General features: G+C 41.4%; 1 protein-coding gene and 1 non-coding gene across 2 annotated transcripts; both read right to left on the bottom strand.

The window, feature by feature from the left end:
• Positions 1-66705: 66705 nt before the first annotated feature.
• BASP1 (brain abundant membrane attached signal protein 1) lies at positions 66706-124869 on the bottom strand. Its single transcript, XM_075270985.1, has 2 exons — positions 124732-124869; positions 66706-68287 (listed from the first exon to the last, which is right to left on the bottom strand). Exon 2 carries the CDS (start codon positions 68275-68277, stop codon positions 67564-67566), a length of 714 nt encoding a protein of 237 aa, XP_075127086.1. The 5' UTR covers positions 68278-68287; positions 124732-124869; the 3' UTR covers positions 66706-67563.
• LOC142201699 (U6 spliceosomal RNA) lies at positions 86843-86951 on the bottom strand. Its single transcript, XR_012715607.1, has one exon. It is a non-coding gene; the product is annotated as a U6 spliceosomal RNA (small nuclear RNA).
• Positions 124870-144179: the final 19310 nt, after the last annotated feature.

Raw genomic sequence — 144179 nt, 5'->3', positions numbered from 1 at the left:
TGAGAGGAGTGTGCTCTGAATGTTTTCTGCCTAGCAGAGGCTAGTTCTCACTTACGAAAATGGCCCCACTTTGACCTGTATATCAGGCACAATGGTGTAGGTTTCAAAGAAACATGGCACCAACAAGTTGGAAAACGTGGGCCATGCGTGGACCGTGTTTGAGTCTGGCAAGCTCCAGATCTGCTACCAGGTTCCAGCCATTATCACAGGCGCAAAAATGCCAGGCCCCAGGTGTAGCAGGGAAAAAAAAATGCCATCTCAGCCAGGATGGCATCCCTGACCTCGGAGGCACTGTGCTGTCTGTCCCCCAAGCTGATCAGTTTCAGCACGGCCTACTGACATCTCCCCATGCCAGTGTTACAGTGTTTTCCGCTAGTAGCTGGGGTGGAGGTTGCAGCTTAGTAGGGTTTCAGTCTACTCCTGCCATGAATTTTGGCCTGGGAGAGGAGATAGGCCACCCCAGTTTGCACCCGGGGAACAGACTCCACCACATTCACCCTGCCTGTCATTAAAGATAAGCACTGCAGCATCCCTGACCACAGGCGCTTGTCCATGTGTCGGTGGTCAAGTGGACCTTGCAGCAAAGCGCAGAGCTCTGGGCCCGACTGATGTTATGGGACACATGCAGGCGCAAGGCAGAGACAGCACACCAAGAGAAGTAGTAACGGCTAGGCCCAGCATAGGGAGGTGCCCCAGCTGCCATCTGCTGACGGAAGGCCTGGGTCTCCAGAAGCATAAACAAACACCAACATCTCCAGGGCCAGCAGTTTATCGATGAGGCTGTTACAGGCTTGGGCATGGGGGTGGGTTGTATTGTACTTCTGCCTGCAATGAAAAGCTTGGGAAATGTGGAGTGGCTGGGAAGAGGCGCATGATGGTGCAGGCCAAAAGGGCGCATGAGGGTGAACTCCCCAATGTGTCAGAGATAGGTGTGTAGGTGTCCTTGCATCATATACTTGCACCATATTTGGCTTTGGAAGTTAATTTTGTGCCAAAAAGTGGTTAAGACAGCGATCCCTCAGCTACTCCCGTTACACTGTCTATTGAAGTTACCATCTGTGGAAGTGGACCACCATTTCTAAGATCCCAAAGGAAGCAGGCAAGAGATGTGCAGTTCAGAAAAAAAGATGAGAAAATAAGTTTAGGCTGTAGAGCACAGAGGGATCGGAGAGGACAGAGCTGGTGTCGGCCAGGTATTCCCACAACATGCGCCTATACTTGTCCCTCCTGGTGACACTAGGCCCCTGAGTGGCAGTAATTTGTCCAGGGGGGCCATTAACGTGTTCCAGACCTAGGAATAAGTCTTCCAACAGGGTAGAGTTTTGCATGCCTTTGCTTCTACCCACTGTTTTTGCTGCTTAGCTTCCCTCCACATCTACTCTGCTTTCACCCCTAAACATCACCCCAGTTTATGCCTTTGCTTCTACCCAGGTTTTTTGTTGATTTAGCTTCCCTCTACATCTACACTGCTTTAGCCCCTAGACATCACCCCTGTCCATGTGGGGTCGGTGGCCTCGTCATCCACCAACTCCTCTTCCAATTGCGCACTGCCCCCTTACTGCAAACCGCACATGACCACAGCTTGCCTTGATGGCAACTGTGTCTCATGATCCCCACTTAGGTCCAGACAAGTCGGTGGCGGGTCCAAAACCCCAAAATTGGAAGGAAATGGCAGATGCTGCAGTATTTCTAACACCTGTTCCTGGTGCTCGGGCCTGGTCTGTGTTGTACCCTGCACCCTGCTTAACGCATCTGCCATATCCGAAGTTGTGCTGAGCGCATGCTAATGTTTCGTGTCCAGTGCAATGGATGGGATGGGATTTCACATAAGTCTGCCACCCATGGCCACTCATGGTTGAGCAACTGAGGGAGTTGACTTTGACGAACCCGAGGGTTTTGGAGTTGGAACTACATCAAAGGTCTGTGCTGCTCACACACTCTGCTCAACACATGATATGTTTAGTGCCAGCAGTGTGGAGACGACGCACAACAGCCGTTGTTCCAGCAGGTACAGGCGTTGTAGGAGTGCATAGAGGCTAGCAGCGGCAACTATACACTTTAAAAACTATCCGCACAAGCGCCACACTTTCACCAGTAGCTCAGGAACATTGGGGTACCTTTTTCAAAAGATTAGCAGCAATGAGTTAAAAACGTGGCCCAGGCATGGAATATGTTGCAGGCTGCCAAGCTACAGAGCCAATCCCAGGTTACGGCCATTATCACACATGACAACATGCCTGGGCCCAGGTGCAGTGGCAAAAACCACATTGCCGTCTCATCGAGGATGGCATGACTCACTTTGTAGGCAGTGTGCTGTCTGGCCCCCAAGCTGATGAGCTTCAGCACGGCCCGCTGACGTCTCCCCACACCAGTGTTGCAGCGTTTCCAGCTCGTAGCTGGGGTCAATTTAACAGCGGAGGAGGGTGGTGTTTCAGCCCTCCTCCCAGGAATGTTGTGTGGGGAGACAAGTCAGGCCACCACATTTTGCGACCCGGTCCACGCCTCAACTACATTCAACCACTGTGCCCAAATTGAAAGGTAGCGTCCCTGTCCGCATGCACTTGTCCATTCGTAACTGGTCACATGGAACTTTAGGGCTAAGCGCTGAATTTAGGGACCGCCTCATGTTTGGGGGAAAGTGCTGGTGTGGACGGCACAGTGCGGTGGCGCAGTAGACACTCTGCCCAAAAAGGGCAGAGTGTCCCCCAGCCGGGATTCCAACATCTCCTGGGCCAGATTTCTTGAGATGAGGCCGTTGAAGCCTTGGGCATGTGGGTGGGTTGCGCTGTACTTTAGCATGAAATGAAAGGCTTGGGAGATGGGGAGTTGCTGGGAAGAGGCGCATGATGGCGCGGGCAAAAGGAGAAATGGCAGGAAAAGGTGAGGATAAGGGTGAACTCCCCAAAGTGTCAGAGGCAGATGTGGAGGTGTCCTGGCTCCTGGTCTGGACTGCAGCGCCAGCCCTGTCAACAGTGGAAGAGGCAGTGGCAGCCAGGCCAAACGACGATTATCCTGCGCTTGCTCTCACCCACTGAGCCCAGGGCTTGCCTTCCAAATGATGGCACCCGCAAGAGGTGGTGAGATTCCTCTCCGCAGATCTCCAAACCATCTTGGACTTGCAAATTGCACTAAATTTGTCATGTAACTGACATGTATATGATGAGTCTATCCATTGTCTGTTCATTTTGGTGAAAGTCAGCCTGTCAGCTGACAGACAGCTGTGCTTGTCAGTGATGATGTCACCGGCTGCTTGTACCCCCAGTTTTTGCTGCTTAGCTTGCCTCCACATCCACACTGCTTTTGCCCCTACACATCACCCCTATCCATGCCTGTGCCTCTAGCCATAAGTCTGCCACCCATGGAAACTCATGGTGCAGAAAGTGAGGGAGCTGACTCTGAGGAACCCTTGGGTTTTGTAGCTGGTACTCCATCAAAGGTCTCTGCTGCTCACACACTCTGCTGAACATACGGTATCTAGGGTTAGAGCGTGTGGTGACCTCGCACAACAGTAGGTGCTTCAGGCAGATGTAGGCCTTGCTGGAGTGTATTGCGGCTAGCTCCAGGTACTGTAGACTTGGGAAAGTGGGTGTCCAAGTGCCGCACTTTCACCCTTAGCTCAGCTAATTTGGGGTATGTTTTTAAAAATCATTGCACCACTACATTGAACATGTGGGCCAGGCATGGAACGTGTTGGAGGCTGGCAAGCTCCAGAGCCCTCCAACAAGCTAAAAAACCTGGCCCCAGGGGCAGCGGGGATAAACAAATTGCCATCTCATCCAGGATGGCATCCCTGACCTCAGAGGCAGTGTGCTGTCCGTCTCCCAAGCTGATGAGCTTCAGCCCAGCCTGCTGACGTCTTCCCACACCAGTGTTGCAGCGTTTTCAGCTCGTAGCTGGGGTAAATCTAACAGCGGAGGAGGAGGAGGGTGGTGTTTCAGCCCTCCTCCCAGGAATGTTTTGTGGGGAAACAAGTCAGGAAAATTCTTGAAACGGGAGAGTTTTGCATCTTTGCCCTTGCTGCCTATGGACATCCCTTTGCCTCTAGCCACCATTTTCCCTGCTTTGCTTGCCTCCACATCCACACTGCTTTTGCCCCTAGACATCACCCCAGTCCATGCCTTAGCTTGTACCCCCAGTTTTTCCTGCTTAGCTTGCCTCCACATCCACACTGCTTTTGCCCCTAGACATCACCCCAGTCCATGCCTTAGCTTGTACCCCCAGTTTTTCCTGCTTAGCTTGCCTCCACATCCACACTGCTTTTGCCCCTAGACATCACCCCAGTCCATGCCTTAGCTTGTACCCCCAGTTTTTCCTGCTTAGCTTGCCTCCACATCCACACTGCTTTTGCCCCTAGACATCACCCCAGTCCATGCCTTAGCTTGTACCCCCAGTTTTTCCTGCTTAGCTTGCCTCCACATCCACACTGCTTTTGCCCCTAGACATCATCCCTATCCATGCCTCTTCCCCTAGCCATAACTCTGCCACCCCTGGAAACTCATGGTGCAGAAACTTTGGTTGCTGACTTTGAGGAACCCTTGGGTTTTGTAGATGGAACTCCATCAAAGGTCTGTGCAGCTCACACACCCTGCTCAAGATATGGTATTGTAGGGTTTCAGCGTGTGTGAATGACGGACAACAGCCTGTGTTTGGACAGATGTAGGCCTTGCTAGAGTGTTTTTAGGCTAGCAGCGACTCCTGTGCACTTGCAAAAGTGGGCGCACAAGCGCCGCATTTTCAACAGTAGCTTCGGTACATTTGGGTATGTTTTTAAAAAACTTTGCACCACTAGGTTAGACGTGGGCCAAACATGGAACGTGTTGGAGGCTGGCAAGCTCCAGAGCCGCTACCAGGTTCCAGCCATTATCACAGGCGTAAAAATGCCAGGCCCCAGGTGTAGCAGGGAAAAAAAAATGCCATCTCAGCCAGGATGGCATCCCTGACCTCGGAGGCACTGTGCTGTCTGTCCCCCAAGCTGATGAGCTTCAGCACCGCCTGCTGACGTCTCCCCACACCAGTGTTTTAGCGTTTGCCGCTAGTAGCTGTGGTGGAGGTTGCAGCGTCGTAGGGTTTCAGTCTACTCCTGCCATGAATTTTGGCCTGGGAGAGGAGATAGGCCACCCCAGTTTGCACCCGGGGAACAGACTCCACCACATTCACCCTGCCTGTCATTAAAGATAAGCACTGCAGCATCCCTGACCACAGGCGCTTGTCCAAGTGTCGGTGGTCAAGTGGACCTTGCAGCAAAGCGCGGAACTAAGGGCCCACCTGATGTTGAGTGACACGTGCTGGTGCAAGGCGGGGACGCCACACCGGGAGAAGTTGAGACGGCTAGGGACGGCATAGTGAGGTGCCACAGTTGCCATCAGGTCCGGGAAGGCGGGAGTTTCAACAAGCCGGAACGCCAACCTCTCCTGGGCCAGCAGTTTAGCGATGTTGGCGTTCTAGGCTTGCGTGGGTGGGTGGTTAGCGGTGTATTTCTGCCGGCGCTCCAATGTCTGAGAGACGGTGGGTTGTTGTAAAGAAGCGCCTGATGGTGCCTTTGATGGTGCAGGAGAAGGAGATAAGACAGAAACAGGGGAGGATGAGGGAGAAGTCAACAAAGTGGCGGAGGCAGATGAAGTGATGTCCTGGCTCGTCCTCTGGAGTGCATCGCCAGCACTGTGAGCAGAGGCAGTGGCATGAACGGCGGGCGACGTTTGTCCTGCCGTTGCTGCCTGCCACTGATTCCATTGCTTGGATTCCAAATGACGGTGCATTGAAGTGGTGGACAGGTTGCTCTTCTCAGGGCCCCTACTCGATTTCGAGAGGCAAATTGTGTAGACGACACTATATCTGTCCTCGGCGCATTCCTTGAAAAAACTCTACACCTTCAAGAAACATGCCCTCGATGGGGGAGTTTTTCTGGGCTGGGTACAAAAGGGAACATCTTCGGACATTCCGGGTCTGGCCTGGCTTCGGCAAAGCAGCTGACCTCTGCCTCTGGACATGTCTCTGCCTCTAGCTACCCTTTTTGGTGCTGCACCTGCCTCAACATCCACACTACTTTCCCAGCTTGACATCTGCCTTGTCCAGGTGGGGTCGGTGTCCTCGTCGTCCACCACCTCCTCTTCCAACTCCTGTCTCGCCTCCTCCTCCTGCACAATGCGCATGTCAACTGGCTGCCCTGACAGCAACTGCGTCTCATCGTCGTCGATGAGGGTGGGTTGCTGGTCATCCGCCACCAAATCGACCGGAGATGGAATGGAGGAGACTCTAGTGTTTGAGCATCTGGACACAGATACTCGTCTGTTAGGTCCGTGGAATCGCGAAATGGAGGGGCAGGTTGCGGTACAGTCAAAGGAAGGGAGAACAGCTCTGGGGAGCAGGGACAGTTGGGGTTATTGTTCTGAGAAGATTGGGAATTTTGGGTGGAAGGAGGACAAGACTGTTGGGTAAGAGGAGGTAGAGGCTGACTGGCTGGTGGACAATGTGCTTTAAGCGTTATCCGACAGCCATTGCAAGACCTGTTCCTGGTTCTCGGGCCTACTAATCTTTGTACCATTCAGCCTAGTTAATGTGGAACTTTTGTGCAAAGCGCAGAACTTAGGGCCCGCCTGATGTTAAGGGACACACGCTGGTACAAGGCTCAACTCACCCTAAGTGCCAAAAACACTGCTGGTGCAAGGCTCTACTCATGCCAAGGGCCTCAATCTCTGCTGGTAGCTCAGCTTAAGGTCATGTAACTTTGTTTGGAAGGGCTCATGTTAAGGGCTAGAAAAGTGAATTTTGGAAGGTCTTACCACATCACACACACACACTCAAAATGACAGTTAAGGGTGAGGGCTTTTGGAATTCCCATTGCCTATTCCATTTGTGGTTGTCATGGGGAACGTGATTTAAAGGGGTGGTTGTTACTGTTTGTTGAGCTTAAATTGGGGTTTGTGTCCATCCATTTGGGGAGTAAAGAAGGTTTCCAGGTATTTTCCCACTTTGATAGAGGTTTTTTTGAATGTGGAAAGTGTGTAGTTGTTAGGCAGTGATGTTGGGGTAATAGAGGGTCTTTGGTGTGTTAGATGCCCCCAGGCATGCTTCCCCTGCTGTCCCAGTGTCATTCCAGAGGTGTTGGCATCATTTCCTGGGGTGTCATAGTGGACTTGGTGACCCTCCAGACACGGATTTGGGTTTCCCCCTTAACGAGTATCTGTTCCCCATAGACTATAATGGGGTTCGAAACCCGTTCGAACACACGAACATTGAGCGGCTGTTCGAATCGAATTTCGAACCTCGAACATTTTAGTGTTCGCTCATCTCTACTCATAGTATGACACTGATGAAATTTTTCTGACTGTCTCTGCAGTGAAATTATGGGGAATTCATCTCCTCCATAGTTTTCTTCCATTGCAACAATCTTTCAGTCATTCACGTGATTAATAATCTGTCAGCATTGTCTCTTCCTGTTCAGTTTACACAGCACTTAGTTCTCACTTGTCGTTCTATGAATATTTGGCTGATGGCTTGTCATGTCCCTGGTGTTCAGAATTCAAGTGTTGACACAATTTTTCACTTTCACTATTCACTTTTAGTGGGATATTCAGCATGTTGACACCGGAAGCAGAACAACATGGTTTCTCTTGCCTCCAGGGACTAGTCAACCAGGGAACTGGTGAATCCCCCTGTGGAATCTGTGACTTTAGTGGACCTTATGGACCCCATTGCTTTTTTCTAATAGGTAGGGGAGGCATACCTCCTAACCATTCCGGGACAGTCCCGGATTCAAAGTCGTGTCCCGCAGCCCCGGTCGGCGGGAGGTATGTTCCGGATTCAACTCATTTGCATCTGGAAAGGACGCAGATGAGTTGAATACAGTGGTGAAGCAGGAGCAGACAGCCCCCACCTCACCACTGTGTACCTGCCTGTTCGGCCATGTCTGGATGGAGTTTCTCCGTGTAGGTATGATGTCACGGGAAGGGGTGTGACCTCTCCGTGGAGGGTGGGGTCTCTGCTATCACAGCTCTGTGCTGTATAGAGGAAGAAGAGAAAGCAGTGAGGACTGTCTTGTGGGACTGCAGGATGGAAGGGGAGAGATAAGATTGTGTAGCATGAGACTGCATGTTGGAAGAGGCTGAGGGGAGGGGGTGATGTTTTACATGGGGCTGTATCCTGGAGGGTCTGGGGGAGTGGATTGATGTTTACGGTGGTATAGGAGTCCCTGGGGTACCATTGGCATTGAATGAGACAGGATCTTTTGAGTTCTGCTGGAATCTGAAGGACGGCAGGGGTCTTTAAACTGTGGGCAACTGGAGGGGGACATTAAACCCAAGGGGTAGCTGGAGGAGTACATTAAAATGGGTTTTACTGGAGGACAGTAAACTGGGGCAGCTGTCCCCCCTCCAGCTGCCCCCACAGTTTAATTACCCCCTGCAGCTACCCCCACAGTTTAATGTCCCCCTCCAGTTGCCCCCACAGGTTAATATCCCCCTTCAGTTGCCCCAAATGAATGTCTCACACCAGCTATCTCCACAGTTTAATTTCCCCCTATAGTTGCACCCCAGTTTAAACTGGGGCAGCTGGAGGGGAACATTAAACTCTGCCTGCCCAAGGATAGAGATTTTATACTGTGTGGTCAATTTGAGAAGAACATTATAATGTATTACATCTTTTCCCTTGCAATGTATGCAAATTAGTCAAGTTTATGATGTTCACTATATTTTATTACATCTGTTTCCTTGCAATTTATGCAAATTACTACATATGAGCATATGTTTATTTTATTTTTTTTATTTAATTTTTTTTAACATTGTTTTATAGATCTGAATAAAAGCCTGTTGATTCACTTCAAGGCGTGTTATATCCAGTTTTTTGAAAGGAGCGCAATATGTGTAACAGAGGGGCTGTACGACCCATTGTTGTCTATTGTCTGGCACGGTCAGTCTACGCGATGACCAGTTGCCCCTATCGTTTGCAGCCCTAGCCAAAAAGGCATTCTCCCTATATACAATCTGCTCAAACATCCTATTTGGATAAAGCAAGTTCTCCCCTGGTCCTCAGAGAAAGGTTCCAGGATGAACATGCGAACTCAAAGTTTTGGCAGTTGGAGCGCAACTCTTCTTTTTCCTCAATCACTTCCATTATAATGTGGAGGTACATAATATTAGAGTTGTATGGGGATCTTAAAGAGAAATGGATAGAAATAGGCGGAGTCACAGCAAACTTATGCACAACTCTCCTGGGTCTCCGACAGCTCCCACTATTTTCTTTAAGGCTCTTTCAGCTTGTGACCGAGATCACATGCCCCCAATGTCTCTGCTGGGGCCTGTGATTGGGCCCGCTGACATTATTACATTGTCTCATCCCACGTGATCACTGAGGCTCAATCACAGGCCCCACAGTGACGTTTAGAGTGCATTAAACTCCTAAGTCATAGGCAGAAGAGGAACAAAGCAGATGTGATTATTATACTCTGGGGCCTGAGGTGACCCCAATGTATAATAATATAATAAAAATAATCGGAGTGCCAAAGATCATGAATATTCATCAAATTGTGTGGGGTTCGCATGAAGCACACAGACCCCATAGCATATAATGGGCTCGGTGTGCTTGCAGCGCACTGCCCACACAAATGGGGTCCGTGTGCTTAACTGTCCAGCGCTTGCAGTTGTGCTGATATTCTGTTCAGGGGCGTTTTCTTGCGGACTCCTTCTAGACGGGAAGCAAGCGCTAATGTAAACCGGCCCATAGTCTATGGGGTCCGTGTGCTTTAACTGCACAGCGCTCCTCCTCAACACTCCTCAACTGCACTTTGCTCCTCCTAAACACTCTCCTCCAACTACTCGTGGACTTGGTGACTCTACTTTAGTCGAATAGTGGTTTCCTATAATAGGATTCGATATTCGATCGAGTAGTCGAATATTGAGGCTCTACTCAAAACAAATCTCGAATATTTCACTATTCGCTCATCTCTCATTGTTACCTCAATTCCTGTATTGGTGTCATGTCTATTCAGTGGATCATATCAATAAGGCCACACACAAAGTTAATAGATCGGTTTCACGTTTTATTGTTATGAGAGAGGGAATTGTAGTTACTAGAGATGAGCGAACAGTAAAATGTTCAAGGTTCAATATTCGTTTCGAGTAGCCCCTCAATATTCGACTACTCGAATCGAATATCGAACCCTATTATAGTCTATGGGGGAAAATGCTCGTTTCAGGGGTAGGCAACGTTCGATCAAATTATACTTACCAAGTCCACGAGTGAGGGTCGGGCTGGATCCTCCGTGCAGTCTTCTTCTTGCAAGCGTCCCCGCAGCGTCTTCCGGCTCTTCATTCACTCTACCAGGCATGTGACTGCGCATGCCCGCACTACAAGCGGACATGCGCAGTTGGCTCTGCCAGGCCCGATGCCTGGTAAAGTGAATGAAGAGCCCGAAGACGCCGCGGGATAGCTGCACGGAGAAGACTGCACGGAGGATCCAGCCCGACCCTCCCCGGAGAAGACTTCTAAAGGTAGGAGAAGAACCAGCATTGATTGGCCGACTGTATAGCATTCGGCCAATCAATGCTGGTTCTGCATCGAACTTTTACATTCGAACAGCGAGTGGTACTCGATCGAATATGAGTATTTCGAATACCGTAGTATTTGTACGTTTATAATGTTAATAAAAAAAAGAATGTGGCTATTTATAGGTACCGTACCTATAAACAACTGGCTATTTTTAGGTCGTACCTATGAACTACTGGCTATTTTTAGGTGCCGTCCGTACCTTTAAACTACTGGTTATCTATAGGTAGTACCGTGCCTATAAACTTAAATGAACTGCAGATGTATCATATTTATCCCAGTAAATTTTCACTTTATTAAGACATTTATGTTACAATGAATATGGCTAGTCTTCCTCGCATTGCGGACATCCATCCATTCTATAACAATCTTCATGTAGTGTGGAACAACAAGAAAACCAAGTTATCAATTTTTTAGACTTTTTCCCCACTTCCTCGCATTGCGGACATCCATCCACTCTATAACAATCTTAGCAACTATAACAACTGGCTATTTTTAGGTACCGTCCATACCTTTAAACTACTGGCTATCTATAGGTAGTACCATGCCTATAAACTTAAGACATTTATGTTACAATGAATATGGCTAGTCTTCCTCGCATTGCGGACATCCATCCACTCTATAACAATCTTCATGTAGTGTGGAACAACAAGAAAACCAAGTTGTCAATTTTTTAGACTTTTTCCCCAAATCAAATTGGCAAATCAGACATTTCTCCATTTCCTTGCAATTTTTTTGTGTTTTCGTTGTTTCTCTTTTTCTCCTCTTTGTGGATAACTTCTGGATAGTTGTGTATATGGGGGATGGTGCATGGAAGGGACAAACCATCATCATCTCTAGTAACTATAAATAGCCAGTTGTTTATAGGTATGGTACCTATAAATAGCCACATCCTAAAAAAAAAAGGCTGCTGTGGCCATTTAATTCCATAATGCAACAGTGTTTGGCCCCATCTTTATCCTTCAGAATGGTGAATGGGGTTGAGATGGTGCCAGGCTCGTCTCAGGAATTCTCCGGTCATGTATTCACTATCACTGGGGAAACATCCAACTATATCTGTGTATTGTATGTAATGTTCCATGCATAAAACATTTTTTTAAAACTTTTTATAGAAAATTTTGAATGGTCTTGAACTCATATTTATCATATATAATAAATCTTGAACTCATATATGTGCATACATCGACACGTCACAGAAATAAACATTAAATACAGTAAGTTTCTCAGCTTGTAATGCCCCTTGAATGTTTATCCTTGATAAATGTGCATACAAAATGATCACCAACAAAACATTTTAAAACACTATTGCATGTGAATTCTACGGGAGCATTCTATTTTAGCATTGTATACTGCATATTTACAAAAACACTGTTTATTAGATATTTCTTCATTTTGGCTCGGTTTGTTATGGATTATTCAAGCTACATTTTTTCCAAACAAATAACATTGTTTATTGTATCAGCAGAAATTCAGTGGAAAAACCATCCAAGAACAGATGTTTTACGTTCAGATTTCATCAGTATTATGGGCTGTTTTATACAAATGGCATATGGAACTGCCTGGACAACATGTGTTTTCAATTGTTCACATTTACAGACAAATCCAAAAAGAATTCCCAAACCTGACAACCATACTGTAGGCCCAAATGAATCAGAACCTAATTATTGTTCTTTTTACCAGTGAACCATCCTACACTGTTAATCTCTTAGGCCCGGTTAACTGACATATATGTCCATTTCTCTCCATGTTTGCGTGGGTTTTCTGAGTGCTCTGGTTTCTTCCCCTACTGAAATTTAGATTATGAGCCCTATATGGGACAACTACAATAAATCTGTGTAAAAGTGCTAAGCTATATAAATAAGCAAAATCAATACCCCAGAGTATAATAATCGGAGATCGAGGGAGGATGGGGTGGATACAAACATAAAAAACACTGTTACTTACCCATTCCCGGCTCCGCTGCAGTCCTCGGTGGTGTCGGCCATCTTCAATGACGTCGGGACGTCACATTACCCAGGACGCAGGTCCCGGGTATGTGACGTCAGATACGCCACACAACTAGGCCAAAGCCTGTCTGTAGCGTGGAGAGGTAAGAAAAAGTTTTGTAATGTTCCCTTACCTCTCCCAGGTCTCCGATCATTATACTCCGGGCTCCGAAAAGACCCCCGAGTATAACAAGAGTGTTTGTGGGGCCCGTGGCGTCACTTACCGATCCCGGCCCCCTGCCAGGCTCGGTATGTAAATAGGGCCGGTAGTTACGCCACTGGTGTGCACACTACCCTGCTGCTCAGTATATTGGAGGAATAAATATAATTTGACTTAGCTAAAAGTACAGGTAATTTGATAATCTGCATTACCTAAATCTATTGCTCACCATTAGTAAACAGTGAATGTATGAATAGGTTTATGCAACAGTATCAATCCCCATATATTCCACATTCTAAACTCACTGTTTCCACCAAATAACATAGACACTTAGTTAAAGCTGTAATATCCCCAAGTATACTATTGAATGGTGATTTCATATGTTTGATTTAAATCACTATGTGAACCCTCAGGCTGGGGAATTCCTATAGATTCTTATAGGCAGAAAATTGCCTACCTACAGCTGAGATACATCCTTGAAGATGCCTCCTGTGGAATGTAGTCCACAGTGAGTTTCAAGGCTGGAGGGCTGGGCTTCTATTCCTATTGACTTCACTTTGGGAGGAGACTGGGGATAGTTATATATATTTTTTTTTAATGTAGATTGTGAGCCCCACATAGAGCTCACAATGTACATTTTTTCCCTATCAGTATGTCTTTTTTGGAATATGGGATGGAAATCCATGCAAACACGGGGAGAACATACAAACTCCTTGCAGATGGTTTTTTGCCCTTGGCGGGATTTGAACACCAGGACTCCAGCGCTGCAAGGCTGCAGTGCTAACCACTGAGCCACCATGTGGCCCCTTGGGGATAGTTATATTGTCTCACATGAAGAGACAGGGGAGTTCTACTTCTGGAGGTCATGTGAAGAGACTGAGAAACTCTTACTGGTTAAAAGCATGTTCCCTGAAGCCTAGGAGGCAGGCTCTAGAGAATTGTTTTGGTACTCTTCCGTTTTTATCTTTTGTTCCTATTTTATGTATTGTATTATGCTTTTTAACTGTATTTGCTTTTCATCACCTTATACATATTTCTATAAGTGTTAGGTGGCTAGTACCAACCCAGTCAGGTTAATAAACATATAAAATTTATAAACTTGTTTCGTATTTTACTATAAGACCCGGGCACACTCGTGGGGCACGAGTGGAAAGTAGGGAAGAAGGGTGATCACCAGGTGTGCCAAAATGGCTTTGGTGAGGCGGTATCCTTCACACCCAGCAATAAAGTATTCCCCTAATTACAATATTTAGTTTTAGAGATTACATTGCCTGCACTGGATCTGAAGTTTCTATTGAGATCTACACTAATTTTTCTCTGTATGCTATATAGCAGTGGTAGGGAACCTTGGCTCTCCAGCTGTTGCAAAACTACAACTCCCAGCATGCATACTTGCTTTGCTGTTCTTGGAACTCCCATGGAAGTGAATGGAGCATGCTGGGAGTTGTAGTTTCACAGCAGCTGGAGAGCCGAAGGTTCCCTACCCCTGCTATATAGTGTCACAACTGTGTTTTTGCAGCTCAGCTTCAATTCGGCTTTCTTTGTGGCCAAATCTATAAAAAAAAAATGAAATGTTGCTTGTAATCAAAAATAAGCTTAATTTAAAGTGACCCATCATTTTTTTTAGTATGTAAGTACACGCTTTATGGGTATTAACTCTCTAAATATATTACATAAAATAGCACAGTGAAGTCAGAACAATGTGATTTCACTCAGATGTGAATTAAGCATTCTCCAGGGAGATACACTGTGGATGCAAAACTGCTCTTTTTTTTATCAAACTAAATATTTCCCGGTGTGTAGATTTGGCTTTATAAAGCATTGAGAAGAATGGAGTCACTTTTCTTTCTGCTCATAGTATTTCCTAGACAGCTTAGCTGTCCAGCTGAGGTCTTTCTGTGAGTTGCATTGACATAAGAATTAGGTTACTATGGAAACAGTAAGAATGATAATGAAAGAACTGCGCAGTGTACTTGCAATAAGCTGTAATCAGGCAGAAGATAAACCACAGATTTAAGGCAGCACTTTCATTTACTGTAGTTACTCTGACAATTAAGTAGGTTCATAAGGAACTCAGGAATTGCTTGACCCAGAGCAACTCCCAGGAAGACAGCTTGATAGTCATCTCATATATGTCTCTGACCCAATGATCCAGACTCTATGTCTATCATTTCTATTAGTATGTATGTTACTGTTAGTGAGTTCTATAGAATCTAGGCGTTTTAATGTCCATTATCTCTACCATATTTTTTGCTTTCCACCTACCATACTGTAATACTGTTTGTAGTACAAAAGGTGACAATATGGCTTTTACTGATGCTTTCCAGCTGCAGCCACTTTTTGCATTCTCCTATTTAACTCCCTGCTTTCCAAAAATCGTTTTGTTTTTACATTCACAAAACCCTATGAGGACCTACTTCCACAATATTCACTTTGCAGTGACACCATTTAGTATTTCATTCAATGTGCTATGAAGCTAGAATGGAACACCACACTTAAAGGGATTGTGCCATTTATACAAATTGCAATAACACTCACAATACATTTTGGACTAAGGCCCCACGTACCAAAACACAGCTAAAAAATGTAGTGAAAATGCATTGCATTATTTTCCACATCGTTTATCATTGCGTTTTTGATGCATGTTTCTCTGCTGTTATTGTTCCCTCATAAAATCTATAGGAGAAAAGCTTACTTGGGCTTCATTTTTACAGCATTCCACTTTTGACATGCTGTAACAATAAATGACATGCTAACTTTACTGATGTTTATGGTAATACATAACTTTATGTACAGTACTGTAGGTTTTTTTTTGTTTTATGTTTGATAAAAAAATATATATATACTATTTGAGAGACATAACATGTATTTCAAAAGAGCTTTGTAACCCCTCGTTCACATCTGCATTTGGTAATCCGTTCGGGGAGTCCGCATGGGGACCACCCCGGACGGAATACCAAACGCACTGGCAAGCGGTGTGCAGTGAAAGCACACCGGCCCCATAGACTATAATAGGGTCTATGTGCTCTCCGCGCGGTGTCCGTTTGGAACATGCGGACAGAAAAGTAGATCGTGATCTACTTTCATGTCCGCATGAATCGTGCAGGCAGCACGCAGAAAGCATACGGACACTATTATAGTCTATGTGGTCCATGTGCTTTCACTGCACACCGCTTGTCAGTGCATTCAGAAGTTCGTTCGGGGGGTCCCCATGCGGACTCCCTGAACGGATTAACAAACACAGATGTGAACGAGGGGTAAGGCTTACTTTTTCCGTTGGATCAGTTAAATGAGTTATCCAGGAACTTGAATTTAACTTACCTGGTCCAGGCTTTTTGATCACATGTGTGAAGGATCTCGCCGTACCAAGCCACTTGGCACCCCTGCAGTCACCTTTCTTACCTTTCACTCATGCCACTTGAGTGCCTGGGTTCATAGGATAATATGAAACAAGTTTTATAAATTTTATTAACCTGAGTTGGTCAGTACTAGACACTAATAAACAAAGAGTATACATTAGAAGATCATCAAGAAAACATAGGTAAAAGCAAAGTACAATACAGAAAATAAAATAATAGAAAAGGATAATACCAAACAAAGTTGTAGGCTGGTTCGCTGAGACATCATCCCTAAGCTTCAGGGCACTTGCTTAAAGGGGTATTCCCATCTTACTTGTTCACCAACCTGCAGGCTGTGTACTCTCTTCACTTCCTGGTTTTCTCGGCACATTGGTGAGTGGGGCTTCACTTGCTCTGCTATGTTTGCAGTCAGTAATGAGATTGGTTGTAAATTAATTACCACAGCATGAAGCTGATGTAAATGCTGATGTAGCAGAGTTGACTTTGAGTCAGTTTGTAATACATACAGAGGTATCGGACTCCCTATCTCAGCCAAATTCAATTAAACGACTGATAAGTGGAAGAGCCAAAGATAAAGAGTTCAGAAATCTCGGAGCGCTCACCTCCCCCCTCCCCTATCTGAGGAGCTGGGGGGGGGGGGCTTGAAACGAACCCTCTCAGACTATGCGGTGCCAGTCCCCATTTCAAAGAATTATGGTTTATGATGATATTGCCCCAGGAGAATAGATTACCGTTACCCCAATAAATTCCTCAGGTGCACCGTGCGAAGGCGGCATTCCAAGCCCAAACACTGCCTGGCAAGGGAGAGGCCCAGGCACTGAATTCATTACCCAAAAGGGATTGGGGTGTCATCCTTGGTGTCTACTTGATGGGGACCTTGCTATGAACCCCATCATGCCCCTGGATTGACAGTATGTTTACCTGATGAAGAATTATGGCCGTTAATAGTTATTTTGTTACAGGATGGGGGTGCTTCTCTCCCCGGTGACCTCATTGTGGGAGGGGGCTGAGGAGAGTTAAATGGTCTCCTCTAAAGGGACCATGTGTTCTCTCCCTGTGTTCTGTGATGTTGCTGGGTGGGCTGTTACCCTGGATACTATAGAGGGCCCTGTGATCCTTTACTGGATGTGGATATACCATGCACTAAGACTGGAAAAGACATTCTTTTTGGGACTGTTCTACTGATGGGGCATTCAACCCCAAAAGTCTGAGGATTACTTAAGAACTCTAAGCAATAAGCCCTGGATTTTATGAGAAGAAACTCCAGTGACCCAACTGGGTATTGTATTTCTTTTTTCTAACTTTTTATTCTCTTTTTCTTTTATTGCACTGTACAATGCTTTTGCAACCGTATTTGCTTGTATTCTGCTAATATATGTCTCTATGTATGTGACTAGTAAAGACCCACTTGGGATTAATAAATATATAACATTTATAAAGCTCATTTCGTATTATCCTATCAGACCCGGATTTTCTCAGCGCGAGGTGAGTCCGTAAAGGTAAGAAGGGTGACTACAGGTGTGCTCGCAGTGAGGCGGGGAGGATCCTTCACACCATTCTTATTTGATAAGAGGGTATTGGTAAGTGCCCATGGCTGAAGAAGACTAAGAGGGAAGACAATATTTATCACTCCCAAGGGTCTGTTTGAATTTAACAGCATGCCCAGGGGTCTGTGTAATGCACATGGAACCTTCCAGAAGCTGATGCAATGTTGTTTGTACCACAAGAACTTTGAAACTAGCCAGCTGTATTTGGATGATATCTTTATTTATTTCAAGTCCTATATAGTCCACCTGCAACATCTGTCTGAAGTCTCCCAGGCCCTGATCAGGCATAAGCTTAAAGTCAAGCCATCCGAGTGCCATATTCTGATACCTAAAGTTAACTTTTTGGGACATGCTGTTAGTTCTGAAGTGTGATGCCAGACACAGGGAAGATCGCTCTGGTCTTGGCGAGAAAATTTCTCAGATTATGCAAATACTATAGGCGATTAATATCATACCTCATTCAGTTTTCTGAGCCTTTGGAAGAACGGCTGAGGGACTAACCCGAAGTCCAGATAAAGAGGAAGATCCCCATTGACTGGACTGAGAAATACCAGCTAGTCCCTCAGCAAATATAGATGCAAGAAAGAAAGTTTGTGGAGTCAACCTGTTCCAGATGCAAGAGGAAAGAAAGGATGATAGTTTGCATCAATTGAGCTTTCAAGGGAGCTGAAAAAAACAACTAAATCTATAGTTTTTTCAAACAGAGTTTTCTTGAATTGGTTTGGGTTGCAACTGTAAAATATCTGTCTAAAGAATAGAGTTATACAGGTTCATTATGTCTGTCCACTGTTTGGCAATCAATGGGTTCGGTCATGACATATGTAACAGAGCCCTCAGCCCCGCCACTATCTGAAGACACCTCTACTGGATTGGTATGTGAGGTGACATACAAAAATGGTGCTATGAATGTTTTGTCTGACATATTATACCTCCCAATAAAATATAACATTATACACCTTGCATTATTAATTATTGCTCAGCACATCTGGGAAATGGTCACAAAATTAACACAACATCAAATAAACATCATTTCTAAAGGGATGCCAACCAGTCCTGGGCAAGGACTCTATACAACCTAGGGTTGCTTAACTAAGAAGGTTATCCCATCATCTCCTTACACTCTTATAGATCAAAACAACAGATAATAAAACCACACTATGAAGGTAGCCTTAGATTTATAAACTTGCTGCATGGTAAGAATATAATCCTTATCCTAAGGGTGTAACTAGGAAAGAAGAGGTCCCATAACATAGCGTAATGCCACCTTTACTGGTCCTCACATCGTATATTGCCTCTTTATTGACTTCCATACAATATATTACCTCCTTTATCGACCCCCAAACAGTATACTGTCCTCTTTACAGGTCCCCATACAATATACTATCTCCATTACAGTAAGTGATCTTGTTACAGGTTCGCTTACAGTAAGTGCCCATGTTACAGATCTCCATACAGTGAGTGTTCCTACACAATATAGTGCCACCCGATACAGGCTCATAGAGAAGTACTTTAGGCCTCTAACTACTGGAGTACTTTAGCAGGTAACAACTGATTTTCACTTTCCTCTCCCCACTCCTATCCAAGGCCTCCAGGGTTTATACACATGTTATGTCCATGAAGAACATTAATTTGCGATGTCTGGGACTTAATATACAGCGCCACTTGGAGGCCGTGGAAAGGTCTGAGAGTAAGTGAGTGAAATTCATCCATTACTTTCTGGAACTTTTGTGTTATAAAAATAAATAAATAAAGCGGGGACCGACCAGGCCTTCTAAGGAGCCCCATAGCAGTCGCTATTGCTGCTATGGCGGTAGTAACACTTCTGCCTTATCCTCTAAGAACACAATATCTTAATCAACCAACCTATCAAGTATAGGTTCTCCCCTTTTCACTTTACCAACAACCTGCATCTACTATATACCGTATAATAAGCTGCTACACTACATAATGAGCTTTTCAGTCAATATGATATCAAACAAGCTGATGTTTTAAAACAGGCTACGGCTCTATACACATGAAAGTGTGCTTTCATGGATCGCATATTGACCCATTATTTTCTATGGCCCTATACACATGCCCATGTACTGTATTATCACAGGCCTGTGTATGGGGCCAGGAGACGAAGGCAAAACTTAGGACAAATCCTATACCTTGCAGTTTTTCCGTTCAGGCTCACTGAATAGGACCATGGAGGAATGTGTGGCACACAGATATTATTCATGTGCCAACTGTGCCGTTTTACCACCGATCCAGCATGTGTACATATTTGTAGCCTAGGTATCTTGCCGTAGAAAAAAGTGGGATACAAGTAACAGAAATATACTATAGAATAAGCACAAATGTATTTTACTATAATAAATGAACATCTGACTGTAAGTATAAAGATGAGATTTACCCATTTAGAATAGACTGATGGCATTCACCGATATCTGTTGCTTAGTGTGGTTTTTCGGATCCGTGTAAATATGGATTTCATCCAAAATACTGATTTTTCTTATTTGAGTTTACTGTAAGAAGTGTTTACTGATGAGAATAGAACAGATGTCAAAGGCTACACACACCTACATACAGGCAGCTGGTTAAAGCTACCAGTATTAGAAATTCACCACTGTCATGGCAACCAACTTTCCTCTCATGGCTGATCATCCACAACAACCAGGGGACCACCTACACTTTTACATATATTAGAATGTCAGTAGACTTCTCATTAAATTACGTGATGCAGGTTTTACAAAATCCATAATGACATAATAGCATTAAATACCGTAATACATATTCTGTCTATAATATAGCCTGCTATAGGTTTAAACACAAGCATATCTCCCAACCGTCACACATTTAGCAGGACCGTCAGATGCGGTGGTGATGTCCCAGGTGACTTGCGGTATGTCTCAACTTCAACTTGGTTTAGCAGACTCATCATCTCACTGCTCCACCTTTGTTGCTTCTATGAAGTCATTACATCTTACCTATTGCACGATGCTGCTGAGCTCCGAGACTGAAACACAGATTTTGTTCTAGATCCATAGACAACTTCAGGGGAATGGGGAGAGGTGAGTATTACTAACTTTTTTGCATTACAGTGTGGTTACCACAGTGGGAGATTATACTGAGGGGGCGCTACACTGTGTGGGGGCACTAAGGGAGCATTCTAATGTGCAATGGCACTTAGCAGACATTATTTTGTGTGGGAACACTATGCACATGTTATACTGTGTGAGGACACTGAGGGGCACTGTACTGTAAATGTGGAAGGTCAAGACTTGTCCCAGAGAAAAACTGTCTTTGTTGCCCATAGCAACCAATTACAGCACAGTTTTTATTTTACCTAAGCCATATGAGACATAATGGTTATTATAGGCAATAAGGATACATTTCAGTGACTTGATTAATGAGGCTCTATGTAATATTTCATGAAATATTCACTTAAGCCTGGTGTACGGATAATCTCTGCTTGTCCAGAATGGGCAAGCAATAAGAGAGGAGATAAGAAAAGATAAGACATCTTCAGTTTCATAATGCTTCTTAAGTTCTCCCTTGAAAAACAGACCAGCCACTTGACTGCTTGTTCATAGACAGTGTGTAAAACTCAGGGGAATTTAATTAATGCCCATATTAAAAGATCGATAAGATAATTTTAAGGTTATTTTTAATGTAATTTTTATAATTTCACAGTAAATGAGAAGGGCGAACCTCAAGAGATTCAATTTACTCTTACCTGCCCTATTCAGGACCTGAGAGACAGCTTTTACTCCCTCCTCACTGAGGCCAAACTGTAACCATTTTGCCATTCTACTGGCTACAGTTTGGCCTCGATTGACTTGGTTAATTTATATACAAGTATTTCCCATGAGGACTGGGTAGATGCTGTCTGTCAGGTCCTGAATAGGGCAGGTAAGAGTAAGAAATATATTGACTTCTTCCAAGATGCCAGAGGCTCATCTATGACGAGGTGGAGTCTAAGATCGGATCACAATGGAGACTGCTGTGGTCCGATCTTAGACTCTGCCTCGTCACAGATGAGTCTCTGGCAGAACCAGCGTTGATTGGCTAAATGCTGTACACTGTATAGCATTCAGCCAATCAACACTGGTCAATGCATTCCTATGAGAAAAAGTCAGCTCCCGCATAACCACAAGCTGCCAGCTCTCCCAACTAGCAAGGATGAGCCTGCTGCGGAACCAGCGTTGATTGGCCGAATTCTATACACTGTATAGCATTCACCCAATCAACGCTGGTTCTGAATCGAATCTTTACTGCGAATAGGAGTAGTATTCAATAGAGTACGAGTATTTTGAATACCGTAGTATTTGTTCGAACACCTACTCGATCAAATACTACTTGCTCATCTCTATAAAAGAGTGTTTGTCAATAATAATTTTGTTAAAATATTAATCACGAATAAGTGAATGAGGGGAATATGCTTTGCCATAGCTTGCTTGGGCTTTGGTCTCAGCTTTAGATTCCCAGACAAGCACTGCTTCTTAATTCTTATTTCTTAAACTGAAAATTATGAAAATAACAACAAAAATAACCACACGACAAAAAAAATACAATGAGCAATAAATCATATTTATTTAATTCAATAACCAGTTAAAAGCAAATTGTAATCACCATACCTTTTTAGTTATATCAATTATTAACTTATGGTAAACACCATGAAAAGAATTCCTATTTCAAGCATTTTGCAGTTATGAAAAAATTCATTAAAAGTAAATATATATATATATATGTAAAAATGATGGCTACAAAAATATGAACTAGCGCTGTAAAACCCAAAGACTCAGATAACCAGTGAAAGTACCGTAAATAATAATTACACTTGCTAAAAAAAAAGTGTTCTAACTGGCAGAATGGGTAAGTATGTAAATACTTTGATGGACCTTAAGTATGTGGAGAGCACGATATTGAAGTATATATTTACACATTCACATTGTGGGCACATTATATTAAACAGTGTTTGTGAATATAAGTCCACTTAGTGTGCCATTGCCTGCCACTATTGAATTGTCATGTGCCCATTACTGTTGTGAATATTGTTTGACAGTCCCAATCCTCAATTTACTTCATAAAATCAAAATTAGGGACACATTAACATTGTTGTCTGGTTACTATAGAAATATTTTAGGTTTACTTAAACCTTTCATGGTTTGGGCACAGGCAGTTCTATATACCACTGGAAACCTCTGGTGCTTTGTCCTTCCAGCATGGTCCAGTCTGTTCAGAGCTTCGCTGATCTTCATCAAAATTTCCATCAAATTTACTATTTTTCTATAAATAAATACAAAAATTTTGATCAATATTGATCAATATGAAAAAACTATCACAAAATCATTTGTGTAAGTTACAGCGTCTCAAAGTTATTGCCATGTAAAGTGACACGTCAGTTTTGAAAAATTAGGCTGTGTCCTTAACACACTTTTGGGCTGCGTCATTAAGGGGTTAAGCAGATGTTGCTAAGAGGTTTGAAATGCTCTAAGCCTTGAATTTGTCAGCTTCAAAGACATCTCTCACCAGTAAGGTATACAGAAGGCTGTTTTGAAGCTCAGTGTTTGGAGAGCGTCAGACTTGGATGTCAAACTATTACCTTCACTTTTTCAACAAATGACTCGACTTTAAGCTAAGGTCGCACATTGCAGAAAAAGCTATTGAAAAGCTGCGATTTCAGCAACACATGCCTTTCTTTAAAACACAGAAAGTCAATTTTACCTGCAGAAACGCTCCTGTTTTCCCTAGAGACTTATAGGACAAGGAAAACTGCTAATTAAAAAACAGTGAAAAAAATACAATAGCGCTGAGGAAAAAAACGTGATCATTTATGCAATGTGGGAATGGAACCAGAAAAAGAAAATGGTCATTTAAAAAAAAAAAAAAAAAAAGAAGAAGAAGAACCTGTCAGCTGCCAATGGTCCCCACAAATAATTGTAGCATTGTGTAGGGAATGTTTGTAAATTCACACAAATAAATTGTGTTAAAATAATCTGACATTCAGTAGAAATTTTTTTTTTTAATCTTTAGGGAGATTTTGCATATTTGCCTATCGAGTCCAGAAAGTATTAAGTCTCTTCAAAGTCATATTGTCTAGTACAGTATTGCACAAGTGTCTGCCTTGAATGTATATGATTTCATACAATGGGTTGGAACACTGCCTCTGGTGATGTGAATCATTGGTTCAAGCAGAATTCAGGGGGCATTCTACCACTCTACCACTGCTGTCCACCCCGGGATTTCCAGCCTAAACCCAGGGGACTCTGGACAGGGGACAGCTTGTGTTCGGAATGGAAACAGGAACAGTACGTTCGTGTAAGCGGCCACAGTGAAATGGCCAAATAGACGTATGCAGTCGGCTCTGCCCAAAACCCGATGGCAAAGCCAACTGACCATGCATGGGATTTCCATCCCAGACGCAGGCTCATCCCGGCGATGACGACACAGAGGACATGGCGAAGAGGAGCAGCTGAAAAAGATGGAGGCATCGCTAGACCGTCTTCAGGCAGTACAGAGGACACACCCTGTGCTGTTTAAGCAGAGGGAGAACTCACCCTGTAATGTCTGGAGACTCGTTTGTATACCGGGCAAAAACGGAATATCAACGGAATGGTGGCGCAAAGCTGAATTATAAAGGTAGGGAATGAATTTCCTAAGGCTATTCCAATGGTGTTACCTCAAAAAGAGATTCTAATGATAGAATCCCTTTAAATAGTGACTTTATAAGTAATGAATATTTTAAATGTAATTCAGAAAAGTGATGGTACATGAAGGTTTATATTAGCATACAGTTCTACCTTAGTACCAGCTGTGTCTTAAAAGAGAAACTCTCATCAGATATTTTAAACACCCTATTTATATTTATTTTATAATATGGTCTTTAAGAGCTGTAGATAACTATTTCATGAAGATCATATGATAGCTCTCAAAGCAGCACATGTAACTACGCAGAATTTTGATATACAGTACTGTTGCACACCTAATGAACTAACACTGGTGTGGTTGGGGGGGTTTATATTCTTTATTCACTTTATCTGTAATCATAAGGGACATGCATCAATATGGAGAGTAGGGCCTCCCTTCTTCTTGCTATCTGAGGTGCACTACACTAAGTGTCCCACCAGAAACACACCTCTGAGATACATGGTCCCACTCCAGTGTCAGATTACAGGACCTGTAAAGTCTGACACTAGGTAATATCCAAATTTTTGTGTGGTGGATCTTTCTCTATATATATCTCACATTCTTCCCCACTAAATTAATGTCGTCCTCGACATTCCGCATTTCCACAATTATGTGGATTGTCTTAAGGTACTTTAGTAATTGAGAACAATCAATTGGTGGTGATATCTCCAATAGAGGTCAATGCCTCATTGTGACATATGTTCCTATAAAAATGTCACAAGTTACTTCTAGGTCCGTTGCTAGCTAAGAGACCTAGAAGAGCCAATGTTAGCACTGGTTCTAAGTAGTATTGGACCACCATGCATAACAATGCTACTACAATATCTGAACCTCATTTTATGAGGTGGAGATTGGTCAGCTCTAATTTTTGCATTAAATATGACCATATGACCAAGTAACCTCACAGTTTCTATCGCTAAACAACTAGAAACATTGCCAAATAAACAAACTAATTGTAAACGTAACAGTGCAATTGCTTTGAAGGTAAATAGTCTTTATATCCGCTCACAGTTCTCCAGAAAATATGCTGGTGGTAGGTACCATTCAGGTTGTTTCTCTTGGCCAATGGTTTTCACTACCTGTTTAGCATGAAAACTTCTTGGTACCCTACTTGGTTCTCCCATGGTATCATAAGTAAGTGTAACCGGCCTTCGCCTTTCTCTCGCAACAGAAGATCTTTTCAAAGTCTGTTGTCCTGAAGTTTCTGTTTCTTCATCTGTTTCTGGGTCTGTTGATTCAGATTTCTCCATCCATACTTCTTCCTCTGGAGTTGTTGCAGATTCCTCTGATGACTTTTCTGACTCTGACAGTAGACCTTCAGGTGATGCCAAGATCTCTGATGAATTTTGTGGTTCAAATTCTGCTGCATCAGGATTAAGTTTACTGCCTTGTGCTGTATCGTTATCTGTTGTAGGTGAACTTAATGAACACATTTCATCTTCTTGATCAACACTATCAGTTTCATATCCTACATGCGATGTTGGTTTTGGTCGCATTGCTTTGGAGGATCTCTCTTGGCTTAACAATTCAGCAGTCTGCTGTACATCTGAAAGATAGTCACAAGATAATAACAGATTACGGTGCAAAATCCTTGATCTGTTGCCACCTGACTCTGGTTTTACCTCATACACTGGACTGTTTTCGTGTTTTCTTCTCACGACAACATAAATCTTATCTTCCCAATAGGAGCAAAGTTTTCCTGGTCCTCCTTTCTCATGTAAGTTCTTCACTAGAACTCGACTTCCTGGAGTAAGTTCAGCACCATGACTTTTTTGATCATAGTATTCCTTGCTTTTACATGCTGACTTCTTTGCGGTTTCTGAAGCTATTTTATAAGCTTCTGCCATTCTCTTTTTCCAGACTGTAGCATAATCTGCGTAAGTTTTGTATTTCTCTGATACTGGAGTGTCAAACATTATGTCAATTGGAAGTCTTGGTGAACGACCATACAATATTTAGAAAGGTGAATACCCTGTTGCTTCACTTTTAGTACAATTGTAAGCGTAGACAACTTTTGACAAAGAGTTCTTCCAGTCTTGCTTTTCTTCCTCTGTAAGAGTTCTCAACATTGACAACAATGTACGATTAAAACGTTCAACCTGTCCATTACCCTCTGGGTGATATGGAGTTGTATGAGAATTCTGAATTCTGCAGTATTTCCCAAGTCTTGCAAATAACTGATTTTCAAATTCTCTTCCCAGATCATGGTGTAATTTTGTTGGAAAGCCAAACTTTAGAGCAAAATCATTAAATATCTTGTCTGCTGCAGTCTTACCAGACTTGTTTGTGGTAGCATATGCCTGTGCAAACCTTGTAAAATGATCCATTACAACAAGGATGTACTCATATCCTCCTTTGCATTTTTCCAGATGCAGAAAATCAATCGATACCATTTCAAAAGGATAGGTGGAGACAATGTTGTTCAATGGTGCTCTGGTTGGTTTATTGGGACGTTTGTCTTTTAGACACTTGCATTCTCTGGTGACATAATGCTCAATATCCTTCTGCATGTATGGCCAGAAGAAGCGTTCTCTGACAAGATTGACAGTTCTTTCTACTCCTAAGTGTCCCATTTGCTCATGGAGTTCTTTGAATACTGTCCTATGGTAGACCTTTGGCAGGACTAATTGTAAGTTATGGCTAGTCTTCCTATAAAGAATACCATCTGAATTGAGGTATAACTTAGACCATTCTCTGAATAAGGCAGTTACAGCTGGTGGTTCTGTTTGTCTCTCCTTCTTAGCCGGAAATCTATTTTGATGTTTGTAGTGTAGCAGTCTCCCAATGATCTTGTCTTCTTCTTGTGCTTTTCTGATAGTTTCTTTTGGGAGCTGGTTAACACTTGCTCTGAGGCTTTGTTCAGCTTCTCCAGCTGTACTTTCTACAGTTACAGGGCACCACCATGGCATATGTTCCTCCTCTTGTATCTGAACTGCTTGGACAGTGCTACCAATAGCTTCCATGCTGATTTCTTTGGAACATTCCTTCATATACTGGTCAGGATCTAGTGGCATTCTTGACAATACATCAGCGTCTGCATTTGCTTTCCCTGGGCGGTATTTAATGCTAAAATTGAAGTCTGCAAGTTCTGACACCCATCTATGGCCAGTCGCATTTAATTTCGCTGTAGTGAGAACATAGGTAAGTGGATTGTTGTCTGTATATACAACAAATGATGGACTATAGTACAAGTAGTCTCTAAAACGGTCACATATTGCCCATTTCATTGCCAAAAACTCAAGTTTCCCCGAGTGCAAATGGTAGTTTTTCTCTGCTGCAGTAAGAGTTCTTGAGCCATAACCAATAACTCTCAACTTGCCATTTTGCCTTTGATATAGGACAGCACCAAGTCCTTCCTGAGACGCATCACAGTGCAGTATGAATGGGATGTTGAAGTCTGGATATCCCATCACTGGTGGCTTAACTAACAAATCAATCAGTCTCTCCAGGATTTCTTGATGATGGGCAGTCCAATTGATGGGCTGATGTGCAGGAAGTTGACTTTTTTCCTTCTGTTTGGATCTATCTCTCTTTGCTTTCTTTTGTGTGGGTGATGGTGAACATGGCCCTGCTGACAGTAGATCATACAGTGGAGCGGCAATCCGGGAGAAATTTTGAATATATGTCCGGTAGTAGGACAGAAAACCTAGTATTTTTCTAAGCTCTCCCACTGTAGATGGAGGTTTGTTTTTCAAAGCCATTACTGGAGCAATTTCTGCTGGATCCATAGTATAGCCATCACCAGAGACAATCTTACCTAGGAACCGGACTTGTCTTTTGAACAGCTCACATTTCTTCGGTGTTAGCTTGATTCCATGCTGTTGGTAGCGCTGAAGCACAGTCCGTACATGTTCCACATGTTCAGTGAAAGACTTACTGTGAACCAGGTTGTCATCAAGATACGGTTGACAGATACTGTCTCTCAGTCCTTCCAAGCATTCTTCCATGCTTCTCTGAAATTCCGCTGGAGCTGAACTGAGCCCAAAAGGAATACGGATCCATTCATATAATCCCCAAGGTGTTATACAGGCTGTCAAAGGCCTACTGGATTCTTCCATAAATCCTTGGTGATAGGCTTTCCCTTGATCAAGCACAGAAAACCATGAACTTCCTGACAAACTATTCAGCATATCTTGGATTCTCGGTATAGGATGACGGTCAGGAACTGACTTCTGGTTTAGTTCTCTATAATCACAGCAGAGTCTCAAGCTACCATCTCGTTTTCTTACACATACTATAGGAGAAGAGTAGGATGATTTTGACTTTCTAATCCATCCTCTATTTATCAGGTCTTGTTGGTACTCCTTCACTTCGTTATGAAGCGGTTTCGGCACAGAAGTATATGTCTTCTTAACGGGGGTGGTGTCTTTTAGATTAATCTTTAATTGGAGTGATGGAATACATCCAACATCAGACTCATCTCTGGAGAAGGCATGACATTCTTCTCTTAACATCTGCCTTACTATGCACTGTTCGTCTGCATCAAGATGATCCATAGGAACCGGAGGATCCCATTCCTCTTTAACTGAAGACACTTCACCCTCTGCTTTGTCAACATTTTCCACGGTTTGTATGTTTGCAGTCAAAGAAGAAACTTGAACAGGTTTTATGCAAGCTGGGTATACCGCTTTGACTGTTTCCAAGTGACCCAACACGGTTTTTGGATCCAGTACAATATCATGTTTCGTGGGGTTCATTACTGGAATGGTTACCCGAGCATAGTTGTCATAAGGTACAATCACGACTGTCTCATCTGTATATATTCCCTCTGGTAACTGTGCAGTGTTACTTGGCACAAAGAGCTTTTCCTGGTTCTTCTTATGAGGTCCCACATGGACACCACACTTGACACCCATTATAGTACCTGCAGGAATAATGGTACGACGTACTCCAGTTCTTACCTCCTTCACAAATGTTTCTGCTTGGCTCACTTGGACAGCTTTCACCACCATCTCTGCTCTTCTTGTCGGCAGTGAAAATGATGCAGCCAGTGTACTCACCAAAGATGATGAAGGGATTTTTCTCAGGATGACTTCCTCAATCACATTATATCCAATGATTGGCTCTTCAGCTACATTATTGTCACTGGATACTAGAAAAGGCACCAGAAGTTCTATGTTGTCATTACCAGAGGACAGCTGAAAGGTTACTTCTATCCAACCAATGAAAGGAATTTCGGTCTTGTTTACCGCCCTCCCGCATAATGGTTCAGAGCCTAGTAATTCTTCCACTGCCCTTACTTCTGTTTGAGGAAGGTACTGCTGCCGCCAACTTTCATTGATGATACTTGCTTGAGCTCCAGTGTCCCATAATGCCTGAAGAGGAACCCCATTTAGTTTACATAGGACCATACACCTTTTTCCTATTAAATTGATGAGTTTTCTTTGGCCTCTCGACACACTTTCACTCATCTGTAAGTTAGTTGTCGTGCACTTCCTAGAAGTGACTTGCTGTATACTGTTCTGTTGAAGCTCCAGTTGTTGGATACGATCACATACATTTTGGAAATAAGTATGTAGCAGATTTTCTTTGGCTTCCATACCTGAAGATGGTACTTTCTTTGGTTGGGACTGGGGCTTGGCACAGGTTACTGATTGTCCCTCATCAGCAACCTCCTGTCTTTTAACTGTGCAGATCTGGGTGCACAACATCCCCTAGCATAATGTCCTTCTTTGCCACATTTGTAGCAGTGGCGACATGTATGACCTTGATTTGATGTCTTGCAGGCCTCACAAATTGGATTCTGCTTATTTCTGGAAGTTACTTGGGATGAAACCAATCTTGGTTCTTGAGAAGTCTTAAGTAACTTTTTCAATTCTGACATCTCATTCCTCAGTTCTTTCACAGCCTCCTCCCAGTTTGTCACTTCGGTATCTCCTGAAAGTGGAACTTTCTTTGATTTTAGCGTAGGTGGGGCGGTTTGAGTTGTAGATGACTCTACTTTTGTAAGTAATCCTTGTTGTGTGGTACCAGCCTGCATTTCGCCAAGTTTGCTGATTTTGCTGGAAGAGTACTTCTTTAATTTCTGTTCCCTCTCTTGTTCCCAACTGGCAGCTTCATTCATTTTCTTTATTAATACGTCATCAGTGACAGTGGGATCATCCAAATAAGGTTTCATTTGGAATTTAATGTGTTCACTGAGCAGTCCTGTTCCTACTGATCTCAGGAATTTCCTTTGAATCAAATCCGTTTCAAATTTTTCCTCTGCTCCCACTTCTCTAGAGGCAAAGAGAAGTCTGTCCTTTAGTTCTATAGCCCTGAAGAGGAAATTTTGAGGAGATTCTTTGCTGTCTTGCGAGATATTTACCAGCCGGTGGTATAAGTCCGAGTTGCTCTCCTCCTTGTAGTATCCTTTTAGGATAGTCTTCAGCTGTGGCAGTGTTAGATCACTTTTCATCTCTAACATATTTCTTATACTCAGGCCGGGGCTTATTGCTTTAACTACTGCCTCAATCACTTCTAATTCACTGTAGCCCTTTTGCAGTCCCATGTCTATCTGGTGCATGAGATTTGTGTAAGACAGTTTGTCTTTTTGACCTCTTTCACCAATTTGACCACTAATTTTAAAGTCTTTCCGTATTGTCATTTCTGGCCACATGTTCTGTGGAGAAGTCCTGCAGTAAGTCTCTCTCTCTGACAACTCTTGCTTTGCTTGACTTGATGTCTCAGAAACAAGGGCTTTTTCTAACAGTTTGCTAGATTCCTGGAATGCTTTCTGCAAAGCAAGGTACTGTGCCTTTAAATCTTCCAATTGAGTCTGGGTCTTAGTCTCTTTTGCCTGTGCCCCGACCTTTGCCTCTGAATACAGATCTGTAATGAACTGTTTGCACTTTTGGAGGAACAGACAGGTAACATCTTCATCCTCTGTTTCTCCCACTTCATCAAGCAGTTTATTGATAGCATTCAGCAGGTGCCTGCGGGTTCTGGCTTTGGAGATTTGCTCCCCTGGCACTTTAAGATATTTGCTAACAGCACCCAGTTCATCAAATGTTAGATGCAGCAAGGACTCACTAATGTCATTAATACAGCTCTCCACATCCATTGTCAGTCTGCTGGGCAGGATCTCACTGAGGGGACACTCACAGGATATCACTGAGATGGCTGCACTTTACAATTGGTTCTTTTCTATCTCTTATTGAGTGAATTCTGCTCTGTATCTTCTATGAATTGTCACTCAATCCCATCCTCGTCGCCATTTTTGTTGCACACCTAATGAACTAACACTGGTGTGGTTGGGGGGGGGGTTTATATTCTTTATTCACTTTATCTGTAATCATAAGGGACATGCATCAATATGGAGAGTAGGGCCTCCCTTCTTCTTGCTATCTGAGGTGCACTACACTAAGTGTCCCACCAGAAACACACCTCTGAGATACATGGTCCCACTCCAGTGTCAGATTACAGGACCTGTAAACTGCTAGTCTGACACTAGGTAATATCCAAATTTTTGTGTGGTGGATCTTTCTCTATATATATCTCACAGTACCCTTTCGAACATCTTGTAAAAGTTGTGCAGTTTCCCAATATACTCGATGTATCAGTTCCTCACAGTTTTCTAGATCTCTGCTTGCTGTCATTCATTCTGATTACTTCCAGTGGATAAAAATCAGTCCACATCAGGGGCGTAACTACCGGCATAGCAGCAGTAGCCACTACCATAGGGCCTGGGACGTTAGGGGAGCCCATGGGCCCCTTATGTGCTTTTTGTTTTTAAATATGGCCCATTACCTGCTGGAACCCAGCAGGTAATAGGCCCTATTTACTTACAGATCCACTGCTTCTGCTCACGGCCTCCTGCGCTTCCCCTTCAAGCAGATGCAGCTATGATCAGGAGTGGGGATAATAAGTGAGGCCACAGGCCTGCAAACCCCAACAAACACTGCTATCATTATACTCTGGGCTCTTTTCAGACCCTTGAGTATAATGATCATTGGGCCAGGGGAAGTGAGGGAACATAAAAAACACTGTTACTTACCTCTCCTGCTCTCCGGAAGACTTCAGGCCTGTTTGGCGATGTCACAACATCACATGACTCAGGTCAGCATCATTATGCGTCACAACGCCAGCCTGGGTCAGGTGAGGTAAGTAACATTGCTTTTTATGTTTAGAATTGAGAATTAGCACATAAAATGTGGGTCCGTAAGATACTCTCTGCAGAGCAGGAGGGTCCAGTCAGTGGCACACAATGAGATCATCTTAGAACTCCTTGACTTTGTTCTAACTAGGAACTTCTTCACATTTGACGGGTGCTTCTTCCACCAGCTGCGCAAAACTGCAATGGGCAGATCTGCCGCGCCTACGTATGCAAATTTATTTCTTGGCTGGTGGGAGGAGCACCTGGTGGTTACCAAACGATTTGAGGAGTGGACTCAGTCCATCTCTCTTTGGTTAAGGTATATAGATGACGTCCTTATTTAATGGACTGGTATGGTTTCAGATTTTTGGTCGTTTGTTGAGGCTATAAACAACAATGATATTAACATGAGATTTACAGCCTCCATCAATCCATCAAGTTTTACTTTCCTGGATGTCACCATCTTTCTTGACCATCAGTACTACCCTTTTCCACAAATCGACAGCCACCAATAGCCTCCTCAGGGGGGACAGAAACTGCTCGGACCTAAGGGAGTTCCACACTGTCTAACGAATTGGAAGGCAGGTTTAGCCAGCGAGGCTATCCAATGTCTTTATTACATGAGGCCAAACATTTTGCAGCAGCGAGTGATAGAACTACATTATTAACACCTAAAGAACAAAGAGTTTCTGATCAGACTATACCCCTAATACTGCGAGTATCACTTTTAAGAGGGGAAAAAACTTAAGAGATCTTCTCACCCACAGCCATTTGAAACCATCTAACACAATGACCACCTGGCTTGGGAAAAATATCCCCTGTGGTACGTTTCGCTGCAGTTCATGTAAAGCGAATTTGTGGAAAGAGGCAACAATGTCACCTGTGACACCACTGGGGTCCAATATGACATCAGGCAGTTCATTAACTGCCGGACCACAGGGGTGGTCTATTGTGTTACTTGCCCATGCCCTCTCAACTATATAGGCAAGACTAAACGAGAGTTGAGAAGAAGAATTTTGGATTACGTGAGTTACATAAATAGTCGGGAAGACAAAACACTGGCGACACATGTATGGCAATATCACGATGGTGACCCAAGAGTACTTAGATTCCAGGGTCTTGAACGCGTCTCCCCCCTCATCATCATCCTACAGCAGGAGGCAAAATGGACATTTCGTTTTGACTGGTGAAACCTAAAGGTCTAAACAACTCCATTTCTTTTACCTCCTTTATTTGAATGTTTGTCAGTATATATTTTTTCTTTTTCTGAATTCTAATATTGTCACAACTTTTCTGTAAAGGTAGAATGTTTCATCTGATTATTTTGATCACCTCTCAGAAACAACTGTAAGTGGGTTTTACATATATTCAGGTCCCGTGGATCTTTAACTGATATTTATTAGTTCATCTTATGGCCTCTAGTGAAGTTTCTCCATACTGACACTTCTTCCATTTAGGACCCTATTCACACTATAAGCAGTTTTTAAATCATTGATGCGTTTTTTACACCATGCTTTGCTTTTCCATCAAAAGAATATTGCTGCAATCATGGTTTGATATATATTGTGTTACTTCAGGTGATATTTGTTGGTCTTCAGTGTGAGGTTCATTAACTTGTCTGAATTTGTGTGTATTTGCATTTACTACTATTGCAACTAGACACTTACCTCGATATATTCAAACTACTGCAACTAGATACTACAGTCCCTGACAAAAGTTCTGTCACTTATCCATGTTGTGGAATCAAAAGCTTATAACTAGAGATGAGCGAACACTAAAATGTTCGAGGTTCGAAATTCCATTCGAACAGCCGCTCACTGTTCAAGTGTTCGAATGGGTTTCGAACCCCATTATAGTCTATGGGGAACATATACTCGTTAAGGGGCAAACCCAAATTCGTGTCTGGAGGGTCACCAAGTCCACTATGACACCCCAGGAAATGATACCAACACCCTGGAATGACACTGGGACAGCAGGGGAAGAATGTCTGGGGGCATAAAAGTCACTTTATTTCATGGAAATCCCTGTCAGTTTGCGATTTTCGCAAGCTAACTTTTCCCCATAGAAATGCATTGACCAGTGCTGATTGGCCAGAGTACGGAACTCGACCAATCAGGCGGAGGATCGCTCCACACCAGTCTCCATTCAGGTCCGACCTTAGACTCCGCCTCCTCCGGCAGAGCCAGCGCTGATTGGCCGAAGGCTGGCCAATGCATTCCTATGCGAATGCAGAGACTTAGCAGTGCTGAGCCATTTCTGATCAACTACACATCTGATGCACACTCGGCACTGCTACATCAGATGTAGCAATCTGATGTAGCAGAGCCGAGGGTGCACTAGAACCCCTGTGCAAACTCAGTTCACGCTAATAGAATGCATTGGCCAGCGCTGATTGGCCAATGCATTCTATTAGCCCGATGAAGTAGAGCTGAATGTGTGTGCTAAGCACACACATTCAGCTCTACTTCATCGGGCTAATAGAATGCATTGGCCAGCGCTGATTGGCCAGAGTATGGAACTCGACCAATCAGCGCTGGCTCTGCTGGAGGAGGCGGAGTCTAAGATCGCTCCACACCAGTCTCCATTCAGGTCCGACCTTAGACTCCGCCTCCTCCAGCAGAGCCAGCGCTGATTGGCCGAATTCTGTACTCTGGCCAATCAGTGCTGGCCAATGCATTCTATTGGCGTGATGAAGCAGTGCTGAATGTGTGTGTTTAGCTCAACTACACCGGTGGAGTAGTTGAGCTAAGCACACAGATTCAGCTCTGCTTCAATCAGTGCTGGCCAATGCATTCTATTAGCTTGATGAAGCAGAGTGTGCACAAGGGTTCAAGCGCACCCTCGGCTCTGATGTAGCAGAGCCGAGGCTGCACAAGGGTTCAAGCGCACCCTCGGCTCTGATGTGGCAGAGCCGAGGGTGCACAAGGGTTCAAGCGCACCCTCGGCTCTGATGTAGAAGAGCCGAGGGTGCACAAGGGTTCAAGCGCACCCTCGGCTCTGAAGTAGCAGAGCCGAGGCTGCACAAGGGTTCAAGCGCACCCTCGGCTCTGACGTAGCAGAGCCGAGGGTGCACAAGGGTTCAAGCGCACCCTCGGCTCTGATGTAGCAGAGCCGAGGCTGCACAAGGGTTCAAGCGCACCCTCGGCTCTGATGTAGAAGAGCCGAGGGTGCACAAGGGTTCAAGCGCACCCTCGGCTCTGATGTAGCAGAGCCGAGGCTGCACAAGGGTTCAAGCGCACCCTCGGCTCTGATGTAGCAGAGCCGAGGGTGCACAAGGGTTCAAGCGCACCCTCGGCTCTGATGTAGCAGAGCCGAGGCTGCACAAGGGTTCAAGTGCACCCTCGGCTCTGATGTAGCAGAGCAGAGGGTGCACTTGAACCCTTGTGCAGCCTCGGCTCTGCTACATCAGAGCCGAGGGTGCGCTTGAACCCTTGTGCACACTCTGCTTCATCAAGCTAATAGAATGCATTGGCCAGCGCTGATTGAAGCAGAGCTGAATCTGTGTGCTTAGCTCAGCTACTCCACCGGTGTAGTTGAGCTAAACACACACATTCAGCACTGCTTCATCACGCCAATAGAATGCATTGGCCAGCACTGATTGGCCAGAGTACGGAATTCGGCCAATCAGCGCTGGCTCTGCTGGAGGAGGCGGAGTCTAAGGTCGGACCTGAATGGAGACTGGTGTGGAGCGATCTTAGAATCCGCCTCCTCCAGCAGAGCCAGCGCTGATTGGTCGAGTTCCGTACTCTGGCCAATCAGCGCTGGCCAATGCATTCTATTAGCCCGATGAAGTAGAGCTGAATGTGTATGCTTAGCACACACATTCAGCTCTACTTCATCGGGCTAATAGAATGCATTGGCCAATCAGCGCTGGCCAATGCATTCTATTAGCGTGAACTGAGTTTGCACAGGGGTTCTAGTGCACCCTCGGCTCTGCTACATCAGATTGCTACATCTGATGTAGCAGTGCCGAGTGTGCATCAGATGTGTAGTTGAGCAGAAATGGCTCAGCACTGCTAAGTCTCTGCATTCGCATAGGAATGCATTGGCCAGCCTTCGGCCAATCAGCGCTGGCTCTGCCGGAGGAGGCGGAGTCTAAGGTCGGACCTGAATGGAGACTGGTGTGGAGCGATCTTAGACTCCGCCTCCTCCAGCAGAGCCAGCGCTGATTGGCCGAATTCCGTACTCTGGCCAATCAGCACTGGCTAATGCATTGTATTGGCGTGATGAAGCAGTGCTGAATGTGTGTGTTTAATTAATCTATCTGATAGAGTATTAACAAAGGCACAGTATGAGGTATTAGAACTAGGTCTTAACTTTATCCCATCACCTAGGTTTGACACATTCCTGGCGGTTAAGGACCTTCACCTGTTTGCTCGCAAGCTTATTTTCAAAAAATTTCTACATCAAAATTCTTTGTCCAATGAGTTCCCTACCATCGAAGAAACCAATGCGATACAAACCTTGCAAGATTTATTGAATGAACAAAATGATCCATGTGTATCATCTGAATTACTCCCTGCATCCATTATCCCTGGTTCTAAAAGATTCCCTCCTCTTACCCTGGTAAGTCAGGTAGATACTTTTGTACAAGTAGTCAGTAGAGAGTTTGAAAAATTGTCATCAAAACCACAATTTAATAACATTTCATTTCAGCAGCGGGAGGCTATTAAGGAATTAAAAGGTATGACTGATGTTATTATTAAACAATCGGACAAGGGTGGGAATGTGGTCTTATGGCCCAAAACAATGTATAGAAAAGAAGCATTAAGACAGCTCAGAAACACCTCTTGCTACAAAAAACTTACCTTTAATCCATTGTCACAATTCAAATCTGATCTTTCCTCCCTCTTACAGACAGGTGTTGATCAAGGTATTATTACTCCTAAACAGATGGGTTATTTACTACCAGAGTTCCCTTCATGTTCAACATTTTATATGTTGCCAAAATTGCATAAAAACAGCAGCTGTCCACCAGGTAGGCCCATTGTTTCTGGAGTTGGTAGCTTGTGTGAACCAATCTGTAGATTAATTGATCATTATCTAAAACCTTTGGTCGAACTTTTACCTTCCTTCATTAAAGATTCCTCTGACATTTTGAGCAAAGTAGATGGCCTTCACTTAGAACAAGATATGTATTTAGTAGTCTGTGACGTGGAGTCTTTATACACATCAATAAGACACAAAGACGGCCTAGAAGCAGTACAAGCATTTTGTGAAATGGCCAATATGGAGGAATCTTTAGGTAAGTTTCTTTTGTCTCTTTTGAATTTTGCACTGACTCATAATTTCTTTTTATTCAACGGGTCCGTCTTCCTGCAGCTCCAGGGAACAGCTACGGGGGCGTCATGTGCCCCCTCCTATGCCAACTTGTTCCTGGGGCTGTGGGAAAGACGGATTTTTTTAACGGATCCGATATTTCTGGCTGACCATGTTCAATTTTGGTGGAGATATATTGATGACGTTCTATTCATTTGGCAGGGCTCACTCACGGACCCAGAACTATTCATGGAGTGCTTAAATGACAACGATAGAAATATCAAATTAACGTGGTCATATAGCAGAACAAAAATTGAATTTCTGGATATTGCCCTGTCAGTTGATATCAACGGTTACATCCAAACTGATCTTTATGGAAAACCAACTTCTTCCAACGCATTGTTGCATTATAAGTCAGCCCACCCGAGATATGTGGTTAATAATATTCCAACTGGCCAGTTTTTAAGAGCAAGAAGGATATGTTCAACGGAAAATAGTTTTGAGCAATCAGCAAGGGACTTAGAACTGAGATTTAAACAACGTGGTTATAATCAGAGGTCCATTCAACAAGGCTATCAACGAGCTCGTTTATCCAACCGTAGTGACCTTATTAGAAAAAGGAAGATGAATGCTCAAAGATCGTCCAATGATACGAATAAGGTACGTTATATTACTACATATAACACACAGTGGTCTCAACAGAGGGCGATACTCAAAAAATTTTGGGGTATCTTGCTATGTGACCCTGTTCTGGCTAAATCTTTAGACCCTGTCCCTTCTATTTGTTATAGAAGAGCAAGGAATTTGAAAGACACCTTGGTTCAGAGTCATTTTGCTGAAAATAGAACACAGAAATTTATAGTGGGTCAAGGTCCAAAACCAGGTTGCAAACCCTGTGGACACTGTGTGGCTTGTACCAATATTGACACTACTTCCATTTTTTGGGATTCTAAAAAATTACGTACGTACGAGATTCGTCAACATTTATCCTGTCAATCAACCGGTGTTATATATTTCGCTACATGCTCATGCAATCTTATCTATGTAGGCCTTACCACTCGAGAATTTCGTAGACGTGTGCAAGAGCATGTCCTTGGGATTAAGAACGCGAAAGATACTACGGACGTTTCAACATTTCAACATTTTTTCCTTTATCACGGTTCCGATCCTTCATCTTTCAGAGTTCGTGCCATTGACCAGGTTAGTACAGGACCTAGAATGGGTGATTGGAAGAGACGTCTCGGCCAAATGGAGAGCAGATGGATATACAGACTGAATACAGTACAACCAAATGGTCTGAATGAGACCATTAGTTTTGCTCCGTTTCTGTAATTGTTTGACTCGTCTTTTGTGCGTTTTTCTATATATTATTATCTACAATGCTTTCTCACGATTGGACCCTGTATTAAATATGGTTAATATAATATAATATACTATGTTTATTTTTAATTGATAGTAAATGGATTTTATTTATTTTTTATATATAATTATTTTATTTTATTTGTCTGTTGTCTCTTGTATGGTGTATTTATGTGTATATAAATTTTTTTTTTGTTGATATATATGGTGTTAATTTTTTCTTTTTCTCTTTCTTTTTCTTCAATTTTAGATGTATCACCCTCGGCTCTGATGTAGTAGAGCCGAGGGTGCGCTTGAACCCTTGTGCACCCTTGGCTCTGCTACATCAGAGCTGAGGGTGCGCTTGAACCCTTGTGCAGCCTCGGCTCTGCTACATCAGAGCTGAGGGTGCGCTTGAACCCTTGTGCACACTCTGCTTCATCAAGCTAATAGAATGCATTGGCCAGCGCTGATTGAAGCAGAGCTGAATCTGTGTGCTTAGCTCAACTACTCCACCGGTGTAGTTGAGCTAAACACACACATTCAGCACTGCTTCATCACGCCAATAGAATGCATTGGCCAGCACTGATTGGCCAGAGTACGGAATTCGGCCAATCAGCGCTGGCCAATGCATCCCTATGGGAAAAAGTTTATCTTACAAAAATCACAATTACACACCCGATAGAGCCCCAAAAAGTTATTTTTAATAACATTCCCCCCTAAATAAAGGTTATCCCTAGCTATCCCTGCCTGTACAGCTATCCCTGTCTCATAGTCACAAAGTTCACATTCTCATATGACCCGGATTTGAAATCCACTATTCGTCTAAAATGGAGGTCACCTGATTTCGGCAGCCAATGACTTTTTCCAATTTTTTTCAATGCCCCCGGTGTCGTAGTTCCTGTCCCACCTCCCCTGCGCTGTTATTGGTGCAAAAAAGGCGCCAGGGAAGGTGGGAGGGGAATCGAATTTTGGCGCACTTTACCACGCGGTGTTCGATTCGATTCGAACATGGCGAACACCCTGATATCCGATCGAACATGTGTTCGATAGAACACTGTTCGCTCATCTCTACTTATAACCTGACTGTAAATTCATCCATTGGTTTTAGAAATGTCTCATATGAAAGCTGAAGCCCTTCCAAATGTTTTTTTTGTTAAGAAAATAAATTGGTTTCACTGGAGAAATATTGATCATTTAATAAACACAGAAAGGTCAGATTTTGACAAGACAAAAGTTTTGTCACATACATAAAGGAATGTGAAAATCAAACCAATAATTCAGTTCAAATACAAAGATATGTTTCCTAACATTGGTGAATGAAGTTGTGGTGCTATGAGAGCTATATTTAATATTATGTGTGACTTCCATGAGCTTGAAGACGGCATCCATGCGTTTCGACAATGATTCATACAATTTATTGATGAAGTCATCAGTAATAGCAGAGAATGCGGTCTAACATGCCTCCCAGAGTTGTCTGCCAAGTTTCCTCTTTCATCCTACCCCAAATATGCTCAATGATGTTCATGTCTGGTGACTGGGCTGGCCAGTCCTGGAGCACCTTCATCTTCTTTGCCTTGAGGAACTTTAATGTAGAGATGGATGTATGACATGGAGCACCATCCTGCGGCAAAATTTGACCCCTTTTATGATTGGGAATTTAAGAGGAAGCTAATACTTTTTAATATTTTAGGCTATTGATATTACTTTCCACCTTGCAAATGTTTTGTATACCCCATACTGAATGTAACTCCAGGCCATGATCTTACACCTAGAAAACAGTTACCGTATTTTTCGGACTATAAGACGCACTTTTTTTCCCCCAAATTTGGGGGGAAAAGAAGGGTGCATCTTATAGTCCGAATGTGGCGCCTGGCATCCGCTGTAATAGAGAGGTGGAAGCCGGCAAGTGATAGACGCCATTACAGGTGCCGGGGCCTGAGACATCGCTACGATCCTCTGCCCTGCATGAAGCCAGCAGCGGGAGGAGTGATGCTGCTATTCCGCTCCTCCGTCCCCCCGCCGCTGGCTTCATGCAGGGCAGGGCAGCGATGTCTCAGGCCCCGGCGTCTATCCCTCCCCGGCATCCGCCTCTCTAGTACAGCGAATGCCGGGTCAGTATCGGTGGCCCTTCTCCCCCGGGGCCGGTCCCCACCGGCCCCGTACCTGTAAAGTTGCAGGCCGGCTCCTGTGCGGCGATATCGCAGGAGCCGACCTGTTCGGGTGACAGCCGGGAGCCTAATGAGGCTCCTAGGCCTGTCACTGCTATATTAGTATTGCGGCTGGTCTCTATGACCAGCCGTAATACTAATAGACAGAATGTCCCATAGACGGCAATACAGTTGTATTGCCGTCTATGGGACTTGCAATCAAGTGACCGCAGGTTCAAGCCCCGGGGGTGGAATAAAATAGTAAAAAAAAAAAAAAGCTTTAAAAATATGAAATAAATAAAAGTTCTAAATCACCTCCTGTCCCTAGAATATATATATAAAAGTAGAAAATCATATATCATAAACCACCGGTTTTTTTTTCAATAAAAGGTGATCTAAGAAATAGATATTCCCCAAAATGGTATAACTAAAAAGTACTTCTGGCCCCGCAAAAAAAAACACTCTATGCATCCCCGTACAGCTGCAGGGTCACCTGTCAATGTGGCCTTGCAGCTGTTGCAAAACTACAACTCCCATATATTAAATATTTTACCAGTTTTTGCTTCAAAATTTTTTTTCCCTATTTTCCTCCTCTAAAACCTGCGTCTTATAGTCCGAAAAGTTTGGTGGTGGAATCTTGGATCCATACGGGCTGCAGTAGGTCTTCTGCAGTATTTGCGATGGCTGTGGTGTAATTTAACTGAAGATTCATCTGAGAAATCCACCTTCTGCCACTTTTCCAGCATCCATCCGTTTAGTAGGCTGTGGGCCTTTAATTGCCTTTTGTTTAGTGATGGCTTCTGGGCACTAATTCGACCATGGAGGCCATTTCAAGACAGAATCCTACAAACTGTTCTAGTTGACACAGGGACTTGAGGTGGCCAGGCTTGTTGGAGCTCTGCTGAAGTGGAGGAGGGTCTGGCTTTTGATTTTCTAACCAACAAACATTCCTCCTGAGCAGTTGTCTTGCAGGGTCTCTCCGGACTTGGGCTTGTCAAAAAACATCTCCAGTCTGTTCAAATCTTTTTTTAATTCTTTGTACTTGACTCTGAGACACATTAAAGGTACCAGCCACCTCTGCAGTGGATCTAGTCTTCAGCCTCTTGATAATCAAGGCTTTGGTCGCAGGGTTGAGTTTTGGCATGCTGTCAGAGGTGAAGTTGCCATTCAAGTGACGGTCTGGGGTGCTGGAGTTCTTCTTATACACACCCACTAATTAACCGATCAATTAGTGAGCACCAGCAAGGCTGTACACTAGGATTGGGGGCATCACATGACAAGGCGAAAAAACAAATATGGGAGGGTTTCATCTTTCATATGAGTCATTTCTTAAACCAATGGATGAATTTAAAGTCAGTTTATAAGCTTTTGATTCCACAACATGGATAAGCGACAGAACTTTTGTCAGGGACTTTATGGCCTCTATTGAAGTTTCTCCACACTGACACTTCTTCCATTTAGGACCCTATTCACACTATAAGCAGTTTTTGCATCATTGATGCGTTTTTATACCATGTTTTGCTCTTCCATCAAAGGAATATTGCTGCAATCGTGGTTTGATATTCATAGTGTCACTTTATGTGATATTTGAGCTATAGCGTGAGGTTCATTAACTTGTCTGAATCTGTGTGCATTTATTACATCAGTAACCATCACAACTAGACACTTACTTTGATGTATTCAGATTATCGCAACTAGATACTTACCCTGATGCATCAGACTATCGCAACTAGACACCTACCCTGATGTAATTTAATATGGATATTGGAGGACCTTCATCTAGAGTAACTAGATATCATTGTCATATTTAATGCGATTACATCCACAATGGACCGGGTTTATAGATCCCACACTAGTATATTCCATCTTTGTGTCGCTTGGCTTTGTCTATACACTTACTGTAATCAGCGCTACATTAGATGGACCTCTGGGTCTCCACCCACTATAGACGAGCCTCTGTGGTGAGGCTACTCCAATATCAATGCCTAACCTGTGAGAGATAAGGCTTTCTGTAGTGAGCCCCAGCAAATTAACTATTGGGGTCTCTGAGCTACTCTAATGTTTGTGCCTAACTAGTAATGCTATTAGCTTTATTCCTGTGAAAGTGAAGGAGCATATTTTGATTAAGGGGATAACATACTGTATACTGCCTTTGTTCACTCACCTATATACATTAATAGGGGACTATTCAGACTTACTGACTAGAGAAGACAGACTCTTGCATTTCAGTTAACCCCTGAGGGTGTGGTCAATACTTATCCTCCAAGTATGTTTGTAAGACCTGTGTTCTCTACAATTAGAGACCTAGTCTAGGGATTTTAGCCCAAGTATCTAGGGGCCTAGAAATCCAAATCCACATTACCACATTCAACTTAATATAGGGTTAATAGATAACCTCTTTATGGTCCTTCCCTATCAGCAGGAATAGTATGTTTTAATCATTTGCACCAATTTTTAAATGGAATAATAAATGTTAATTTGTATGTGCTAATTCCCAATTCATGTAGCATTGATACCCTTTAAATAATTGCTTTTTATGTTTGTATCCTCCTCTGGGTCTCCAATTATTATACTCTGGGGTCTGAAAGGAGTCTGAGTGGTCCACAATTGGCATAATACTGTGTGCAGGAGCCACTATGGGGCATACTACTGTGAGCAGGGGTCACTGTGGGGAATAATATTGTGAGCAGAGTTCACTGTGGGGAATAATACTGTGTGCAGGGGTCACTATGGGGCATAATACTGTGTGAAGGTGTCACTATGGGGCATAATACTGTGTGCAGGGGTCACTATGGGGCATAGTACTGTGTGCAGGGCCCACTATGGGGCATAATACTGTGTGCAAGGGTCACTGTAGGGAATAATACTGCGTGCAGGGGCCACTATGGGGGATAATACTGTGTGCAGGGGCCACTATGGGGTATAATACTGTGAGCAGGGGTCACTGTGGGGAATAATATTGTGAGCAGGGGGTCACTGTGGGGAATAATACTGTGTTCAGGGGTCACTATGGGGCATAATACTGTGTGAAGGTGTCACTATGGGGCATAATACTGTGTGCAGGGGTCACTATGGGGCATAGTACTGTGTGCAGGGCCCACTATGGGGCATAATACTGTGTGCAAGGGTCACTGTAGGGAATAATACTGCGTGCAGGGGCCACTATGGGGGATAATACTGTGTGCAGGGGCCACTATGGGGTATAATACTTTGTGCAGGAGCCACTATGGGGCATAATACTGTGAGCAGGGGTCACTGTGGGGAATAATATTGTGAGCAGGGGGTCACTGTGGGGAATAATACTGTGTGCAGGGGTCACTATGGGGCATAATACTGTGTGCAGGGGCCACTATGGGGTATAATACTGTGTGCAGGGGGCACTATGGGGCATAATACTGTGTGCAGAGGTCACTGTAGATAATAATACTGTGTGCAGGTGCCACTATGGGGGATAATACTGTGTGCAGGGCCCACTATGGGACATAATACTGTGTGCAAGGGTCACTGTAGGGAATAATACTGTGTGCAGGGGCCACTATGGGGTATAATACAGTGTGCAAGGCCCATTATGGGGCATAATACTGTGTGCAAGGGTCACTGTAGGGAATAATACTGTGTGCAGGGGCCACTATGGGGGATAATACTGTGTGCAGGGGCCACTATGGGGTATAATACTGTGTGCAAGGCCCATTATGGGGCATAATACTGTGTGCAAGGGTCACTGTAGGGAATAATACTGTGTGCAGGGGCCACTATGGGGGATAATACTGTGTGCAGGGGCCACTATGGGGTATAATACTGTGTGCAAGGCCCACTATGGGGCATAATACTGTGTGCAAGGGTCACTGTAGGGAATAATACTGTGTGCAGGGGCCACTATGGGGGATAATACTGTGTGCAGGGGCCACTATGGGGTATAATACTGTGTGCAGGGGGCACTATGGGGCATACTACTGTGTGCAGGGCCCACTATAGGGCATAATACTGTGTGCAGAGGTCACTGTAGATAATAATACTGTGTGCAGGTGCCACTATGGGGGATAATACTGTGTGCAGGGCCCACTATGGGACATAATACTGTGTGCAGGGGTCACTGTAGGGAATAATACTTCGTGCGGGTGCCACTGTTGCGCATAATAGTGTGTGCACGGGCACTGTGAGGTATAATAATGACTGCAGGAATGCAATTTGTGTGTGTGTGGGGGGGGGGGGGGGTTCAGGGGGCTCGCCATTCCCAGTTACGCCACTGGTCCACAGTCATGTGATATTACTGTGTTATGACTGTAACAAGCTGTGCACCTTTGTGTTTATCACATGACCATAGACCATAAATCACATGGAGAGATTTTTATCTACCGCAAGTAACCAATGAATGAAAGCAGGCAAGAAGAGATACAAAAAGTATATTTGACAATTGTGCAACTTTTCATTATACAAACAATAACATTTGTCTCTCAATATTTGTCTGAAACTAGACAATCCCTTTAAACAAAGATAAGATGCCATCTAAGGTTGTAATGCTAATGCTAATTACCCACACAGACCTTGTGCTAGACTCATAATGAGTTCTCATTTTCTAGTCATTAGAACAGGGGTCAGCAGACTTCAGGCACTGCAGATGTTGTGAAACTACATCTACCAGCATGCACATACTCAGCTCTTCTCTGAACTCCCCTAAATATGAATGGAGCATAGTGGGCATTGTAGTTTCCAGAGTGCCAAAGGTTGCTGACTCCTGCATAAGAAGGTACTGTATGTCTTAGGGAGCCTTCACACGGAGTAAACGCTCTGCTCATTCTGAACGTAAAACTCGTTCAGAGTGAGCGGCGTGAAAACAGATCCCATTGATTTCTGTGGGTGCCGGCATACGTGCGCTACCCATTGAAATCAATAGGAGGCTTTTTTAGCTATTGTTTTCAATGTAAATATGCGCGTATCACTCTGAACAAGTTTTATGTTTAGAATGAGTGGAGCGTTTACTCCGTGTGAAGGCTCCATAAGGCTGCTTTCACTGCTTTGGTCAGTGATTTTAATCAGTGATTGTGAGACAAATTTTGGAGTGGAGAATACACAGAGATCAGATCTAATAGAAATATTTAAATCAAACCCAAAGCAATCTCAATACTAGATAGAAAACAAAGATACCCACAAAAACTCAATGCACCAACTAAGTATCAATGTATAAATAACACAAAAAATTATTTTGATTTCAATCAAAAGAATTTTTTGTGTTATTTATACATTGATACTTAGTTGGTGCATCAACTAATAGAAATATTTGTACAACAGAATACTGAACGCATTAAAAAGCTGTGAGACTATAATGGGGTCCGTGTGTTTTCCGTGTGGTGTCCGCACAAACCATGGGGAGAGAAAAGTGCTGCTTGAAGCATTTTATCATTTATGCTAGAAATCTGATGTAAATGATGCAGGAAGAGCTGGCGTATATTTTCCCCCAGGCACATAGTGCCATACAGAGTCACACCATGCACCGTCTCAGGGCCAAGGTGTTAGTATAGTCAGTTTTCAAGCTAAAAAAATATTAACAAGTATAAAAAAATAAAGAAATCCCTCCCCCCAATAAAATGTCCCTTTCTCCCTTATGCAGTTTAAAAACACACAATACATTATAAAACATTTCATATTTGGTATTGCCATGTCCATGTTGTATTGTAACAAATTGTACAATAAAAGCAAACCACATGTTAAATGCCGGGGAAAAAAACAGAAATAAAAATGCTACAAGTAACAATTTTTGCCATCTTGTCTCAAATAATACAGAATAAATAGTGATCAAAAAGTCATACATAGTCCAAAATGGTAGTATTAAAAAGTACAACTTTTCCTGCAAAAATAAGCCTCCATCCAGCTCCGTCAACAGAAAAATAATAATATCATGCCTCGCAGAACATGGTGATGCAAAAATAGTAGATTTTTTTCCCAAATGGATTTTTATTCTGCAAAATTATTAACACAAAAAACAATTTCAATTGGGTATCACCGTAATCGTGCTGACCAATTGAATAAAGGTAGAATGGTAGAAGCTGAATGGTCTAACATGCCTACAGTTATCCCTAGAATGAGTGTGAAACTCCCAATAGAAGAAAACAGCATATTCCTGAGCAGCGATACCATCTCCTGCGCAGTATAGCTATTTGTAACAGTCTCGTTCCTATGTAGGTCAGTAAGCAGCATCTGTTAAACCAATGAACTTTGATAAAATATTGCCTCAATGAAATGCTCCTACCACAGTCCCAGTGACCTCAGCACAATCTCACTGTATAAAGCCAGAAATTAAAGACAATAAAACAGTGATTTGCCGAATGCAACCCCCCCCCCCCCCCCCCCCCCCCCGGCCCATCAGAATGAAGGATAAACATTTGATAGCTGGTTGGGATTGTTAAACATGTCTCATGATGACTCAGTGGGTTATGAGGTCTGCCAATGCAAGTATTTGGTTTTTCATTGAGATTTTATATTGACTGTTTCTCCAGCTTCACATTCTGGAAACAAACAATCCCCTGATGGCAGCCACTTCTAGGGGATTACCAGTGAGTCATGCTGTGTGATGTGATAACGCTGCATAAATTCCTTTACACTGCAACCAAACAAAAAAGGTCTATGATAACATGGACCCAATTGTGGATTTAACCCTTGACCAGGAACGCAGCTGTGATACAGACTTTTTTTAAAATTTAATGTATTACTTAAGATGTTGTGCAAAAGTCTTATAATATTTCAAATGTATTTTCAATACTCAAGCCAGTAAACTCTTATAACACTCACATTGATTTTATTTGGTAATGTCACAAAAAAAAATAAAAAAAAAAAAAAAAAAAATTGATCATTATATACCTTAATTTTCTAAATCACTTTGGAAAATGTTCGGCACAATCTGGTTGTTGTCTATTCCACAACAGCTCCAATTTTCACTTGCATCAGTGATGAATGACCTTCCATATTAAGTAATATACATGACACCAAATGTTTTGTAAAAGTCAGCACTGAAAAACATTAAGTTCCACTTCCATACATTTTTCACTTCCCACTCTGTAAAATCAGCTAAAGGGGTTTTCCGGGGCAATTTTTTATTTTTATTTTTAAAAAGGTCTGTTAGTGCTAGCAAGTGCACCCAAATACCTTTAGCAGTGTTTTGAGTGATTTCTGTCTTTCTCTGGGAGCTCAGAATTTGTTTACATGAGTAGCTTCTTTCTGTCTTAGCCTCCAATTACCATGATGCATTGCAGTTCACTCAGATCCCCCCTCATTCCCTCAACCCCCCTCCCTGTTTCCCTAGCTAAACCACAGACTACTAGCCCCACCTACCTAATTAGCTCAGTCCCCCTCCCCACCCCATTATACTTACCTGTTTTCTTGTCTTGGAGATTACTTTTTTTTTTTTTTTTGTAGAATGAGAGGAAATCTATACTAACACGGGGAGAACATAAAAACTCCTTGCAGATGTTGTTCCTGTCGGGATTCGAACCCAGGACTGCAGCACTGCAAGGCTGAAGTGCTAATCACTGAGCCACCGTGGTGCCCCCTCTTGGAGATTACTTTGAGGTGCCACTGTCCACTCTTCTGCCCGCACCTGGGATCCAGAACTGGTGCCTGTGCAATAGAGCACTGCTTCTTTTTGCTTCTGCTGGTATTCTATTGTTCAGGCACTGGCTCCCTTGTGAAAGAAGTGACACCTGGCAGAAGAAGAGGATGTCAGAATTGGTGTGTATGAGGGGGATGAAAGAGGGGAAGGAGAGAGGAGCACTGATGGCCTCCCATGTCTAGAAACAGCAAAACGGAACATCACCGAAAAATGTGACCACCCCAGGCATATGGGTGAATATACTTTTTTTTTTTTTTTTTTTTAGATAAGATAAGATAATCCTTTAATAGTCCCACATTGGGGAAATTTCAACATGTTACAGCAGCATAGTAATACAAATACAGGATAATACACAGTAATATATTACAGACGTAGACACACATAAGCTGAGAGGAGAAGATATACTAGGAGTCCATAGTAGCTAAGGAAAAACGGAAGAGAGAGGAAGACCTCATGGTCATCATCATAATCATTAGTTCTCTGTGCGGAGTGCTCTTCGCTTGGTCTGATGTAGATTATACAGCCTGGTCGCGGTTGGAAGGAAGGACCTGCGATAGCGCTCCTTCTCACACTTGGGGTGAAGCAGACGGTCACTTACAGTGCTGCCAAGTCCCATCAGGGTCCCATACATGGGGTGGGATTTGTTCTCCCGCATGGAGGTCACAACAGACAGTATCCTTCTGTCACCCACCACCTGTACTGGGTCCAGGGGGCTCCCCAGGACAGAGCTGGCCCTTCTGATCAGCCTGTCAAGTCTATTTCTGTCCCTGGTTGATATACTGCTCCCCCAGCAGGCCACACCGAAAAAGATGGCTGAGGCAACCACAGAGTTGAAGAAGGGAGTAAATTAGAAGTTAGGCAGGGGGAGGGGGTTGAGCTTAGTGGTAAAGTTTTCATTTATCCTGGACAACCCCATTACTAGCAATAGCAATAATACTATTATTAATGCGACTATTTTCTGGTTTCTAGTAGCAGTTAGCTATGTTAATCACGTTATGTAAATTTAGAACAAAGGAACATATTTGTTTAAGAAAAGTGAACAAAATATTATAATACCACCTTTTCTGTGCAGAAATCTGACAAAATCCCCATCATTTTAAGAATATTATTTCCTGGAAACCTTATGTAAAACAGCAAATGAATGAATGTATTGTTCACTAGTATCTGAAGCTGACATTCCAAAGCACAGTGAATGCAAAGAGAAAGGGAACTAATAAAGACCATCATGTACAAAAATAGACAACCTCTGAAAGAAAGTGAACCAGCCTCTTTTTTTTTTTCCAAAAAAAGATGGTCTTCCCGAGATGATCACTTTAAATCCGGTTTATAACATTTATAGACTATCAATGTTATATTATATTGTTTACGTACAGTAAGCCATGGTGCTCACTGGTCGTTCAAATTGTAAGGGTGAGTGTAGGTATTGCAGGCTGTCCAATTGAAATCTATGCAGATACCTAAAACTTTGATCACACTTGTGTTGTGGTCTCTGTATGGAATTAATTTCCGAAATCCATCTACAGATCATAAAAACTGATTTGGAATGTGTCGTTAAACCATTGATTTCAATGAGTTTATAAAACAATCCGCAGGTGTGCATTTCCATTGTGTATCTGCTCTTTTGGACAGAGACAAAAGTCGGACGCAGTACTTTTGCTCCATCCAAAAATAACAATGAACAGCGATGATTCAGGGATTTTTTAAACATTGAGGTCTATGGAAGGTGGACACAAGTGGATTACCAACAGATAGTAATCTGTCAGTGTCCATTTTGCAATTTTCCCACTTTTCCCTCTTTATTCTTCTCTGCACATGGTCAGAATAAAAAAGGGGTAACAAAAACAGATTTGTTACAAGCGGATACAAACTAAATTTTTTTTACACCCACTGACTAACCGATATGTGCCATGTAACCATTCTTTTGACAAATCTGTTTTGTTTTTTTTGTTTTTTTAAATAAGAATATGCAATGTACAGATACCAGGCACAGGTGTGAACCTATCCTAGGGATAGATTGTCATTGTTAGAAACCGGATAACTCCTTTAAGTTGTAAATTAAGAAAAATAATTATAACTTGACCCATGACCTTGCATTACTCTATTTGAATAAATAGAAAATCAGTATTTCACTGTTCATGGAAATTATTTAGGAAAAGGTCTTCAAATATAGACGTGCTCCGAATCCGGTAGACATCCAGGGGACAGGCATTCAGCATCAGACATCTTCTTCGGCGTGGCCTGCTGAGGGAGAAGCATACCGGCCATGGATAGAAATGGACTTGATAGGCTGATTAGAAGGGCCAGCTCTGTCCTGGGGAGCCCCCTGGACCCAGTGCAGGTGGTGGGTGACAGAAGGATACTGTCCATGGTGAGCTCCATGCTGGAGAATAACTCCCATCCCATGTAAGAGACTGTGATAGCGCTGGGCTGTACTGTCAGTGACCGACTGCTTCACCCCCAGTGTGAGAAGGAGCACTATCGGAGATCCTAGGGATTACTAGCATCATATATACTTATAATGCTAGGAGTCATTCCCCAGCATAATGTACAAGCCTGGAAATCTGCCGCTCATGAAGACTACAGCTCACATCTGAGACCAGTGGTGTAACTACCGTGGTAGCAGCAGTAGCAGCTGCCACAGGGCCCGGGCCATTAGGGGGCCCGGTGACAGCCGCTACCGCTGCGGTTTTTTTTCAATAGGCAGTTATGGGCCCTATTCACTTGCTGATCCTGGCTGGGCCGGGATCGGCAAGTGACACTGCAGGCCCCACAAAGGCTATCATTATACTCGGGGGTTTTTGCAGACCCCCGAGTATAATGACCGGCGGATCGGGAGAGGTAATAAACATAAAAAACTGTTACTTACCTCTCCACGATCCTGCCAGGCCTCTGTCCTACTGTTGTCTGACGTCTCTGACGTCATATGAACCCGGCATGCTTCCCGGGTCATGTGACGTCCGACGTCATTAACGAAGGACGCGAGTGCTGGTCAGCACAGGAGGACAGCACAGCACAGGAGCCGGGGAACAGGTAAGAAGCAACAGTGTTTTTTTTTTTTTTTTTAATGTTTTTATTCCCCGGGTCTCCGATTATTATACTCTGGGGTCTGAAAAGACCCCAGAGTATAATAATTGTTTATGGGTGTCCACAGAGGGACATAATACTGTGTGCAGGGGCCACTATTGGGGTTAATACTGTGTGCAAGGGACACTATTGGGCTTAATACTGTGTGCAGGGGACACTATTGGGGTTAATACTGTGTGCAGGGGACACTATTGGGGTTAATACTGTGTGCAGGGACCACTATTGGGGTTAATACTGTGTGCAGGGGTCACTATTGGGGTTAATACTGTGTGCAGGGGACACTATTGGGGTTAATAGTGTGTGCAGGGGACACTATTGGGGTTAATAGTGTGTGCAGGGGACACTATTGGGGTTAATAGTGTGTGCAGGGGACACTATTGGGGTTAATAGTGTGTGCAGGGGACACTATTGGGGTTAATAGTGTGTGCAGGGGACACTATTGGGGTTAATAGTGTGTGCAGGGGACACTATTGGGGTTAATAGTGTGTGCAGGGGACACTATTGGGGTTAATACTGTGTGCAGGGGACACTATTGGGGTTAATACTGTGTGCAGGGGACACTATTGGGGTTAATACTGTGTGCAGGGGCAAGTAAGGGACATAATAGAGTGCGGAGGAGGGGGTCGGTCGAGGTCTTCGGCGTCAGTTGGGATGGGGGGGGGGCCATGTCAAAAGTTCGCCACGGGGCCCGCCATTCCTAGTTACGCCACTGTCTGAGACATAGTAGTGTGAAGCAGACTAATATCTAGGATAGCTGCTACAAAATTTATAAAATGACCACAACACTGTGGCACCTTCAAACAGCTGATCTAAAACTGATGGCCTATCTTAAATATATCCAGTTATGAACCAGGAAAAATGACTTGGTCATGAAGTGGTTAAAACATAAATAAAACTATGAAATATAAATTTGGCATCATACTGGTATAATGACAAAATACTGTTAACATGCTGATCCACATAAAATATAAGGCTCTGTTCCCACGGAGTAATGCGCCGCTCATTCTGACACGTAAACACATGTCAGAGTGAGCGCTTGAAAACAGAATCCCATTGACTTCAATGGGTTCCATTTAACGCACGTAACACATTGAAATCAATGGGTTAAAAAGCACGCGAAAGACAGAACCCATTGAAGTCAATGGGATTCTGGTTTGAAGCGCTCACTCTGACACGTGTTTACGTGTCAGAATGAGCGGCGCGTTACTCCATGGTAACAGAGCCTTAACAATTATGCCAATTTTAGTACACAGTGAAGGCTTGGAAAAAAAAAAAAAAAAAAAAACATACAAAGATGGCGTAGCTTCTTTTTCACATTTTAATCCCATTAACAATTTTCACCAGTTTCATAAAACATTTTATGGATAATTAAATGGTGCCATTAGAAAGTACAATTTGTCCCACAAAAAAAACAAGCCTTGAGAAGATAGAAATGAAAAAAAAAAAAAAGCTATGGCTTTTAGAAGGCCAGGAGCATAAAAAATGGCAAATGATTGTGCCATGTAGGGGTTAAACAATTCATCAAGTCCTGGTTGCGTTTAATTTTTTAGTTTCCGAATGGCTCTTCTACTAAAAGGATGTTTAGCTATGAGACTAGGTAGTGTGATCGTATGCATTAATGATTGACTTTCACAATTACCCAGTTTGTAGAATTGTTAAAATATAATATAGATCTCTTAAAATGAGATTATCAGTTGTATAAAATCGCTAATGGCAATTCTTTGCTAATATGGCTAGTAATTTGCCTGCTTTATTTCTGCAACAGAATTGAGAGCATATCTTCACTCATAGGCTGAGTTCACACAGGGTTTTTGGACCGTATTTTGACACGGAGGCCACCTCAGCATTCCACTTCGGATTAGGCCCAAAGGAATGAACCTAGTCGTGCTGTGGAATCTGCGACAAGAAAGGGCAGGTCGCTTTTTTTTTTTCCGCGAGCAGCAAAAAAACGCTAACAGAAAAAAAGAAGTGAATGACTCCCATTGAAGTCAATGGGAGGCGTTTTTTAAAGCTAGATTCTGAGGCGGATTCCGCATCAAAATCCAGCCAAAAAAAACCCAGCGTGAACTCAGCCTTAGTAAGTCCCTTCATTTGAAATAAATTTTTAGTAGTTGAGTTAGAGTCCAAATGATTGTGATTTGACCTGATTGTGAACATGAACTACTGCCTATTCAATTCAAACTCACAACTGTGTTTTTAACTAGTGATATCTCAGATTCTGTTATAGCTAGTACTTCAATCTTGGCAGCATATACATTTGTATGGACTTTTTCTAGCAACAGCTCAGTTAGAGGGTTACTAAGGAGAATGTTACAGCCTTTTTACTATTGAAAAGGAAGTTAGATAGGTTACTGAGCCACTCTGGGGAGATCTCACGCGCACAGGACATGCACGAAAGCCCAGGAATTTGCAGAAACTGGAGACTTTTTGCCAATAAGAACGGGCATCTTTACCAACTGAGTAAATAAAGAGCCTCATCCAAAACTACCACAAAAAACTTCAAGTTGTCATTGATGTTAGAGGAAGCAGTACACGATATTAAGAACAGGGCTAGGTGAACTGTCATTTGGTTGTCAATAAATTGGAAGTTTGACAATAAATGTCTTCAAACAACCACTAACAATGAGTGGAGAAAAGGTTTTTGTTTAATCATTAATATTCTCTGAAAAAAGGACAAAAAAACTAAAAATCTGCCAGGGTATGTAAACTTTTGAGCACAACTGTATGCATCATCCATTGTCCATGTTGTCATTTTGGTCTCAGGATTGCATTATGACTTGCTGTTGGACCCAGTTTATGCAGGTCTCTATTAATAAGCTGATAATTACTTGACAATGGGTCAGACTTCACCCTATGTGCTCCTTTAAATCTGCAAAGATCCAACAATGCCAGAGCTTTAGATATTTCTACTTTCAAAAGATGATAAAGTTCTCCCAGTTACATTAAGATCCACCAGTCTGTGATTGTTGCTCCTAGATTGATTTTCTAGGTCATGGTTTTATCATCTGATTTGTTTTTGGTTCTTTTATAGTCTATTCATATACTTTTCGAGTTCTGTGATTTTCACTTGTTGCAGTTGTAAGAGCATGGATTGCACGGTTACCTCTAGGTTTCCATCCACAAAAAAAGTTCTTAGAAGAACAGTATCTGGAGGGAAGGTAGCAATGCCCATGCCATTTTGGATGTGTGTGGTAGACAGCATTCTATTAAGCAAAAGAATACTGAAGAAACAGTACCCTTCCAAGAAGGGGGGATAACCGAGATAACAGGGCTTCTAACAACCACTTCATTAGGAATAATCACCATGACTGCTTTCAAGGCAGGCAAGCCTCATAGCTATGTGAAGTTGTGTATACTTGCAGCTTGGGGCACTATAATATGCAAATCTTATTTTTGAAAAAATGGAAATCCTTCTAGTGCTTGAGTGCTGTAGCAGGGACAGCTAAGGCTGCATTTTCACAGGGTTTTTGGACCGGATTTTGACGTGAAGGCCGCCTTAGATTCCGGTCCATAAAACAGCCAGCTGTGACTGGTTGCTGATGCAGTGTACCAGCATCCAGTCGCAGTATTCCGCTTCGGATTAGGCCCAAATGAATGGGCTTAGTCGGGAGGGAGTGTCGCGCCGCAGAATCCACGGCAAGAAAAAGCTTGTTTCTTTTTTCCGTGAGTGGCAAAAAAACACTAGTGGAAAAAAGAAGTGAACAGCTCCCGTTTTTTTGAGGCGGATTCCTCATCAAAATCAGGTCTAAAAAACTCTGTATGAACTTACCTTTGTTCATCAACCTAAGTTGTTGCCCTCTCATTTGGCACAATGCATTGTAGCCCAGGGGAAAAGACATAGTCATATGTTGCTATGATAGGCAGTCAGCAGCATATGAAAGTGGTTGCTGGCAAGCAGCCACCAGGGGTGGGTGGCAATATATTGCTTATGTGGTCAGCACTGCTTCTCCTTTCATGTTATGGTACAGCAGGTTTTTACAAGGACTATACAACACTCCGCTGCTGCAATGAATAATGCACTTTTGATGCATCACTCATCACCACAGGTTTCAGGTTCTCATTCACCAGGTGTTTGCTTAGCTGTGCTAGTTCATTGAACCAGCTGACATTTTTGGAATCCCTCTCTCTGTTGCAAGAAGGTCATATGGGTATCCCAGCTTATCTAGCTTCAGAATATATTTTCTTCCTGCCAGCAGTCCTCCAGCAACAATCTAGCTCTGACCTGTCTGGTGAGTTCCTTGGTCCTCATGATGCAGTTTGTTCACTAATGTTCTCTAACAAAGCACTGAGGCCTTCACAGAACAGGTGTATTTATAATGAGCCTAAATTACACACAGCTATTAACTAATTAAGTGACTTCTGGAGGAAATTGGTTGCACTAGATTTTATTTAGGAAAATCCGAGTACAGAGAGTTGAATACTTTTGCATGTCACACTTTTCAATTTTTTTTTTAATTAAAATTTTGAAAGCCATGTATCATTTTCATTCCACTTCACAATTATCTGCTCCTTTGTGTTGGTCTATCACTTAAAATCTCAATAACATACGTTTGTGGCTGAAAGGTAACAAAAAGTGAAAAAGTTCAAAGGGTATGAATACTTTTGCAAGCCACTGTATAATAAAAAGTCATATCACTCGAATACATACAGATAGGGACTGTAGATTGTGAGCCCTATATGGGACAGTGATTGACAATGCCTGTAAAGTGCTGCGGAATATGATGGCACTATGTAAGAAAGCATAAGTAGGACAGTTAACTATTTAATTGTCAATAATCTACTTTTATGTAAGTCTGTTTTGCAAGTTTCATCTGAGACTGTCCACAGAAAGTATTACATTATTTTTACTGACAGTCCAGTTAGTAGCAAATCTTTTCTGAAGGGTTTGTTTGGGCAATAGTTTAAATGTTTTTCATTATTAAATACATACAAACTGCTGTTCTCAAAGCAAAAAACTGATTCTGTCTGCAGTAATTCACAAAATCTCATTTTCTTAAAGGATTTTTTTTTGTTATCTAATATACAAAACAACTGCCACAATTGTAATAGCAATAAAATAAAGAAATAATGATGCAGCTCTATTCTAACACTCAATGGCCAGGTTACCCATTTTAGTGCTTTGCTATTTTTCTTGAAAAAGACTTTTATATATTAAAAAAAATACAGAGTCAGAATTATTGCCAATTAGCGATGAGCGAACAGTGAAATATTCGAGATTCGATATTAGTTTCGAGTAGAGCCTCAATATTCGACTACTTGATTGAATATCGAATCCCGTTATAGTCTATGGGAAAAAATGCTCTTTTCTGGTGAAACCACTATTCGACTAAAGGAGAGTCACCAAGTTCACGAGTAGCAGGAGGAGAGTGTTTAGGAGGAGCGCTGTGCATAAAGCGCACGGACCCCATTATAGTCTATGGGGTCCGTTCGCTTTAACTGCACAGCGCTTGCAGTTGCGCTGATAAAAAATAAGCTCCCTTGTAACTGCAAGCTGCCAGCTCTCCCGACTAGCAAAGACGAGCCTGTGGCAAATCAACGCTGGTTCTGTAGCAGGCTCGTCCTTGCTAGTCGGGAGAGCAGCTTGGTGTTATGAGGGAGCTGACTTTTTTGTCGTAGGAATACATTGACCAGCGTTGATTGGCCAGTGTACAGCATTTGGCTACTCAACGCTGGTTCTCCCGGAGGCAAAGCATTCCTATGTGAAAAAATCAGCTCCCTTGTAACAGCAAGCTGCCAGCTCTCCCGACTAGCAAGGACGAGCCTGCTGCAGAACCAGAGTTGATTTGCCGAATGCTATACACTGTATAGCATTCAGCCAATCAACGCTGGTCCTGAATTGAATATTTACTGCGAATAGCTACTCGATCGAATACTACTCGCTCATCTCTATTGCCAATCACTATTATAAATTAAAAAAATGGGACAAAAAACTATTTTTAAAAAATTCTAATAAGGTGACTTGGTCAGTGAGTATTAGAGGAGAACTGCAACAGTCAGCTTGTATTTTTTGGAATGTATAATAGGTAATCAGAAAAAAAAAAAAAAGAAAAAGCCTTAAATTTTTTTTTTTTCAGATTAGGAAGACGCTAATCTTTGTTTTTTTTAAATGACTCATATAACAGATTTCTTTTTTGCAGATTTACCATTATTTTTTCAGATTAGCAGGCTGATTATAGGGTATGTACAAAACACTCCCCCCCTTGAACAAGGGAGATTTATGTTCAGATAAGCACTGGCTGCGTGACTGTTTATTTGGTAAGCAACAAAAAAAACTCTTGAAGCCAGGGCCCCACGTAGTGAAAAATCACTGCGTTTTATAGTCAGAGCAAAGTGGATGGGATTCTAGCGAATCTCATGCCCACTTTGCAGTAAAAACTGCGATTTCCAAAACTGGCGCAGTAATATACCCCATCTGTTTCAGTCTAAAGCGCTGCCGAAAGAACCACGATGTGTTGTTGCCACGGTTTTTCCCACATCGCTTTTTTGCTGTGGGATGCCACATGAGGCCTTAGCCTAAATAATGGAAATCTTTTGTCCTCCTTGCAGGACTTTTCTCTCTGACGGTTTTGTAAACTGTCCTATTCCTAAGATTCTCTAGCTCTATTGCAATTTGTAAGCTTTTCAAAACTCAGTGCTTCCTGTATATGAGATGAATCACAGATCCATCCCTACATACACCATCACTGCAATGCCTCATGTTCATGTTTATAGCACCTTATATACTATATATGACATCAGAACTGCAAGTTGTCCACCTACCAACTATTGACTGAGAGGCTGTCAGATGATGTCACATGGCACCAGAATGTAACGGTGACTCACAAGACGTCTTTTCTAATTTTTCTATGCACTACAGCCATTATAAACAAACATTATAAACAAACATTCTGGTCAAACCCTGAAACAATTCGTCCATCCATAGTACTTCAGCTATTTTATTTTCCTATGCATCACTCTATGGATAGCTAAAGAGGTAATATTTGGCAAAGATCTCATATGTCATACATAATATTGAGCTATATACCTACTGTTTTGATGCAGTTTTTTTTCTGTGCATATCTATTTAACCACTTCAGTACCGGGCCAATTTGTGGTCCAGGACCAGACACATTTTAGGTTTATTATGTATGTGCGGTTTTGAGGTCTGTAAAATTTTTCTCATATGTCTTAGTCAACTAATTTTTGCGTCTTTTTTCGGGGACACATAGGGCTTTATTTTTATGTTATTTTTATTTTCAAATGTGTTTTAATTTTTTTTATATCCAGGAAAATATAAACAAAATAGGAGGGAAATTGTGTCTGGTTTTCAATTTATAATTTTTTTTTAAATTTAATAACACAAAGTGTCACTGAAAAACTTTATAAAATAGTTTTTCCTCTCCGTTACGGTAGATTTTATTTTGTATGGTGTAGTCGGGGGCGGGGCTATAACCTTTAATAACGGCGTTTTATTAGTGTATTATTTATTTATTTTTATTATTATTTTATTTACATTTTTTAAAAACTTTTTTATTATATTTTATTTTTAATTTTTTTCTCAGATTGTGTCACCATAAAGTCATAAGAGACCTTTGGGGACATCTGATCACTTCTTTTTTTTTTGTACTTGAGGCTGATTTCTCCTATAACTGGGGCTGGTACATTTAACCTCAGTTACAGGAGGAATACAGACTCCTGCACACTGTATACACAGTATGCAGAGCTGATCTGCTGCGTCCATAGCCGTGTATATGAGCGCTGTATACACAGCCATCGAGAAGGCAGGGGAGGTAATAAATCTGCCCTGTCTTCTCTCTAGGAGCTCCGGCTGAAGTTACAGCCGGCTCCTAGTGAAAGTAGCTACACGATCTCTGTGCAGCTGCTGTGTTCTGCTGGATGTACAGGTACGTCCTGGCAGAACTAGACAACCACTTCCCGGACGTATATAGTCTATGGGCGGTCCGGAAGTGGTTAACCATTTAAGGCCGGGGACCCATGGGCCAGAAACACCGCGATTTGCCTGCAGCGGAAAAGCCGCGGGAAAAATCGCGTCGTTTTACAGTAACTGCAAAGTGGATGGGACTCATGCGAACCCCATGCCCACTTTACATTTAAAACCGCAGCACAGACACACTGCTATTTCCAAGACCAACGCAATTTTGGAAATTGCAGCATGTCAATTATATCTACAGAAACGCCAGCGGCATTCCCATAGATATAATTATAACAAAGTCAGCGGAGGAAAGCTCCACGAACTTTTAGTTTAAAGCGCTGTGGGAAGAACTTTGATGCGTTCCCACCGCGATTGTTCCTGCACCACTTTAGCTCTGTGTATCGTCCCATGGGGTCTTAGCCTTAGGATAGTTTGGATGTTAATGCTTGGGGACTTTTTTGTCCCCGTCTCCCAAATATCATATATTTTTTATTTTTCTGTCAACATAGCTATGCAATGGCTTATTCTTGGTGTGACGAGTTGTTTTTTTATTTGGCACCATTCAAGGTACATATAATGTTTTGATTGGCTTTTATTATTGTTTTTTTGGGGGCTCTATATGAAAAAACCTACAATTCTATCATTTTTTGCATTTGGTTCCTATAGCGTTCACTCTTCATTGAAAAGTACATGGAAACTTTGTCCGGTGGGTAATTACGATTATAGTGATACCATGTTTATATTGGTTTTATTATGTTTTATCATATTTACTGATAAAACTATTTTTCAAAAGTGAAAGATTTTCTTGGCATGACTGTATTCTAACGCCTATAAATTTTTTATTGTTTAGATGAGAGATGTGTAGGGGCTATTTATTTGCAGGGCAAGTTGCAGTATTTATTGGTACCAATGTTTGGCATGTATGACTATTTCATCACATTTTATATCTAGTTTTTCCTGTCCCACAAGTTGTCTTGAACCTGGGATCTGTTGATACCCAGTACAATATATTGCAATAAAATGTTTTGCAGTACATTGCACATAGGGTTCCTATGTGCAATAGGGATAGACAGGCAGGAAGCCATTGCCATGCCGACTCTGTATCCGGTTTAAAAAAAAAAAAAAACAGTTTCGCCGCGGAGAGCATAAAACGCTCACTGGCGCTCACGGCCGGACACTTTTCAAACCCATTCAAATGAATAGGTTTGAAAACATGCTGGCAGGTTTCCGTCTCCTGTCCAGTTTTGTGCAGGAAACTGAAACCTGCAGAACGGACTCCAGGGCGCAGATGTGAACGAGCCCTTAGTCAGAGTATTTTTTGTAACTCTGGCAGCTGACTCCCTGTCCCGGCTGAGTAATACCTACCGCAGTTGTTATCTATATACTGAGTGCGACCTAATAGTATGTCATAAAGTAGAAAGAGGTTAATAGAAGTACAAATTTATTGATATTTCTGTATTTATGGTGTTGATTATGACATGTATTATGATTTTGGCTACGTATTTAACTTGTAGTGATAGGAGGAGCACTAACAGCTCAGCGATTTGTGCAGGACATACTGTGATCACGTGTTGCCTCTCATGACAAGGTTTCTAAGTGGCATTTTTCAGCAATATAATGTTCACCCAGACACAGCAAGGATTTTCCAGCAATGTCTCTGCTAGATTATAACGCTTCCTTGGCCTGCCTGGTTTATTGTCATTTGAGTATTTGTGGGACCAGCTGGCACGCCAATTTCAACAACTATGCAGGTTTTCCAGGCCCATTTGCAAAATCTGTGGGCAAATGTTTGTCAGCATACCATACTGAATATGCCTCCATGGCCAACTGTATTTCATCTTGTATGTCATTACACTCACACATATACAGTTTTGTTAGTTTCCAACTACTCTTTTTTTAGTGCTTTAATTTTTGTCTATATGTGCTTGAGAATATATTTATAAAAACACATATAAACAAGCATATTTCTCCAAAAAGGGCATTCCTAATTAGATTCAAGCATTGTAAGGCATAGTACTAGTGTTAGATATGTAAAATGACAACAAACTGCTGACCTGTATTACTGGTGCAACATATAAATAATAACAAACAAACAAACAAACAACTTGTAGGATACAGAAGACCACAAACACATTGAAATCAATGGGAAAAATAGACACATCTGATGCAGTAAGAAAAAGGTTCACAGTATAGAAGGCAAATTCAAACTGCTTACCATTGGTGCATATAGAGGTTTAGCTCTAATGATAAGGACTCCGTCAGCAATTGGTTCACAGGTTTTCTCATCGACTGAGAGATGGTAAAGGACCATCTTCAAGGTAACACCGCAAGGTTTCAATTTCAATACCATGAGGATCATCGTTAATCGACTCTGTTTCTGGAACCCTAACCCAAATAAACCTAAAGTGAGTAGCTTCCCGTTTCTGCAAAGAGCACTTAGAATGGACACGGGGTGTCGCCTAAGACTTTCCTTATGGATTACAGTATCTGCTACTATGCTGCAATTCTCTATCACATTCTCCGATATCTGATGGCATATATCATTGAGGCCATTATGAATATGTATGTCAGTGCAGCTAAGAATGAAGGGCCTGCTAACTTCTATTAGCTAATGAGTCATGTGATGTGATATGGAGGAAAGTCCTTGATGCGATAACACTGGTGCTATATTTGCTTCTGTGAATATCTCAAGAACAGTAGGTCCTAGGTCTCCTATAGCTGTTCAGGGGCACTATCACTTATGTGGGCACTATTACCAACGTGAGGATCACCAGTAGACATTACATTGCCTATGTAAGGGGCACAATGGGGATGATGTTATCTTGTAGAAGGCTTAAAATGGTCCTTGGCTGTTAGTGTTGCATCAGTGGGTCACTTAAATAGTCTCACCGATACAGCCTAAATTTACAGACAGGAGCAGCAGCCATGAAAAATGTTGTGAGGAGGTGAGAGCCCAATCTGAACTTTTGCACCAGTTCCCATGAGTCTATAGCTAAGACTTTGCTGCCGTGGACTTGTCAATGCCTAATCCAATGTGATAGAGTTACAGTCTGTAACAAAAATCTTCAATACTAAGGCTGAAAGCAGTAAAATACTTTTGCTGCAATTTCAACAGGAATGTAGCCACAAAAATGACCCCATTTTGTCATCTTTTTTGCAGTGGCTGCTTTCAGACAAATTCTTCACATGTTGATATACCCTTCAAATATAGTCCCACCATGCCTGGATGCTGCAGAAAACCACATGGACATGTAAGTCTCAGCAGTTAATATTTAAATGGCCTACAAGTGCTGAGGGGTATCTTATAATGATGGATAGAGTAACAGCAGTGACAAGATGCCAGGCTAACATGCTGCCATTCATAATTTCCTGTACAGGGCCGCTACCACTCATGAGTTTGTTGGGGATGGTCCTCATCAGTTAAAGGGTTTGTCCCATGTTTCAAAGTTATTTCCTATCCACAGGATAGGCAACACCATCACTTACTGTTCAGTGGGCATCCGAATGATCCTGTCTGATAATGATATCATGAGAAAGGGGTTTCCACTCTACCATCTGAATGGACCAGTAGGTCAAAACAGCTGAGTAGAACACTGGGCTATCTCCAGTCATCTCATAGTGAATAAATGAGCCAGTGCACATACTGTGCTCCATTCAGTTGGGGTAATAGTACCCCTTCTTATAATCAGTGTGGTCTCAGTGGTCATATCTGACTAACCAGAAAGTTATTTATAATATGGTTTGTATTTATAATAAATTACCTTGAGTGAGCTTAGATACCACCACAATTCAGTGCGACATCACAAAATATAGGCTTAGATTAAGTAGCTTATTATTACAAATGCTAGGCTTACTGTATATACAGGTTCACTGTAATGTACAAATACACTGGCTCAGCAGAAACATCAAACCCATCAAAAGCTTAGATACGTTAGCTCAGTCGATAGCGTCACCCATCATAAAAGTTTAGATACATGGACACAGCAGACTTTCCCATCATAGGCTAAGATAACCTGCTTAACAGACAGTATTATCAGTCATAGGCTTGCATAAATAAATGTAGTGATAGATTTGCACACTAACTGAGTAGCACACCATCATGTAAGCCACATATGGATGACCATAATACAATTGTGGTATACAATCCATATTAGGGTCACAAAATCCAATCCTGGCCACAGGTCTGATGACCCAAACTAACAGCATTATAGGAATCTATGTTATTGTAAATCTGGGTCATTAGACCTGCTTTCTGGGCATGATCATATAACAAGGACATATTACAGATATCTGAAAGCAGCCAGTTTCATGAGATTAGATACATGGGCACTGTGACACAGCATCACAAATAATAAGCTTAGATACACTGGCTTACTACCACATCACTTACCCGTTATAGCTAAACCTATGTGAATTATCATGATATTAGATGCAATGGCTTAGCAGACTATATCACACTGCCGTAGAACATAGTACATTGTGCATAGGAGGCTGTGATAAATACTACTGGTCTCAGCTGTCATAGGACAAATGATTCAATAGCACAACATTACACTCATCTGATATGGCTAAACCTATCTGAATCACCATGTGATTACTCTACGTATATGGGCACAGTGATAACTTCGATTAGACAGTGAGTAGTGTGACAATGCTCCGATTACGGTCATTGTCTGGAACCTGGCGGAGTGTCACATCAAAACTGCCAATCACAAGATGGCAGCCCCCATGAGTTGCTTATTTCATAGCATAATGACTGAATTACTGTCATTTTGCTTCCAAAGGTAATTTATTTCATAGTTACTTATATGTACCTCCTGTTACTGTAATATAAAACTTAGTAAGCTAAATTGTAATAGGTCCTTTTTTAATAATCCAAGCACCTAATTAATTTACGTGTTTTTTTTCTACCTGTGGAAATAAACCAGAATATTTCTGTTCACTGACATCGAGAATAAGACATTTCAAACACAAGATATCACCAATAAGTCATAATAATACCACCCTTTAAGTGATGTCAAGTATATTGAACTGCCACCATCGTTTTACAATGATAAATAACGTGCCTTTGTTACTTTTATAGATTTGGCGAAAAACAACTTTGAGGTCTTATGCAAATTAGGCAGTTGGTGCAATGGGGCGGGCCTTTAGCACTATTCTTGCTACTCCTACCATTTCCTGTCTGCGCCACCCAGGCAGGTAAGAGAGTTGATCCTCTCATTGTTATGAGACCAGTGCTACAGGGAACGGAAGACCCAGTGCACCAACTGCTTAATTTACATAAGACATCAAAGTTACTGTATTTGTCCCATCTACAAAAGTGTCATGAAAAACAAAGGTATGTTGTGTATTACTGTAGTTACAGTTGAATAAACTTGGTGGGGGGGTGGGAGATTAGTATACACCCTATAAGTTTACATAGACAGAAAAACCTTTTCATAAAAAAATCTGTTCTGCAGATTTACAACATTTATCAGACTAAGGGAGTGTTCACACTGCCGTCGGTGTCTGACAGGTAGTGTCCGCTTGCTAATGTCCGTTCAAAATCTTGCGCGGACATTAGCAGTGGACACTAGCTGTGTCCGTGACATTTTGTATTGATTTAAATGGAGATCAGGTGCGTTCTTTTACAGTCCGTGTCTGTCCTTAACTGTCCGTTCCCAAAGATGTCCAACTTTTCAAGCGGACAGCAAAAACCTACATGTTGGGTTTTGCTGTCCGCTTGAAAAGTCGGACATCTTTGGGAACGGACAGTTAAGGACAGGCACGGACTGTAAAAGAACGCACTCGATCTCCATTTAAATCAATACAAAATGGTACGGACACAGCTAGTGTCCACTGCTAATGTCCGCGCAAGATTTTGAACGGACATTAGCAAGCGGACACTACCTGTCGGACACCGGTAGTGTGAACGCCCCCTTACAGTAACTGTTTGGTTCAGAGGAAGCAGAACAAAACCTCCTACAGTCAAGTTGTATTCAAACAGAACAGCCAAATTCCTTCCTGACTCCACAGGTTTGTCATATAAAATCGTTCCCCTTATCATAAGAATATTCATTACTATTGTATTATAACTTTACAATGTCATTTATCATTGGATAAACATCCAGGACTAAATGTTAAGCCTCTGTATCTGCCATTATTACCTATTGGTAGTGTATTGTATAGGATACTGTAATGATCTATAAAAGTCCAATACAGCTTTCTTACACGTGTACTGAAGGTTTCTGGTCTTTGTACAGTTCTTTGAAGGAATAAACTATGTGCCACTTTTTAAAATGAACAAGAAATATATTGATATATGTAAATAAGATCACATTTAGGTTACCTTTGTCTCCTAGTTTATGACCACATGAAAAAACAATGAGCAATGAGCAGACTGAAGGTGCTTTTGGCTCTTATTCTACTCTTCTTCATTGTGTATCACATGCTTACCATGAATTTGCAGCACTTGTTTCTTCTGATTTGTTACTGTGGACCGCATAAGAAGACAACAAATCTAAACAAAGCATATTCACCCTCGTACTGTTTTAACCAGATTTCTTATTGCTGGTTGTTCAGACTGGGAGTGTATTAGAAGAGGTCAACCTTACTGTTTGGGTAGTTTAAAACAGTAATGATAATTCTTTTTCAATATTTTTAATGCTTATCCTTATGTAATCCATAGTGGTATCCGTGATCCCATCAAGAATTTAAAAGGGCCAGATCAGAGAACTGGGCACATGAATATTCTTGAGCCTATTGATAAACATATGGAATAAGTCTGTATACCTGGATCAATCATTAAAGTAGTTATACAGGATTAGAAACCATGACTGATTTATCCTGATATTGTTTATATTGGTCACATGGCCATGCAACAATGGACGTGAGGTCGCTTCCTCAGAAGAACAAAGCAATCATGTTTTCTAATCTGTGCAACCCCTTTAAAAATTTTGAATTATGAGCAATGATAAAAGTCAGTATACTTAATTTTGTTAATGAAAAATGGTGAAAAAAAAACAACTCAACTGCTAAGCATACTTTTCTTAATTATTTTACTTTTATTACTGTTGCACCATTTATACAATTACATATATTTTCAATGCATCCATTTTACATCTTCCGTTGTTTTTATGTTTCTTTTATTATTTTGCACTTTTTTTTTTACATTTTAATTAGTTACTTGCTTTCCAATGAGTGTTGTGTTGGTGTCTGTGACATAGAATGGAAGAAAAACTGGAACTGCAAATCAATGCAGACTTTTTTTTTATTATTATTATTCCACTGACCAATAAACAGAACTACAGGTGCACCCAACCACAGACATGCATTAATTCATCATGAAAAATCTAGGTAGACTAAGTAGAATGAGGATGTTGTTACTTCCAAAATATCTGGAGAGGAATAAGAGACAGCTAGAGTAAGTTCTGTTGGAAAAGTTTGGCCGTTATTCACTGCATTAAAAAAAATTGACTGCAAATGAACGCTAAATCCTAAAAAGGTTTGATTGCCTTGGCACAAGCCCTACGGGCAAATTCAAAAACATTTCTCCTGCAATCTTATTGCAGAAGGAAAAACAAAAAAGTATAACTGTATGTGGACTTTCCATTTTGTAGCTGCTGCTCAGATGTAAAAAATAAAAGAAAATGTTGACAAACATCTATATCTAAATCTTTCTTAATTTACTCATTAATTGACAGAGTTGGTGGAATGTGCATTTGTACATTTTCTCCCCCACAAAAATACTATTTGGATTTTTATATCATTTTTGGGCATTACACATACTTATTTCAAATCTAAACCAAGTTTGTTAGTATAGCTGAAAAAAATATAATCAAAAACAAAGAAAACATCATCGCAGGTTGTTTTTAGTGGTTATTTCAAACAGGCTGTCCATTCTTACTCTTGAACTGCTACGGTTTGATCAGAATTAGCTGCTGGGGTTTCAGTAGCTTTAACTTCTTCAGCTGGTCCTGCAGGCTCAGAGGCCTTAGTAGAAGAACTAGGTGCTTCGGGTTCTGGAGACTTCACGGAAGATGGAGCAGCCTCACTGCTAGGTTTTGAGTCTGAAGCTGGAGCGGTCTCAGATTTGGCCTCTGGTGCGGAGGGAGCCTCAGTCTTTTTGGCTTCCCCATCCTCTTTGCTCTTGTCATCTACTTTACTTGGTGCTGGTGCTTCTGAAGGCTGGGAAGTTTTTGCTTCAGTGGTAGGTTCAGAGGCTTTAGTGCCTTCACTATTGGCAGCTGGAGCAGGAGATGCAGCAGTTGATTCCTCTTGGTTGGTTACAGGAGGTTCAGCATTCTGAGGTTCCACCTTAGCTTCAGCGGATGCTTCTGTCTTCTCAGATTCCGTTTTTTGTACTGCATCCTTATGTGTTGCATCCTTCTCTGCTTCTGTGACCTCCGTTTTGTTTTCTGCAGCCTGTGGTTCCTTGTCATTTTTCTCTTCTTTATTTTCTTTTGCATCAGCATTTTCTACAGGTTGAGTCTCCTCACTAGTTTTAGTTGCCCCTTCTTCCTCTGTGTTTGCTCCATCTGCCTTTTTGTCTTTATCTTTTGATTTGTCATCATTTACATTGTATCCCTTCTTCTTCTTGCTCAACTTTCCTCCCATGATTAAAGCCCTGAAATCAAAGAAGACAAAAAACTGTTACTCATTTACTTGGGGAAGGCTTTATAATATACAATAGTATTTAACATTCTTTGGTTCTTCAATATACATATAAGCGGTTCACACTAAAATCACAATGTATAGCTTGTTATTGATCTGGCAGACATAATGCACTAAATTCAGAGAATGTGCTTGGAATGTGCAAGAAGAATGAGACATCTGACATAGTATCTTTAAAAGTTACTTATTATCCTTGTTGATAAGGCCCGATTCACATCTGCGTTTGGGTTTCCTATACGGATAGAAAAGAGGTTACCTGGGAAAACATACAGACTTCATAGACTATAATGGGGTACGTGTGGTTTCCACTCGGTTTTTGCACGAAACATATGGAGAAAAAAGTCCTGCAAGCAGCACTGTTCTCTCTGCAGGCTTTGTGTGTAAACTGAAGGTAACCGTTTTTTTCCCTGAACAGGAACCTGAACGAAGATGTGAACCAGGTCTAAATTGTGTTTGATATTTATCTATTGGCAATATTTAGTTGGGATTTACTTAAAATAAAAGATTTACACAAAGTAAAGCTTTTCATTGATATCAAGAAGAAATGTATAATGCCTAAATGTAGAGTTCTAAGGGAATAGTTATACCAGACTGTCTGATTTTGGCTTCCACACATGAACTCTACCATAGTGTTGATTATTGAGCCCAGAAGCAAATTAAAGTCAAGGTTATGCAATGCTAGCTTTCCCCAAGTTCATCTCCAAAACCAAAAAAAAACTGCAAACTAAAACATATCATAGATATAAAGAAAAAACATCAAAAGTCATCTAACTAAATATGTAAAAGTGTCCTCATTCTGCCACACAAAAACACTAAAGCAATCTTCTACAAAATCCAGGGCTGACTAACTGTCACATTAAATAAGCAACCAAACACAATTTTATAATGTCAAGTGACAGGTAAGTTCAAGCATTATAAACCTGATTTCACTACTGCAAGGGTTACTCTTGCGTAATAAATCCAACAAAATGAAGTAACATTTTATCCACTATTTAACCAATAATTTACATCCTGAGTAGAAGGTATACTACAGTATAGTGCTCTCTCAATTTACAATGTAATTTGTTTCCCAGATAGACACTGCAACTTGAAACCATCGTAAATTGAGACCAAAGCTCTATGGAAAAGTAGTAATTGTTTTCAAAGACCACAAAATATGAAAAATGAAGATTACACAAAAATCATCAGATAACTAATGAAACTGAAATAACTGCTCTCATCTTGTATCCAAAGGGCCTTGCACAAGTAGGGAACTACATAAGTAAATATAGTACTACACTATAGTATAGAGAGGTGCTACTAGCTATTCAATCTGTGCACCATACTAATACAGAAGTTTTACCAGTGAAATGGCCATACTCCGTTGTTAGAACCTCATGCCAAGCATTGTTTGTTGAGACCAGCTAAAATTTACAATAGTCCAGAGAAGACCACTGTATGTTGTAAAGATTGTATCCTCAGGCAATATTAACTTGGGGGTCAACTGTAGAAGGGTTTTGTTGAAGGTTATAGGACTTTAAGCTTTATACAGTATAGTAAGCAAATTATTGTACTGCAGGGACAAATCCTTTCATAGGAAACAGCCATGTTCCAATGTAAAGTGTGCTTTAAGTTTTACAGGAGTTATATGAAATTAGAAAAACAAGGATATTTTCTATTGAAAACAGCATCACTCAATCTCATAAAAATTCTTTAGCGCTGTGGATCGTCCTGTGAGGCCATCATGAGAACAGGGGATATGCAATCCCTGTCTTGTTACCACAGTGAGTGGATGGGTGGCTATGCATTAATAGCTTTCTCCATTCTCTTTGATGGGAGTTCAGAGAAAAGCCAAGCCTCTTTGCTCACTACTGTATACTCAGAACTGCAGCCCACATGATCCTCGTGGTGAAATGCGGAAGCAGAGACAAATTAATTTGCATTTGCCATTCTGTCAGCTTTTAGTCTGTTGTTCTGTTCCTATGATGGATCATAACAACGGACTAGTGGATGTAATAAGAGACATCTTTGATCACTGACAAATGCGAAGGGTCCCCACTGATATGGTGCCAGCTCAGTACCTGATTGGGCATTATATTTATATCCCCCAATATCTGCCGTAATCATACAGTGCATGTTGCAAAGGGGTTAATACCTTTACAAAAGTTTGGATCAACCATCCTTTGACATTCTGGGGGTAGGCGATTGGGACCAACACGAGAGTGTCCATGCAACATTGAGACATCTAAAGGGTTAAAAGTAGAGATGAGCGAGTACTGTTCGGATCAGCTGATCCGAACAGCACGCTCGCATAGAAATGAATGGACGTAGCCAGCATGCGGGGGGTTAAGCGGTCGGCCGCCGTCAAAGCGAAGTACCAGGTGCATCCATTCATTTCTATGGAGTGTACTGTTCGGATCGGCTGATCCGAACAGTACTCGCTCATCTCTAGTTAAAAGCTATGATTGTGAAAGGCACTGATCATGGATGTTAGCGGCAGATGCTTATTGTATAATACAGCCTGTACCTCGCTGGGTATGTAATGGGCACAGCCCCTGAGCCCTCTCCATACCACCATGATATAATAGCATGTCATGTGTTGCAAAGAGGTTAAACTGCTTACCAATGATTTTTATTGGTTGTTATGACCAACAAAGACCTTTTCTCAAAACATTTTTTGAATCTACCCCCTTAACTTGTTACAAAGAATAGGGCTAAATAGAGCTAGAATAATCCTATATACCTAATTATATAGACTATTCACACCAGACGGTGAGGGTAACTGCCGCAAGATCTGCAAGTATCACATATAAATTTTACTGCAGGTCTCAGTCCTCTGCATTGAAAGGGGTTAAATATGTAGTGAAAATCTGCAGTAGTACTTGACAAGCTGCAGATTCCTTAGAATCTCACAGCCCACATGCCTGGTAGAGTAAATTCTGTGAATTTTCTATAAGCAAGTCGACATGGAATATCCAGCGCATTTATGCTTTTTCTACATTTATCCTTAGGCTGAGGCCCTACATGCTGAAATGCAGCTTTTTTTGTTGCAGATTTCACAGTGTTTTTTGAGCCAAAACCAATAGTGACTATAGAAGGAATAGGAATTATACTTTATCTTCTGCTCAATGCACTCCTGGTCTGGGCTCAAACAACTGCAGCAAAATCTGCAACAAAAAAAAAAAAGCTGCTTCTGCAACGTGGGTAAAATGGAACCGATTGAAGTCAATGGGAGCCTTTTTTTTCAGCGCTGATTCTTTACTCGAGTTATTGTGGCAAAATCCACCCCACAAAACTCAGTGTGAATGCACCCTAAGCCTCACTATTCAGTTTCCCTGCAATTTCCTTGTAGCACTGCACACCAATGGAATGAAAATAACTAAGCCGTAATAGGGATACATATTTAGCACCTGCACAACATCAATATTTGACATCCACACTTAAACCATTGTTATTATAATATATATATATATATATATATATATATATATATATATATATATTAGTAATAGGCCAAAGTGAAATTAAGCAATAGGCTCGGGGCCCCTGACCCTTAACTACATTGTGCTATATGATTTCTTATGTGATAGAGGGACATTGGGGTTTTCTTCTGCACCAGGGTCCAGATGGTACTGTACCTCTGCATCCCCCTACAAACACATTCCCTTATAACAATCAGGCATAGCTTTTTAGTCTCAGTGTCTTTATGCTAGGTTCACACTAACATTCAGGTTTCTGCCCTTTGGATCTGATGAGTACCCAAAAGACAGAAACCCTATCCACTTATTAATTGTTTATATGTGGAAACCCACAGACTATAATGGGGTCCACCAGATTTCCGCCTTCTCCTTGCAGGATTTTTCTCCCTGCCAATTTTTAGTGTAATGGGGGATGGAGTTTCATCTGGAGAGTCAAAAGCTAGTGTGAATGTACTGTTTGTTTTTTTAGTAAGAGTTTTGGTAAATAAGAATCTTACAAGGTGGCTTAATTGTTTCAATGTCTATTGAGCAACTCCAAATATTAAATTCTACAGAAAAATGTAAATTGTTCCCAACTATTTCAACATTTCCACTGTTTGTAAGCATTTTACTCTGTGATCAATACTGGAACACATGCAGCTCTAGTAGCAGGACCAGACTTTTAGAAGCACTTAAGAAAATGCTGTTATACAGACAATTCTTCTATTTATGCAGTAAGGAAAGTTACGCAGTGCTAATCACTTATTTCTGGGGATAAAATGAGGTACAGATTACTAAATTATAGCACGGACACAAACATGTGACCTTATGAGTGCCTCGTCTTTCCACGTGATTCTGACCTTATGACCACTGCTGCATGTTAATGATTATCTACCTTTGAATTGACTATATTGTGTGATGGGAAAAAGGAGAAAACACGTAGTCAAGTTGTAAATAAAGATTCCAATAATAAGAGCCACACAGCGAAACATGTGATTCATGTGATAGATTAGGCCAAGGCGGCCTGAGAAATGCCATAGATACTAGTTATAAACACGAAGATGAAGTCAACATCTGTGCAGGAAACATCTGTGCAGGTCTGCTCTGTCTACCAGAACACAGAGCCTTGGATTATAGGATAGTGTTAAAGGGGTTGTTCAGCTTCCAAAAATTATCTGCAAATACATCTACAACAGTGCTAAATAATCACTGTTTCCTTGTGCACCCTTTACTTGACTTTATTTTACTTGAGAGTGTAAGAGCAGGCAGATGCATCATGGGAAATGTAGTTTGTTCACAGATTTGCTGCTTGTAAATAACAGTGATACAAGGAGTCTCAAGCAAAATAAAGTCAAAAACAGATGCACATGGAAACTGTTGAGTATTTAGCACTGCCTTGGATGTATTTCAGGATAATTTTTGGAAGCTGGATAACCCCTTTGATGAATGAACATCGCCCTTCCCATGGTATCTTTGCTGCGTTGTTTCTATTGCTTAGTTCTGGCAGCATACTTGTCTGATGAAGGTCCATGACCGAAACGTCCTGTCCTCTGCAATTCAATTAATAAAGAAAGCTAGCTAGCATCTAACCACTTGGATTGAAGGAAGGTTCATAATCTTCTATGACATATGATTGAATAATGTACTCTGGTGGTGAAGGGATTAAAATTAGAAACAAGAATAGTTTTTTCCATAGCTTGGACAATTACTAGAAATTCTGTCAGATTCAGTGTATACAAGACATGATATATTTGGATGGGGGAAAGTACTGCTATAGGTCATCATTAACATACTCAACTTTTTGTGGGTTGTCTTGTTTAAACAACGTATTTCCAAATGCCTTGAAAGTGAATTCAGAATTTATAGTGTGGGGTTTCCATTTCAGAGAATGGCTACGAAGAGTGCCTCTTGCTCTGGAGGACCTGACACGTTGGTGCATTACATGGAATTTCCATTTGTTTTAAGGTTTAATTTCCCTTGTGGTGGCAGGAAAGCTGAATATGTGCTGCTGGACCACTGACATCAATGCAGATGCAAGCAATAAGTGAATGCTATGAGACAGTAATGGCTAATACAAATATGTATAAAGCCTGATGAAAACGTTCATGTGTTTTTTATATAAAACAAAAGAAAATCTGCAAAGATTATTTCATATGTGCATGAAAAAGTAGCCCATAATGCATTATTATGTGATCTTTATTTAATGCCTGAGGCCTTGCATAGTTTGGTCAGTATTTTGCATCATTATTTGTAAATCATAATTATTACTGGAACATACACAAAGGAAAACAATTGAATAAAATGTCGGACCAGGTCATGATCTAGGAACTGATGAAAACACTGACCAGAATACAAAACGTGTGGGCAGCGGGAGTCTGCATCTTATGAATACATTGGACTCCTAAATTACAGCTCTTGTGCTGCAACAACTAGGACACTCTACTAAAATAAGGGAGTCTGTCACTACATCCTGCTGTACTAAGAGATGGTAAAATGATACTCTTTAAATATCCATTTATAGACCTAAACTGGCTGCCATGGAAGATTGTTCCAGGAGTGGCAATAAAGGCATATTACTAGAGTTACTATTACAAGAATATTCCATCAATGTCAAGTCTACAGAAACCCAATCACCTGCACCAATTGGACCTTGTTGTCATGCCTTAGATGGTCTCAGCAGAGATGACATTCATAAGTTACAAATAATTTACCCCGGTACTACAGTCATATTCCTTAGTTATTATTTTATATACATAAGGAAGATAGAAGTTGATAAAACCTAAATTTCACAATTTCCTTCTGCTTAAAGTTTCAGATTATATTATAGAGGTTTGTTCTGTTTCTCTTGATTTGTCTACAATGAAAAGCCTTTTCTATTTACTCCCTAACACAGTGCTACAGTTTTACCAACCTTATCCTTGTATATTATCTTTAACAATATGTACCATTGTTTTATACCGCTCCAGGGCATGGTACGGACAACTTAAAAATCTCTAAACTGGAAAATAAAACCCAGAATACAGAGAAAGACAACTTTGCAGTGTAAAACATAACGGATATAGTGGAAGGGGGTATTAGTAGGGTTTATTAACCTGTCTACTTTCTTGCAAAAGTAGGTTAAATAATGTACCAGCTTACTAAATCTGGGATTATATCTGATTATTACAAGGATTGTGTAGAACTGTGAAACAACTGTTTACTGTACATCAGCAACCCAAGGCTCTCTAGCTTTTGAGAAACTACCACTCCTAACATGTCCTGATTTCCCAGCAGAACTACTTCTAGATAATTGGTATTTATACATTTTCCCTTTGTTATAATGACTACATCTTCACAACAGGGAACAGTCATTTCTGAACTGAACTGAACAAGGCTTGTATACAGATACAGAACTGAGTGCAATCCGGCTTGCCTAGCCTACAGTACAGAGCATACACGTGTATTACATTCCAGATTCACCCTTCCATAACATGTCATTGTCATGACTACAGCACTTTAATACCCATAGCACTGCAGCACCTGTATTACAGTAGAAACCTTAGTTATGATCCACTTTGAAACATGACTTTATTGAACGGGACTATGGAACAGGAATGGCAAGTGCAATAAACAGCTCTTACATAACATACAGATGCAGCAAAGCAATATTGTCCCTCTGTTATCTACTACCAGGGAGGTTGACACAAGTGGAAAATGGCTAGCTTGGTGCTCTGCTTACACATACAGTGTTGGCCAAAAGTATTGGCACCCCTGCAATTCTGTCAGATAATACTCATTTTATTCCAGAAAATGATTGCAATCACAAATTATTTGGTATTATTATCTTCATTTAATTTGTCTTCAATGGAAAACCACAAAAAAAATTGTCAAAAAGCCAAATTAGATATAATTCCACGGCAAACATAAAAAAGGGGGTGGACAAAAGTATTGGCACTGTTTGAAAAATAATGTGATGCTTCTCTAATTTGTGTAATTAACAGCACCTGTTACTTACCAAAAGCACCTAACAGGTGGTGGCAATAACTAAATCACACTTGCAGCCAGTTGAAATGGATTAAAGTTGACTCAACCTCTGTCCTGTGTCCTTGTGTGTACCACATTGAGCATGGAGAAAAGAAAGAAGACCAAAGAACTGTCTGAGGACTTGAGAAGCAAAATTGTGAGGAAGTATGAGCAATCTCAAGGCTACAAGTCCATCCCCAAAGACCTGAATGTTCCTGTGTCTACTGTGCGCAGTGTCATCAAGAAGTCTAAAGCCCATGGCACTATGGCTAGCCTCCCTAGATGTGGATGGAAAAGAAAAATTGACGAGAGATTTCAACGCAAGATTGTGCGGATGATGGATAAAGAACCTCGACTAACATCCAAACAAGTTCAAGCTGTCCTGCAGTCCGTGGATACAGCAGTGTCAACCCGTACTATCCGTCGGCGTCTGAATGAAAGGGGACTATATGGTAGGATATCCAGGAAGACCCCACTTCTTACCCAGAGACATAAAAAAGCCAGGCTGGAGTTTGCCTAAACTTACCTGAGAAAGACAAAAATGTTTTGGAAGAATGTTCTCTGGTCAGATGAGACAAAAGTAGAGCTTTTTGGGAAAAGGCATCAACATAGATTTACAGGAAAAAAAAAAAAAAAAAAAAAAAAAAGGAGGCCTTCAAAGAAAAGAACACGGTCCCTACAGTCAAACATAGCAGAGGTTCCCTGAGGTTTTGGGGTTGCTTTGCTTTGCTGCCTCTGGCCCTGGACTGCTTGACCGTGTGCATGGCATTATGAAGTCTGAAGACTACCAACAAGTTTTGCAGCATAATGTAGGGCCCAGTGTGAGAAAGCTGGGTCTGCCTCAGAGGGTCTTCCAGCAGGACAATGACCCAAAACACAGTTCAAAAAGCACTAGAAAATGGTTTGCAAGAAAGCACTGGAGACTTCTAAAGTGGCCAGCAATGAGTCCAGACCTGAATCCCATAGAACACCTGTGGAGAGATCTCAAAATGGCAGTTTGGAGAAGGCACCCTTCAAATCTCAGGGACCTGGAGCAGTTTGCCAAAGAAGAATTTGTCTAAAATTCCAGCAGAGCACTGAAAAACTCATTGATGGTTACCGGAAGCGGTTGTTCATAGTTATTTTGTCTAAAGGTTGTTCTACCAAGTATTAGGCTGAGGGTGCCAATATTTTTGTCTGGCCCATTTTTGGAGTTTTGTGTAAAATGATCAATGATTTGACTTTTTTTTCCCAATCTCTTTTGTGTTTTTTTTCATTGCAAGCAAAATAAATGAAGATATTAATACCAAAGAGTTTGTGCTTGCAATCATTTTCTGGAAGAAACTGAGTATTATCTGACAGAATTGCAGGGGTGCCAATACTTTTGGCCAACACTGTACCTTCCAGTACTTATTATAAGCAGGAGGAAGAAAGCTTCTAGCAAAAACAGTATCTGCTAGATCACTTCATATTAGATACTATAATGGGATGTTTGGAAAGTGTAGTTCCAGCAACCCAAAACACTTGGAAGGCACAATGTAGCTACAAACATGCAGTAACAGGGCCAAAGAGTTACTGAACCTTTCCACAATACACAGGAACCAGATAGTCGTGTCCTGGAAAGCTAGTTCCTACAAGTGCTAATTTATCTCAATATGGATCGGGCTCTCAAATTATTACTATCTAGTGACTGATCAAGTGGTTACCCGTAGACACCCACGGACCCCATAGACTATGCAGGACTTTTCTGTCCAATGATTTTAGACAGAATCTGAAGCGGAGTCTCCTACTGAGACTCCAACATAGGTGTGCACTAGCCTTAGGTAAACCTGATGTGATCTGTATGATTTTTCATAAAACTAAATATCTTATCATTATAAGCTAATTGTTCCTGGACCATAAGCAATCCTTCCAGTGTATAGGTGAGCACCTGTTATTCATTGTAAATGTTGTTACTCTGGGGCAGTTTACTCTAAAGGTTTCTGGGGAAAAACTCCTGTACCCTGAATACAATGCAAACCTAATGAGGTAGTGGACTTTCTGGCAGATCCCCTAAGTCGATATGTACTAGTCTTATTAGATTGAGAATTTTCATATTCTATGTGACACATCCCCTGAGAGGATTTTCATATTTTTCACTGCTGCTTTATGATATGAATCATTGTTACCAGCCTGCTTCCAAATTAAATACTTAGCTACATGTTTGTTGATCGATAAACAAAGCTTTGGCAAGAGTGAAAGAAACTGACTGTACTCCATTTTTGTACTGTACGTGTTTTCCCCACTACATTATGAAAAGCAAATAATACAACTTTTTTTCATCTGTGTAGTATACGGTGCACTGCTCACAAATCATATTGCACTATTGTCCTCTTCTGTATAGTACAGAGCTTTACTAGTATTAACAAATACAACTCTACATACAGAAGAATTTGCAGCACTGTGTATTATTAAGATTATCCTTTGTATAAGGATCTGCATGACTTGGTTTGTTGTGTAAGCCATGCTAGAACAGGTAGCATTCATGGAGATAGTGGAAATGTTTGTAAGAAGATTGGCTTGTTAATCTTGAGATTTGGTAAATATTTTCACTGACTTTATAGTGAATAGTATGAATAACACTACTGTTCTACTCTGCACAGGTACTGAATACAGGACGAGCGCACATTGTTTTACTTCTGGCTTGTTACCTATGTGAGTAAAGCACCAGCCATGCAGAACGATGTTAAATGTAATGGAGGTATGCTGAAGGCGACAGTCTGTCACCCTGTGTCTTAATGCTAAATGTTCTATGTTAGTTTACACTATAGTAACAACAGTTTCCTTTTATTTGCACAACTGTCTAAATCTAAATATTTTCACACATTTACATCTTTAACCTCAGGAATGTATATGACATTGCCATAGTCACCGTGCACTATTAACTCCCTGCACTGACAAATGCATTGTTTGTAACACTATCAGTGGGAATTATTGATTAGAGTGTCCCTACAGTTCCAGCGTCCCTCCAGCTCTATATAGGTCCAGTGTCCCTCCAGCTCTATACAGGTCCAGTGTCCCTCCAGCTCTATACAGGTCCAGTGTCCCTCCAGCTCTATACAGTTCCAGTGTCCCTCCAGCTCTATACAGTTCCAGTGTCCCTCCAGCTCTATACAGTTCCAGTGTCCCTCCAGCTCTATACAGTTCCAGTGTCCCTCCAGCTCTATACAGTTCCAGTGTCCCTCCAGCTCTATACAGTTCCAGTGTCCCTCCAGCTCTATACAGTTCCAGTGTCCCTCCAGCTCTATACAGTTCCAGTGTCCCTCCAGCTCTATACAGGTCCAGTGTCCCTCCAGCTCTATACAGGTCCAGTGTCCCTCCAGCTCTATACAGTTCCAGTGTCCCTCCAGCTCTATACAGTTCCAGTGTCCCTCCAGCTCTATACAGGTCCAGTGTCTCTCCAGCTCTATACAGGTCCAGTGTCTCTCCAGTTCTATACAGTTCCAGTGTCCCTCCAGCTCTATACAGGTCCAGTGTCTCTCCAGCTCTATACAGGTCCAGTGTCTCTCCAGTTCTATACAGTTCCAGTGTCCCTCCAGCTCTATACAGGTCCAGTGTCCCTCCAGCTCTATACAGGTCCAGTGTCCCTCCAGCTCTATACAGGTCCAGTGTCTCTCCAGTTCTGTACAGTTCCAGTGTCCCTCCAGCTCTATACAGTTCCAGTGTCCCTCCAGTTTCAGTGTTCCTCCAGTTCTATACAGGTCCAGAATACAACCAGTTCTATACAGTTCCAGTGTCCATTCTAGTTAAAAATGCCTGTACATATTAAATTATCACCAGCTAAACCCACTGATTTAGGCGTTCGGTTCCATGTTTAAAAAAAAAGCCATAGCAAAAAACGTACTTTTACAGTACCTGCAAAGTGGATGGAATTGTGGTTAATCCCATTCACACGTTGCATAAAAGTATTTGCAGCAGAAACGTCACAGCATGTCAATTATACCTAAGGGAACACAGGCGTTTTGTGTATAGATATAATAGGGACAGAAAGCTTGTAGAGGAGAACTCTGTGGACTTTCTATGAAAGAGTTGTAGAAAAAATGCAATGGGTTTCTGCCGCAGTTTCTTCCTCAGCACTTTTTGGCTGCAGCTCGCTATGTTGGCCTTAGCCTTAGGCTGGTCTTACACGACCATAATGTAAGTCCGCAAATGTTCCGCAATTGAGGGTTTTCAATTGCGGACACATTATATTCAATGTGGCCTCTTACACCACCGGGTATTTTATCCATGGTGTGGCCGGCCGCAACCGTGGTCCACAATTTATAGGACATGTCCGTAATGGCCGTGAATTGCAGCACTGCACGGACTCGCCCATAGAACTCTATGGGTGGGTGCGACAGGATATGGACATCTGCAGAGCCTATGTTGTCGATCACCAACTAGTGTTGCTGATCAGCAACTTGCGGATCGTACATTCAATACGGTTGAGTAAGACCAGCCTTAGGGTGTATTCGCACGGAGGAAAATGGTGCAGAATTTGGCGTGCAATCCGCCTCAGATTCAGTGCTGAAAAAGCAGCCTCCCATTGTTGACTTCAATGGGTTCCTTTTATCAGGAGACATTGTGAGCAGGTTTTAAAGTTACCAAATACACATTTCTCTGGCACAAAAGCACACATATCCAGGCACCACAAATGTTCCACATTGTCAATTTCCTAACCTGCTTGCCACTTTGATAAAACCTCCACCTGACAAACTTACTATAACTCATGCCAGAAAACTAGCATACAATATACCTGAAATCTACACCAGTCCCAGACAGGCATGGATTGCCAATCTGGCACACAAGACCTCCCAAAGTAGGCCAGAATTATTGGAAAGCTGAGGCAGTGCTTTCCATATTAAAACCAATGCAGTATGCGCCAGGGATTATAAGTGCTCCCATTATCTCTGGATGTGGGGTTACCTTTAGAATAAAAGTACTACCGTATGACATACAGTATTCCTAACACATGTCTTAACCAAATGTGACATTCACACAATAAGCTGATAACGAAATGTCTTAGTAAAACATTGTTAGCAGACTGATAAGATATCCAGTTAGTATGTGAAGTGAAATTTAATCTGTAACAGGATGTGAACTTATCTAAGTATAGGTCTTCATCAATGAAAGCTCTTCAGTGAGCCAACACATTCAAAGGAGAGCGTAAAACATGTTCTATTGTAAATCATTACCAACACAATGGAGCGATTCATATAGTCTCAAGGCTTTGGCAATCCGACATTCCTGGCCAGCCTTTTAGTGGACAAGCAAATTTAATTAGTACTTTGGACACATGAAAAGGCCATGGCACAAACATCAGTGTCCTGGATTTAGCAACTTCACAGAGCTGCACAGGACTGGCCAGGCACAGTTGAGGAGTTCACAAAACAAGTTCAATGGCCAAAATGTCATCCAGCAGCCGAGCTTCAGATCTAAACCATTATGTCTTAACATATAACTGATGCAACCATATGCATAAACCTCATGAGCTCTGTGCATTAATGGATGGCTGGAAGTCTAGAAAGAAGAAAAGCAATATAGTACACAAATAAAGTAAGAACCTATTAAAGATTTGCAACTGGAATTGTCCAGGCAGACATCAACTATTCATCTATTCCTTTCCATTCTTTTAATATTAGATGACAGTGATGTAGTTTCTTAGACATTGAAGTGCATCTGATTAATATTAGCAATGTAAGGACAACTATTATTACTTGGAAGCAGCAGATTCAGACAGAGGAGATGTTAGACACTTTGTCTTTAGTTAACCCTTAACTCCTCAGCTCACAGGTATCCAATATGATATCTAGTATGATATATAATTATAATGAGGTAAAAAAAAAAATCTTCATTAAAGAGGATATCCCACCTTTACATTATATCCCATCCATCACATAGCATGGCTCCAGCTGGTGTTCAAAGTGAAGAGCAATGTGTTTACCAGTAAACTAAGTGCTAGTGGACAGACATGCTCAACCCACGCTTCCCACAGCAAGGTCTATATAGTGAACACCTACTCACAGCAGAACTGCCAATAGAAATAGACTGCCTAGTTGTCAGGAAAACACCACAGCCTCTATAGTCGTATGGCAGTATAGCTTAGAAGACTCTCAGCACTGCTGGTTTAGGCTAACCCCCACATAGCAAGCTGCAGCCAAGAAGCAATGTGGAAAAAAACCACAGCTGAAACGCATTGCGGAATCCCACCCTCAATCTAATTAAGAGGAATGGCGTTGAGCTGCAAACCTAACCCTATCTGTTGCAATTTTTGGAAAAAAAAACAGATAGTTACCTAATCCTCAAATACAAGCTAAGGCCCCAGCAAAAAAGTGCTGAAGGAAAAACCGCGGTGGAAACACATATCGGTTTTTCCAGCAGTGCTTTTCACAGAAAATCTGCAGAGGTTTTGTCTGTGGACTTTCTGTTTCAATTAAACCTATAGGGAAACCCCAGTATTTTCGTAGGTATAAATGACATGCTGCAATTTCAAAAACCACAATGGCACTGGAAATCTCTGCTGCGCTTATCTTTCCACAATGTGTGGATAGGATTACACTTTGCATTGACTATAATACACTGTGGTTTTTTTCCCCCATATCAATATCTCTTTGGGAGGAAACCCACGCAAACACAGGGAGAACATAGATAACTCCTTACAGATGCTGTCCTTGGCAGAATTCAAACCCAGGACTCCAGCGCTGCAGTGCAAACCATTGAGCCACTGTGCTGCCTCACTGTGGTTTGTTTTTTTTATGGTGTCTACGCCATGTTGGGCCCCAGCCTAAGGCTCTGTTCTCACGGAGTAACGCGTCGCTCATTTAGACACGTAAACACGTGTCAGAGCGAGGCGCTTCAAAACAGATCCCTTTGATTTCAATGGGTGCCGGCTTACATGCGCTACACATTGAAGTAAATGGAAGGCTTTATAATCCATTGATTTCAATGGGTAACGCACGTAAGCCGGCACCCATTGAAGTCAATGGGATCTGTTTTAAAGCGCCTCGCTCTGACACGTGTTTACGTGTCTAAATGGGCGGCGCGTTACTCCATGGGAACGGAGCCTAACTTTCATTCACACACTGCAGAAAAAAAGGTCCGAACAATGCAGTGTTTTTAAAAATGTATTATGAGGCAAAAATCAAAAATGGATCAGAAAAACAGTGACAAAGTATTTTTTCTGCATTTTTTCTTTTCTGTTGCATTTCGCGACATTTGGCCTTAAGGCTCGTTCACATCAGCGTTGTGAACTCCGTTCTGCAGGTTTCTGTTTCCTGCCTAAAACAGAGGCAGGAGACGGAAACCTGCAGGAGTCTCTCTCACCCATTCATTTGAATGGGTGAGAGAGATGTCCGGCTGTGAGCGGCGGTGAGCGTTTTATGCTCTCCGCCGCGAAACCGGGTTTTATAATCCGGACACAGAGTCGGACATGCAGTACTCTGTGTCCGGATAAAAAAATCCGGTTTCGCGGCGGAGAGCATAAAACGCTCACCGCCGCTCACGGCCGGACCCGGTCTGTGCTTTCCGTCTTCTGGCATGCAGAAGACGGAGAGCACAGAACGGAAAGAAGAACGCTAGTGTGAACCTAGCGTAAGGCAAAGGCCACATGTTGGGGGACAGAGGCATTTTTTGTTGCAGATTTTGCTGAATATTTTTTGAGGGGGGGTAGGAATTAATTGTCTTTTTAACAGTGGAAAAATGCTGTTGAAATTGTGTCCATATGTTACAGGTTATTTAAAAAGAAATTACAATAACCTTAATATATATGCAGTTTTTGGGCATTTTAGCATATTTTACAAGTTGCAGCAGGCTCTGCGTATATTTTTTTTAGGCAAATTCCATTTCATTATAGTTTCATTATAGGCCATAAAAAATGCGGGTAAAATACTGTATGTGAAAGTAACCTAAAACATGTTTTCCCCATAAAATAACAATTCTGGAGCATCTTAAAACTCTGTGTGATCCTTTACCTCTATTAATTCAACTGGAAATGGCAAATATATTCAATTAGCGTTGATTGTCTGTTATATAATGGGCTCAATCATTTTAAAATAGAAACCGGCAGACTACAAAGCCCAGGCAGGAGCGGATCCAGGGCCGGGCGAGCAAGGCAACCGCCCGGGGCCCCGCGCTTAGCGGGGCCCCGCGGCCCAGCCCTAACAAAATGGTCCCGGTCAGCCTCGGCATAGTCGGGCAAGTGCCGGGGCCCACAGAGCCTCTGGGGGCCCCCCGGCACTTGCCTGTCACGATTTCAGCTCATCGGCGTCCGTCCGCCGATGAGCTGGAATACATACGCGATTAAAGCAGGAGCTGTGAGATCAGCTCCTGCTTTAAAGCTCCGGCCCGGCTTGCGTGTGTAGGCGCGATGACGTCATCACGTCACGCTTACACACGCAAGCCGGGCCGCAGCTAAGCAGGAGCTGAGGTCACAGCTCCTGCATCGCGTATGTGACTGGGAGAAGGGGGGGAGAATGGCATGACACTGGGGCAGATGAAGGGGGAGAGAACGGCATGACACTGGGGCAGAGACGGGGGGGGACATGAAACTGTGGGCAGATAAAGGGGAGAATGGCATGAAACTGGGGACAGAGATAGAGGGGGGGCATGAAACTGGGGGCAGATGAAGGGTGAATATGAAAATGGGGAGAGATGGAGGGGGGACATATAATTTACGGGTGACTGTAGGAGGATTATACTGTATGGAATCACATGAAAAATGAATGAGAATGGGCGAAGTCAACATAAAAGTGGGCGCCAAAGCCAAAGTCAATTGCCCAGGGCCCCGCAAACCCTGGATCCGCCACTGAGCCCAGGACTTTTTCACCCTCCAACTTTAGGTGGACAATGCAAAGTAGTCTCCACAAATATGAACGTAGCCCTAGTTCCTACACACGTGACCATGCTGTTTTTCACATGCTTAATATCTATGAAAAGTGCACGGACGGCCTTTATTCACATAACAGTTAAAAATGGCCATGTGGGCTGTCACATGGCCATTATAGAACCCATGATTTTCATTGGGTCTATTCAGGTACCTCTTTTACGTCTTTTTTCACCATGTAAGTATAAGTTCACCTTAAGCCACATGCCCCACTCAGCAGAAATGCATTAGATTTTTTTCTGTGATGCGTGGATGTTATTAGACATTATTCAATAATGCTGCATTTTTGTAACGTGAGGATTAGCATAAAAACATTACACCACATTTGAAAAAAGCATGTTAGGCTGAGGCCCAACATAGAGTACTGCAGAAAAAAGTGCACAAACCACAGCTTTTCCCACAGCGCTTTTCACAGAAAGTCCACAGATTTTCTTTGTGGACTTTCTGCTTCCATTTGTACCTATAACAGTGTTTCCGTTGATATAATTGACATGCTGTAATTTCCAAAATCGCTAAATTATTGGCAGATTCTACCATGTGAACAGGCTTTATTGCTATACTGAAAAACAGGATGAATAATAGCACCCTTAGGCTGGGTTCACACAGGGTTTTTTTGAACCGGATTTTGACGTGGAATCCGCCTCAGAATCCGGCTCAAAAAACTGCCTCCCATTGACTTCAACGGAAGCCGTTCACTTCCTTTTTCCGCTTACAGTTTCTTCCCGCTTACAGAAAAAAGAAGCGACCTGCCCTGTCTTGCCACGGATTCCACGGCGGAATCTGCCGCAGAGTTTGTTGCGCGACACTCCCCTCCCGACTAGACCCATTCATTTAGGCCTAATCTGGAGCAAAATGCCGCGTGACTCGATCCCGCTGCACTGCAACGGCATCCATTTGAGGCTAGCCATTTTTTGGATTAGATTCTGAGGCGGCCTCTGCGTCAAAATCTGCAGGCCTCATTCACATGTCCTTATCGGTAGACATTTTCATTCATATTCTCTGGTTTATCCACTTATCATGTTTGTGAAAAGCAGATCAAGTTTTTGATTTTCTATATTTTATATGCCTCTATGAAAAACGGAGAATGGAGAATTGGAGAATGGTAGACTATGTATGGACACCCCCATCTAGTAGCATGAAGCTACAGATATCAAACAGAGGATTAGCATGAGACATAGATATCAATGAGATGGGTTTTTAGAATTATTTCTTGGGAAATACAGCTGTTTCATTAAAAAAAGACATTACAGCAGTGGTGAGAGGTCTTCTTGTAATGGCGTTTCCAACAATAAAAACTGAGGAATATCCTTAGGAATAAACAGGATAAAAAGCAACTTAATAAACTGAAAAATTAGGAGCCCAGAACAAGAAAAAAAATGGTGGAGAAAGCCAAAGAAAAGGAGGAACATCTATGGCAGTCTGCCAGGTATAAATAACTTTCTGTATACGCATAAACAATTTTTTCTCAGTTATTTTACTTACAAGACAAAGCTATTATTATTGCAGTTATATGATGATGTAGTCTACGTTTACATTTGTAGCAAAGTTTATTAAGCTTGTCCTCAGATCCTATTTTGCTCTCTTTGTTGAGCTTTGTATATACTGGTATCATAGATAAAGCGTTGCAAAACAGAAATAACAAGAGCACCGCTATTCTCTTTGGGAGATGGAGCTGAACAGTGACTTGTCTTATTACATTTGGGAAATGAATTGCAGTACAAACACAAACATACTAGAAACATATGGATTTTTCACTGAGAAGCAGATTACTTTATAAGATTTTCTTTCTGCATATTTCCTGGACCCTACACTATTGCTGAAACTTATCAATGCTAATCCCAATGACAAATACCGTCTAAACTAACACTGGCTGTAGACACAGCTTTTAGTTTAATAATTATTTTGGCCAATTGCTGTTTTCACTGACTTTCCCATTCACATGCCTGATCAGAATATTACAAACATGCATACAGTATCTATGGAGGGAAGAGATAACCAAAGATTGGACAAATACAAAGCCTCACCAATAAACCTTATGGGAGGGAAAACTGAATCTGGCTCAAAATTTGCTTAAAAAAATGCCTCCCCGCTCTCCCGTTCAATTTCAGTAGAAGTCAGGTGTTTCGACTGCTATTGGAGCTCAGCCCCATTCAAGTGAATTGAGCAGAGCAGCAATAAAATAGATAATTGATAAGAGCAATATAGCTTCTAAGTAAAGTATACCTTTCCTTGTTCAGGGGCCATGCTAATCTTTCTCTGTATCGTTCCAGTTTTAGCATATGTGCTGACTAACCGAGCACAAAGTACTGTATACCTCCTTTGGTTTTTATCCAAATTTTGTATTCCTTCATTCTAAACCCATTTATCATACCATAGCAACATTTCAGAGAACATAACTATAACCAAATACCAATTCTAGTCTACCTATAAACTCTAATTTGGGCTTTGTTATTACAAGCATAGCTCCGAGTGTTTTGTCTCTCATCTGGAATCACTTCTATTTAACTTAGTTACAGTTCCTTAGATTGAAAAAAGACAGAGGTTCATCCAGTTCAAGGTAAGATAAATGATAATCCTAGCTGCCATTTGTTATTGAATAAGAATCAAGCCCTTTTGTAGGTGCTGATACTGTATATCATTATTCTATAGTATGACTACTCTGAACCCTTTACTACGATATAACGTCCTCCAAATTACCTTTTTTCCACAGGTAATGATTTTTTCCCTGGTCCTTTATAGACTTCTTAGAAATAATATATCATGTGCCCAGTTCTATACTTTTACCACACGTACTTCTCACAGTATATCCTATAGATACATTGTTATCTGATAACAATGTTATACATGATATTAGATGATAATTGTTTATCTTTTAATAAAATTAAAACCTCAATCAGGGTACAAGCAAATGCTAGGTTCATGAGGCAGTGAAACAAAAAGCATAGCTATAGAATCAGAGAGCTCAAGTCTAAACCAACACTTTACAAGTAACTTGAACACAAGGACAAACACAACAAGACAAACAATAAAACTTATGTGAGAACTGGGAGGAAGCACAAACCAAATAACAGGAGCATGGGACAAGTGTGGGAAAGAAAGTAATGTGGGAGTTAGGGAAGATAATACTGTCTCTCTTGAAAGAATATTGAAAAAATCATCACAGATCACCGGAAGATTGTCACCATAAATGACTGACTGTTGCATAGATCTTACGGTTTAATACGGTCACATAATACTAACAGCCACATAAAAAACCTTTTACATTTTTTATTATGTGAGTAAAAATACTGCAGTTTCATAAGAAATGATTAATCCTTCAGGCCGCAGGCCCCACGTGGCAAAAAAAACCCATCAGTTTTAAATAGTCCCTACAAAGTCAAATCTAGCGAATCCCATCCACATATTGTGGAAGAATACACTCAGCAGATACACTGTGATTTCCAAAACCGTTGTGGATTTGGAAATTGCAGCATGTTAAAGCTGAGATTACACGGGGTATTTTGATCAGGATTTTGAGGCCGGATTTCAATGGGAGCCAGTCAGCCGGAAGCGAGATGCTCATTCTTCAGGCTCATTCATTGGGCCTAATCTGGAGCGGAGTGCGCGACTGGATGCCAGTGCAGTGCAGCGGCATCCAGTCGCTGCTACCCATATTTTGGTCCAGAAACTGAAGAGGCCTCCGCCTCAGTTTCCAGACCAAAACCCTGTGTGCACTCAGCCTAATTATACCTAAACACCAGTGGTTTTCCTATAGGTATGCTGGAAACAGTTCACCAAGGTTCCCTTCCCTTGCTTTATGTGAAAAGCACTGCGAGAAAAACCTTGATGCGTTGCTGCCACTTTTTTTTTTCCCACAGTGTTTTTTTGCTTTTGGTCTGCTGGATGCTAATACTCGGTGACTTTTTCATCTTTTCTTTTTCACCTTCCAAAATTCATAACTTTTTTATTTTTCTGCTGACACAGCTACTGTGTGTGTGAGCTTATTCTTTGCATGGTGAGTTGTACTTTTATTTTGCATCATTTTGGGGTACGTATAAGGTTTTGATCAGCTTTTATTTATTTTTATTGGGATGTCTACTGTATATGAAAAACCCCACAATTCTATCATCAATTTTATGAGTAACCGAGGTAACCAAAAACATTAATTTGTGCATTGTGGCATATTATTTTACGGCATTCACCATACAGAAAAAAATAACGCTATTTTTCTATAGTGCAGAATCATAAGCACATGGGGAAGCTTAAAGAGGACCTTTCATGGGTTTGGGCACAGGCAGTTATATATACTGCTGGAAAGCCGACAGTGTGCTGAATTCAGCGCACTGTCGGCTTTCCCGATCTGTGCACCGAGTGAAGAGCTATCGGTGCCGGTACCGTAGCTCTTCACAGTCAGAAGGGTGTTCCTGACAGTCTGTCAGGAATGTCCTTCTCCACAGCAGTGTCTATAGCGCTGTACTGTGTGAGTGGGGAGGAACGCCCCCTCCCCTCCTGATAATACTCGTCTATGAGCGAGCACTGTGAGCAGAGGGAGGGGGCGTTCCTCCTCGCTTACACAGCACAGCGCTATAGATGCTGCTGTGGAGAAGGACGTTCCTGACAGACTGTCAGGAACGTCCTTCTGACTGTGAAGAGCTACGGTACCGGGAACGATAGCTCTTCACCCAGGCACAGATCGGGAAAGCCGACAGTGCGCTGAATTAAATGCACTGTCGGCTTTCCAGCAGTATATAGAACTGCCTGTGCCCCAAACCCATGAAATGTCCTCTTTAACATGGTTGTTTATATTATGGGGTTTTTTACTTAAAGGGTGGTGGTTTTTTTTTAGCTTTCTATCATTTTTTTTTATATTTTAAAACGTTTTCCTGTCCCACAAGTGGACTTCAACCTAGGATCCCCAGCCTAGTACAGTGTAATGAAAAACATTGTAATGCAGCACATAGGTGCAATAGAGATAAACAGACCTTCAGACCCCACATTCTCAGCCATAAGATAACCCATTGCAATTTCTTATTTTTTATTCGTATTACTTCCCACAAAGTAAATTGTTTATGCCCCAAGATAGATCATACCTATATGATTGCTGCAGCTATGATCTACTGATGGGATCCACACAGATCACTGAAACAAGAGTCTCAATTCTTCTCAACCATGTTGAAGAGGAATTTGGATAAAGCACAGTTCAAGCATGAGTTCTCCATTCTGTTTTACAGTACAAAGAAAAGTGGAAGAGTCTTTTTCTTGCTTTTTTTCACAGCACTTTTTAGCTTTGTTTTGCAACATGATTCCTTAGCCTACAGTTGTATGAATTAAAAAAGAAACTACACCAGAAAAAAAATCAGTATGGGAAATAGGCTTTAAAGAAGAGCAATCGGTGAGGGGAGTTTCAGCAGCCATTTTACTTATTAGGCTTTTACTGTCAGGTGGGTGGTGTCATGCCTAGGCAGAGCACCGCCCACCTGAAAGTTGAAGGACTAATTAGTACTAATCAGATGCAGTATCAGATGTTGCTGTATCCTATATATTGTATAGTAGGACAGTAAACACATAGTCATTTTATATATTGTAAAAAAAAGTGTACGGTTTTGGAACTAGAAATGTTAATGACTTGGCAATGGTGTTAGTTACATATTTACGTGATCTCAGCTCAGTCTACAACATGTAAGGATGATACATTCTGAATAACAGATCAAGGGTAGTTGTTCCCCAAACACACATCTAGAACAGATCATAAGCTCAGCTGGCAAATTCTGCTCTATTTCAGCACTCTCAAACCACGGCACTTTCCAGAAAGCATTTGCAACTCATTAAATGACTTGAACTGTGTCTGAAAATTTATGAAGCCAACCTATTTGGCAGCCAGTGAACTTACATATGCCAAACTAGTTCATCTCTTCTTGTGGCAAACAATCATCGCCTCACTGCATTTCTACAATGCATTATCAATAATATCTGGCACTGTTGCATGCAATATTTCACAGACTATATTTAACTATTTGTAAGCCTGAAACATATAAACTGTGAAGGCTATGTGCACCTAAGGCTAGGTTCACATCTGCATTTCGGTTTCCGTTCAGGAGGTCCACTTGGAGACCCTCCAAATGGAAACCTAATCTGCGTTAAAAAAGTGGTTACCCATGGAAGCTCGCGAATCTCATAGACTATAATGGGGTCCGTGTGGTTTCTGCTCAGTTTTCACTTGGAAAGGGTGAAAAATGTGGAGAGAAAAGCGCAGCATTTTTCAAGTGGAGAGGGGATTGGAATCCCCGTTCAGAGAGCCAACGCTGGTGTGAACCCAGCCTTAGTAATCTTTTTTTATTGGTACTATGTCTGAGAAATAATCTTATATATTCTATTGTTTGTGATTGCAGCTCCTATGCAGATCTATGTGTAGAGCTAATAAAAAGGCTAAATATTGAGAGGACTCATAGTGTCACATGGCAGTGACCACAGTGGAGAACAGGTGCACTGCAGTTGTGTCACGCCCCAGGTGTATCAAACAGCTCATTTGCATATATTTCAAAATGTATATTTTAAGCAGCAAGATTGCACTTTGGCACACAAGAAAATCAGATCTTCTACAACAACATATCAATGCTTCAGAAGTACCGGTATATTCCCTTTAACTTTTTACGTTTTAAAGTACACGTATGCAAGTATTAACTATGTTAGTTAGATTAGTTATCATGTACTGATTGTGGGAGCAGTTCACAGAAACTATACTGCAGAGCTCCTATAACGTAATGCTCTGTGCTGCACTACATTCTATATAGTATAGTTTTTCCATCATCAGATTACCTCACATTGTCTGGTATAAGGACTACACTTTAGAATTCTGCATTGTTTACATAGATTTACGATTTGTAAGGCAGCTGTTGAGAATAAGTTATTACACATGCTGTAACTTGAGATCAGTATAAGTGATTCAATATATCAGCAAAAATTAACGAGGTGTTCCCAAAAGTATCACTTATCAAATGCTTGGTCAGAAGGCTCCAACCACTGGGAATTCCTTTTATTATGAGAGGTGGAGTTCTCTGCTGGCCTGATCTGTAAAAGTGAGAGGTGACTACTCTGTTTACTTACTGTACTGTATTATCTACCAATAATCGTTAGTCATAAAGTACATTAGCTTAGGGATTTTCTCCCAAGCTAACAGGCAATATAAAGCTGCTGTTACAGTGATAGGGCCCCCTGCCCTATTGGGTCCCTGTGCAGCTGTACAGGTTGCACCTACCGTATATCCATACCTGCATCAAATACCATCAATGTGGTCAAGTGAATAGAAAGGATTAAAGATTGCACCTTTGATACAATCCATTTAAATTATTTATGGTGTAATAAATATATTGGCTTTGCACAAGCAAATAAATGTACCAATAGAAACAATTAAGGGATAGTTCATATTATCGGTATTACAGTCCGTTGCTTTCATCCATCATAGGACATTAATGGTAATAGAGTGATGGATGTTTTCTTCCACCATGTTGGTTTAGAAAGCATTTATCATGTTTTTAACATGGGGGTGAATACAGATGGACACCAATCGGAATGGGCTCCATTTGCAGCTATTATTAATATCCTTCACAGGATGAGAGCAATGGACACTAAATAATGGTCTATATAGATAGATAGTTTATGTATAGCTCTATTACTGAAATATTCCAGACAGCTGTACATCATCTGAGTAGAACCCCCACAGAAGCTGTTGGTGTGGTGCAGTCATGACAGAAGGAAAACTACCACAAGACCACATTGACAAGTGACTAATACACACAGGATAAAGCACATATGAATAAGTCACTTCAGTCACCTGGAGCTTATACACTCCTTACATAATTCCTATTCTCACCGGTGACACTCCCTAAAATCACTCATAAACAACTGGTTTCCAGGACAACATGGATCGTCCAACTAAATGGACTTGCCCCATTAACTGTCCGCATGGGGCATGCCTTTGCCTCAGCATAACCCAAGCCACAAACCACAGGTATCAAGGGGCCATAGTATGGAACATGCCAAAAAACTCCTCCTATTGTACAACACCTAGACACAACCAACATTCCACCTCTACATGCAAAGGAAACGCAACATTATATGCTTTACATAGGTGGACAATGAATAAATCTTGAATAAACACTGTTGTCTAGGGGTGCGGACACTGAGTCTAGCCATCTACAGTCACTCATCTAACTAGGGAGATTAACCCTCACCTTTCTTACTAAAAATGTGCATATGCCTCTGTAATTTTACTGGGGGTCAATTGAGACCACTCTTTGTGAAACCAACCGGTATGAATGTAGTTTAGGGTTGCAAATAGTGTAATGCAAATATGTTGTTAAAAACAACCTCAGACAGCAAAACTGGAAACATTGAAGTACGATTCAAGTACGACCTCTAGCCATTGCAGTACACACACAGCAGTACTACTGAAATTTTGCAGTATTTTCCACAGCAAAACTGCTACACGTAGTCTCACCAATACTAGAAAATGTTCAATTTAGCCAAGCAAATCTCAAGCTGTGATTTTCAAAGGCCCTTTAAAGCATGTCCTAGAATGTGGTTAAGCAGCTCCTTTTCTCACCTTACTAAATGGCCAATACGGTTGTTATCTAATTCTCATGAAATCTTATCTCTAGGCGTGTCCAAGCAAACTGTATGTAAACATATTCTATCTCCAGGTAGGTTTCGTAGCATTCTGAAACACAAATGTACAAGCAGGCAGTGACACAGTAAAATTATATTTGCAAATACTTATCCTGGCATATTCAAAACTGCATTGGGCAATGCAAACACAGGTGAACAGTACCTGCCGCCCTCCTGCCACCACCGGCAAGGCTCAAGCTAAATTTCACTGCACAAACACCATTTGATGCATATCAAGCTTTTAAGTATCTTACTGTGAATTTCCACAAATGTTGCCAAGGTAGAGGTTAAAGTTAAGTAAGATGCAAATACAATACCCTGTGTACTAGTCAACTTCACACAGGAGCAAAGAATTACATTTTTCTGCATGTAATTCAACAATCTGCGTAAATTGTTTAGGTTTAAAAATGAAGGAAACCAGACAGAAAGGATCGTCCATTTTTTATTGTAAAAATGAGTTAATTTGTGGCAGATATAAATGGAAAGTCCTCTGTTTGTAACAGTAATTAAGGGTGTTCTGATTCTCTGATGGATGAAAACAGGCAGTGTGAATGCAGTCCGATTTTTTTGATGTTTTCATCTGAGAGGTAACCATAATTTTTTTCTTGCAAATGAAATGAATGGCAACAACCAAAATCTAATGAAAACTATCATTAATGGGCTGCTATGCTAGACTAGAGAACTACCAATAGCTGCATTAGGTTAAGTTCACATGACTGAAGAAAGATGACTGTCACTATAATCCATTGATGTCATCAATCTACATTCACTCTAATGTAAAAAAAAATAAAAGTTTTCTTCCATCTTGTTTGTTCATGTTTGTAACAGAAGAAAATGTTATAGTAGCAGCAAAGTGAATTAGACTTCATTTAACTACATTCACAAATTGTGGGGGAAAAATAAGCTGCAGAAAAGAGGTGTTTAAAAAAACCAAACAGTTTGTGTAGCTGTGTATCGCTATATGGCAAAAGGAGGAATTTAATTTTGATTAAGCCATTTGCTCATGACTATGTACTAAGCAGCTGCCGTGAATGAAAGGCACTGGTGGCGCCCAGTGGACACATGGATGTCATCTGTGTGCCACCCATGTACAGGCCGTGCTTCCACAGCCCCTTTCATTCAATGAATAGGGGACGCAGTAGCAGGGCCACAAAATCGGACAGGAATAGAACCTATTCCATATTTTGTGGCCTGGACTGTAGGCCCAAACACAGGACCCTGTAAGTCATGTGTACAGGCCCATAGAAATGAATGGGTCAGTGTGCAATCCTGGAAAAACCTGGAAAGCACACTGACCATTCATACGGTCGTCTGCAAGGGAGCTTCAACCTAGGATTTGAAATGATACGGAGTCTGGCTGCAACAAAGCCCATGAGGACCCATATTGGATAACTGATAATGGACCACATTACATGTTTGTAGGGTTTATTAATTTTTTGAGCTTATTATAAATGTTTCCTCTCTTTCAAAGATTAAGAAGGTTGCTTCCCAGAGGAGCACTGCATAGACTACAGCATTACTTACACCTATCACAGCATTCTACCAAAGGAGAAACAGTGCCCTCTGAACTTATTAGTTACTATTGATGGTATGTATCTAAAATTAAAAATATAGGTAAAGTATAAAATGAAATGAAACAGAATTTCATTTGTTTTATAAGGTAAGCCTGCAGTATTATTCCCTCTGGTGGGCTAAGAGACCTAAAAGTCTAGCCCTAGCCAAGACACTCTCTGCATCGGCCTTCTGAGCAAGCAACTTACATGTAGCCTAATATATATTTAGTATTCAAGCACAAATATGCAAGTAGCAGTTTTTCCAACCACTAAGTAGGCATTAATGTTTAACAAACGTTGCATAAATGAATAGTGTATGTGATTGTAAGAAACTTTGTAGTGTATCTTATTATAATGAAATGCCTTTCTCTGCCATTAGCAAGTTATTTCCCTGCCGAACTCCCCCCCACCTCCACACCTGCTAAAGTGACTTCCACTGTGAAAATGCCTGCTCTATCTGTCTTGAGAAAAATTGCAGGTATCATGCCTCAGATGACGCTTGTTGATATAAGTCTAAGGAGGGGGGGATGAGTGGGCAGAGAGAGAGAAGGAGACAGCAGGACAAACATAGCCTTAGATCTCAAGCACAAGACTGAGTGTGCATTAGATGTGGGGCCGAGTTTGCAATGGCATGCACTTGAATGACAATCGAAGTGACATCCAAGTGCTTTCCTTTATGCATTTATACCTATGGGGGTATCAGATCCATTCTGTTCCAATGACATGGAGCTGAATAGAAACTCTATAATCATCACCAGATGTCACCAGAATGGAATGGTTCCGAAGCCCCCATAAGTATGAATGCAATAATGGAAAATTGTCATCTACATGCATTCCACTGCACACCTGGCCCCATACTGGATGTACATTCAGTCGTGTGCATGGGGTCTTAGGCTGCTGCTGACCCTGAATAACACTTTGCACACATCAGTATAGGTCAGTACTTCTCTATTAGAAATAATCTCTACCCTCTACCTAGTGTTTGCAGTGTATGACAGATAGTCTCTGCCCAGAGGTATGAAAACTAGAGTTGTAGCATCTAAAGGAGCAAAACTAGTAAAAACTGGAGAATAAAAGTCATATAATGACCTGAAATAGTGCCACACACATAACAGCTTATCCTGAATAGCCAAATTAAATGATAGATATGCTTCAAAGGAATACATTTTTAGAAGTGATGCAGCAAGAGACTTTCTCATAACTCTACCGATCAGAGGAATGGGACATCTATAGAATTAGTTGCGTGGTTACGAGGAACACAGGAGCAGGACACAGGAACCATGCTCTTATGTTTTGGTCCATTTACACAGAGGAATTTGGTTCGGATTCTGACGCGAAACTCGGGTCAGAATCCACGTGCAAATATTGCCTCCCATTGACTTCAATGGGTTCCGTTTTCTGTGCAAAACACATTGAAATCAATGGGAGGCTTTTATTTCCACTGAGTTCAATGGGTTCTATGCGGAAAACGGAACCCATTGAAGTCAATGGGAGGCTTATTTTTATGCGAGGATTCTGACGTGAGTTTCGCGTCAGAATCCACGCCAAATTCCTCCACGCAAATGGACCCTTAGTGGTGGTTCCAGTGGTGGGGCCCACAGCATTCAGACTTTTATTGCCTATCCCGTGGACACGTGATAAATGTTGTCAAAGCTGAATACAACTGTTTAAGGCAAATGCTCAGTACCTGAAGACAAGTGTACACCTGACAATCATGTGCCAATGTAGCTATATCTGTCAATATAATCAAAAATATTAGAACGGTGTGTACAAACCATATAGGTTACTTACCTTTGTACAACTATATCACGAGTTTGTTTTCAAGTAGCAGGAGTGGAGCACCTTTCTTAAAAGAGGTGTAAACTAGATGTCTAGCTTTCATGTATAGACAGTTATCTGCTTAGTAGAATATATAAGCAGTTTTAACTTCCTTTAGGCAGTACATGTTGAAATGCTGACATCATCATCATGTGCAAAGTATTTCTTCAGACCCAATTGATATATGATATTGCTCTAATGACTACCGTGACTGTCTGTTGTTTCACACATTTACAAAACAGGATCTACGCAACAAGATGTTGATGGGGGAAATTACTTAAGTACCGTAGTGTCTCACCTATTCAACCGGTTTGCTTAATATTATGATGTGGCTTATCAAGTTGTAACTTAATTTTAATTTAATATCAAATTTGGGCATTATTTTTTCAACGTAATAAGATCCATAAATCTTAAGGCTAAGGCCCCACATAGCAGGCTGCAGAAGAAACACTGTGGAAAACCATGAAAGGGCGGGTTCACATCTGCGCCCCGGTCTCCGCTTTCAGATTTCCGTCCTCTGTCCGAGAAACTGGACATGAGACGGAACAAGCAGTCACTTTTCAAACCCATTCATTTGGGTTTGCAAAGTGTCCGCCCGTGAGCGTTTTGTGGAAACCACTTTTTTTTAACCGGACACAAAGTCGAACATGCAGGACTTTATGTCCGGTTAAAAAAAACCGGTTTCGCCACGGAGACCACAAAACGCTCACAGGCCGACACTGTTTGCTGGGTTTCTGTCTCCTGTCGGCAGAAGACGGAAACTCGAAAGCGGAGACCGGGACGCAGATGTGAACCCGCCCACAGCAGTGCATCACGGTTTTTCCTGCAGTGGTTCCATTAATAGTTCCATCACAGTTCCATTAATATCAGTCTTTGCTTGTGTATCCTTCTTATTACTGTGACCTATCATTTATTACCAGTACTATATATTGGTACAGCTGTTTTAACCTAGACCTACCGCCTAGTTACCATGTAATGGATAGGAATAAGAGAATGTGTATTTCACGGCTATTGTATGATCAGTTGTTAATAAGTAAGGATGCCATACTAACACAAGGATAGCCATATTGTATCTACAAAGCTGTAATGTACATGCCATACAGTATATTCCTCAAGAAAACTGACTTTATAAGCTAGATTCTTTAACCAGGACTGCTGATATTACCGTTTAGCTTGCAGTGCTATTTTCGGCATTAGAAGTACGGTAAAAGAATATAGATCAGACTTTTGCTTTGTTTACTTGCTGGTAATGGCTCACATGGGACATTCCTATAGCTGCTACTTAGAATTCAATATCCCACGGGCATATAAACAGTTGTATAGTAAATAATAATGGTCACAGTACTGTCTATAGAAGGCAAAGGGGAATTAGCAGGTATCATTGCTGAAAGTCCTTTTGAAAGGGCAACATTATACAGTTCCTTGTTACTTAAGAAGCAAGTCACACGAATTTAGACACAATATGGTATATTTATGAAAAACTGTATTTGTTCCCATAGCAGCCAATCACAGAACAGTTTTTATGTTATTATGGTGTAATTACAGCTATGTTGTAATTGGTTGCTATGGGCAACAGAAACAGTTTGTCTTATATTCTGTCTCATATTCTCCCCCAAATTGCATTTAAGATTACACCAAAATGTACAATTTATATAAAAGTACTGCACACAATGCTAAGATTAGCGTATATACAGTACTAGCATCTGCTCGCGACTTTGTCTGCGGGTTGGCGGTGGCGCTGAGCCGCGGAGAGGCAACTCTTCTCCCGTGCTCCCCCTGCCTCGTGTGGCCGGGCCCCCTCTTGAACTCACCAAAGTGGGTCCTGCGCACCATCCTCCCACGCGCTAGCCAGGGGCACAAATGCTTTGCCCTTGCTCACCCTACCTGCACCCTACAGTGTCCCGGTGTACTTACTGCGCTGGCCGAGCCGAAGGATGTTGTGTCTCTCGCTGAGTGGCGCTGCGCAGCTACATCGGGTCCTGAGGGAGGTTACACAGTCGCTGCCCTCGTCGAGAGAGTGATCTGGCCAGGCAGAGGCTGGAGCTGCAGCGCTCTGGAGCCGCGAGTAGCCGCCATGTTGGCCGGGTCGCAGAGCGGAAAGTGGCCCGCTCACAGACTGCCTTGGACGTATCGGGCCACAGGCCCGCCCAGAGCCTGCCGCGCACCAATGGGAGCGCTGCTGACAAAGCCGTGAGGACGTCATCTCAGGCCTTACAGCGGAGCCGGAGTATCGTTTCGCCGGTCGGGGGAGTGTACGTCTCATGAAGTGGCCTATCTTTCCTTCCAGCTAAATGTCTAGGTAAGTGCGAAATCTCAGCCAAATCCGTACAGGCGTTTGGATGTGTTAGTGGAACAAACATCCAAACATCAAAACACACAAACCCATAAACATCTAAACACACAAACTTTCACATTTATAATATTAGTAGGATTAAACACTTGAATAAGGAAATACATGATCATATGAACTAAGTAATGTGATTTTATATGTGATGCATATCACTATAAAAAAGGTGGTAAGATTTTTTTTTCTAAGAAAAATAACAGCATGATACCTAAAAAAAAACCTTCTACTGACCTCTTCAATATCCCACAAATTCTGCACAGGTGCTTAAGCAGACCCCTAGGTCACCCCTATAGTGGACATCCCCTTAGGACCTTCCTGTATCAGTCATCCCATGTCAATATGCTCCATCATGTACTATTTGGTGTTGCTGCTTCTTAGTGAGTATAAAAGGAGTTAGGGAGCACAAGCTCCTGTCTCTCCATGTGCTTTCCAAGATATAACACAGCATCTCCACTCACTAGCTCAGGGGCAAACAAGATTTAAACACAGGATCTGCAAAGAGCAAAAATGAAAACTGCAAGATAAAAGTCATATAATGACCAAAAACAATGTTACTCCTCATGTAAATATATAATGCAGCTTATCTTAAAAAGGCATCCAAGACTTTAGGTATGCTTTAAAATGAATAAAAATAATGCTAAGTAACCAGCAACCAGCGGTGGATTAGCCATGTATTTCCCTGGGAAAATTCCCGGTGGGCCAACTGTAATATGGGCCACTGGACCACCAGGCTACCTCCACAAGGCTATTGCTGCAGTGTGCAGCCTGGTGGCCACCGCCTCTACCACAAATGTCCATTTAGCCACAGGAAAATGGCTGAACTGACATGTACAGTTGGCTCTGATGGCTGATGGCGCGGCCTAGTACACCGCGAAGAGGCGTCGGGAGAAGAAGACAGAGGCATCACTGGAGAGTCTTTGGAAAAGCTTTCTAAAGACTTAATTGCATACGGAAGAAAAAAGAAAATTCACAGAAACGGTGTCGCGGATCAGAACAATAAAGGTAGAAGAAGAATAGCTCTTATAAAGGCTATTCCAACGTCATCTCTATAGAAGAAGGAATTCTAATGATAGAACCCCTAAGAAAAGGTGGTTAGGTGGTCGCATTAAGTGGTTGCTGGAGAGGGACCAGTGATGTCACTCACATATGTCACCAGTCCCTCTCCAGAGACTGCTGAAGCTCCTTATTATCACATGGGGTGTTTTGGTTCTGAGGACCAAAGCATGGAGTGCGACCAAACAGACTGCAGCAGCGGACACCAGAGCACCAGGGAATTTGTTTTTCTTTTTTATATTACACCTGACCCCAGCCCCTCCAGAGTTTGTTCAAATCCTGAGGGTCTCTACTCTAGATTAAATATTCAGGGGACTGTGATGGCGGCTACTGCTGTACTTACATTTTGTCACCCTGATCCCACTGCCTATAACTTTACTTACATAGGGCTGCTGCTTTTACATTTAAAGCAGGAGACCTGTGTAACAGAAATGTCTGCTTTACATGGAGTGAGAGGCAACAGTCCTGTGTAAGTTACAGTTTCATTCTGACATGACAAATTACATAGGACTGCTGCTTCTGTCTCCGTGTAAAGCAGTCGTGTGCAAAATTAGTTTACAAAGGGTTGCTGTACATGGAGGAGCTACTTGTGCTGGTCAGACCACTAGTAACTTTCCACATGCAAATCTGTTTTATAATGTTTATTGGGAAATCAGATAATCCATTTAAGATTATAGTTAGCTATCACAGTTGTATGCTAGGAGATTTCATAGCCTCATATACAAACTTCAAATTTATAACTGGAACCATGAACTCAATGTTTTATTGTACTCAACATAAATGTAATTCTCATCTGTTATCCTAGCATGCCAGTTTTTGGCAATGTTAACTTTCTCTGTAGGTCACATTTACTTTCCCAGAAATTAGAATTGCCACTAGATGCTCTAAATGTAACAACCAAGGTCTGTTATAAATGAGCAATATATAACGTGCAGCGCAGTATATGTTCCATACACTGTCAGAATTGTATTGCTAGTTTGTTGTCTGATCACATTTCATACACTGCATGAAAGATGAATGATAGCTGCTCAACAACAGTGGCGTGCTGGTGATAACCAATAAAAGTAGCCATCATTCCCTCCAATTTATTAGTTTACCATAGATCGATGTATGATATTATCAATCATCACTCATCAGACTCTTATTATAATAAGTATACGTGAAATATAATTAAATTCTTGATTAAATGAATATCATAAAACTATATGCTACATAAATACACTGAATATTCTGACATTACTATTCCTGTCCCAAATAAATTTATGATAACTAAATAGTGCCACATCTTTCTGATGCATTACAGCATAATGGGAATCTGCCAGCATGGTATTGGTTATAAAACTAATCCCATTACCATCTGGAAGTGGTTACACAGTTCCCAAATAAACCTATGCTATTCAGCTTTACAGCCCAATTTCAATTTGAAAGAGTGTGCAGCCTAAAGTGATACCACTAACAGCTGCATACATAACACCTGCATATATAGCATAAGCAGAGTTTTAAGGGATATTCCCATTTGAATAAGTTATCCCTTATTCACAGGATATGGTATAACATGCAGACTGCTCAGAAGTACAACGTTTGGTCCGGCACATTAACTAAATGAAAGAGACAGTACCTGCTGTCCCAACCACTGCTCCATTAATAATGCAGGACAAAATTCCCCTGTTACCCTGAATGGTGAGGGTCTGAGTGGTCTGATCTGCAATTTATCCTCCATCCCATGAATAGGGTATAGCTTGTTAAGATGGGTATATCACTTAAACTAAAGTTTTCCACCGACATCTAAAATAAAATATGTAACCATTCTGTGGTGATCTTAGTACTTGTGTACCAACTCTGAATATTACATAAATAAATGACTAAATCTATGTGTGATCATCCAATTACACTATCAATTTTAGCGTAAAAATCTAATTAGCCCTGTGCTTCCTATCGTGTCCTGTTACTGTAACATTACTGTATATGCCTCGTCATAAGTATACACAAACACTGCTTATTTACCACTATTCTCCAAGTGTGATCTATTATATTGCAAGTCCCTAGTCATAGACCAGCTGCACTAAATATTCCCCTTTTTCTTCTGTTGATAGTTTTCTTTGTCTTAAGTTCAATTCCCCAGACATTATAAGTTGAGTCAGGAAGGAATTTTTCCCCCTGAAATATGGCAATTTTGCCTTCCCCTGGATCAACACTGTAAGGATTGTTTGGTTATAGGTTGGACTTGATGGACTAATGTCTTTATCCAACCTCATCTGCTATGTAACTATGACATTTATTGAAAAAATATTTTATATTGAAAATGAAAATTTCATAATCATTTTATGATGGAGAATGTAACAATGTCTGGTTTTAATGTGAAACCAGATGCACTCATTCAATAGCAAAGCATATTTAGAAAATGTTATAAATTCTTTGGCACAGCATGTATGTTGAACTCTGCATAATATGGTCACTTTCATGAAATCCGCCACTTATGTCAATATATTAACCAATACTGAAGCATGGAGCAGTGGGTCCCTGCACATGAGCAGTGTGTGGTAACCTTTCTCCAAAATAGTTTACACTGCATCAATCTAACAATCTAATGGCAATTGGGAGCTATGAAATGCGTTAGTCACTCCCTTATCGCCCATTTAATATGCAAAAGGAAGCTGCTTGCAGTTTTTGAGGTGACAGTGGATCGCTGCATTTACTATACCCCAAGGAGTTTCTCCCCCATAATCTGCTGTGGTTAATTCTTCATTACAGCAGTGGACGTCTAGAGTATCTTCTGGGCAACAGCTATGGATACCAAACACCCCATTCCTCAACCATGTTCCTGCCAGATCTTACAGTCCTGAATGGTTTCATCTGTTATATGACACTCTATGTATCTTCTCTAGTAAGGGATCAGATCAGACCCTGCCTGCAAATAGTGTGTGAAAGTCCTGTGATCATGGAGCGCCACAGCTTATGCTCCTGATCATCAACTACATACACCACACATACAATCAATTAAATGAGAGGTGGCCATACAAGTAGTTCATATGTATACACTTTTGCTTGGGGCACGTGGGCATACAATTTGTAGGAAATAAAATACAGTAGGCTGCTTCCAGAGGACAGGCTATATCTTTCTTTTCCCTGATATCTGTTCTCTTGGGACATCACCAAATATGTATAAGTATGTTTATTGGAGTCATAAATATTAATGAAATTCCTAGTAAACAGAATTTTCTCATGATGTGAAATAGCCAAGTGTTCTCCAGCCCATTCTCATGTCTGTTGGATATAGCTATGGGAGTGGTAATAAAGTATTAGCCGACAAAACAGGAAATTCGGTACTGTTACAAACATGTCTGCAACTATGTATTCATTTATATTATATGGTATGCTCCTGATACCTCTACCTCTTGTGTCACCCCCTCTACCTCATAGATTGTAAGCTCTTGCGAGCAAGGCCCTCAGTCCCGTTGTGTGAAGTGACTATTACTCTGTAATATATCCTTTTTGTCTGTTCTTGAACCCTACAATTTGTATTGAGCTGCAGCATATGTTGGCACTATATAAATAAAATGTTTTATTATTATTTGGGTCCCCTGAATGTAATATTGTTTTGGGGTTTTTTTTTGGAAATTCGGTCCTCTGAGGAAAAGTAATGTTTATAAAATGTATTATACAAATGAGCTGCCTGCAGTACCAAGAGCGTTTCGGCACATGAGGCTGCTCCCACCACCAGCATTTACACTGACTGACTTGCAGCTACTGATGCCAAAGACTAAGATGCTAAAGTCTTGTCTGGCCCTGTATTCTTGCTGTTGCACCTTGATTTTCATTTTTGATTGCATCATATTACACTCAATAGCAAAAGGTACCACGGCTTCTGAATGAAGAAGAGGGATGGAGCTCAGCTTTCATGTAAGTATTATACACAACCCCTCTGCTTTCCATGATTCTACTTTCACACTGCCACCAAAGATATATATGTTACCCCAAAAGTGCCACACCAATTAAATATTTTGGGGTGGCTTGGATGTAATACTTTAGGACTGCCATTGATGAAGCAAATGAAATGGATGATGGAATCTGGAGATCATGGCTGGAGAAGATTTGGGGGCACATGGCATTTGGGGGGCATGGATTAAATAATTTTGGGGGAGTCACTGAAACAGAAAGTTTAGATGGCTAACTTTTCATACAGTAATTGAGAGGCATGGATCGAGCATTTTTGGGGTGCCACTGATGCATTAAGTTGGGGCCATGGCAATTTGAGGGGTGCCTGAATGTAACAATTGGGGTGTGGGATGTAGCAGTTTGTATATTGTGAAATAAATTAATTACACGGAAATTGCAGCACAAATTTTACATTCAGGTGAGCCTGACCTGTTTTTCTGGTTTAATATGCTTTACCCTAATGACAGACTCTCTTTAATGATCTGTAAGACGTATAGAACTGTATATAAATTCATAGGAAAAGGGATTGAAACAGCAAATCATGACTGCTGACTGTAACCATATGTACAAAGTTTCAAATACTTAGAATATTTCTGGAAAGATAATAAGGTATGCATATCACATCATTACTGTTGCTTAGGCTACCACTTTGGTGTTTGGGACAGAGCCAATGAAATGCAAGGCTGAAGCAATTTGTCTTTCTTTTCTATTTTATTTCTGAGAATCCCATGACCTTTTATTCAGGACATAATATAACATCATTGTGCCTCTTGAAACTGAACGATAAATTATAACTAGCTTTCAGGCTTCTCAAGAGGAGTACTTTGATGAAAGGGTACCTGCACTATCCACCATATTTAGACTACTGTTCTATATCAATTACAGTACTTTACAGGAACTGCAGCATTCCATAGTTAAGCTATGGTAGCAGTGTAGCATGATGGTGTAGGTTGGCTCTGCTTACTTAAAGGGGTTTTCCCATAAGCATAACCATAAAATTGTAGACAATTAAAAAAAAGTTGTAAATATAAACAATAAAAAATTTTTAGTTTTAAAAGTTATCTCAGAATGATTCTACTTCTTGAGAATGAAGATGAACTTTTGATTACTTAGCTCACTCAACACAGTCAGAGCACGGTATTATATCCATGAGTGATATTATCTTTATTAAAGATTCTACATGCTACTCCTCTTCCTCCATAACTGGAATATGACATAATGTAACTTAACATAACGTGATTTACTGCAGGACCTTTGTGGACTGTCAACAGTGCCCCCTCATCTTTGTCACTAACACAGATCCCTGGTAGTTATGTGGCACCTGCTGAGCAATCTATTTCTCCTTATCAGAGCAGTCTCCCTCCTCTTTTTGATGAGCTGGATGGGAACAGTCAGCCTTGTGTCCTGAGGAAGAAGACATGACTGTTGGTGGTGAAGGTAGTAGTGGCAAGTGGTTTTGTACTACTAGTAGTTGTTATGGTAGTGCAGCGAGCAGGAAAACTAAAGGCGGAAATTATAAGGATGAGAAGGAATCTCATGGCCAAGATGTGTCAGAAAAAAGCAGGAAAGATGATGACATTGCTGATGATGATGATTCTTTTGCAGATAGGACCTGGCAATGGGTCAAGTTGACAAAGAGACATCAGATGAAGAGGGTGGTGGCAGTAACGATTTAAGCCAATGCACAGTCCTCACATCCAACTGCTTTTCCTACTCCTCCTCATCCTTGCAACGTCAGTCATCAATAAGGGAATGTGTGCCCAGGAAACAGCAATATGCACCCAGTCATCTGGCGGTTCTGTAACATAAGGGCTAGTTCACACGTGGGCAAAGGGGAGGTTTTTGACAGCGGAATTCGCTTCAAAAACCTCTCCTTTAACATGGTGGTCTATGTAGACCACTAGCTTTTTTTTTCCTCCTAGCGTTTTCCGCCTGAAGAAGCAACATGACCTTTCTTCAGGCGGAAAACGCCTGAAGAATTGCATAGAAGTGAATGGGAGGCGAAAACCGCGCGGTAAAAAACCGTGCGGTTTTTTACACACAAAACCGCGCGGTTTTTTGCAAAAAAACGCGCGGTTTTCGCCTGCAGTTTCTATAGCACATATAGGAAAAAAAAAAACTAGCGAAAACCGCGTCAAAAACCTCGTCAAAAACCGCGTGGAATGCAAAAAACAGCGTAAAAAAAACTCCTCGAGGTTTTTTACCTCGCACAAATAAGCTAGGCGGTTTTCACGTGTGAACTGACCCTAAGTCTCACTGACTCTCTTGACTGTTTGCACCATTTTCACCAGGGCAAGGTGTTACTTCCACTTCTCCTCCATCTCCCACACTCGTTTCATAGGTATAAGGTGAAGCACTGTCCTGTACTTTACAACTAAGTCAGAATCAGAAGAGCCACATAGTGGATGAGTTGTTTCTCTGTAACCTGCAGCGAGTATTCCACTGGATGGCTTCTTGTCAACTCCAACTGGGCAGTTTTGCTGTGCTGCAGTAAGGACATATAACACATTGTCCCTGTATAGTGCATGCGCTTAGTCTGGCGCTTTATTAACCCCTATAGAGGCTTAAAAGCGATGCTACTAAGCCATTCTTATGTCGCAAAAACATGCTAAATTTGCAGCAACTGCCTGCCTCATCTGCAACATTCCAACTTGGTGAAATTCCACTTTAAACAGTATCTGTGTGAGCAGCAGAAGTAGAGGTATGAGTCCTGGTATGGCAGTGCTCTTAGACCCTTGCTATAAAATCAAAATGGGGGATTTCTTCCCAGCCTCCCAAAGGGAAGAATAATTGGAATATTATCAGGAAAAGCTGTACACTCAGTTTACCGCAGCATTTAAGGAGACCACTGCAACTGCCAGTCACATGCGTACCCAGGTGGCCTCTGCCCGATCCCTGTCCACCTCACTCAACCAGTGCTCCACCTCCTCTGCCAATGCTACAGCTACACGAGTCAGGAATATAAGCATCAGCAGCTGGTACAGTATCTAGAATATGTTTAGCATTTTTAAGCTTGCAGCACCAAGAAGAGCCACAGCAACTGACAGTTGTACCTACAGTGCAAACACCTACATTCCAGCAGATAACTGTGACCCTATAAAATACAATAGCAGTGGAAGGAGCTGGCCAAGTTTGCCATAGGAGTTTTACCTTGTCTGCCACAAGCCTAATAGCCAAGAGGATGTTCAGTTCTGCCTGTGATGTCGTAAAACCTAGAATGACAAAACTGTCCACAGCTAGTGTGGAAAAAAATATATTTTGTCAAAATGAATAAGGCATGGATCCATGAAGATTTTCACACACCTCCAAATAGTTTTTCCACTGTCTCCCTGTATCAAGTTCCATTTACTGTACTGCTGATGCTGCCTGCTACTCCTAAACAGCTACCTCCACTGTCTCCATCATATTATTCTATGCCACTGTGCCAATCATGTTGCCACAGCTACCATCACTCAGCGTGAAATGTCCTGCAGCCTGGTCCTTCACATTCACTGTTGATGAAATAATTCTTTGAGCATTTAAATGTTAAAATGAGTAAAAGCGACTGGCATTACAATGTATGGCTAAAGTCTGAGTTGGAAACCACTACATACCATTCGTTTTTTCATAGACATACATGTCACTTTGCATAACTTCGTAAGTGTTTGCCTTTGGGGGAGTTCACACTACCGTTACTAATGTCTGTTGCTGTCTTCTATCATATGATGACAGCAACGGACACTAAACTGTCACAGAGAATGGTCACAGAATGATTCTGTGTCCATTCCCATTCACACTAATGTAAACAATATGACGAACACAAAAAGCAAGTTTTTATAATCTCCAAGACATAACTGTTTGAAGTGACCCTACCCTCATTTTCTCTACCCATACACAGTAGCATTCAGTAAGAGGCAGAGACCAGCTCTCAATACTGATACAAGAGAAATAGTGAAAAATGCAGGATTTCACAGAAATTATCCAAAATTTATTAAAGTATATTACAAAATTTATTAATGACACAAATACTGCCAGGATTCAATAATTGTCCAAAAGTTTAGTTACGCTTTAAGAATGCTTTGAGTAAAAATAATAATAGATGCTAATTCCTTTTACAAATTAGACACAATCAACACTATTTAATTTTAGGTTTGAATTTATTAGACTTGGCTGAAATCTGGAGAATTCTAATGTCTCCAGAACGCCGGATGATGTTAATCACATTGTACTGTTGCTTTGTAATTGGAATAGAATGCAGATTCATTGGAAATGACATGTTCCACAAATGACTCTCTATTTACCATTCCTGTGGCGAACAGGGGATGTGCTCAGCTTTTTCAAACAAATCTTAAAAGATTTAGCCTATTTTTTTTGCCTTGACTTTTTATTTGACAATGTGTGTCTCTGAGAAATGTGTGACCTGTCCAATATCATAAAATATTAAATCTTAAGAAAATATTTTCTTCTAGACAGAAAATATGTGGGATGAATTCCAAACAAATATTTAAAATAGCAAACAATTGCATTCCAAGTCTGACTTTATTTAGTCTATCCAATTCTCAATGGTAAGGTTATTCAGCAAACTGAAAAATGCAAGGAACTAGAAATAAGGTTCCTCCATTCCTTATAGAAGCTTTCCATATTTAATATATCATTTGATATGCAAGCTACTTATACCCTACCCACCCGCAGCACAAAGGAGAGGGCAGCAGATACAAACTTGCAGTATACTTAACTTGGCAGCACAATGGGGGTTAAAAGATCCAGTGAGCGAAAAGCAAATATATTCATCAAATGCCACTTCAGGTCAAGTAAAACAGCAAACACAAATCTTGCCATTTTATATCTTTTTAGCATCACTCTGTGGGAATCTTGAATTTGAGGTAGTGTGACATTTAAACTCACATCATCATTGGTAAAGGCTGCTGCTCTTTCTCATGCTTTACCCTTAAGCTCTGCTTCCTCACAGTACATAAAGAGCCAATTTCCACTGAGACCAAATAATTATAAATCACAATCATGCAGCAGAGATATCAACCTGGGACAGCCCTTTACAGGGCGATCAGCGAGCAGCATTTTGCAGCAAAAGTAGGAGTGGCCTTTTTAGGGGGAGTGGCCTTTATAAAAGGGCCAGATGATCAAGGATCTCAACTCAAGGATCATATAATACCCCAGATTGTTAAAATAAATAATTGTGCCATTTTTATTTACGTAAGTCAGTGATCATGATAAATATTGCTTTAATTTTATTGGAAAGTTATAAGTTACGGTGACACCAAATATGTCCGAAGTCACACTTTTTGTGACTGTCATTTATTAAAGTGTATTATTGGTTTTTATTATTAGAGATTGGTTTCTTGTCATTTAATTTCCTACTATAATAGTTTATTAATTTCTAAAATACATGCAATCTCATTTTAAAAAAATACTAACACTGCATTACACCTAATAGTCAGACATTAGCAGCCACAATAGAAGGCTATTCTGTTAGTAAAAGTAAACATACAATTGTGGAGTAAAAGAAAAACCTGCCATGGAGAATAATGGAGACAGTGGCTCAAATAGTAGAGTGACGGCCTTCCATGCCCAGAATAAAACTTTAGCGAATGGGGATTTCCCAGCAACCTCCTTAGTATTCATTGCACTGTGATGTCACCTCAGTGCCGTGAATACTAATGAGCCGTCAGCCAGGTGAAAGCGAACACACATCAGTAAGGGGCTTGGAAATTGTGAGACTCCAGGGAAGTCTAGGTGTGTTGACATGTCTGATGTAGGTCAACATTAACAACAAAGAAGAGGTCTATCATTTGTTTGGTTGTAAATACTTTATTGCATATTTCATTTAATACAAAAGAAATACAACCTCAAACCATCCACAACATAGCCCTTCCCCACCCAATACACAGCCAGAGTGAGATAAGAACACAAAAAACCTTATCAGTCTCTAAGCACAGGAAAAAGTGAGATTTTCTTTGCAATGCAGGCATCCTAAATGTTCTAGAATTCTGAATTCTGGCTATTTGCCAATTTCAAAAGTAAAACTATTATCACCATCAAAAATTTTTAGCTATAAATGCGTTCCACAATCTCCAAAAACCAAATTGAGGCATAAATGCAAATTGTTACAGCATAACCTACTTGTACTTGTTCAATGATATCTATCCAAAGCCCTTGAACCATATAAAAGATAAGGAAAATGTTCGTTCTTGCACCGTGTTAGCCAGTGGGTTGGAAATATAAAAAAAAAAAAAAAAAAAACTTGATAGTCTTCAGTAGTTGATATCTTTTTAATGGCTAACTCATAATGATGACAGATTACAACGTTCCGAAAGTTGTAATCTGTCATCATTATGAGTTAGCCATTAAAAAGGTATCAACTACTGAAGACTATCAAGTTTTTTTGTTTTTTTATATTTCCATATAAAAGATACATACAATAAGAGAGAACTCAAGTCAAGGGCAAACCAGTATTCTTCTCTTTTTAATTTCCAAGTATTATTTTAGGGATATAGCAAAGTTTTTCACTATATTTTTTAAATGGCTTGTGCTTTGGGTAAAATATTTTTCTCAAAGGGCTAAGAATGAGTTAATGTATTGAAAGAAGTCAGGGACAAGGATCACACTGAAATGAAAGTTTAAGCCACAAACCCATCACTTTGTGTTATATGGCTTTTTGTGTAGGAGTTGACATCCTTACAATTGTTTCATGTCATGGGTACTTCATCTTTGTTTAGTTTTTTTTTTTTTTCAAAATCAGCACCCCATTCAAAAAGTTTTCTAGACCCCTGTGCTACTCAATCACTGTCTGAGACACACTTCATACACATTCATGCACTTGTACCAGCACAGCCAAGTTAGAAAAAGAAAACTTTAATTATGGCCCACCTGATAGCGCATGTCTTGGTCAAGACCATTCTTCAGATCCAAAATGGTCTGATTTTTACCCCTGCAGGTCCTTCTCAAGCTGCTTTCTTATTAAACTAAGGGCTAGTTCACATGTAGTTTTTTGGTCCGGATTTTGATGCGGAATCTGCGTCAAAATCCGGGTAAAAAAAAATGCCTCCCATTAAATTCAGAAGCGACCTGCCCTATCTTGACGTGGATTCCGCGTCAAGGCAATCCCTCCAGACTAGGCCCATTCCTTTGGGACTAAACCGGAGCAGATAGCCGCAACTGTTGGGAGCCGCTAGCCACGGCTGGCGCATTTTGGTCCGGATTCTGACGCGGATTCCCATATCAAAATCCGGACCAAAAAACTATGTGTGATCTAACCCTTAGGCTTCCACCTATATTTGTGGACAGAATTTTGCTGGACACTAAGTCAGCCCTATGTACATTCAATATGAATCGACTGCATCTGCAGAATTTGACGGGTGAGGCCAACTCTTTAATGCCTATATGGGCCCTTCCTGAAAATGTTGGGAAAAATTAGGATCAGGCAGTTTGATTTCAACTGCCCAATCCTTATATTCGTGGTTAGAAGAGACACAGCCAGAGGTGTATGGCAGCGGTTTTCTCCCCTCACCCTGTGCATCCCACATGCCATATAAAGAGCTGGAATGTAAAGAAACCTGAAATTTAAAGACATTTTACTAGGTTTCATATCCTCGCAAAACATGGTAATAATATATCAATGTAATATTATGTAAAAATGTTTTGGATTTTTACGTAATCCCCACAATTAATTTTTTCTGACTGCATTTTGATTAGTTTTCACTATCCTGGTCAAAGCCGAGCTGGAGAGTGATTGTGTTCTGCTAAATGGCTATTGTGTAGAAGAAGCCAGAGTAACATTTTATGGCCCTTGCAGATTTGTGTTTTGGAATCCAATTCTTCTACATTTCAGAAAACGTACTGTAAGAGTAAATAACAGGGTAGTGGCATGACATGATACCTTCTAATTACTTGCTCTTACAGTTAAACGAAGGTTTAACAAAGTAATTCCAAGGTTTCTAAAGGAGAGGAGGTCAGACCTGACATGCCTGTTCCATGCCATTTGTTAATATTAAATAAAACTATTGTTAGCAATGCAAAATGTGCTAAAAAATAACAAATGTCAAAGACACTACTCAAATGATGCTTCTTTAGCTCAGAAAAATCTGTCCACATCACAGAAAGAAATAAGTCTCACTACATCATAATGTTACACCATTAGAACTATTTACCAATTATTAATTCACAAATCCATCTCTGCTACATCTGTATGTAAAGCGCAGCGTGATCACCAGATTACCGATAAAAATACATTGCATTCCAAGAAATGCATTGCCTTTCCCTTGTTTATTCCATTACTAGTCTATTTTATTTCTATGGCAACAGTTCTTTGCGCACAGGTTTCTGAGTGTTATATATGTATGTGGGTCATAAAGAAAAGCAAGCACTGCAAAGTTGATGGCTTTGTAATATTTAATATAGCTCTAAACTGTCATTGGATGTTTGGTGAAGAAGTGCACACCGGTAAGCATTTTCATCTAAGGTCTACTGAAGCACCATCAGCCATTTTGTCTATAAATAAGTCATTCACTCAGACATTTGTGTCTCTTTTGCATGTTAATGTCATCATATGATGTTTTATTTAGGATACGCTACATGACAGCTGGAATTTCTGAAGGCTACATTTTACATTCTTGTATAGATACAGATGTAGGCCAGTCTAAAGTGTGATGATCTGTACATATTGATTGAATATGTCCAAATCTATCCTTAAAAAAGGATCTAGGTTATAATTACTGTACAAAGAACCTGTTATGCTAGAATTCCAGGAGTAAATTTCAAAAAATAGTAGGCTCTGGCTGATAACAGAGAAAGGCCCAGACACCCAAAAGCCTTCACCAGCGCCAGCTGCAAGGATAGATGAACTTTGCTGAATTTAGGGTCAGAGTTATCACAACTGTACGAGAAATAAACACTCCACTAACTGAAACAAGAACCCACAATTAACAAAAATGGAACAGGAAATTAAATGTCCAGAAAAATGGCCAGTACCAAGAGATGATGTCAGAGGCAGAATCAGGACATCCAATATACACTGGCAAGCAAAAGGGTAACAATATTATGCCCAGAAGGATTCGGGCAGTTTTGAAAGTCAAACTTGGATTAACAAAATAATTAAGATTAAAAATTTGATTTTTAAGAGCAAAGTAACAATGTGATTACATGACCAGAATCTGCAGAACTAATCATATGCTAAATAGTTGCAAGTCAAATTTATGTATGAGATAGTCAAGATGATTGTCTATAAAATGATGATAGTCTCACGTTCAAAGGCGTAGTGGATGGTGAGATATGGAGCATGAAAGTAAAAAAATTTAAAACATTGTTACCCTTTTGCTTGTCAGTTTAAAGCCAAGGTTCAGTTTAGAGAGTTCATGTCAGAGTAAAATGAATAAAGAGAAACAAGAAAAGAGTCAGAATAAAGCAATCCAACACACATATGATCAGAGTTCATAGCTTAAGTAGAGTACTAAATTAGCAGGCACCTGACTGAGGAAGAAAGGGTTTTTTATATGCATCCCGGGTGCTAATTGGACAAGCCTGGGGAACTTCTGGTGTTACAGAAGCTTCTCATGTCGGCCTGGTAACCTTAAAGGATTAACATCTGAATTGAGATTCCAGACAGAACCTAAAAATTGCTGACAAATTAAGTTAAAGGCTACAAGTTAAGAACATGTACCTCAAAATTTTAGATATAATATAGGTCAGTGTGTATATCAGACCTGACACTTACATAACTTTCATTATTCTGTTTTTATAACAGGCTGCTTGTGACTCTATGTCTTACTGCCAAATAGGAAAGACCAAAGAAATTTACTGAGGTTTTCTTTAGGATATATTACCACATAGCTGAGAGTTACCTTGCACTGCATACCCAACAGTGATTCCTCTATGAATGTGGATAAACATGCAATAGTGATCATTTATTGAGTACCATCTCTCCCAAGTATATTCAACTGTTACAAAATGTTACAGACCACATTACTGTATCACTTCTGTACATTTGGAGAAAAACAACTTTGATGTCTTATTCAAATGAGGCTTTCAGCACCCTGCCATTCAGACCCGACTTACATGGTCCTATGAAGTGAGAATTTATCTTCCTACTGTCATGACATCACCGATCCTACTTGAGTAGCAAGAGCAGTGCCCCCAGGGTTGCCTGCAAGCAGAACTTGTCTCTCCACATTTTCGGATGGAAACCTAGCAGACTCCACTATAGTCTATGGTTTCTGCAAATAACCGCACACTGGATTTCTGTTTCTTGGACCCAAAGAACAGAAACTCAAACAGCCTAGCGTAAGACTTCATAGTTGTTTTTCTTCAAATTTACAAAAGGGACAAACATAGGCATGTTTAGAACTGTAATATGCTCTGTGACACAATGGGGGGTTGCTGAGTATGCTTGGGAGGTGGTAGACTCCCTTTAAAGAGATATTCTCACATCTCTGTATCTAAACATCTAGCTTAAGCTAGTTCTACCCAATACAATGCTTATTACTAAGCTTGCCACATACTGCTCATTATGTCCTCTTCAGTATTTATAACTCATTGTCCAGATGTTAGACCTCTGCTTGAAGTCGTTGGGCTGGTGACGTCAGCCACTGTTTCCAGCCACCTCTACTCTGTTTTGTTCATTGTGATTTATGGCTAATGGAGCCTTCTGTCAGCTCTGCAAAGTGCATTCTACTGTTGAGCCTTGATAAGGACTAGAATAGTGCTCAATCAGCGCATCTGATCAGTGTTCAGGATTGTCCTTTGGAGCATACTGCTTGACCTTAGCTTCCATTACTCAGGTTAAGTCCATCCACCAACTTGTCACTGAAACCAGGAAGTGGCATGGAGAGGAGATGGGTGAGCAGGTAAAACCCTTACATGGGAAAACCCCTTTAAGTGCATCATAAAATTTTGTCTCAATAACATAATTGTAGCTGCATTATACTTTATGAGATACAAAGTGCCAGAACTTAAGGAGGTTGTCCAGGATAATTCTTTCTCTTTAAATTAAGCCAGGGAAGGTAAAAAAAAATATATAGAAAAACAGACTCACAGGTCCCCAGATGCTCCAAGAGCGGTCCGTCCGCTCCTCTTTTTCTATTGTCTTCTTTTGCTGGAGGTCCTCGCCTCTGTGACTTCCCATGTACCATTCCTTAGGCCTCTGATAGGCCTTAGCGTCACTTGACTCAGTAGTCACATGCGGCGGGGACTTCAACTAGAAGAAAACAGGGAGCTGTAGGACCAAACCGTGCTAGGAGGCACCGTTGCAGCGGGAACAGGTGAGTATGATTAAAAAAAATTTCAACATCCCTGTCCTAAATTTTTTTAAAAAAGATATATATATATCCCCCTTAAAACAGAAAGTTTTTCTCATTTATACGGTAAAAAAGTACTTTGGAAGCTATATTTAGTTCTGGAGACTAAAAAGGTTTCATTTTGTAGTTTAATAGGCACTTTAAGATTTGGAAGATTATTCATGGATAATGTGGTTTAAGTCTGTAGTTTTATCATCAAATGACATTAAAAATGCATCATAAACTCAACTAGGCAAATTTCTATAATACACTACAAATATAAAAGTGAGAACTGAATTTTGGTGACTGCCCCAATAAGTTTGCATGCCAATATGTATTTAGAACTTGAAGCAGCTGACCGAGACATATTTTGCATACAAGCATGCAAATTGTAAATAGCATCCTGGAAACTTTTGTTATATTTGATACCACAGATCCTTTACATTTTAGCTAATAGTAAGGGATAGAAGTATGACATTGTGTAGCACTCTAACATGTTTGGAAAGCGAGCTGGTGGCAAGTCACCTGTAGGAAACACCAGACACAGCCACCTGAAGTCTCACTGGGATATGTTATGTATTGTGTATTATTATAACCAAGTCAGGAGTGTAGCTATAGGTAGTATAGGAGGTGCAGCAGTAGCAGTCACCACTGGGCCCTGGACTTTAAGGCCCCTCGTAGATGACCGTGGGCTAGGTCAGTGTGATATCTGGGTTTTTCTAGGATAGTACATTGACTACTACTAGCCCATGCACATGTATTACAAAGTTCAGTTTCCAGGCCACAAAACTCAGGACAGGTCTTATTCATGTGTATGTTTTGCGGCCATGCTTCCATGGCTCCTATTATTTGAATGAATGGGGCTGCGGAAGCACAGTTGTTGCACGGGCGGCACATGATTAATATCCATGTTCCACTCGTGCATCGGACATGCAGTTCAATCACAGCCAACAGCTAGCACACAGCTAGCAGCTAGCCGTAGGGGATGCAAAGGTCCCTTTGCCATATAAAATAAACCACCTCTGAACCCACTAGTTAAGATAATACAGCAAGTTTACCTGCAGTCCAATAACTCATCATGATATTCCAACATTATGTACAAATGAATACATCTAGCTCTGTTATATCGGCCAATTAATATAACTACAGTATAAGCACATATCACATCTTAGGGCTTTAGTGCATCTTGTACTGGAGTGTTTTACCTAGGAACATGATATTTAATTTGTCAATGACTATTAAAGGTTCTGGGAAGTCGGGCATGTTGTTCAGGGTGCTTGCTATAGAGGGCAGCATAACAGAGGCACTGTCTCCCTGTTTACATCTTGGGAGACAGATTTGCATATTCTTCCCATGTTCCTTTGCAGTGGAGCAACTATGGCTGTATAAGTCTCCACACACCTGAGAAGGTGATCTCTCCCTAAGGAAAGACGTTATCCCCACAATCTGGTCTTTCAGCCTCTCACGTAAACCAAATCAATTCTCTCTAGGCTGCGCTGATGAAGTCCAAAGAGACAGAAACGGTGCCGTTCGTAGCTGACAAATTGATTTGGTTATAACCTCCCATTATGCAGTAAAGGCTTCTGGGAAGTCGGGCATGTTGTTCAGGGTGCTTGCTATAGAGGGCAGCATAACAGAGGCATTGTCTCCCTGTTTACATCTTGGGGAGACAGATTTGCATATTCTTCCCATATTAAAGGTTTAGTTAGTGGTACCTCAACTTACCCGAAAACAGGCCTTGCACGCACAGTCCTTCTCTACTACAATTCATGACAGTTAAAGGGTTTGCATATAAAGGGAACAACATTCCTGGTCATTTGTAGTGTCTGGAACTGCAAGTTTATCCTTATTCAATAAGTGGACACATTTTTTTTTCACTTATTTGACTATAAAATGGGCATCATGCAATTTTTTTTAATATACATGTATTTTAACATTCTGCTGATATACAGTACATTTATTGTGTCAGTGCATACCACTTTGTGAAAAGTAGAATGGTTCAGTCTAGGAATCAGTCATACACTCATTTACTAACAAAATAATGTACAAAGAAGGAGTTATTAAAATCAAATGATACTTTCTATGGGTGAATGTAATGATGATATATAATTTGTTAGGCCCCCTCTAGCCTAATACAAAATGAGATATGGCTGGACATTGAGGCATTCAGGTTCTGTATAGTATCCTGCTCACAGACATTGCAGTTGGGCCTAGAGATCCTGAACACAGTTATTGGTTGCTAAAGCTGGCGTCACAGCTGGTCCAATATATGCTTGACTTGCAATAAATCTGACCAATGGGAAGGGAAAGTAAGTGTTGCTATCTGGAGTAGACATTCCTGGGAAACAAGAATCAAAGAAGCTTTATTGGCACGTTCAAATTCATATTTGGCATTGCTAAAGCAAGTAGAGTGGGGGGGGGGGGGGTTAAGGGAGGGGGTAGTGGGTGAGGGGGTGGGGGTGGGCATAGGGTGGATGGATGGGTGAATGGGTGGGTGATTTGGGCTATAATAGTCCTTGGGATCTCATCTTCCCCTCATTTGGTGGCAGGTGGACACATATTGGGAAGCCCTTGCTGTGTATGGGTGAGCATTGTCTGCTATGAGTAGCAACACATGTGGCTGCAAGAAGAATCAAACATACTCATTGAACTTGACTGTCATTGGATCCCAAACAGAACCTGGATTAATCACTAAAGAGGACACATACCAATCCGTCGCAGTCCATGTTTCTCATTAACAAAATGTGCATATGAAGACTATGATGACTGTCAATGGCCGGACACGTAATGGTTAGAGATGAGCGAGTACTGTTCAGATCAGCTGATCCGTACAGCACGCTCGCATAGAAATGAATGGACGTAGCCGGCACGCAGGGGGTTAAGCGGCCGGCCGCCGTCAAAGCGGAAGTACCAGGTGCATCCATTCATTTCTATGGAGCATGCTGTTCGGATCGACTGATCCGAACAGCACTCACTCATCTCTACTAATGGTTGCTGCAACACCAAATTTACTTTGGGTAAGTACCTAAAAATGGTCTGGGAACAGGCGGGAGTGTGTAACAAAGGTGCCAATTGTAATTAGATGGTGCACAAGAAAACTGTGAAAGCTACTTGTGCTTGTTGGTGGTCTGTTTGGGTTTATGTAGAGACTGTTGGCTCAGTATATGTTCCCCAAAACCTCCTAACAGCTAGGCCTAGATGCATAGCAATTTGTCAGAAAACAACCATCCTGCTTCTCTCAGTCCAGTGATGAGCCCCCTTTCAAAGTCTGTCTGTTGGGCAAAATGTGCATTGTGTGTTTAGCAGTCAATAATCACCCCAAAGTAGCCCCTGAGGGTCTTTTATAGGGTAGCAAGGGGAAGACCTTTTATGCCGTCTTCTGACACGTCCCAGTGACCCAATTGCATACCTTCCTAGGACATAGGTGTGTGCTGAGTTTTGCAGCAATTCGACATTTCTGTTTGGGTGCACTATTTTTCTTTGTCAATGAGTTTTAAATAGAAGTATATTAGAAAAGTGTTTGATATCTCGTTCTTTATACAAATATGTTAGGTCAATAAAATCGGTCCATTTTTAGGGTCAGTTAGGCGTGTGAAACACAGGACAAACGTTTTATGACATATCATATAATCATAGTTATGATGACTATTGAATAGCGTGTGGCTTAATTAATGTACTAATAAAAAGACATAAAACATCCTAGAGTAATCGTTGTGAATCAGTATTGAGTACAAAGGTCACACACAGACATTAGCTCTTTCATGTGCTTGTAAAGTTGCTTCAGCTTAACATTATGATTAAACCTCCTGAATGGATGTGGAATGCATGTTCTAGTAAGAATAAGGTTGTTTATTCCGGTATTCCAGATTAATGTGTTGTGAATATATAAGAATCCAGATCCTTCTGTATTAAAAATAGTCTATCAAGTCTTTTTTTCACCATAAACTGCCCCTATCACTTGCAAGATGAATACATTCCTTTCCATTGGTTCCCCTCTGCAATCATTTTCTTGCAGCAAAGTGATTAGAAATGTTTGAAACCATAAAAAGCCTTATAGAAAGAAGTGAGGGGGTGGGGAGCAGCTTCAGCCTCATCATGCTGTCCACTAGCTAATCACACCTCATGGGCATGACTGACATCTCTCTCATGAGGTCTGTGATGGAAGGGAATGTGTGGGAGATGTCAATCATGCCTTTGAGGTGTGAATAGCAAGCGGACAGAATACGAGGCTGAAGCTGCTTCTGCCCACGGTGACTACTTAGGTTCATTTACATATTACTTTTTATGCTTTCAAATATTTATTACTTCACTTTGCTGTATCATAAATATCAGAAAGCAGCAACAGAAAGGGAATCATGGTGGAAAAACCACTGGACATGTTCTCTTTAAAGGGGATTTTAGCTTGAGTGGGAAGGGGGTTTTACAGGCTCAAAATTAATTTAAAAAAAAAAAAAAAAAAAAAAAAAGCAGTTGTCACTTTACATGCACCCACTGATTCTGTCTGATGCTTATAGGTATCCTGCTGGTCTCAACATGCAGGACATGCCCAGTCATCCAATCAATGGTTGCAGTAGTGACCTACCTCAGCCAGTCACTGGATGAGTGGCCATATCCTGTGTGTTGAGATAGGTCCAGGAAGTAGAGACCAGCATAGACTTATACAGTGTTGGAATGGGAGCAGCAGTAATCCATGAGATGGGCACATCCATTTTCAAGCTACTTCTTGTTTCTTGTTAGTTGCTGTTTCCACTAATGCGTTCTTTCAAAATGCACCCCAAAATCTGAACAAGACCTAATCAAGAATATTAGAGTCATAGAGTACAGACATATTTACTTATATTATACAGTCCTATGAAAAAGTTTGGGCACCCCTATTAATCTTAATCATTTTTAGTTCTAAATATTTTGGTGTTTGCAACAGCCATTTCAGTTTGATATATCTAATAACTGATGGACACAGTAATATTTCAGGATTGAAATGAGGTTTATTGTACTAACAGAAAATGCGCAATATGCATTAAACCAAAATTTGACCGGTGCAAAAATATGGGCACCTCAACAGAAAAGTGACATTAATATTTAGTACATCCTCCTTTTGCAAAGATAACAGCCTCTAGTCGCTTCCTGTAGCTTTTAATCAGTTCCTGGATCCTGGATGAAGGTATTTTGGACCATTTCTTTCTACAAAACAATTCAAGTTCAGTTAAGTTTGATGTTCGCCGAACATGGACAGCCCGCTCTCAAATGATCTGAAAACAAAGATTGTTCAACATAGTTGTTCAGGGGAAGGATACAAAACGTTGTCTCAGAGATTTAACCTGTCAGTTTCCACTGTGAGGAACATAGTAAGGAAATGGAAGACCACAGGGACAGTTCTTGTTAAGCCCAGAAGTGGCAGGCCAAGAAAAATATCAGAAAGGCAGAGAAGAAGAATGGTGAGAACAGTCAAGGACAATCCACAGACCACCTCCAAAGAGCTGCAGCATCATCTTGCTGCAGATGGTGTCACTGTGCATCGGTCAACTATACAGCGCACTTTGCACAAATAGAAGCTGTATGGGAGAGTGATGAGAAAGAAGCCGTTTCTGCACGTACGCCACAAATAGAGTTGCCTGAGGTATGAAAAAGCACATTTGGACAAGGCAGCTTCATTTTGGAAACAAAAATTGAGTTGTTTGGTTATAAAAAAGGCGTTATGCATGGCGTCCAAAAAGAAACAGAATTCCAAGAAAAACACATGCTACCCACTGTAAAATTTGGTGGAGGTTCCATCATGCTTTGGGGCTGTGTGGCCAATGCCGGCATCGGGAATCTTGTTAAAGTTGAGGGTCGCATGGATTCCACTCAGTATGAGCAGATTCTTGAGAATAATGTTCAAGAATCAGTGACGAAGTTGAAGTTACGCCGGGGATGGATATTTCAGCAAGACAATGATCCAAAACACCGCTCCAAATCCTCAGGCATTCATGCAGAGGAACAATTACAATGTTCTGGAATGGCCATCCCAGTCCCCAGACCTGAATATCATTGAACATCTGTGGGATGATTTGAAGCGGGCTGTCCATGCTCGGCGACCATCTAACTTAACTGAACTTGAATTGTTTGTCCAAAATCCCTTCATCCAGGATCCAGGAACTGATTAAAAGCTACAGGAAGCGACTAGAGGCTGTTATCTTTGCAAAAGGAGGATGTACTAAATATTAATGTCACTTTTCTGTTGAGGTGCCCATACTTTTGCACCGGTCAAATTTTGGTTTAATGCATATTGCGCATTTTCTGTTAGTACAATAAACCTCATTTCAATCCTGAAATATTACTGTGTCCATCAGTTATTAGATATATCAAACTGAAATGGCTGTTGCAAATACCAAAATATTTAGAACTAAAAATGATTAAGATTAATAGGGGTGCCCAAACTTTTTCATAGGACTGTACTTATTTACTCTATAATATCTCATTTTGTCTGTACTTTAAAGGGGTTGTTCAGGACAACCCCTTTAACTTTTAAATCAGCCGGGGCAGTGAAAAAATAAAAAAAATGTATACTCACCTGTACCCGATGCTCCAGTGTCCTCCCGCACCTCCCAGTGCACCACCAATCACCAATCAGCAGCCTCAGGAAGAGACTCGTGATGTCACTGGTAGTGACATCGCATGCCCCTTGCTGATTGGCCTTGGTAACTTTAGTGGAACTCTGGAAGAGACCAGTTGAGCAGAAGGACCAGACCACTCAGAAAGTATGCTTTTTTTTCACTGCCCCCAGCTGATTTAAAAGTTAAAGGGGTTGTCCAATTTTGCCTGGACAATGCCTTACGATTTGTAAAGTACCGCGGACTATGTTAGCCCAATATAAATAAAATGTATTATTATATTATTATGTTGCACAGACTTGATTAGCATAATAAAAATCAAAAGCAAACATAAGATCTTTCTGAAGTGTTTCTAGCACAGGGTATACTTTATGATGTACAAGGGTATATAGAGAAAGATACAGTAAGTACCAAGCGAAGATGATGTATATACAATGGTGTCTTTTTTTTTGCTTTTAATTAGTGCTGATGAGCCTCATTCAAGACATAAGTAGTAATATAAATAAAGGCACAGGTGGATTTGTATAGGATCATAAGCACATATTACTTCTATGTGCTGTCATCCCTACTGTCTATTCCTAACAGGTGAATGTCCTTTACATAGAAAATAAAGAAAACCATTCTGTTTAGTAATTAGTACACAATATTAATCCTCCCACAAACCTCATTCTCTGATACATGCGCCCACTACATCAATGACATTTCATATGCCAGCCACCATTACATAGCTGCGAATAAAGTGTAAGCTGTTGAGGTTACGATTTTTTTAAAGAAATCATTTTTTTAAATAGAAAACGCAAGTATGAACTGAACATCAGCAGATGCTTGGTTTTGTAAAAAATCTGATTAATATTGCTGGCTGCAATATAGAATAGCATGGTGTGAATGCTGCCAAGTTCATTTTCCTCTTGCTGTCAGCACAGTGCCAATTCGGCCTTGAGCAATGCGAGACAAACTGGTTACTATGGATACACTGCCTAGTAGCTACAGCCTTGCGAGTTATTCATTCCGCCATATTATGGCTCTGTGTGATTTCTGCATATTAATCACCATAAACAACATTGGATACTATTATCACATAGCAAGAAACCTGTCCACCAAAACAGGACAGGCTCACCCAAACTTAGGACCGATCCCGAATCTCCGACTACATATACAATATTTACCAAGAGACATAGCACAACCATATAGATAAAGGCACATTTTTGGAGGTTGTCAGACATTGCTCGCAACCAGTTTGCGGAGATTTTTCAGATCCACTGACCAAAGTATCATTAATAAATAAGAGGCAGAGAAACCTTAGAAATAGTCAAAATATATATATATATATATATATATATATATATATATATATATATATATATAAAAAATTTTATTTTATTTTTTTGTAAAAATGAAACAGGTGGCAAAGCCTTTTCTGACTGACTACCATTTATTCACAATCCAGCTAGAGCGCAGTTCAGACTGTCACGTATACATACACACAGGGGTGCTCCACCCATTTTAGGTGCACATTATTCTGATGAATGAGCGTCGTCACTTGGACGGTAACCTCATCTACACGTGATGTAATAGCCAGATGGCCACTGACTGCCGCCACCATGCTGAGAAATAGTCTAAATTCTTGGCCACCATAGATATTTGTATGTATATAAGATACATGTATGTGGTATTACGCATACATGTTCCCAGGTAGCAGGGTGTCAGTACAATTACTATATCTACACAGGGAGTGTACAGTGACAATATGTGTGCCATCTTTGTGGCACTGTGTAAGTCTGTGCCTCAGGTATTGGCATGGCTTCTCTCACATCTTACAGGCTATCTGTGCCTTAGGTACTGGCATGGCTTCTCTCACATCTTAGAGGCTAAGCAGCCATATTACTAGGTAAGTCTATATTTGTGACTGAAGGGTCTTGGCTTTCTTAGTGAGAGGAATGCAGGGTACCAAGGAGAGCTACTCGTGGAGGCAAAAGCAGCTCTCCACGCCCCGCCGCTCTGCGCATGCGTGAGTCAAAGACAAAGGAATTGGTAATTACTGTAAAGTCTCATTCATTTGCACTGCAGTATTCTTCATGTAACAAGAGACTGATATGGATGGATCATGTCCCGATAGCTGTCACTCCATGTCACTGCCTTTATAGCTAGAAATGCCTTCCTAATCCATATGCATGATCGATAGTCAGACTGCAGGAGCTACATATCTGTGCACTATATTCTATATATACTATATTATTCATTGATATATAGATCTGATTTGTACATGGCGCACGTGTTTGCTCAGTGATAGACGACGAGACAATGGTGAACTGTGCAATGGCTGCAGCAGATCTGCTCTGGACAGATGTCATCCAGCTGTTGTCTATGCATCAAGCTCAGCTTCCCACTAGCAGTCTGCACTAAGAACATCGCCCATTATTATTACATCTGGGGGTCCTCACCGTCATGGCAGGGCACGATTAACCCATTCTTGCCCCGTACTGTCAAGCAATCCAAAAGCAGAAACGCCCAGTATGGATATCAGCGAAACTCCATGATCCAAGTGTACAAGAGCCGCACAGCTCAAGACAAAGAAGCATGAAAAGAACAGTATTTAGGTCATTCATCCCTCCAGATGAATATGTGCCCAGCTTGCTACCCTCCCTTATGCCACCATCAATGCTATACAACACGTGTGTATGTGCCATTGCCCTGTACTCGGGCTCATTCACATGGGAGGCGATTCCGCTAGTCTAATATGCTGCTTAGTGCATACTTGTTGGTAATTACCGGAGCCCCGTGTGTACAGGGGTTATTAAAAGCCAGTCCCACGTACAATGTAGGTTCCACAGTGCCAGCTCCATAGAGATGTGTGTAGGAACAGATGTGCAGCTTACCTTGTTGTATAGCCTGTGCCTGTCCTGGGGTGTTAGTGTGCCCTCCTGCCCTGGTTAGCCTGGGTGCTGTGTCTCCCTTGCTCGGTGGCTGGCACTGTAGTGATTAGCAGGCGTTGTGCTGCTGCTGCTGCCTCTGCATTTCTCCCTCTCCCTCCTCCCCTTCTGCTTCTCCTCCCCCGTCTCCCCCTTTCCCTCTTCTCTCCCACTCCCTCCCTTTCCCCTGTCCATAAGCCACCGTGGGGCTTTTTTTTTTTCAATAAATATTAAAGTGTGTGTGCTGATCATGCTTGCTCTCAAATTTAGGAGACCACCCTGCCTACCCTGAGCTTTATATGGGGATGGCAGGATGCACAGCGTGGATGGCAGTCTTCCTACTACAGCCCTGGAGTGGATTTTGGGGTACCCCTGGATGTGCTGCTGCTCTTCAGATCTATATCACTCTCCTTACATACCTGCTGTCTGGGGGGCAACTGACTACTGCACAGAGCCCATCTACTGGGGCACTCTGGAGATTGAACTACTTGGACCATACTTTTTAGTGCAAGGAATTTATGCTCTTGGCTTCCATCCCTCACAGGACATAAACAGGTCTACAGCTTCAATTTCCTGAATGGAGTACACCTTGTGTCAGTGGGAGTGCTTAGAGCAGTTCTTATCATATTGCTGTAGGGCTTTATGGCTATGAAAGTCCTATGTAGAAGGGACTTTTTATTAGGATTTACTTGAGTTTATTCAAATATTTTTTTTATAAAGAATTGACAATGTTTAGTAAATTGAAATGTTCTGCATTTTGGCTCCCCCTGCAGGGCACAACATGCAGGAGTCAGTGACATATGTTAGGTACACTGACAGTATTTTATTAAAATGCATTCCATGTGTTCAGGAATATTTGGAGTCTTCTATAGATGCCAATGATTGGTCAGGTATTATAATTGAGCTTTTTATAATTGTTGCTATATACAGCATGGCTTGTAGGTTATCATTAGGACTGTCATAGACAAACATGTTGTCAAGGTATCTGACCCTCCTTACTTGAGTGTTGACATTTTGCAGAACTGTAACAAAGGCACTCAGATACAAAGACTTAGGAAAACTATCTTCCTGATTAATGGTATAAAGGTTTGTTCACACATAGCAGGTTTATGCAGCAAGCTGTTTCATAGATTTCTTTTGGACATATGTGCATGGCTTTTCACAAAACAGACTGAAATGTGTGAGTTGCAGAAATTTCTGTAACAAATGTGTCACATGTGAACATACTCTTCTATTTACTTTTGTAGTTGTAGAACATGAATATTACTGAATATCAGGTATCCGTTAGCACAAACCCTAGAAATAGTAGTCAAGATTAGCAAATCAAGAAAATACTGAATCAATGTGATGAAGAAATGGAAATCTCATGTGAACAGAACAGTGCTGCATTTGTTGTAGGTTAGGAAGTACTTGTACATTCTGCATATTATGGTTCGGTACAACGTCTTATTTGTGCGGACCCATAGAACCAATAGAAGTCTATGGCTGTCATGTATTTCCAAAGAGCTGCAGCAACTGTACTGCACAAGCTCCATACACATAATTTTGCAGTGTTTTAAGGGCTAGCTTTGCTGATATTGAATGATTTATTAGAACCCTTGCACATAGCATTTGAGCCTTCTGCTGGAGGTATTAGCTTTTTTGTGACATATACACCCCACCAAATCCTCCAACATACAGCATGTGGCATGAAAAAAGCTCAGGTAAGTTGGGCTGAAACGTTGCTTGTATGGGGCAATAAAATACCTTTACTTTTTGTCGATTTATCTTTTTGGAGTGCCAGCTATTTTTTGTTGCGCTTTAAGAAACAAAGGTCAAAAGGATACTTGGCCTCCACTGAGTGAATGGAGTCCTGTGGATACATTTAACATATACACTGCGAGCTTACTTCATTATGAATATTAAGGCCACATGCACAAGACCACTCTTGGGTCTTCAAAACCTAAACAGTCAGCACACAGATGGCATTTATGTACTGTCTGTGTTTTCTATGGACCCTTACATTTGAATGAATGAGCCCGGACAACACGCTTTGTGTATGAGGCAATGGAAATTAATGGGTCAGTGTGTTATCCATTAAAAAAGTATGGAGTTTTTGTGTATGTGGATGGAGAGAGCTAGAGAGCTAGTAACACGGTATGTATAAGTAATAGAGCATAAGTAATACAATATGTGTCTTGTAAGTTATTCCCCTTTTCCTCTGGCACTTAAAGTGTACCTGTCACCATTAAATGTGGTCCAATGTGCAACAAAGCTGAACGTTAAAAAGCAGGAGCAGCTGAACAGATTGATGTATGGTTTTCTGGTAAAAATTTTTTAGTAAAACATATTTTATTTATGTATATCTTTTGTCTTTCTATACTTAGAAGGAATCACCAATCCATGGGGGCAGTCCTGTCAATGATTGGCAGCCTACCCTCCATGATGGTTCATACAGATGTAGCTGTCAGTCCCTGATAGGACCACCACCATGATCACAGACAGGGTCGGACTGGCCTGCTGGAGCACCGGGGAATCCCCCGGTGGGCCCCAGGCCCCGACTATATAGAAGCACTGGTCAGGGTCCCGATCTGGATGTCAGGGACTGGTTCGGGCCCCTGACATCCAGTGCATTTGCATTGATAAACTGAGCGATGATGCTAGTGGCAGGGGCTGGAACAGTAAGCTCGGGGCCCCAGGCTGCTGGCAGCGCTGTAATGAATAAAGAAGCACGGCTACCGGCAGTTTCCCAGGGCCCCGACACTTACTGCCAGTGCAATCTTAGGAAGCGATCTCTCTGCAAGCCGGGACTTTCCCCCCTCCCCCTCCTCTTCAGAGTGAGTCATCGCTTACATCGGCCTGTGTGGGGACAGAGGAGTCTGCTGCTGCTGAACAAATGTGAGTATATTTTTTCTTTTTTTTGGTAAAATGTAATATTTAATATGTATATGTGTACATTTGGTTAACCCTTAAGTCCTATCATGGTGTCTATCATACACCACTACCATACACATATCATTATGATAGACACCATGATAGTACTTAAGGGTTAAAGTATGTGTCTTGTATACTGTGTGAGGACTGTATGTTTGTATACAGGTATGTGTGTGTGTATATACAGTATGCTATAATAATGTGTGAGTGTATGTATATATGTTAGTATATATGGTATATAAATGTGTATATGCTAGATATATATATATATATATCTATATATAGATAGATATCTATATATATATGTGTGTGTGTGTGTGTGTGTGTGTGTGTGTGTGTGTGTGTGTGTGAGAATATATGAATGTATATGTATGAGTGTGTAGGTAACTGTTGCAGTTTTTGGAGATCACAGCACTTATACCTACGGAAACACCTACAGTGTCCCTATAGGTATAATGGAAGCAGAAAGTCCTCAGAGCAAACCTCTGTGGAGTTTCTGCAAAAAGCGCTGCAGGAAAACTGACATGTTGCCGCCGGGGGTTTTCCTGCAGTGTTTTTTTGCTGTGGGACGCTGTGTTAGGTCTTATCCTTATAGTATAATGTACAGTATATTGAGATGTTAAGGAGGAGCTCTTACCACCTGGGGCACATGCGGTTTTATATACCGCTAGAAAGCCAACAGTGCGCTGAATTCAGTGCAGCTTTCCCATTCTGTGCCCCCGGTGAAGAGCTATCGGTCCCGGTACTGTAGCTCTTCACTGTCAGAAGGGCGTTTCTCACAGTCAGTCAGGAACGTCCTTCTTCCCAGCAGCGCCTATTGTGCTGTACTATGAGATCGGGGAGGAACGCCCCCTCCCCTCCTGATAATGGTCGTCCATAGACGTGTACTGGGGGGAGGTAGCGTTCCTCAACGCTCAGCGTCATCACTAGGCGGTAAGCAACGCCCCCTCACACAGTACAGCGCAATAGACGCTACTGTGATGAAGGGCGTTACTGATTGACTGTCAGGAACGCCCTTCTGACAGTGAAGAGCTATGGTACCGGCACCGATAGCTCTTCACCGGGGGCACAGAACGTGAAAACTGCACTGAATTCAGCGCACTGTTGGCTTTCTAGCGGTATATAAAACCGCTGGTGGTGGGCCCCTAGAAACAATTCCACTGGTGGGCCCTAGACACCCCAGTCCGACCCTGATCACAGATGACGCCTTCTAGGCATAGAAAGCACAATGGTAGAAATTAAATAAATAAATTAGGTTATACTGAATTTTTCTCCACCATTCTATACATCAATCTGTTCAGCCCCTCCTGCACTTTAATAGGATGCAGATAACAGGCATTTTCGGAGTGACGCAGTCACTTTACAGCTCATAAATCAGTGTTTTGTAAACCAAAACCGGGATAAGGCCAAAAATATAGCAGAAATAAATTATCCAATTTTATCTATTTAGTCCTCACTCCTGTCTTTGCATACTAAAACTGATACTAAATACTTTCCATGTGTAAGTTACCTTGTGGGAAATGTGGAAATGTCAGAATAAGTGGTGGAAAACTTAAGGAGAATCTGTCACCAGAACCCAGAATGTAAACACAGACCCAGATATAGATAGGTCGGGTCACTTGGACCAAATGGTATTTTCCCCTCTCAAATCAGTGTCTCTGTTCTAGAGATATCACTGTTTTTCTCAATATGTGAATACGCTCTTTGGAGCAATGAGAGTGTTGCCACCATTTTGGGTTTTGGATTGCCTTTTTGTATGTATTTGAAGGGAATTTGTCATCTATCGTTTGACTCTAGTTTTTATGTTAAAGGGAGTCTGTCGCCAGATTCTTATCAACCCAGTCTGGTAGATCTATAACATAGGGTCACCTGAATCAAACTGTGTTGACAAGATATCACCATTTTTGTCAATATGTAAATGAGCCCTTTGGAGCAACAAGGAAGGTGCCACTTACCTCATTGGAACAGCCTCATTGCTCCAAATAGTCCATTTCCACATTGACAATACTATGGAGCCAAAACTTCACAAGAAAAAAACACCATTTGATCCAAGTGACCCAAAATCATCAATTGGTGGGGTTGAGTTGATGTTTTTAAAGGATTTTTGCAATTCTTTACTGTCATTTACATGTGTAAATTATAGTAGTATAGTCTTGTATAGTATAGTCTTGTAGTTGGTGCATATTTGAGCCTCTGGTGGACACTTAGCAATAGATTCATGTAAGCTATTAAAAGGCATGTCCATCTTAGTAAATTAGGCACATCCTACTCCATCGGAGAAGAGATCGAACTGAAGTCTATTACAAAATTACTACCTATGCACCTTCTGGCTGCTGTAAAGCATGCCTCTAAGTGTTGTTAACAGCAGCTCAAACAAGATACCGCCCCATAGACATATACAGAAAATGAAATAAAACAATCTATAATCTGAAATTAGAAAAATGAATATGTTTCACTATTTGGTTTAAAGAGGACCTTTCACGTCCTTGGGGCACATGCGGTTTAATACAAAGCTAGAAAGCTGACAATAGCTCTTCAGCGGGGGCACAGAATGGGAAAGCCGATAGAATAGGGGCAACACGGTGACTCAGTGGTTAGCACTGCAGCCTTGCAACGCTGTAGTCCTGGGTTCAAATCCTGCCAGGAACAACATCTGCAAGGAGTTTGTATGTTCTCCCCATGTTTGTGTGGATTTCCTCCCATTCAACAAAGACCTACTGATAAGAAAAAAAAAAAAGTACATTGTGATCCCTATTTGGGGCTCACAATCTACTTTAAAAAAAAAAATAAAATGAGAAAGCCGATAGTGTGTTGAATTCAGCGCACTGTCATTTTTCTAGCAGTATATTACACCACATGTGAAAGGTCCTCTGTAAGGGAATTGCAATAGGAGCAGCAATTCCCCTGTAACTGCTGGAAACCCTGGGAAGGGGCACAAGAGACAGTGAGTCCTAAGCTGAAGCCCCCCACTGTCCCTTCCTGCTTGCCTAGTCCTATCCTATGTAATAGGTGGTAACTTGGAGACGATCCCTTCCTATGTACGTGAAACACAAAATGCAGACAAGCTGTCCTGGACTGGCTTAGCACCGAGCGGTGGTTTGGGGAGGCCACAGGAGCAACGCTGCTCCAGCAGCCTCCCCTCACGCTCAGGCAGAGAGCAGGTCATCTCCGTGCCTGCTCTCTGCCGGCGAACGGCGCTAAGCCCCGCCCCCTTCACTATATATATATTTATATATTTATCAAACACATTGTTTGATAAAGTGCTGTGTTTGCTCTCAGCTTTACTTCTTTAGTTTCCCATGACTTCAATAAGACTGTTAATGCTGTATTTAAGGCTGTCATTTTCATGATATTTTCAGGCTTTTGCAATAGTAAAGTTATGATTGTTGGTCCCGAATAAGGGTCAAGGTCCTGTTAACTATTTTGGCTCTGAAACAGAGCACAATGGCCCAAAATTACTAATGCACAGTGCAAATTTACATAAGCAGTCTTAAATTGCACCAAATCAAAGTGGCTGATACTGGATAGTGTATCGGTGTAGCTTTAGACTTTCTAATCTAAGTGTGTACGACATATTAGTTGACTTACTTTGAGTCAGAATTTTACTAGAATTTTAGAGGATTTGGGCGCATTTAAGATACGTCCTAAGAGGCCACACCCAAATGTCTAGCAAGTCGAAGAAGCTGACTCCAGTCTAGATGCATCAAAGATGCACCAAGCTTATGCTAGTGTTTATTCGTAACCGCAGTAGCAAATATGGGCCAGTGTGGGTTGATCCAGTCTAAAGTTAAGCTTCTTTACCATTCGTAATTATTTCAATATTTCACAGATTTGTGTTTTTTCAATTACCAAACCATACCACAAAATAATTATACTTATTCTGGATTCATGTGAAACATTAATGGTAAGATGTTACTTTCACCTCTGATATTCTAGGCACTCTCTTATTCTGTTACTTCATTTCCTGTTGTGTTTTGAAAGGCAGTGCTCTTGAAAGCTTAGTGTTGGCGAAATCAGATTTTCTGGCTGTAAAAGTTCAGCTTTTGTATACATTGCTTTAATAGCATATTGTTTTCTTCACTGATATGTTTTAGAATACTTGCTAAATGCATTCGATTTGCACGTATTCAGCAGTTTATGGCTTATTGCAGGTATGGCCGTAAGCAGTACCACATTATTGTATTGATGCAATGGCACACTAACTATGGACTAGCACAATTATAGTCATCCCAAGACAGGGAAAATGGTGAGGAAATGGTAATATCAATAATAGCACATGCAGAATTAGTTGGCAGTCTTCTACAGCATGTTTTCTAGAGAAATAGCTCTCAACCTGAGGTGCACATACCCCAGAGGGTGCACTCCGCTGTCCCCAGGGGTATGCACCATGGCTTAGAACACTAACACACGGCCAATCATGATTATACAGTTTTCATACAGGAGCTTTGCTGGTCATAATCCCAAGACATTAGAACGGGTTCTTGAGTTTAGATATATTAGAATTAGCTTGATAAGTTAGGCTTTGAGGAGTAGGAGGTTCAGCTAGTTTTTGCCTTATGTTACACTGTAACTGTTGACATCTGCGCAGTATTACACACAAATTCTTGGAAATCAATCACATAAGGCCATGGGCTCATTTGCTCTCACTTATAAACTTTTGCTCATGCTTCACATTCTAAAATTACAATAGAAACCAATGGAGTCTTCTAACCATAGAATCCGTGAGAAAAGACCACTATAAACTAGAAGTATATGCCTGGCCATATACTGTATGTCCCTCATTCCTCAAAATCAGTTTTAACTTCATCCATACCAGTAAGAGTGAGCCTTTTCATTTCAGTTTTTCTCCAGAATTATCTCTGTATTATGTTTAATTTAAAGGGGTATTCCTACCTGATATATTGACGATATATAAAATGTCAGTATGCCATAAATGCCTAATATCTGCATGCCCCTGTGGTGGATATGACCTGCGGATATGCCATAAATGTATAAGATGGCTTCTATTAGGTCAATTTTCTCCTATCATTTTTCAGTTGTGTTTTCTTCTGTTGCCCAGCTACAAATAGATATCACATAAAGACTTATCTGGGGTGTGAATGAATACTCTGGAGCATAAACTAGTATGTGAAGATAAGAGGAATTATATAATTGTCAGACTCCTTCACATCAGGGCCTACCACAGTCTATAATTTAGCTCTGTACACTGTTTAGTACCTTCCATATGTGGAACTAGTTCACATGACCTACCCCCTGTATTGAGTTATTGCGCTAACTCTAAAATCTGACCATAGATTTCTAAAACACTCTGGGGGCCATACTTTTTTACAAAACATTCAGTTAAAAATGTACTCAAGGCAAAAACTGAAAATTCAGCATTTGCCCAGATTTATGGTGTTGTATATGGATTTTAGCATTATTCTGTACAGAGGACTACGCCTAATTAATGTATTCCATGAATGTGTTATGACATTTACTAAAAAATGTACGACATACTATTTTATTGCTAGAATCAACTAAATTGTGCCACCGTGTCAGGACTTGGACAACTGTTTATCATGCTGGAGGCAGTCTTCTTACTCGATGTGACATTAGTATCTATTTTCATATAATATGAATTATACGTTATGAATTACAGAGATTTAACAAAAATGGCTCGTAGAACCTGAGCATGAGGAATTTTTTACAGCTGTATTTGAAAGTCACTATTTTGTAAGAAAATGTATAAAATCTAGACCCACATTGCTTGCTATGGGCTGCACTTCCAGTTATCTTTTCATTAATCCTTACAATCACACTGGTATTTCCATATTTTTACACTCACGGAAGGATAAACTGTGTTTTCATAAGCTGCCTGAAATTGTTAGTGGCATTTTTATCACACATTGTTAATGCTTCTGGGGTGTACCCACACCATGAATGAGACTCTTGTGTGTGGGTTTTTTTTTTATTTAAACCGTGGATTGTGTTATATTTCTGTTAAGAATACCTGTGTATACTTTACATTGTATCGACTAATTATTAAATATTATATCTGCTTAAGATGAAAACAAGTCATACAATGGAAAGTAAAGAAGTCTCAGTAAGACTTACCATAGTCATTCCTAGCAATACTTGTATCATAGAACTCATAGGTCAAAATGTCCTTGCAATTCAAAGTACTATGTAAATAAAAAGGTATTATAACAATGCCAGGAGTTAAAGTTTATTCTGCCTCTCTCAGAAACGTAATTATTTATCCAGCTCTGCTTTTTGTACTTTTATTGTATTGTGTTGGTGTTGTATTTTACTGTGCCTCTCTCCCATAAGTCAATATAAAATATTATATGTTAACCATTAGCATCCCTCTTAGAACTACATACATTACCACAATCTTTGTTTTTTGCAATGCTGTGCATTTTTGTCCAATACTAAATTTGTCTCATCACCCAACAGAAAGCGAGCAAGTAGAATGTTGGTCAATGAAAATTAAGATTTCAAGGGCAAATTCTGCATGTATTCAGGATACTGAACTGGAGTATACAGTAGATTTTGTGAAATTAGATTTGGGGAAGTTTATGTGGACAGTCCGTAATATTGTAGCTGTGCTTTTATGTGGCCCTATTTCAGCCTCAAGTGGCGGCTCGATTGTATCTGAGACTGAGAGGATCATGGGGACCTATAATGCCATTTGTTCTGGTGACCCACAGTCAGGCTTGATCTTACTGCTATAATACAGGCGCTCAAATGTAACGGTATAATGCACATGTGAAACTGGCCATACCTTGCTGCACATTTTAAGTTATACATATTGTTTGGAAATGATTGTTGCTAGTGTACATGAGTCTTGACTCATCAAAAATATAAATGGCAGAAAATGGAATACTTTACATTTCTTCATTTGAGTTTACCTTACTAAGGAAATGATGTTACTGGTTTGTGATATTCATTGAAGTTTTTTTTGTAACACTTTTTTTTAACCCATTTTATCAGTATGTAGTGGTAATATAACAGCTATTCACCACCTTCAACTCCCTCCTCCTTCCTCCTGCCCCCTCTCCGACATCACTTATCTCAGCTGATGACTTTGCCTCCTACTTCAAAACTAAAATTGACACCATCAGAGATAGTTTTGCCCTACACCCCCGACAACCCCTCTACCCAACTACTTACTGCTCCTCATCCCTGACCTGTTTCTCCTCCATCACTGACGAAAAACTCTCCTCCCTAATCTCCAAATCCCACCTCACCTCCTGTGCGCTTGACCCGATCCAGTCACATCTCATCCCCAAACTCACTGAAGTCATTACTCCGGCCCTAACTCATCTCTTCAACCTATCCCTAGCCAATGGATCCTTCCCCTCTGCCTTCAAACATGCCACTGTCACTCCTATACTTAAGAAACCGTCCCTCGACCCGTCCTCTCCAGCCAACTATCGTCCCATCTCACTGCTCCCGTTCACCTCAAAACTACTTGAGCAACACGTCCACTCAGAACTCTCCTCCTATCTCTCATCCAACCTGCTCTTTGACAGACTTCAGTCAGGCTTCAGACCCCGGCACTCCACTGAAACTGCCCTAACAAAAGTTACCAATGACCTTCTAACCGCCAAAGCCAAGCGCCATTACTCTATCCTCCTCCTCCTTGACCTCTCTTCTGCCTTTGACACAGTTGACCACTCCCTCTTGTTAGAAATTCTCTCATCCCTTGGTATCTCAGACCTGGCCCTTTCATGGATCTCCTCATACCTCACTGACCGCACATTCAGTGTCTCCCACTCGCACACCACCTCCTCACCACGCCCTCTCTCTGTAGGTGTCCCCCAAGGCTCCGTCCTAGGACCCCTCCTGTTCTCCATCTACACCCTTGGCCTAGGCCAACTCATAGAATCTCATGGTTTTCAATACTATTGCTATGCCTATGACACCCAAATATACATCTCTGGACCAGACATTACCTCCCTGCTGGCCAGAGTTCCAGACTGCTTAGCGGCCGTAGCCTCCTTCCTCTCCTCCCGCTTTCTCAAACTGAACATGGAGAAAACGGAGTTCATCATTTTCACCCCACCCAACGTGGCCCCTCCACCTGACCCATCTATTAAAGTTAACAGAACCACAATTATCCCTGTCTCACAGGCCCGATGTCTTGAGGTAACCCTGGACTCTGACCTATCCTTCAAGTCACACGTTCAAACCCTCAACACCTCCTGCCGCCTCCAGCTCAAGAACATCCATCGAATCCACTCCTTCCTCACCCCTGAAACTACCAAGATGCTTGTCCAAGCCCTCATGATCTCCCGCTTAGACTACTGCAACATCCTTCTCCATGGACTCCCAGCAAACACCCTCACCCCCCTCCAGTCCACCTTAAACTGTGCTGCTCGCTTGATCCACCTCACCCCCCAATCTTCATCGGCTGCTCCCCTCTGCCAGTCCCTCCACTGGCTACCTATAGCCCAGCGAATTGAGTTCAAGCTATTAATGTTAACATTCAAAGAAATCCACAACCTGGCCCGTCCATATATCTCTGAACTAATCTCCCACTACCTGCCCACACGCAACCTCAGATCCTCCAATGACCTCCTACTCCGCTCTTCTCTCATCTGCTCCTCACACAACCACCTTCAAGATTTCTCCCGTGCATCTCCCATACTCTGGAACTCCCTACCAAGACACATAAGACTGACCCCCACAATCACAGGCTTCAAGAAGGCCCTGAAGACTCACCTATTCAGGAAGGCCTACAACCTCCAATAACACTACCACCAGACCACCATCTGAACTGTCTCCCCCTCTCCTTCTGTTAAGGGGTTAAAAGATTGTCATTACTACGGCTATACCTGTTACTGGACAAAACGACTAATCAGGGCCACATCTGGCATGAGATTGCCAAATCCCTGGAATTTGGGCAAACTCGACAATCGGTTTCATTTGGACTCAAGAAGGCCCTGAAGACTCACCTATTCAGGAAGGCCTACAACCTCCAATAACACTACCACCACACCACCATCTGAACTGTCTCCCCCTCTCCTTCTGTGTCTACCCCCTTCCCCCATAGATTGTAAGCCCTCGCGGGCAGGGCCCTCTACCCAGGGGTGAACAACAGCTTGTCCTGGACTGGCTTAGGTTAGCAAAAATGACGCCCTCCCTGGCGCCCTGGCATAGCGTCGCCTGAAGCGCTTGCTTCAGGTTGCCTCATGGGAGGTGCGGCGCTGCCTCTACCCCACTGTGCCAGCCGATCACTGTTAGTATTATATCTACCTGTATAGTTTGTGTATTGTATGTAAACCCCCAAATGTAAAGCACCATGGAATTAATGGTGCTATATAAATAAACAATAATAATAATAATATGTTATTACGAGTCTTAAAACACTGTACACCAGCCATTAACCCCTTAAGGCTCAGACCCTGTTTTTCAAATATTATATCTTTTACTTTATGTATAGCTTCATAATGCATTTACCTATCCAAGTGATTCCAAGATTAATTTTTCGTAAAACATTGTACTTTTTGTTGGTGGTAAATTTTGGTGATTATACTTTGCGTTAGTTTGTTAAAAAAAAAGGACAATATACTGAAAATTTTATAAAATTATCAATTTTGAAAGTTTCTGTTATTCCCCTATAAACAACAGACAGTCCTATCACACAAAATTCTTCCTGATTAACATTTCCTATATGACTACTTTATATTGACATTGTTTCTTCAATGTCCTTTTACTTTTCTAGGAAGTTAGAAGGCTTATTACTTTAATAGCAAATTGTCAGATTTTCAAGAAAATTTCAAGAAAACTATTCAAAATTGTATATAGGAACTTTATTAACCCTTTAGGTGTTCCACAGGAATTAATGCAAAACAAAGGTGAAATTTTCAAATGTCACTTTTTTATGCACATTTTCCATTTTAAACCACATTTTTCTGTAACAAAGAAGGGGTTAACAGCAAAACATACCATAATATTTATTACTCTGATCGCACCTTCTGACGCAACCAGATTTGCTCTAATGAGTTGTCGATTTTGGGGGGTTTTTGTCATCACATTATTCAAGCTGTTTTTTTTATTTTAGTTTTGACGTAGCTATATGAGTGCTTGTATTTTTCCGGGATATGATGCATTTTGTAATGACATTTTTGGGTGCCTATAACTTATTGACTATTTTTTATTAACTCTTTTTTGGTGGATAAAAAAAAAATCACATCAATTCTGGAATTGCATTTTACTTTTTAAATGTTTTCGGCACAGCGTACAGCATAATTAACATGTTACTTTTATTCTGCGGGTCGTTACGATTACGGCGGTACCTAATTTATATAATTTTTTTTATGCATTAGTAATTTTGCAGAACAAAAACCCATATGGAGACATAAATCAATGATTTTTGCATTGCCATCTTCTGAAATGCGTAACATTTTTATTTTTTGGTTGACAGAGTTGGATGAGGGCTTATTTCTTGCGGGTCAACCTGCGCTTTTTATTGGTACTGTTGTGGGGTATATATATGACTTTTTCATCACTTTTTATAGCATATTTTGTAAGGTGAGATGGCAAAAAATTATCATTTCTGGCATTTTTTTTCTGGGGGGGTTTTCCGACGTTTACTGTATAGGTGAAATATTGTTTTAGTTTTATTGTACAGGTTGTTACAGATGTGGTGATACCAAATATGCATATTTTTTATTAATTTTTAGGGTTTAATTTTATAAAACATATTTAATATAGAAAAAGGGAATTTGGGGGCTTTATTTATTTATTTATTTATTTATTTCAGACGCTTTATTTCATTTTTTTTTACACTTTTTTTTTTACATTTTTTATTTTTCCTATAAGGATACTTGGACCAGCAATACTCTGATTGCTGGTCCAGTACTATAGCCTGCAATACACGTGTATTGCAGGCTATAGAGGAAGTGTGTCTATGGAGACGCATAGGCACACTTCCGGCATCACAGCAGGATCAACCAGGTACACGGGGGTCCTAGCAGCCCGGGGTCACTAGCCAGACCCCAGGCTACATAAAATTAATCAGAGCACACCCTGATCTTGCTGCGGGGGGTGCCGAGGGGATCGGTATGTTGCACAACTCTTTAGATGCTACGGACATGTTTGTCCGTTCCATCTGAAGAGTTAAAATTGCAGATCGAAGCGGAGCTTCGACCGGAGACTGACTGGGGCAGCTCGTCCCGGCTCTCGGCTGTGTAATACAACCGGGTGCGTGCCAAGAGTAATGGCGTGGGCACAGATTCTTTTTTTTTTTTTTTTTTAAATGTAGATTGTGATCCCCATATAGGGATCACAATGTACATATTTTTTTCCTATCAGTATGTCTTTGTATAATGGGAGGAAATCCACGCAAACACGGGGAGAACATACAAACTCCTTTCAGATGTTGTTTCTAGCAGCTTCTGTGCCCGCACCATTACAGGTCAGTAATAGTACTGAGCTGAGCGCTAATGTGCTACTTGCAAGGACGAACTATTACTGACCTGAGCGTTAAGGGGTTAAAAGATTGTCATTGCTACGGCTATACCTGTTACTGGACAAAACGACTAATCAGGGCCACATCTGGCATGAGATTGCCAAATCCCTGGAACTTGGGCAAACTCGCCAATCGGTTTCATTTGGACTGTACACATCCAAAACGAAACTGCTATTATTATACTCTGGGTTTTTTCAGACCCCAGAGTACAATAAGGCCCAGGGGAGGTGATCAAACATAGTAAACAATGTTACTCACTTCCCCTGGACTCTGGCACAGCCCCCTGTTCTCTTCAGTGCCATAGCACTGCCATAGGCCTCAGTGGTCACGTGGGTTACATCAGTTTCATTATGTGTGATGACAACGACATAACTACTGAAGCCCAATCAGGTAAAAATAATAAAATATTCATCTTTTCCCAGGGTTCCGGTGTCTTGCAGCATGGTCTAATTCTGTTGTTCTAGTGTTTTTTTCCAGGAAAACTCCCCACTGACTATGACCAAATGGCAGTGTTTTCGCTACGGGGGACCTTGGCCTCAGACAAATGGTGCTCAGTACAGGGTATCTTGGAGAGTTGCTTTTATTGTGGATGTAAGAAACACTATGAAAGATGCAGAGATGGAGCTTCTAGCTTATAGAAATTGCTTAAATTCTTTTAAGGGAGTTTTTAAGAGGTTTATTTAGCTACATTTTTTTCTTACCTTTTCATCAATCACATCAACATACAAAACCATACGTATAACACAACTGTTGCATCTCAGTGAATGCATATGTGCTGTGTACTAGCTGTGCGCCTCCTGTGTGATCAAGAGGAATGCCGAGCTCTGAGGACAGTGTGATTGGAATAATGATCTTTTAGTTGCTATGGAAACTGGAGCGATTTCAGGAGCAAAAGTACAGGGGGCCCTGAAGACATGTCTTCTGAGCATGTTTCTTTATTTATCTACACCGCTCTTCTCACACAGCATGGCGATGAAATACTGACCAGGAAAATGCATCACTTGTCATTGTAATTGCTATGTATTTTCTCTCCAAAATACTGCATTTTATATCATGTAAAATGATACTGCATACAGTAGATAGGCCTGATCCTAGAATGTGACAGCTCAAAGCCTACCAATTTACTGTAAAAAGACCTGCTCACTGTCAGCAATACAACTAGCGCAGCAAATCTAAAAGGGAAGTTTAAAAGGGGAAGATGTTTGCAGATTAGCTATAAAAAGCAGAAATATTGTGAAAAAGAGGAATTCATCTTGTTTTGAATGTATTTTAAGTAGCTAAATATGCATAATGGCAAATTTCTTGATAATGTAAGACTGGAGCTATATGACAGTTTTGGCCTTAATTCCAAAGATTGCATTGTTGCCCTGTGACACTTGCACGAATGCAAGTGATTGGGCTCGCAGAGCAACCCAGATGTTACCACAACTGGGATTCTAAGTCGCAAAAACATTGAGCGGTGATTGTCTAAGGGGTGCAGGCAAATACCTTGAACTTATGGCTATTTGTTTGGAGAGGGTTAAGTCCCTTGGACTGGCCCACTGTGTTATCAATGAATCCCTCAGTGGGCCCCTGCTGTCCCCCTGCTGTTTCTTTAATGTCTTTTTTTAACCACATGAGGACCGCCGTACGTAAATTTACGGCCTCATGTGCTGGTACCTAAAGACCGGACTATTGCCGAAATACGTCCGGCCTTTAGGTACCTTTCTGGCGGGGGGAGGGGTGCGGGGGGGACAGGGGTTAGGTGTTACTAACACCTAACCCCTTCCTCCATAACGTCCAGTCGGAACTGAGTCCGACTGGAAGTTTTAACCCTTTCGATCGCGCCGTGAAACATCACGGCGCGATCGAAAGGCATCCGCCGACAATTAAATCAGATCGGCACCCCCCGCGGCGAGATCGGAGGGTGCCGATAGCAGTAAAAGGTAGTCTGGGGTCTGGCCAGTGACCCCAGACTGCCCGAAGCCCCCACATACCTGGTGATCCTGCCAGGACCTTCTGATGTCAAGCTGTGCGTCTACACAGCCTGACATCCTGCTACGGAATGCCATGTGGGACACCTGCAGGCTGTGTCTCACATGGCATTCTATATCAGCAAAGTATTGCTGATTGAAGTGTCCTAAATGGACACATGAAAAAGTAAAAAAAATGTAAAAAAAATAAAATGAAGTGTATGAAAAAAATTAATAAAGTTATAAAGCCCAAAAATCCCTTTTTCTCAATAGAAAATGAATTATATAAAAAAAGAACTCAAAAGTAATAAAAACAATGCATATTTGGTATTGTCGCGTCCGTAACAATCTGTACAATAAAACTGAAATAATATTTAATATACACGGCGAACGCCGGAAAAAAAAAACGGAAAAAACTCGCCGGAAGTAATGATTTTTCGCCATCTCACCATACAAAATATGCTATAAAAAGTGATCAAAAAGTCATATGCATCCGACAACAGTACCAATAAAAAGCGCAGGTTGTCCCGCAAAAAATAAGCCCTCAACCAACTCTGTCAACCGAAAAATAAAAATGTTACGCCTCTTAGAAGATGCGATGCAAAAAACATTGATTTATGTCCCCAAATGTGTTTTTCCTCTGCAGAACTAGTAACACATAAAAAAATACTATAAATGAGGTATCGCCGTAACCGTACCGACCCGCAGAATAAAGGGAACATGTTACTTATACTGTACGCTGCATGGCGCAAAATTAAAAAAGTAAAACTCAATGCCAGGATTGATTTTTTTTTTTTAAATCCAGCAAAAAAGGGTTAATAAAATGTATTCAATAAGATGTAGACACCCAAAAATGGTGTCATTACGAAATGCATCTCATCCCGCAAAGAATAAGCCCTTATATGGCCACGTCACCAGAAACATAAAGAAAATATAGCATCTCACAATGTGAAGACAAAAACCCTCAAAAATCGCCAAATTATTAGAACACAACTGGGTGCGTCATGTAGGGAATATATAAGCTGTGTGAGCGGATATCAGGGGACACCCCAGATTTACAGCTTATGAGGGAACAGACACCAGAAGTGACCCCTAAAGTGACCCCCAGAGTGACTCCCCCAATCATAGGAGCTACGGGGACATAGTAGGGAATTTGGTGTTTGCAATGTCCTCCGCACAGCTTATATATTCCCTCTTCGCCATCCGCTGTGCAGTCACGTCCGGGATACTAATACTCACTACACCCCCTGATAAATTCTTTGAGGGGTGCAGTTTTCAAAATGGGGTCACTCCTGGTACCCCATGGAATCCACTTTTCTGGTACCTTACAGGCTCTACAAACATGACATGGCGTCCAGATACCAAACATCTGAATCTGTGCTCCAAAAGCCGCATAGCGCTCCTTCCCTTCTGCACCCTGCTGTACGTCCAAACTGCAGTTTATGACACATGTATGACACATGTATGACACTGGTGTACCCCCGGATAACGGACATAATGTCATATGTGGGTATAAACTGATACTAGGGCACAGCCGGACACAGAAGGGAAGAAGGGTCATTTGGTTTTTGGAGCACAGACGGTTTGGTTTTTGGATGCCATGACACTTTTGTAGAGCTGAAACGCCAGTAATTTGGAATCCCCTGATAAATTACCTTATTTTGGAAACTACACCCCTGAAGGATTTATCCAGGGGTACAGACAGCATTTTTAACCCCCAAGTGTTGCTATAACTTTATATATATAACTATAACTGTAGTGGATTGTGAGAGGTGAAAATGACCATTTTTCCAGGAATACGTCCTTTCAGTGCGTAATATGTTGTGCCCACCTTGTATCAGAGATGAACGCTCTAAAAGCTGTTGTGCCTGGGATACCCGTTTAACAGTTTTTGGAGTGTCTCTGCTGACATAAGTCGGGCACAACATGTTGCACACTGAAATGGCAAATCTGTAAAATTTTCATTTTTAACTTCTCTATCAGTTGCGATTTCATTTCTGGAAACTAAATAAATGCAACACTCAAGGGTTAAAAATTCTCGCTACACCACTTGATAAATCCCATCAGTGGGGTAGTGTCCAAAATAGGGTGACATGTCTGCGGATTCCACTTTATTGGCAATTCAGGGGCTTTGCAAAAGTGGCATGGTGTGCTCCAAAAACCAATATAGCGCTCCTTTCCTTCTGTCCCCGGCTGTGCCCAAACAGCCATTTCTACCCACATATGGCATTAAGTACGTTATCCGGGGTACACCAGTGTCATACATGTGGGCATACACTGCTATTTGGGTACCCAGCAGGGTGCAGATGTGAAGGAGCAATATGTGCTTTTGGAGTGAAGATTTAGATTCTTCGTTTTTGGACACCACGTCACATTTGCAGAGACCCTAAAATTGCCCCTACAAAATGGGGTCACTTCTTGGTGAATTCCAGTTTACTGGAACCTCCAGGGCTCTGCAAAAACATCATGGCGCCCAGAGGGTCCCTCTAAATCTGTACCCCAAAAGCTAAAACGCACAGTGGTCCTTCCCTTCTGAGCCCTGCTGTGTGCCCAAGCAGCAGTTTACACCCACATATATAATTTTTTGACCCCCGGGATGGCCCACTTAATAGTTTTAGGAGTGCAGGTCTCTGACAACACAAAGTGGGTGCAACGTATTGGGCACCGAAATGGCATATTTTTAAAAATTTCAATTTTCATTTTGTACATTAATTTTTGGGAAGCATTTTAGGCTCAAAATGATAATACCCCTTGATACATTCCTTGACAGGTGTAGTTTCTAAAATGGGGTCACTTTTGAGGGGTTTCCATTGTATTGATACTTTAGGGGCTCTGCAAATGCGACATGGCACCTCAAAACTATTCCAGCAATATATGCCCTCCAAAATCCAAATAGCGCTCTTTCCATTCTGAGCCCCAGCATGTACCCATACAGCAGATTTTGGCCACATATGGGGTATTGCCGTGTTCAGAAGAAATTGTGTAACAAACTGGGGGGGGCTTTTAATTCTTAAACTATTTGCAAAATTAAAACTATGGCGCTAAATGGACGATTTATTGGGAAAAAAAGTAATTTTTCATTTTCACGTCCC

The sequence above is a fragment of the Leptodactylus fuscus genome, chromosome 4 (genome assembly GCF_031893055.1).
Source record: "Leptodactylus fuscus isolate aLepFus1 chromosome 4, aLepFus1.hap2, whole genome shotgun sequence".
Lineage (NCBI taxonomy): Eukaryota > Metazoa > Chordata > Amphibia > Anura > Leptodactylidae > Leptodactylus > Leptodactylus fuscus.
The sequence above is the reverse complement of the archived record's forward strand: the minus strand, read 5'-3'. Positions and strand labels throughout refer to the sequence as shown.

What these genes read in the sequence shown, in the direction of transcription:
- BASP1 (XM_075270985.1), bottom strand. Translation starts at nt 68,277, where the DNA reads ATGGGAGGAAAGTTGAGCAAGAAGAAGAAGGGATACAATGTAAATGAT.